The 125,608-nt window shown below is 41.2% G+C and overlaps 11 protein-coding genes across 16 annotated transcripts; 6 read left to right on the top strand and 5 right to left on the bottom strand.

Moving 5' to 3' along the window:
* Nucleotides 1–11,511: 11,511 nt before the first annotated feature.
* LOC130140288 (LEAF RUST 10 DISEASE-RESISTANCE LOCUS RECEPTOR-LIKE PROTEIN KINASE-like 1.2) lies at nucleotides 11,512–12,477 on the top strand. Its single transcript, XM_056319309.1, has one exon. The coding sequence runs from the start codon at nucleotides 11,512–11,514 to the stop codon at nucleotides 12,475–12,477; it is 966 nt and encodes a 321-aa protein (XP_056175284.1).
* A 974-nt stretch (nucleotides 12,478–13,451) lies between these two features.
* Nucleotides 13,452–15,592, top strand: LOC130140298 (LEAF RUST 10 DISEASE-RESISTANCE LOCUS RECEPTOR-LIKE PROTEIN KINASE-like 1.3). The gene has a single exon (XM_056319335.1). The coding sequence runs from the start codon at nucleotides 14,084–14,086 to the stop codon at nucleotides 14,945–14,947; it is 864 nt and encodes a 287-aa protein (XP_056175310.1). The 5' UTR covers nucleotides 13,452–14,083; the 3' UTR covers nucleotides 14,948–15,592.
* Nucleotides 15,593–16,646: 1,054 nt separating this feature from the next.
* On the top strand, nucleotides 16,647–18,108 carry LOC115668428 (LEAF RUST 10 DISEASE-RESISTANCE LOCUS RECEPTOR-LIKE PROTEIN KINASE-like 2.7). The gene has a single exon (XM_030589884.2). It carries the CDS (start codon nucleotides 17,110–17,112, stop codon nucleotides 18,046–18,048), a length of 939 nt encoding a protein of 312 aa, XP_030445744.1. The 5' UTR covers nucleotides 16,647–17,109; the 3' UTR covers nucleotides 18,049–18,108.
* A 19-nt stretch (nucleotides 18,109–18,127) lies between these two features.
* LOC130140299 (LEAF RUST 10 DISEASE-RESISTANCE LOCUS RECEPTOR-LIKE PROTEIN KINASE-like 2.7) lies at nucleotides 18,128–20,133 on the top strand. The gene has a single exon (XM_056319336.1). The coding sequence runs from the start codon at nucleotides 18,695–18,697 to the stop codon at nucleotides 19,505–19,507; it is 813 nt and encodes a 270-aa protein (XP_056175311.1). The 5' UTR covers nucleotides 18,128–18,694; the 3' UTR covers nucleotides 19,508–20,133.
* A 113-nt stretch (nucleotides 20,134–20,246) lies between these two features.
* On the top strand, nucleotides 20,247–24,015 carry LOC115676681 (LEAF RUST 10 DISEASE-RESISTANCE LOCUS RECEPTOR-LIKE PROTEIN KINASE-like 1.2). The gene is made up of 4 exons (XM_056319330.1): nucleotides 20,247–21,479; nucleotides 22,370–22,402; nucleotides 22,538–22,798; nucleotides 22,879–24,015. The coding sequence occupies exons 1-4, from the start codon at nucleotides 20,540–20,542 to the stop codon at nucleotides 23,805–23,807; spliced, it is 2,163 nt and encodes a 720-aa protein (XP_056175305.1). The 5' UTR covers nucleotides 20,247–20,539; the 3' UTR covers nucleotides 23,808–24,015.
* A 2,119-nt stretch (nucleotides 24,016–26,134) lies between these two features.
* On the bottom strand, nucleotides 26,135–31,026 carry LOC115676757 (protein SAR DEFICIENT 1-like). Its single transcript, XM_030599742.2, has 7 exons — nucleotides 30,760–31,026; nucleotides 30,542–30,617; nucleotides 29,614–30,163; nucleotides 27,310–27,470; nucleotides 27,004–27,201; nucleotides 26,807–26,906; nucleotides 26,135–26,711 (listed from the first exon to the last, which is right to left on the bottom strand). Exons 1-7 carry the CDS (start codon nucleotides 30,846–30,848, stop codon nucleotides 26,482–26,484), a joined length of 1,404 nt encoding a protein of 467 aa, XP_030455602.1. The 5' UTR covers nucleotides 30,849–31,026; the 3' UTR covers nucleotides 26,135–26,481.
* Nucleotides 31,027–46,869: 15,843 nt separating this feature from the next.
* Nucleotides 46,870–51,637, bottom strand: LOC115676758 (protein SAR DEFICIENT 1-like). The gene is made up of 7 exons (XM_030599743.2): nucleotides 51,420–51,637; nucleotides 51,207–51,282; nucleotides 50,326–50,875; nucleotides 48,028–48,188; nucleotides 47,713–47,910; nucleotides 47,516–47,615; nucleotides 46,870–47,424 (listed from the first exon to the last, which is right to left on the bottom strand). Exons 1-7 carry the CDS (start codon nucleotides 51,506–51,508, stop codon nucleotides 47,195–47,197), a joined length of 1,404 nt encoding a protein of 467 aa, XP_030455603.1. The 5' UTR covers nucleotides 51,509–51,637; the 3' UTR covers nucleotides 46,870–47,194.
* Nucleotides 51,638–57,763: 6,126 nt separating this feature from the next.
* LOC115676723 (glycosyltransferase BC10-like) lies at nucleotides 57,764–60,766 on the bottom strand. Its single transcript, XM_030599692.2, has 2 exons — nucleotides 60,084–60,766; nucleotides 57,764–58,479 (listed from the first exon to the last, which is right to left on the bottom strand). The coding sequence occupies exons 1-2, from the start codon at nucleotides 60,669–60,671 to the stop codon at nucleotides 57,835–57,837; spliced, it is 1,233 nt and encodes a 410-aa protein (XP_030455552.1). The 5' UTR covers nucleotides 60,672–60,766; the 3' UTR covers nucleotides 57,764–57,834.
* Nucleotides 60,767–75,835: 15,069 nt separating this feature from the next.
* On the top strand, nucleotides 75,836–84,419 carry LOC115676579 (zinc finger protein BRUTUS). 2 transcript variants are annotated; one of them, XM_030599532.2, is made up of 14 exons: nucleotides 75,836–76,333; nucleotides 77,132–77,341; nucleotides 78,580–78,774; nucleotides 78,867–79,222; nucleotides 79,568–79,796; nucleotides 80,170–80,338; nucleotides 80,450–81,673; nucleotides 81,831–82,002; nucleotides 82,137–82,358; nucleotides 82,444–82,581; nucleotides 82,835–83,069; nucleotides 83,208–83,267; nucleotides 83,721–83,792; nucleotides 84,011–84,419. In XM_030599532.2, exons 1-14 carry the CDS (start codon nucleotides 75,986–75,988, stop codon nucleotides 84,152–84,154), a joined length of 3,774 nt encoding a protein of 1,257 aa, XP_030455392.2. In that variant the 5' UTR covers nucleotides 75,836–75,985; the 3' UTR covers nucleotides 84,155–84,419. The 2 variants fall into 2 exon arrangements, with proteins under 2 accessions (XP_030455392.2, XP_056175332.1); XM_056319357.1 differs by lacking the exon at nucleotides 75,836–76,333 and adding an exon at nucleotides 76,512–76,669.
* An 827-nt stretch (nucleotides 84,420–85,246) lies between these two features.
* LOC115676778 (uncharacterized) lies at nucleotides 85,247–86,616 on the bottom strand. The gene has a single exon (XM_030599772.2). The coding sequence runs from the start codon at nucleotides 86,471–86,473 to the stop codon at nucleotides 85,325–85,327; it is 1,149 nt and encodes a 382-aa protein (XP_030455632.1). The 5' UTR covers nucleotides 86,474–86,616; the 3' UTR covers nucleotides 85,247–85,324.
* Nucleotides 86,617–89,104: 2,488 nt separating this feature from the next.
* On the bottom strand, nucleotides 89,105–95,854 carry LOC115676776 (AMSH-like ubiquitin thioesterase 1). 5 transcript variants are annotated; one of them, XM_030599768.2, is made up of 15 exons: nucleotides 95,431–95,854; nucleotides 94,442–94,506; nucleotides 94,214–94,289; nucleotides 93,935–94,117; nucleotides 93,667–93,761; nucleotides 92,795–92,900; nucleotides 92,676–92,722; nucleotides 92,164–92,500; nucleotides 91,775–91,864; nucleotides 91,632–91,694; nucleotides 91,462–91,536; nucleotides 90,184–90,246; nucleotides 89,593–89,645; nucleotides 89,308–89,505; nucleotides 89,105–89,203 (listed from the first exon to the last, which is right to left on the bottom strand). In XM_030599768.2, exons 1-14 carry the CDS (start codon nucleotides 95,566–95,568, stop codon nucleotides 89,331–89,333), a joined length of 1,566 nt encoding a protein of 521 aa, XP_030455628.1. In that variant the 5' UTR covers nucleotides 95,569–95,854; the 3' UTR covers nucleotides 89,105–89,203; nucleotides 89,308–89,330. The 5 variants fall into 5 exon arrangements, with proteins under 5 accessions (XP_030455628.1, XP_030455627.1, XP_030455630.1 ...); XM_030599767.2 differs by having other exon boundaries at nucleotides 89,105–89,207; XM_030599770.2 differs by having other exon boundaries at nucleotides 89,105–89,505; nucleotides 92,164–92,494; nucleotides 95,431–95,853.
* Nucleotides 95,855–125,608: the final 29,754 nt, after the last annotated feature.

A 125,608-nucleotide genomic window follows, 5' to 3' on the forward strand; every position in this document is an offset into this window, starting at 1 on the left:
TGTTTAAATTTGATGTATGAACACCCTTTGCTTGATTATATAGAGTCATAAATTTTATTTTATTTAGGAAAATAGAAAAGTAAAAGCTAAAAAAGATTGCATGATACGTTATTTTTACAAAAACATGAAAGAAAAAAAAAAGAAGGTACCGATTTAGGGCATTGAATAAATATTAAGTGTAACCAAGTCCCCAATCCTAATCTCTGGTTGTAAAATGAACTCCCCTTATTACCAGATTCCAATCAACACACAAAAGATTAGTGGCGACTCTAAAGCAAAACCAATTTGCATAGTTAAAATGAGTAAACCAATGTTGCTATCAGTAGGCTTGGAAAAGCCCATGCCAAGCTAGCGTAAATGCCACCTTGCAAGATGAATCATTTGTGCCCATTCGGTTAATTGATAAATCCCTCGAAAATTAGGCCCCTCTGGAATGTCGTGACATGCATTATTTCATGTTATCAGTGGAGTTTGTCCTTTATCCATATAGGATTTAGATTGTGCAACATTGATGACATGTAAAACAAAATTTATTAAATAACCTACATTCATGTGAGTCCAATTCACATAATATCTTGAGTCAGATTGCCGTGGAAGAGAGAAAATTGGTAAGAGAAGAACAAGAAAAAATTCATACAAAAAAAAAAAAGGAAGCGAGGAAGTAAGAAACTAAAAGGGAATTATTTTTGTACACGCTATGTCAGTCTGTAGACTTGACAAAAACGTATGATGAATGCATGCCGCAACACCTGGTTGTAGCATTAATGCTGCAACTCGGCAACAGCGTAATCCTTCCCTAGAAAGCAGAGACACGAAATCCGCCCTCTTTTTACACGATGCAACTCGGTATACACGCATCTAGATTTCAACCGGCATGAACTCGAGCATTGAGTTGAACATGGTGAAACATAACACACAAGTTTCCTTCTCGCTGTTGACAGCAACTTATTGATTTGATGCTAATTTCCAAAAGTTAGGCATCATCATAATAGGCATTAGATAGGCACATGAAGTCATAGAGCTTATAAACTTGGAGGTGATCAAGTCAAAGAGTGAGATCCGGGCAAAGCAGACCTTGACTCCAAAACCACTTGTGAAGAGACCCAGTTGACCATTTCTATGGGCCAAGGAGAGAACAAAAAAAAAAAAAATTAGATGAAATATGAAAGTCTAAGTTTCATCACGCGGTTTCTAAATCGTCAAACGAAGCTAAATTCAACAACCACACTATCAAGTTGGAATTCTTTTTTTTTTCTTTTTCTCTTTGGCTTCTTTTGTGTGTTATATTCCTTCATATCCATAAAGCATACGATTGTGTCGTCATCTCTCTCTTTTTTCTCAATTTTTTTATGAGAAGAATGTCGCGGCTTCTACTAAATTCAATGAATCGTGAAACTTTCTTTTGAAGAGTCATGGAAAGAAATTTGTCTTGTTCATCAAAGTGGGAAAGATGGAAGTTTTCAACATCCTTAGATGTCCATAATATCCCTTCTGTAACACACATACCTCATTTAAGACCAAAGGATGTAGTAAATCACTGCCCCCTTCTCCAAAAGTAGAAAAAGAAAAAAAAAGGAGAAATACTTTGGGTTGCTGCTTGGAAAGTGTTTGGTCGCCGATCGATGAGGTTCACAGAGTAGATCCTGTCTCAAATAAAGTCCCAAAGTGACCAACTCAGTTTTAAATAAGACCTCGACCTAACTAGATGTTGAGCACATATTTTGATTTATGGCAATATTTTTTAGTCAACAGGCTCATTTCATGTTCTTATTTGAAATTTTCTTTTTCAGCTATAGTATTCTTATCATTTATGGCAAGGAAAACTCAACCACATGAAAGTCCTCTATTCATTCTCGAAATGCATACATTATAGTTCAACAAATATTTTCTAGAGCACCCACCAATGAAATTCATCTCCAAATAAAAAGTCTATTGTCACATTGGCAATTTAAGGTGTAATCAAATTCGTCTTCGAGTCTAATAAATTGTTTGAAGTTGGACTTAAACAGTTTCTCCAAACGTCTTGTTTCGTGGAAATTACCTCAACGAGAAAAAGACAAAGGTGAAGGAATCTATGATAAGTTCACACCTATCTTTGTTTTTTTCTCTTTTTTCTAATTTTAATATCCAAAGGAACGTGGTGGCCACGGGCCCTTCGTTTATTTTAATGCAACTCGAGCAACGCACATATCTAGAAGTAATCTCTTGAGCTTATTTTTCTAATTTTTTTGTGCTGATTTGAACTAGTCATAATGAAAATACTTACAAGCCAAGTCCAAGCCCAAGCCAACGTTGATTTTAATGAAACACCAACGTTGGTTCTTGATTTCCTAGCATTCGGGATTAGGTCTCCAGCACCCAAGCCAAGTCCATCGAGATTTAGCCCGTAACCCTGGTGCTTGTGCCTTGGTCCCTGGCGCCCACGCTCGAGTCCATCAAGGACAGGGCCGGGACTTGGTGCTAAGGCCCAGGTCCCTCCCGCCGGATTCATCAAGGTTGAGTAGGGAGCCTCGGTGCCCATGCCCGATGCCCTGGCACTCGGGCCCTAGTCCACAAAGGCCAAGCACAGGATCACGGTACCTATGGTTAGATCCCCAACACCCGGGCTCGATTCCACAAAGTTCATGCCCGACGCTCGAGCTGTAGTTCCTAGCACTCGGGTCTTGGTCCATAAAGGCTGTGCCTAGGTCCTCGGCGCTCAAGCTCGAGTCCCTAGTGTCTGAGAAGGGGTCTATTGAGGCCAAGGCTCGAGATCCCAGTTTCCATGCTTGGGTTCATCAAGGCCGCAGTCGGAATCCAAGTGCCCATGGTCGGGTCCATCAATGGCGGGCCTGGTACCCTAGGGCCGAGGTACCCGGTTCCCTGGATACACCCAAGCACAAGTGTTGCAACCTCCCCATGGGCGGCCCCTTGACGGGTCGTGGGGGCGGTTAAGAGGCTAATGGATTAGATTTTAGGTGTCAACAATAAGTTACCAGCACTTGAATAATGTATGTCAACAATAGGTTGTTTAAGAATTATGAAAAACATTTGCGGAATATAAGAAGTTTAACTTAAAACATTGGCAGAAACAGTTCGCATAAATTATATGCGTGCTGCTGTTTGACAAATCGTGATAATAAAGATCAAGTAATGCTAATAGTAAAGAGATAGAAGATTCACAAGCAGATATATAGTGGTTGGGCTTTATTCTCAAGCCTACATCCACTCTCAACACTAACAGCCACAACAAGGCTGGAATCCACTAGTAATCTTCAAGAGGAGTTACAATCAGCAAGCACCGCCTTTCCAATAGATGACACTATCAGGACTCACGTATTGCTATTACATCTTGTACACTTCCTTTTATCACTGATTACAAACATCACCACCACACAAACATTGACATCATGAACAAATAGAAGCTAACAATAAAATCAGAGTAAAGAAGAAGACTCAAAGCCGAAGACACGTGCTATTCGTTTCCACCCCAACCTAATTAATTCTCTTGGACTCAATATAGCCAGCCATCTTCATATGACCATTGCCTATCGAAATTCTCAAGTAGCCGTTGGTTCTAGCCGTTGCCAGCAGCTGACCATTGCTAAAGATCGTCAGAATGGCTTTCTAACATCAGTAATGTCTCTCTGACAACGGCTGTTTCCAGAACAGTGTTAGTGTCAGAGTTTGTCCCTGGTCATTAATGTCACAGCTGCTTCTGTCCAACTCTAGTGATCTTTTCCAGATTCTAAACTTTTGCAATGTCTATTTTCTTCTTTTTAATGTTCTAAACAGTTGGTCAAGTGTCCAGCACCTTCCAGGACTAAACGTCGGCATAATCCTTTACCCATAATCAGGACGTTCAGATCTTTACTAGTCTGTTGATGCTGTTCACTGGCAAACCATGTGGAATGACTTGCGATTAATCTTCCAATGATCCTCTTAACTTCTTCAGCATACAAAGACTTCCAAGGACATCAGCATCCTCGCTAATTCCTCATCTTCGCTGATTAACCATATCAGTTTCCAAAGATCTCCAAGGACATCATCATCCCTGCTAATTCCTCATCTTCACTGATTTGACTGAATCAGCTTTCAAAGATCTTCAAGGACACCATGCTGGTTCCTTATCTTCACTGAACTCATAAGGACCATCGGTATTGTCACGGTCTTCCACCTCATTTAAAATCGGCAACTGCCCTCACCCGATATCGATGCTGATCTTTCTGGTCCTTCCAAGCATATTGGCAATTTCGACTTTACCAAGCTATTCATCTTCAGGGCCCTTCCAAGCTCTACCAAACATCCTCGTTCTAGGCTTGTTCACCATCACAAGTCCATCCAACTATTCACCCGATCTCTGTACCTCCAAGCCATCACGAACATCTCCGTTCTTCTCAACTTGTTCATCCTCGATCAAGGTCCTTTCAAATCTTCACTATATCTGAACATCCTTCCAACTCATAGACATTTTCAATTACCCAATGTCTTGTTCACCTTAGATATCAGCAGAACATCTTGACAGTAGCAGAGCACTCCTCATATCAGAATGTCTCTTGTTGTTTATGACAAACATCTGCATCTCGGCTTGTGCATATATCACCTGGTACTACTCGACCAATAAACACATTAGAAGCCTTTGATTGTCTTTGTCATCTTCAAAACAACATAGGGGATTTTCCCAACAATCACCACATGGTGATTTTCCCAACAACTATCAGAGAAAAAATTCGCAAATTTCGCTTTTAATAGATTGAAATTTAATCTTAGAGAAAATTTTTGAAGGCCAAAATTTTGCAATTTATTTCAATTGGCAATGAAGGTGTCTAAGCATGAGCAACTACCTAAGGACATAAATAAAGGGCCACATGAAAACTTTACACTAAACGTAACTTTCATGGAAAACCGTGTCAGATGATGAATCTCACCAAGCTAAGATTTAGCAAGGAAAAATCGAATTTACTGATGATAAGGGAGCATAGAATGACTCGTGATTATTTAATTTAAAACAATTGAATGATTAATAAATCATTCAATTTTTTAAAAAATGGGCATATATTTACACCAAAAAATGACCAACTTTTGGTTATTATCAACAAGTGATAGATGTAGTCGATAGGAGCAGAGTTTGATCATTTATGAACCGAATTATCGTAATTTGAAGGGAATCGACAACTTGCTTGTGAAGTTATCGACAGTACAACGTGAAGTTATCGACGAAAGTCTGGAAGTTTCTCGATATCGATAGCGAGCAATCAACACAAAGATAACCATTGTGTGGTTATGTCTGGATTTGTTAGTTTAGGATTTGTGTGACTTAATTTGAATTAGTGTTCGTGAAGTATTTTCTAATAACCACCAAAAGGATTAAGGAACTATTTATTCTTTCAAATTTAGTAACTATCATGTATAACCGACATTTGTAATTGTTTGAAGAGGGTTATAAATACCCCAAGTGCCCTTTTTGTAGAGGCTTCTCTCGATCAACCACAAAACTTAACGTTCTCGCAAATTTATCTTTATTTTTCCGCAATTTCAATATCTTTCAATTCCCGTACTTTAGTCATAGTTGTATCTTTATCATCACACTTTGTCGTCGATTAAATTCCAGCAAAGCTTTTTTATTTCATCAGCCCTGATCGTTTATTAAACCTCATTGAAGCGCATCTGTTCCTTGTGTTCCATTGATAAAACTCCTATCTGGAATCACAACAGAACCTGTCTCAATCTTAAATAAAGCCAAAGAACGAATTTTGATTAAAGATATTTCGTCGATGATTCAATTTTTGCAAAACGGGTCCATGAGACAAACTCCAAACCGACCCTCGCGGGTCTCCATGGTCCGGGGTTGTGTCGGGTTAATATGTAGTCATTTTCATGTAATTTTCAGACTAATGCCCGCTGTATAGACCGTGTGAGGTTTGGAAAGCGGGCGTCAAGGCCTTATTTCGGCGTTAAAAGGGATCCTAAATGGTCCCAGGACGCCCCTTTACTTGTCCGGTCATGTTTACTTCACTTTGCCGTAAGTTGCTAAGCCAATTTAGTTCAATTTCCAGCATTATGTTCATTTTTAGGGGCATTACATTTAGTCTTGATTTATATTTAGGTCTTTGTTGTTATGAGGGAAAATTTAACAAAAATAAAAAAAATAGAGTTGCTTTTAGTTAAGAATCACATTTTTAGGACTCAGTTAATTCATGCTTAGTCTAGCTTTTATTTGATGCAAAACTTCATTCTTTTTTTCATCTAGTCTAGGAAAAATGATTTCTATAGCTATGTTAATCGCATGTTTAATTTTATGCATAACTCACGGGGTCCTTTCCGAGGCTTAATAATGAGGCCATATATTAATTTTGCTCAATGCGGTTCGTGTTTTTCCTTTATAGTACTTTATCTTACATTAACGTTATTACGTTTCGTTCAACTATTGTTTTGTTTAAATTTGATGTTTGAACACCCTTTGCTTGATTATATAGAGTCATACATTTTATTTTCTTTAGGAAAATAAAAAGTAAAAGTTAAAAAAGATCGTATGATACGTTATTTTTACAAAAACATGAAAGAAAAAAAAAGAAGGTACCGATTTAGGGCATTGAATAAATATTAAGTGTAACCAAGTCCCCAATCCTAATCTCTGGTTGTAAAATGAACTCCCCTTATTACCAGATTCCAATCGACACACAAAAGATTAGCGGCGACTCTAAAGAAAAACCAATTTGCATAGTAAAAATGAGTACATCAATGTTGTTATCAGTAGGCTTGGAAAAGCCCATGCCAAGCGTAAATGCCACCTCGCAAGATGAATCATTTGCGCCCACTCGGTTAATTGATAAATCCCTCGAAAATTAGGCCCCTCTGGAATGTCGTGACATGCATTATTTCATGTTTTTTTTTTCATGTTATCAGTGGAGTTTGTCATTTATCCATATAGGATTTAGATTGTGCAATATTGATGACATGTTAAACAAAATTTATTAAATAACCTACATTCATGTGAGTCCAATTCACATAATCTCTCGAGTCAGATTGCTGTGGAAGAGAGAAAGTTGGTAAGAGAAGAACAAGAAAAAATTCATACAAAAAAAAAAGGAAGCGAGGAAGTAAGACACTAAAAGCGAATTATTTTTGTACACGCTACATCAATCTGTAGACTTGACAAAAACATATGACAAATGCATGCTACAACACCCGGTTGTAGCATTAATGCTGCAACTCGGCAGCAGCGTAATCCTTTCCTAAAAAGCAGAGACACGAAGTCCGCCCTCTTTATACACGATGCAACTCGGTATACACGCATCTAGATTTCAACCGGCATGAACTCGAGCATTGAGTTGAGCATGGTAAAACATAACACACAAGTTTCCTTCTCGCTGTTGACAGCAACTTATTGATTTGATGCTAATTTCCAAAAGTTAGGCATCATCATAATAGGCATTAGATAGGCACATGAAGTCATAGAGCTTATAAACTTGGAGGTGATCAAGTCAAAGAGTGAGATCCGGGCAAAGCAGACCTTGACTCCAAAACCACTTGTGAAGAGACCCAGTTGACCATTTCTATGGGCCAAGGAGAGAACAAAAAAAAAAAAATTAGATGAAATATGAAAGTCTAAGTTTCATCACGCGGTTTCTAAATCGTCAAACGAAGCTAAATTCAACAACCACACTATCAAGTTGGAATTCTTTTTTTTTTCTTTTTCTCTTTGGCTTCTTTTGTGTGTTATATTCCTTCATATCCATAAAGCATACGATTGTGTCGTCATCTCTCTCTTTTTTCTCAATTTTTTTATGAGAAGAATGTCGCGGCTTCTACTAAATTCAATGAATCGTGAAACTTTCTTTTGAAGAGTCATGGAAAGAAATTTGTCTTGTTCATCAAAGTGGGAAAGATGGAAGTTTTCAACATCCTTAGATGTCCATAATATCCCCTCTGTAACACACATACCTCATTTAAGACCAAAGGATGTAGTAAATCACTGCCCCCTTCTCCAAAAATAGAAAAAGAAAAAAAAATTAAGAAATACTTTGGGTTGCTACTTGGAAAGTGTTTGGTCGCCGGTCAATGAGGTTCACAGAGTGGACCCTGTCTCAAATGAAGTCCCAAACTGACCAATTCGGTTTCAAATAAGACCCCGACCTAATTAGATGTTGAGCACATATTTTGATTTATGGCAATATTTTTGAGTAAGCAGGCTCATTTCATGTTCTTATTTGAAATTTTCCTTTTCAGCTATAGTATTCTTATCATTTATGGCAAGGAAAACTCAACCACATGAAAGTCCTCCTCTATTCATTCTCGAAATGCATACATTATAGTTCAACAAATATTTTCTAGAGCACCCACCAATGAAATTCATCTGGAAATAAAAAGTCTATTGTCACATTGGCAATTTAAGGTGTAATCAAATTCGTCTTCGAGTCTAATAAATTGTTTGAAGTTGGACTTAAACATTTTCTCCAAATGTCTTGTTTGGTGGAAATTACCTCAACGAGAAAAAGACAAAGGTGAAGGAATCTATGCTAAGTTCACACCTATCTTTGTTTTTTTCTCTTTTTCTAATTTTAATATCCAAAGGAACGTGGAGGCCACGGGCCCTTCGTTTATTTTAATGCAACTCGAGCAACGCACATATCTAGAAGTAATCTCTTGAGCTTATTTTTCTAATATTTTTGTGCTGATTTGAACAAGTCAAAATGAAAATACTTACAAGCCAAGTCCAAGCCCAAGCCAACGTTGATTTTAATGAAACACCAATGTTGGTTCTCGAGTTCTTGGCATTCGGGATCAGGTCTCCAGCGCCCAAGCCAAGTCCATTGAGGTTGAGCCCGTAACCCTGGTGCCTGTGCCTTGGTCCCTGGCGTCCACGCTCGGGTCCATCAAGGTCGGGGTTGGGACTTGGTGCTAGGGCCCAGGTCCCTCCAATTGGATTCATCAAGGTTGAGTAGGGAACCTCGGTGCCCATGCTCAATGCCTTGACACGCGGGCCCTAGTCCACAAAGGCCAAGCATGGGATCACGCTACCTATGGTCAGGTCCCCGACACCCGGGCTCGATTCCACAAAGTTCGTGCCTGACACTCGAGCTCTAGTTCCTAGCACTTAGGTCTTGGTCCATAAAGGCCGTGCCTAGGTCCTCGGCGCTCAGGGTCGAGTCCCTGGTGTCTGAACCGGGGTCTATTGTGGCCAAGGCCTGACATCCCAATTTCCGTGCTCAGGTTCATCGAGGCCACAGTCGGAATCCAAGTGCCCATGCTCGGGTCCATTAATGGCGGGCCTGGTACCCTAGGGACGAGGTACCCGGTTCCCTGGATACACCCAAGCAGAAGTGTGGCAACCTCCCCACGGGCGGCCCCTCGACTGGTTGTGGGGGCGATTAAGAGGCTAATGGATTAGATTTTAGATGTCAACAACAAGTTACCAGCACTTGAATAATGTATATCTATTTAAAAAAATTAAATCAGATTTTCTATATCAAACGTTGGAAAATATTTTTCGGTTCATTTCCATGTTTTATTAAACACGGAAAATATTTCATGGAAAATATTTCCGCAAAATAAACGGAGCCTTACAATATATTCCTTTCAACTAATTTCCGCCAAAAATCGCGACAGTGTGCTATGTAGAACGGCCGGTGATGATTGGACAGCCACGCTGGATACTATAATGGACTTTTATACGAACGTTTATGACTAAATAGAAAAATTGAAAATTTTATGCGAAATCGATATCCATACAATAAATTTAGGATTGATTGAGTAATCGTCCCTTGCTCTAAGAACCCACCAGTGAAATTCATCTCTAAGTAGAAGGCCTAATGTAAATCAATTGTCTTAGAGCCTAATCGATGGTCTAAAGTAGGACTTAGACACTCTCTCCAGTTGTCGTGTTTCGTGGAGATCACCTCAACGAAAGGACAAAAGTGAGAGAATCTATGCCAAGATCACACCTGTCTTTGATTATCTTTCTAGCTTTAATATTCAAAATGAACGTGGAGGCCAGGGGCCCATCGTTTATTTTAACGCAACTCGAGCAATAAAACATATCTGAAAGTAATCCCGTGAGCTGTTTTTGGGATTTTGCTTCGTTGGCCTCCACATGCAAAACCAAAAACGAATCCCAAAAACAGAACAAAAAGATAAAAAAACAAAAGGAAAGCAAGAAAAAGATACTTCAAAAGTACAGCGTTTTACGCTGATTTGAACGGGTCAAATTGAATATACTACAACCATTATAGTACTTGATTGCATATGAAATTTTGTTCGCAATGATTTAAGATCATTTATCGCTTAATCCCACTTAGCCCTATCAAAATAGATCATAAACTCATTTCTTAATTCATATATTAATAAATTGATTATAAATAGATTAATTGTATTTAGTAAATGGGTCATAAATATGTATAAGTCTAATATGAATATTAAATGGGTCATAAATGAATCGTAAATGGATCAAAAATAAGTTTACAACTAATTTAAACTCAACTCATCTCTCTCACCTTCACTCAATCTCGTGCTCACTCATTCCGCACTCTCATCTCAGTTTGGATATAAATTTTCATAGATTTAGTTAAATATGGAAGTGTTTTAGCAATACGAGTCGGGTCGGATATGAGTCGGGTATGGATCAAGAAAATTACGTTACGCATAAATGGGTCATAAACGGGTTAATTGGTCAATTTGGATCGGATCATTTATGACCCAACCCAAACCAAACCCGATCCACCCATTGATAGATCTAATCTCTTTGTAGCCACTTATACAATACGAGCTATCGAATCACACTCCATCAAGTTATGAACTTATTGAAATCTAACACTGTAAAGATAATATAGCTTGTTGAGTTTGAATTTCAAAATCCGTCGATTCTCTGGTGATTTCTTCGTCTTTGCGTTAGATTTGCATTGCAAGATCTGTGAACTTCTTTGTCATTTCTCAATATGGAAAATGCCGACCACTGCTACTTTATTGTTAAAGATTGTATCTTTATAAAATTTAATTATGAAAAATTGCGCTAAAATAAAATCTCCCTAAATATTTTTATAAAAAGGCGTAATCAAGCTCTAAATGTTTTTAAGAGAAAAGGTGTATCAAGCTCTAAATCATGCCTTTGTTTTTAAAGAAAAATCGATATGAGAATAAATAATGTACAAAACAATTCCAACTTCTTACTTAATTAAGTAAGCCAGCTACTTCGACCAATAAAAAAAAAAAAAAGGTAAGCCAACCACGAGTGTTGAGCTTGCATATAGAGCGCCCATAGATATCGATATGGAAAATTCTACTCGCTCGTGTAATTATAAATTGTTTCTACGCCAGCGACTTCCGATCACAGCAAGCCGTTATTAGCCTAGTAGAAATTTTTATTTTTTCCACGTGCGATTACTCGAACGATGCGCGCAAACGAAATATCAAAGTCAAATTTGTGTAGCCTTGAGTGCCAACGTAAGACTTTAAACACATTATTATTATTTAGGCGGTCCATTCTATATTGCCAGACCACGATCTGCTTCCTCACCAAGACAAGAACCAAGTAAAATGCCAAACCGCCACCATCTCTGCACTCCCTCTCCTTCCATCTCGCTCTTCCTCTTCATCTTCTTCTTCTCCGTGAGCTTCCATGGCGTCCGCTCCGCTTTCTCGACCATTTGCGACCCTGCCGCATCATTGTTCCTATGCGGCAACGTCACTGTCCGATATCCATTCTGGAATGACAGCGACACCCCCGTGCACTGCGGCTACCCAGGCCTCGGCCTCGAATGCCCGTATGGCTATCATTACCCGATCCTCAATCTTCCGGGCGACGCCTACTTCGTCACCGACATCAACTACAACGACGAAACCCTGACTCTCGTCGACATCGACGTCACCGACGTAGCCGGCCAGGGATGCCCCAGGGCCCGCCACAACCTCACGATCGGCTCGCTCCCGCTCGGTTACAACTCCGCCGACGTCAATCTCACCTTTTTCTTCAACTGTAACACTTCTCTGGGGATGCCCATCGACACTGTGGCCATCGATTGCTTGCTATCCGGTGATAAGCGGTCGTACGTGTTCGTGAACATGAGCCGGGAGGAAGAGGCGGCGTTCGATGAGGTGTGGGACTGCGAGGAGATGGTGGTGGCGGCGGTGAAGGGGACGGAGGTGACGGCGGCAAACGTGGTGGAGCGGTTCGCCGGGGCGATGAGCCAGGGGTTCGTGCTCGACTGGGAGGCGGCGAAGGAGTGCGGCACGTGCGAGCACTCCGGCGGGCGATGCGCGTTCAACCAGACCAAGCAGGTGCAGTGCTTCTGCAACGACGAGTCGATTCACGCGGACGGTTCGGCATGCAAAGGTAAGAACGAGGTTTGTGTCTGTCAGTTTTCTTTGCCATTGTTCGTAAGTGGTTTCTGCATTTTGTTCGCCAATCGCCATGCTTACTTTTTCAATGCTTGTCACTTCTTAGTTGCGTGTGATTTGATTTCTGCCATATGTTTTGATGTTGCCGCAGCCGTTAGAATATAGAAAAGTATGTGCTCGGTTGGTCAATTTCTTAATCAATGCTTTTCCAAAATTTGAAATGTAGCCACTTGTGCATGTTTAATAAAAAAATTTAAAGTGGAGAACTATCACTATCACGTATAAATATAAAACGATAGACAAACGAGGTGGGATATATTAATACCCCTCTTGTACGCAAATCGAATTAAGAACCACAAATCGGATTTGACTAATTGAGGGCGACCCACGCGAAAATAAATTGGGATACAAAAGCTTGTCAAAATTTAATTCAAAGATCTAACACAATAAGTGTATGAAGACCGCGTATATAAAGATAATACAAAATCCCCTAGACAAGCGATGTTAGTACTTTAATACTCTAAGCTAAAGTTAATTTCTCTCGAGATTGATAAAGTATAAGTACTTGCACGTAGTGAATGGAAGAGATAAATATTTTTTGTTTGGGGAAATTTCGAAGGTGGGTTTTATCAATTGGTTGCAACTTAAAATATAGTCTTACGGAAATGTGGTGGTTTCTTTTTCAGAAAGATGTCTTTTCTCCTTTCTTGCTATAATTGTCTTTCGGAACTGAACAACTCCTTATGGCGGGGAGTTCCAGTTGAGTCTTAGGTCCCAGTACTCCGAGGACATAAAAATAATAGGGGGTAGAGGCAGCTCTCATGTCTCGATAAAGATAGTGGCTAGGTTAACACCCGTAAGATTTTAGTAAAATCCTCCTAAGCAAGAGGTTAAACCGCTTCAACATATCTTAGATGTAAAACACACAGAGGGTATTTCCTCCTCTTGAAAAAGACGAAGATATATGAGAAATTGAGAGGAGCAAGACGTGGGAGCACCGGCACAATAAAATAAGAAACACAGTCTCCGCTTGCCGCGTTATTGCCTTTGATCATATTCCTCCTAGGAATTGGTACCTAAAAAAAGTATTATTTTCAATAATACTTGAGGCCTGAGCGATTTATGAGCCTTAGCAATTTTCTGTAATTGAAAATGGTGGCAAGTTATTGCTTCCAATGTGGGTCACCATCTTCATCAACGTGAATCACGAGAGATGGGCCCGATTCGGCTTGACCCAGGAGCCATGGCCCTTTGCCATCCACTGATCTTTAACCAAGTTGCTTTTTCTGGGGGCTGATTTATCATCGGGCAAAAGTTTACGGAAACTCGTCCAGATGACAGTTTAGCCGCCTCAGTTCTGCTGAGGCTCCGATCCCCTTCTGTGTTTCTAGTCTATCTAAAACGCTGCAAGCCCATCTTTGAAGGAGATGGGCAAAGCTGCTTTGATTAGTCGGGGCTGCCGTGTGCAGGAATTGTAAGATGCGGAATACTAGTCCAAGTCCTCCCAAGTCAAGTCTACAATTATACAACAGCTCAAGCTGCTTGGCTAGTTTCCACTTGATTCCTCCTCCTCCTTCTCCTTCTCCTTCTCCTTAGCTTTTGTCTCGGGCGCCAAAGTCTTGGTCTTTGGATGACTTAAGACAAAGAGGTTCACACATCGGGGGTCAAGTCATTCCCCAAAAGCAGCATTGTTCTTATCCCTCTTGCATCCTCTTCCTTTTTACATGCACCCTCCTCCCCTGTTTTTGCTCCAAACACCATCTCCATTCGGATGGATCTTACCATGTCGTGTTCCTCCCTCTCCTTGCTCTTCTTCATCTCCCTCCATATTCACTTCCTGGTGCCAGGTTCTGGCAAATTCCTGCCGTTCCGAGAGTGCGCTCCTTTCGTTTGCGGAGATAAAAATATCAGCTATCCTTTTAGGCATAATGAGCGACCGACTCACTGTGGATATCCAGGCTATGAGCTCGGATGTGACGGACATAACCCAACCCTGGTTATGGAGTCCCTGACATATCGGGTAATCCACATGAATACGAACATGCAGATCCTTGAAGTGGCAAGGAAGGATTTATCGGACGATTTATGTCATGGAGCACATGTCAACACCACTTTGAACTCCAGTCTCTTCAACTACACTTCCAGTGACCTCAATTCCATCTTATTCTACGATTGCGATTCATCGCCGATCTTTGGATCTTATCCGTTCTCGTGTCCTACGTCTGGAGATAGCTACTTTGCTCCAGTTGTGGACCTTGAACACCTACCACAAGAGCTATGCAACTTCAGTGTCCTTGTCCCAATTTCACAAAGTGATGAAGCTCCAGATCGACCACCACCATCGGAGGACAGCGATTTTGGTGCTCCTATTAATCATGCTGCTCGAATTAGTGAGATCCTGAACAAAGGCTTTGAGATCACCTGGATTGCCAACACAGCGCAGTGTGAAAATTGCACTGAATCGGGGGGAATATGCGGGTACGACTGGAAAAGGCAACGATTCAATTGTTTCTGCACTGATGGAGCCTATTCACCGACCTGCAACGGAACACGAGTTCCAGGAAGCTTCCCTTCAAGTATGTATACTTACTCTCACCTATTTTGTGGTTTTCAATTAGCTAAAGCCGTTCAATGAGATGGATTGCTGGGCATAACCTTCCCTTTGCTTGTTAATTGGAAAACAACCTGCTCATGCCCCTAGAGCCTGACAATCTCTTTTTGCTGGGCATACCCTTCCCTCTAATACAATGAAGTGCAGTCATCTCATCATCGCTACGACATGATCATGTTACAATTTCGACTCCGAGTTTTAAAACTTAATCACCCCATTCTCAACAACCTTCCTTGCCTTAATCGTTTGATCATTAGGTCGGTATCTGCGACCCCCAAGATCCAACTGTTTAAATACATCGATTGAATATGCTCCGAGTTTACTGTAAAATTTCACGTCATGGACAAGTGATCTAGATCGGAATACGTTAGCCGATAAGTCAATTAACCTAAAATTTAGGTTTGACTTGTTCTTTACTTGTCATTACATGGACTCTTGACCCCTCAAATGGCCTAGACTTTTTCGCAGTGAGAACATTAAAAAAGTTTCACTTTTCAATTTCAACTGCTTAGGAAGAAATCCGTAGGAAATTTCTTCCCATGTTTCCTGGCCACATCTTCCTCATCACTTCCAACCCCAGACCCAGTTTCAACGTTCGATAGCCATCTTTTAGATTTCCATCCTTCACGAAATTTCAGAAGACTGAAACTTGTCTCGGTCAAAGTCAACGGTCAGAATAGTTTTTTTTTTATATTATACTGAGGAGGAATTAACCACATCCATCTCTTTCACACTTCAGTCTTCGGAGAAAGCGAATAAGAACAGAATTTTTCCATTCTCAGCATGCCCCTCTGAACTCTAAACCCTCATTTCACATAATATTCTCCACCCATTATAGCATGAACTTGCTCAAATGGGTGACGCAGCCCCTCTCCTTCTCTCCTCCCCTTCACACTCCATCCTCGTCTTCGTCCTCGTCGTCCCATGAGTTCTTTTGTGCGAGGGAGATGGCGTCGTCCACCACACCGAATGCTGCCGCTCTTTTAGTTGCGGAACCGTCCAAAATTTAAATTATCCTTTATGGGGAGACGGTTGACCCCAATTCTGTGGACTTCAGGGATTCTAGCTCGAGTTCTATGAGAACGAATACCCTGTCGTTGAGTACGAAGCGCAAAAGTACCGAGTCCTCAAGATTGATCAACATCTTCGTACGATGACGATCTCGAGGATGGATCTGATGGACGGTATGTACTTGCGCGAGTTTAGGAATACTAGCATGATGAAGTCCAGTCTCTTCCATATGAACCCAGCCGTTAAGAGCCTTGGCATCTTCTACGGATGTTTGGACACGTCGAAGAACGTAAGCAACGAGTTCGAGTGCTTCTACGACGACTCAAGGAAGTCGGCTTTCTTCATAGATGACATTTTCTGCTGCCTTCTTCCGGTCCAAATGAATCTCCAAAACTTCATGTGTGGAGCTAATTGTCGCCAATTGGTCCTTGTCTTCGTCTTCACCAACATAGTCTATCGGGCTCTGTCCGATGATGTGCAATACAAAGCCAAAATGAATAATTGAGGCTTATAAATCATGTTCAAATGAATCTCCAAAAGATGTCCGCACTTTTTGAAAGTTTGAATACACAATTACACTTTCATGACAAGTTTTAGGACTTAATTGCAACTTTTGAAAATCTTAAGACTCAATTGCACTTTTGTGATAAATTTTAGGGCTACCAATGCACTTATCCCTATCAAATATTCACTGGTCAAAGTTAGAGAAACTCGTCCAGATGAAGGTTAGCCTCAGTTTTTTAGGTTCCCATCCCACTTCTGTTTCTAGTCTTAGACGATGGGCCTGCGCCTATCTAGAACGCTGCTAACTATTTCTTGAGGTCGTTATGAAGTGTCCTCAAGTGAATCGTGAACGAGATCGGCAAAGCTCGTTTGATTAGTGGGGGCTGCGTGTGGAAATTGTTGTGTGGGAATACTAAGTCCAACTCCTCCTAAGTCAAGTTTACAAGCTCAAGCTACTTGGCTAGTTTCCACATGCCGCCTTCTCCTCCTCCTTTTTAGCTTTTGTCTCGGGCGCCAAAGTCTTGGTCTTCGGACGACTTAGTCAAGAGGTTCTCATTTTAGTGCATTGGATCAATACATTCTCCAAAGTAGCATTATTCTTATACCTCTGCATCCTCTTCCTTTACATTTACCCTCCTCCTTGTTTTGCTCCAAACACCATCTCCCTTCGGATGGATCTTACCATGTCGTGTTCCTCTCTCTCCTTATTCTTCCTCCTCTCCCTCCATATTAACTTCCCCATGCCAACTTCCGGCTACTTCCAGCCGTTCCTGGATTGCGCTCCTTCTAATTGCGGAGATGAAGAAATCAGCTATCCTTTTAGGCATGTTACGCAACCAAGTTACTGTGGGTATCCAGGCTACGAGCTCGGCTGTTACAGAGATAACTTTACCCTGTCCATGGGGTCCCTGGAATATCAGGTGATCCACATATATTGGAGTGAGCAGATACTTGAGGTGGCAAGGTCGGATTTATCGAAAGATATATGTCTTCAAAGATATGTTGACACCACTTTAAACTTCAGTCTCTTCAACTACGCTGTCACTGACCTCAATTATACCTTATTCTACAATTGCAACTCATCGTCAACCCTTCGACCTTATCGATTCTCTTGTCCCGCATCTGGAGATGGCTACTTCGCTCCCAATGTGGACCATGCAAATCCACTACACGAGCTATGCAACTTCAGTGTCCTTGTCCCAATTTCATCTATTGAAGTTCTAGGTCTACCACCACCATCGAAGGGCAACAATGATAGTGCTACTATTAGTAAGGTCCTGAATGAAGGCTTTGAGATCACCTGGATTGCCACCACATCGCAGTGCGAAAATTGCACCATATCAGGGGGAAGATGCGGGTATGGCTGGACAAGGCAAGAATTCAATTGTTTTTGCCATGATGGAGCCTATTCAATAGCCTGCCCCAGATCGCTAGTACCGGCAAGCGTCCCTTCGATACCGCTAGTACCGGGAATCGTCCCTTCAAGTATGTATGCTTACTCTCATCCAATATGTGGTTTTCAATTTGCTAAAGTTTTTCAAAGAGAAGGATTGCTGGGCATACCCTTTCCTTTGCTTGTTAATTCGAAAACAACTCGCTCATGCCCCTAAAGCCTCAAGAGACTCATTTTGCTGTGCATACCCTTCCCTCAAACGAAGTGCAGAATCCTTCCTTGCCTTAATCGTTTGATCATAAGGTTGGTATCTGCGACCCCCAAGATCCCACGGTTTAAATACATCGAGTGAAAATGCTCCGAATTCACCGTAAACTTTCACATCAGGGAAGAGTAATTCAAATGGGAGTAGTGCATTAGCCGATAAGTCAGTTAACCTAAAAGTTAGGTTGGACTTGTTCTTTAATTACTTCTCAGAACATGAACTCTTGACCCCTCAAATGGGCTAGACTTTTTCACAAGTGGGAACCTAGAAAAGAAGTTTCACTCTTCAAATTCAACTACATGGGAAGAAATCCGGAGGAAATTGCTTTGCATGTTTCCTGGCCACTCCTTCCTCATCACTTCCTCATCACCTTCACGAAATGTCAGAAGACTGAAACTGGTCTCGGTCAAAGTCAGCGGTCAGAATAGTTTTTTTTATATTATACTTAGAAGAATTAGCCACATCCATCTCTTTCACACTTCAGTCTTCGGAGAAGGTGAATAAGAAAAGAATTTCTCCATCCTCAGCATGCCTCTCTGAACTCTAAACCCTCGTTCCACATCATATTCTCCACCCATGAGAGCGTGAACTTACTCAAATGGGTGACGCAGCCCCTCTCCTTCTCTCCTCCCCTTCACACTCCATCCTCGTCTTCGTCCTCGTCGTCCTCCTAGTCCCACGAGCTCTTTTATGCGAGGGAGACGACTATGTCCACTATACCGAATGCTGCCGCTCTTTTAGTTGCGGAACCGTCCAAAATTTAACTTATCCTTTCTGGGGAGGTGGCCGACCCCAATTCTGTGGACTTGAAGGATTCAAGGTCGAGTGCTATGAGGAGCAGCACCCTATTCTTGAGTACCAAGCGCAAAAGTACCGAGTCCTCAAGATTGATCAACATCTTCGTACGATGACGATCGCGAGGATGGATCTGATGGACGGTACGTGCTTGCGCGTGTTTTGGAATACTAGCACGATGGAGTCCACTCTCTTTAATATGACCCCAGCCGTTGGGAGCCTCAGCATCTTCTACGGATGTTTGGGCACGTTGAAGAACATAAGCAACGAGTTCGAGTGCTTCTACAATGTCTCCAGGAAGTCAGCTTTCTATATGGAAGATGTCTTCTTGAACAGAAAGCTCCCGTTTGACGTAACCTGCTGCCTCACGAGCATCAAGGTTCCCGTTCTTCATAACACGCTCGATGATCTCGGAAGAGGCAATATCAGCTTGCTGGAAGCTCTGAATCGAGGGTTCGATGTTCAGTATAGTGACCAACCTGAGTGCTCGGCATGTACTTCTTCTGGCGGGTTTTGCGGTAGCAACTCCTCTTCTCCATCATCTAGTTTCACGTGTTATTGCCGCGACAAACCCTACGCTCGTACCTGCAATCACCCTGGTACGTTCTTTAGGTAGCATTCCCAGGTGATCATTCTCAACTTCATTTGGTGGGTTCTTGTTTATATCGGCGCGTGAGATTCTGTTTTCGACGGCGTAGAATATGCACGAAAATCACTAAACCTTGAGCTGCTGCGGAGTTAGTTTCACTTAGTACCTCGAAAGATCATACGGCCAATGGACCCCAAGAATTTGTTGAGAGAAAACTCGATTTGATCGAGTGTGATCCGCTTGTTTCTTTAGTTGGAAATTCGATGGCTCCATACTTTGTTTTGTCCTCCTCCATCTAAGAACATCAAGCGACAAGAATTAAGACTTTTATTTCATCATTCTTTGTGGTGGCGCGAAGCAAGACGAAATTTCAACTTAGCCACTGCTTGGCCAGCAATTCTTCATGTGAGAGAGAGTCGTTTTCGCTGACTAGTCACGAAGATCATGTTGAAATGTCAATGGTCAACGGAGAAGGAGCTCCTGAGAAGCGCCATCTAGATTGGACTTCATTTTAGCCCCAGCATACCTTTCGATTTAGGCCCATAAAAATTCCCAAAACTATGGGTCCACCGATGTGGATTTGAGCCCATAATTTTAGACTATAGGGTCCGTGAAGTCAATATCTGTTAAATTTGCAACATATTATATATATATATATATATATATATATATATATATATATATATACACACATATATATAATAAATGTAAGACTCCGTCGGGTCATAAACTTCGCTCAGGGGAGTGGGAACTCGGACGTGGGATAAGAATCGAGTGACATGTGACTAAGTTTTGTCCGCGCCAAAGTTTGGTATTGGAAAAGGAAAAAGAAATGGGACAACCAATGATTAATTAGCGTTGCTTAGTAGGATTTGTTCATGATGATTAGGTATATCCTCAAAGTCAAACATTTCAAAAAAAAACGTTGGTGGGTCCTCCAAACCTGATTGTAATTTAGAAGTCCCTTTTGACTAGGAAGTTTCTTGGTTTGTTCTTCCAAGGTTTTCCGGGCCAAATTTCCCGTGTGCGTTGGTGCATCTACATGGGGGCGTTTGACTAATGCACGCGCCGCTTGGTGTCTGGTTCAAAGTTGCTGAACCAGCACCAGAAGACAGCGATGGGAGGTTTACGACCAATTCAAACCAACCCCGGTTGATTTTTTCTGCAAATGCTTTCCACACCCACTCTCCTGCCTTTTTCTTCTATGCTCTGCAATCCTCTGCCTCCTCCTTCCAGTCCCAAATGAGTCTCCAAAGCTTCATGTGCGGAGCTCATTGTCGCCAGTCGGTCCTTGTCTTCGTCTTCGCCAACTTGGTCTATCGGGCTCTGTCGGATGGTGCGCAATACGAGGACTGCGCACCTCGGAACTGCGGATATGGCCCGAACATCAGCTACCCTTTCTGGATTTCTGGCGTGCAGGAGTCCTATTGTGGCTATCCGAATTTCGAGATTTCCTGCATAGAGATGTACCCTTTCCTGAATTTCTCGGACAGTGAGTTCATCATCAAGGATATCTTCTATGCGAACCATTCGTTCCTTCTGGTTAATGCCCTCCTGTACCAGGACTCCTGTGGTGCTCCGCCTCGTAATATCAGCCTCGAAAGGACGCCTTTCAATCTCGTTTCCTGTGATGTTGATTTCTTCTTCTACTATAATTGCACCTCGAAGCCGACAGGTTTTACATATCCAGTGGACTGTGCTAACGACTACACCGACAATTCTTTTGCTCTCTTCCCCGATAAAGCATTCCAAGAAATGGATTTGTATTCTGCCATCAGCTCCTGCGATTCCCCAGTTAGTGTACCTGTTGATGTTAATGCAAATCTCACCAGCTTGGTGTCTATGAATTACACTGAGATTTTGGAGATGGGGTTCCTTTTGAACTGGACTGCAATTAATTGCAGCAACTGCGAGGGAAGTGAGGGACGGTGTGGATTCGAGAACAATAATTTCGTTTGCTTTTGCCAAGATGGTGCTCATTCTCTAACCTGCAATGATGGTAAATGCATGGGCGATTCAGTTTTTTTTTTTTCTTGACCGAGTTTTCGTGTCCACTATTTTTCTTGATCTTTCGTTTCCACGTGCTGTGAATGGTGTCCTTAAGCTTTTCAATTTCTTCGCCTTAGCTTAGATTCTAGACGCACTTACTGCTGCAAATGAAACTCTCTTATCTCCAGGGTTCCAAGATACCTTATCGGAACTCATAGATTTTGACGTTCGCGAACCTGGAGGAATTGAAAGAAGAGTAATGGAAATGTTGATGTTTCTTTCTTTCTGCAATAGTTTTCCAGTTATCAATTGGGTATTAATGATTCGAGGATATCGAAAGTTCTTTCTTGAACATGAGCTGCCCACTTCTTTTATCAGCGGGACGACTTCTAATCAAGGCTATAGTAGGTCTGCTTAGAAGCCAAAAGTTTTGAGACATGTCTAGAAACATACTACCCATTCAATTAGTCGCACAGAAAGTTTTATCTCAGCGTCTGATACTACATTGTTGATCATATTGCAGAGTGTTTGCTAATTTATACCAGCTAGAATTTTTTTTTTCCCTGTCTTCCTGTTCATCCCCTGATAACTCTAAAATTCGGATTTTAGCTTATGTCTATACTCGTTAGTCAATCAGCCACATATCCATTTGCATGTGTTTTCAATTTCTTCTGGTAACATGTCACTAATTGATCGGTGAAGAGTTCTTCAAGAGGAGGCTCGAGCCAAACTGGTGAATTTGTAATCTTTTCACTCGATCGTGGTGTTTTTTTCTTTCTTGAAACTGAATGAGCTATAACCTCATGATGTGCTCTGATCTTTATATCTCTTAAGACGCTTTGAAATGATCTGTTTGCAATTTGTTGACACATTTTTCACTTTTGATGACTACCGTCTCAGGAAAGAACCATATTGGTCGTAAACTTGGAATAGGTAATTATTTCAAGACTCTCTTCCACTTCTCTGCACTCTCCCCTACAATTTGTTCCGACTTTTTGACAGTATGCTTCCCTCTTTGCTCATTGGAATCTAATAATATGCTCTCCCTCTCTCTCCCCTAAAAATCAGGTTTTGGTAGTGCAGCAGGTGGAATGGCACTGGTAATTATTATACTCTTCATCTATCGATCTCGCCAAAGAAAAAAATATGACCAGTCATCCTATGTCTCGAGAAGCATGTCCTCTATTTACTCCTCCAGGACAGATTTCGAGAAGGGCAGTCTCTACTATGGACTGCCCATCTTTGACTACGACGAACTGAAAAAAGCTACCAACAATTTCGATCCAGCAGAGGAACTTGGTGATGGAGGCTTTGGCACTGTTTTCAAAGGTAAGAGCAACACTGCAATTGTCCATAATTAGTGAACCCGTGATCAAAGATTTTTGCCATAACCTTAACGAGTTTTGCAGGCAAACTCCGAGATGGGCGTGTCGTTGCAGTTAAGAGATTATATGAAAGCAACTACAAAAGAGTCGAGCAGTTCATGAATGAAGTTGAAATACTAACCCGCTTGCGCCACCCGAATCTAGTCTCACTGTATGGCTGCACCTCCCGGCAGAGCCATAGACTCCTGCTCGTGTATGAATACGTGCCAAACGGCACAGTGGCTGATCATATTCACGGCGATCTAGCTAAACCCGGCTCGCCCCCGTGGCCCACCCGTTTGAACATAGCCATAGAAACCGCAGACGCATTGGTGTATCTCCACGCATCTGTTGTTATCCATCGAGATGTGAAGACCAACAACATCCTGCTGGACGAGAACTTCAGTGTCAAGGTTGCGGATTTCGGTTTGTCGCGCCTCTTCCCACTTGATGTCACCCATGTTTCAACTGCTCCTCAAGGGACACCGGGTTATGTCGATCCAGAATACCACCAATGCTACCAGTTGACTGAGAAGAGCGACGTGTATAGCTTCGGAGTAGTCTTAATGGAGCTCATATCTTCCTTGCCAGCAGTTGATATCACTAGGCATCGCCACGAGATAAATCTGTCAGCCCTGGCCATAAGCAAGATCCAAAGCCATGCCTTGCACGAGCTTGTAGATCGAAATCTCGGGTACGATACAGACTATAGGACTAGAAAAATGATTACTGCGGTGGCAGAGTTGGGCTTCCAATGCTTGCAAGAAGGCCATGACATGAGACCATCCATGAAAGAGGTATTGGAAACACTGAAGGACATACAAAACTGCGGCTGTGACATGGAGAAGTCGGACGAAATGGATAATCCATCGGATGATGCTGTTCTGCTGAAGAACAATCCGCTAACACTTTCGCCGGTTTCGGTCACGGCGAAATGGACTAGCAACGATACGACGCCCAATGCCAGTGGTTAGGTGCCATTACAGGAGACAGATTCTTCTGAAGATAGCTGATATGTACAGTAGTGAGGTAATGTGTATGAGTGAGGTAAAGAGAATAACCACATTATGATATGTTTCCTTTCTTTGTTTGTCGTCACTTTCTTCCATACTGGGCATCTTCGCTGAGATGTGAATATTCTGTGGATGAGAGAAAGTAGTTGGCACAATTTCTTCTTTGTTCTCTCTTCTGACTTGAGTATGAGGGCTTGGCCTTTCTATTTTTGGGTAGGTTCAAGACCATGAAACGATTCGACGTCGACTTCTGTAGCGTGCCCCGAATGTCTTGTCTGTGCCATCCAACCGCGTTGCCTGATAAGTTTTGGTTGGATTCATGCCTAAAACGATTCGAGAATCGAGAGCAATCTAATAGGACAGCCATGGCTTCTGTTCTTCCTAGTTTTTGCTCGCGACAGTAATAATATGCACCCGGCAAGCGGCGTTAGCCAGCGCGGTTCGATTGTCATGTTTCGATCAACCGGGAAATTTGTCATACCAGAACAAAGGATGCCTCAGATAGATAGTAATACCATGACCTCTCGCTGAAGTAAAACACCTTCTATCTCATTTCCAAAGCTGTCTCGCTCGGAAATAGACCTACTTCAAGAAGCTACTTGGAAGAAGCAACTGAGAAAAACAATGTGGATGCCCGAGTTTCGCCGACGATTCTAATATGCGTGACTTAAAGAGATTACGAGAATTTCGCTCGACCGGCGGCCGGTCAACGCCGAGAGATCGAGTTGACTTTTACGGTAAAGCCCGTTTAGGCTTTTTCGGCCCAACTCTGGCCCACTAAACTGAATTTTTCGGCCCGTCAAATTCTTCGAAGATCGAGGCGAGCCCGGGCCCGGAGGACCCGGCCAGCAAAATCGGCTCGCTCCTCGCCTCACTAAGGATACCTCATCATCATCGTTCAAGAGGCCTCTGGATCAATCTAGCATCATCCCAACCTCTGCATACATGAAGAAAATATTGGGGTGATTCTAGCGCTCCACGTCGGCCACGCGTCTCTCCACTCATTAATCGTCACGTGTTTAGTTGGGGGGCGGGCACGCGTCTCTCATTAATTGCCACGTGTTTAGGTGGGAGGCGGGCACGCGTCTCTCCACTCATTAATTGGCACGTGTCTAGGTGGTGGGGGGATTTCAAAAACTCCTTTCTCAGACACCTGCTCATCTTCCACAAACGCTCCTCGGCTTCATCTTCATCGCCTCGACAAAACCGCCGTAGCCATTCCAACGACCGAGCTTCAGAGCTTCAAAGTATCGTTGTTTTGAGCTTAATAAGAAGCTTGTAAACGAGCTTTGCGTGATTCAAGGTTTCCGGAAATGCGACAGCGAAGAAGCGACTCTGTTTTTGTCAAACCAAACAGAGAACCACATGTAATGATCAGGAAGAGAACCAACGACCGGAGCACCAACCGCCACCGACGGTCAAGCCTACGGCGAAACTGGACGGATCGCCGCGTATTGAAGCAGATCCAGGCTTCCCTCGTCGTCAGAGGCTTCAGTTCAGACCGCGCAGCTCCTCGAGAGCCCATCTTTGCCAGCGCGATCGCCATCTCGGGAACAATTGGCTATGCTCTCCGACCGTTCGCTCAAATTGCTGAACCGGATCTTCTCGTGCGGAACACTCCTGATGACTTTGATTTTTTTCGATACCGTCCAACAATGGCCAGGGTCATGTACTGTGATACGAAATGAAAGTAGAGGGCGAAACTGTGTAGGAACTTCAAGCAACTGCAGGAGTTCAAGCAGCCGTTTCTGAGGGACCGCCCGTTCCCGCTTGGCAAGTCACTAAACCCGCTCCCTCGAATCCCGACCTCGAGGGAGAATCGCGACAAACAGAGCGCGGAAACACAACCAAGTCATTTGGCCCAATTGAATATCTGCGCTAAAGACTTAATGATGTCAAGATAGAAGAAAGAAATTGAAGTAGGAAAGGCATTAACGGTACAATACCGCAGTATCGTTGTTCCCTAATTCGGTTGTCGTGTAGGAATACTGCAGGAGCATAGGGATTGATTCCTGTAATCAGGATTTCTCTTGTTACAGAAGCCTACTGTTGGAATTCATGGCAGTTACGATGTCATAGCTCGACTCGTCCGCTGTAATGGCTGAACCTTAGAGGTCTAGAGTCATTCAACAAGAATGTTATTTTCTGGCAAACAGGTACTTAATGTGGTCCAAGGATATATGTCGCGATGAAGATGAAGAATTGCCAAGATCTCAAGTAACGACACCGAGGGCTCCGAATGAACGAGGTACGAACAGCAGACCGAAGACGCCATTTGAGAACCACGGTAACGAAAAGACAGCGAATCTATTCGAGATCACATGGATATAGCATTAGCAATGAAGATACATCTGTTGCTGATCAGCTTCAGGGTAAAAGAGAATGTAAACCAGCTGCTTGAAATTAACAATCACTCTATTTGACATTGACTTATTCAAAGCTGGAGCAAATTGAGTTTCCCTAACTTCTAGCAAAAGCAGTATCCTATGCCTAAAATTGACAAAACAAAAAGGGGGGAAAGACATTCCTGTATGCCATTGCTCTAGCTGCAACTGCTTGCCTCACATGGCGTTTCCCCCCCATTACACGATTTGACTATATACACCAGACTTCAGTGCATCAATCGAACCCTAATTCACCTCCCATCCATGAAAGACCTTGGGGGTGCAAGACTGTTACCATCAGATGAGGACGATGTCTCTGGGATGCTGTACCTGATAGCATGCTCAAATGGGGCGGCCACAAATGGTGAGGTTATCTGCCAATCATTACCAGCCCCAATCTGTGCATGATTGTTCGGCAGGTACTCCTCGAAAGCTTTATCTGTCAGGAGATAGTGTGTGGGGTACTGATCTTCCACCTCACCTGAATTAAAGACAACGTATTTCAAACTGGGTATTAAAAAATATGATATAAATATATATATGGATTACATAGACAAATTAGATATTATGTGGTACCTAGTGTTAGTTGAGCTGCTTCAGGGTAGTAAGGAACCTCAGTCTCTTCCAATGCGGTCCAATTAAAGTAAGCTTGTCTGACCAAACTCTCAATATAGGGCTGCAAGTGCCATATTATAAAACTCATAAATTAGACAACATGGCTCTACAAAACTTGGGCTAGAGCATGAAACAATCTGAGAAGATTCAATGCATACCCTGATAATGTTATTTGAGAGGTCCTTGTGGGTGTAGACCTGCCCACTAACCTCTGCCCTTTCCACTTGACAGATTGGATTCAGGGTGATGCTGAAGTTGGTCCCTTGGTAAATGTAGTGCTTGTTGCCCTTCTCACAGGTCCTTGCATGCTTTATGGTTGCATCCCAGATCTTCTCAGACATCCCAGGTCCCAATATCTGTTTTTTTTTTTAAATAAAAAGTTATTAATCTCCAATTAAAGAAGCAAAATTTGAAGGGGAAAATTAAGAGAAATTATAAGAAGACAAAAGGAATAGTGTAAGTACCCTTCTAAGCTTCATTGGGTCCACAACAGACAGCTTCAAGAAATCTTGGACTGTGTTAATCCCTTCTTCACCAAGCTTCTTGTGAAACGCTCCCTCTTTCCCAATTTTCTCTAGACGCCACACTTCATCTCCCAATTGCGGTGGATAATGCTTCTTGTACACTTAAAGAACCAAAATAAAAAAAGATAATTTTAGATAATGAAATATATAGCAAAGAAAAAGAGAGAAAAAGAAAATATGGTTTTACTCCTTACTAACTTAATTTTAGTTAACTCAATTTCCGATCAATTAAAGCATCCGGCTAATCCCGCCGATTTGTCTATCTCAATAGTTTCCTCTACTGACTAATCTTGTTTTTGCAAGTGGAAGAGAACCAACCCTCTCCTCATAATACAAAAACTCACCTAATAAAAGAAGCCATCTTCTGATTTTTCTGTCCCCTTTCGCACTCATTTCCATTAAATTACGCAATAATCGACTTGACTTGACTCGATTTAAAATTTCTTTGTTTAACTAGAGGGAGGACGCGGACGAGTACAGAGATACACGCGCATATGCAGTACCAAAGTATCTTCTAACCTATTAATTGATGTTAAAGCTTTGCTTCGACAACACTCTTCTTGTCTTTAAATAAAAGAAAATAGCTTAATTTAATAGTCTAATGCCCATAAAAAAAAATTGCATAATTTAATGGTCAAACAACGCGTTGCCCACCAGGCCCTACTACAGCCGGCGAGAAGACGAAGGCTAAGTGATGGTTGAATCATAGAAAAGGACGAATTAGGAAGATTTGTCCCTAAGTTTCGTAGCTGACTTATTTTCTTTTTTAATTTTTTTATTATGGGGTTTGGGATTCTTTTTTTTCTTTTTTTTTTTGTGGCTAAAGTTTTGGAATTTGGGATTTGATTAGACGACGAAAGGGCACTAATCTTGGAAAAAGTGAAAGTGGGTGGTGCTATCCACGGGTGATATCATGACGCAACCTTCATGATTGGATAATTCCAAAGGAAAAGAAAAAGGAAGAAAAATCAAACTTCGATTCAAGAGGGTAATTATGTTTTTCTTTTTAATAAAAGATACTATAATAATTAGGAATTATGAAAAGCTTCAGGTACTTTTAATCCTAATATTTGTTTCTAGATAATAATCTAAACGTTTTTTTACTGATTATAATTTAATACTCAGCACCTATTCAAAACCACCCAAAACTACCAAGATTTAGGAAGATGAGCATCTTTTTAAGTACATATACTTTAGTTTGATTTGATTAACTACCGTCATAGAATGCACTATTATATCTAGAATATTTCACATCATATCATCATCTCAGTAAGCGAAAAGACGCTTCATCGTGCTCTCGCTAAATCAAGCTTTTCACTTAATATCCTGATGATCTAATTCGTATCGTGATCCATAATAAATCAAAGAAAAGGGAAAGAAACTACACAGATTTATAATGTTAGAATTTGACCACCATCTCCATATGGAATGGGGGATACAAAGGCAAACCCTAATTTCATCTGCCCATTTGAGCGATGAACTTGGGGCACAGATCAATGGACTGGTAGCTTCATCTCTTCTTATTTATGGTGACATTTCATGGTAGCTGGACAAGGACATGGCAAAGAATTGATGGAGCCCGCATGATGCAAGACCCAGGTTCTCCTAGTTGTTGATGTGAGTTATATGATCGGACCATCTATCCTAATTTGACCCTTCTAGAACAAGATGACAAATTTACGTTCAGTATGCCACCGGCGCGGGTACTTTTGACTGAAGACCGAGATTTGATCTCTTTTGTTTACTAATCTATGATTGAAGTGATATGTATTGTGTAATAGATATCAACCTTAACAAGTACCAACCTCAATTATAGCTATGATATACACTATATAGTGGGAACAAGATTGAATATGAACTTGAGCAACACGTAATGATAATTACGGTTTGGTATATATAATCCAATAATGATCAATGGACTTCAAGACCCCAAGATGCTGATAAAGAAAGACCATGCAAGCCAAAACTTTATTATGATATATTATGCGTGTGAATTAGTGTTAAGATGTGTTTGTGTATGTGGTTGCGGTTGTGAGTATCAATAGAGGCATTTCATGTGCAAAAAGTTGATCATTTCATGTGGTATGTGGGAAGTTTCTTTTTTATCTGAATACCCTATGAAATGAAAATGAATGAATGAATAATGTTGTGCGTATTAATAGGACTGATTATGTGATTATTTGTCTATACATAACTAAGAATGGACATTAGTGCAAGTACTTGAAAAATAATCAAACAACTTACATTCTCCTCGGTGATCTTTGACGATGAATGCCTCGGTCATGGCCTCGCGTATCCTAATGCCTTGGTAGCTCCCCGTAGAAACCCTAGCGCCGAGCTTGAACCTCCTGCTCCTAATCCAGCTCGAATTATCGGTCAGCTCGATTTCCCCAATGGCAGCCACCCCATTGTTCCTCATGGTCACGCTCAGCTCTCCGGCGAGCAAAGGCCTCTTCCCTTGCCTCTCCCTAACGATGTTCCGATCAAATTCATCGCTCGTCCAATTAGTGCGGTCTCCTGGCGGAAAATCGCCGTCGAGGACCACGATCTCGACTTTGATCGGGCTAGGAAGAGTGGGAGGGACAGCTTGCTCGCCTCTCGTGTCAACGATTATGATCTGGAGCTGAGAACCTTCCACATCTACTATTTTGCTTCCGGTGAAAATGGGCAGCGTGAGACTTTTGCTGAACCTCAACTCGAGGCTCGAGGGTTCTAGTGCTTGGATTCGGAGCGAGGGAACTCGTGTAAGCGTGCGTGTGCGTCGGGCAAGGCTGCGCTCCACCTCTTCATTCACCTGAGGAAATAATAGAAAAACAATTAGACCTAAACAAATTCAAGGGTTTTTTGCTTGTGATCATAAAATGTTATGGTCTAGGGTTTTCGGTGTATATGTTTCAAGTGGCAAAGTGATTCATTATGAGCTCATAGACTCATAGTGCACGTTAAGTGATTGTGATGCATGAGATAATTCATTAGGGTTTACCCACTTGTACATGAAAATTATATCATTCAATCCATTTCCTTTTCTTCTCTCGCTAATTTCTTTCTAAAGTAAACAAAGATAAACAATGAAAAGAATACAGATGATATCTTGATGATGGATGTTAATTAAAAAAGAAGAAGATTAGTTTGAAGAACATATCAACAAGTGAAAATTATAATAAAACCATACCACTCTACGAAGCATCGGCTCCAAACCCGAGCAGAGGTGCTTCAAGGAGTTCACCATCACCACTTCTCCTATCACACTGGGTCAAGAAATGAAGAAATTTCTTATGTGGAGAAAGTCAAAGATAGGTTCGCGTGAAGATAAGAAAGAAAACAGATCCATCTCAATTTCAGAAAATGAAGGGCGAAAAACGAACAGAAAAGTAGGAAACCGAAACATACGAAGCGAAAGAAGGTCGAGCTCGCATCCGTTTTTCAGATGGCAGGTCGGCGTCGGAACCGGTTTCGCCGAAGAACCTTTTCGCAGCCATTGATGAAGTCCCAAGAAAGCTATCAAATTGAGGGAGAGAGAGTTGTGGTGAAGGAAGAGGAGTGAGAGAGGAAAGAGCAAGAGAGAGCTAGGAAGGGAGAGAAGGGTATTTATGCGAAGGAGATTGAAGAGGGACAGAGAAACGAAGGAGATGATAAGGCTTGAGTAGAATATGCATTAAAGAAAGACGAAAATTAAACTATTTGGAGTTGCTTGAAGCTTCGACGAACGGTGGAAGAAACAGCTGGGTAACGGGGGGGCTTCGTGGTGACCGATGCTTGCATGATGTAACGACTTTGACGTCAACTCCCCCCCAAAAGTCAACTCTCTCTCTCTCTCTCTCTCTCTCTCTCTCTCTCTCTCTCTCTCTCTCTCTCTCTCTCTCTCTCTCTCTCTCTCTTTGTTGCAAAAGCCATGCAAATTTTGTATCAACACCTTTTTGGGATGCGAAATATTCATAGATTAAGATCCTCTAAAATTAGATAAAATTACCCTCAAAGATCTGAACATATAAGTAGCAAGCAAATCGGACGGTACTGATTGGTTATAATTTTTTTATTTTTCCTTCTTCTCCCGCTTTGTTATTTCACATTTTGCATCTAATCCATCTGCGGGAAAAGGAAACTACAAGTGACGTAAATTTTTTTCTCAAGTGCCACATTGATTAACTCGGATGCCGTCGGCGATGGGACATTAATTTGTTATACCTCGACCCGACATGACTAGCGGAAATTCAATCGGTGAAAAAATAGAAACTACATCGTTGGCCCTTTGTTCTTGCTCCAAATTGACAAGTTGGGGCTAAGTTAGGGCCAACAAGCAAACCCTAACCTCGTCCTTCAAAATTACTAACAAAAATGTAGGTGATTACCTGCAGAAGAGGGAGCTAGAGCCTCGGAAGAAGCTGAGTCGAGGTCATTGAAGTCCATTTTCGAGTTCTAATTAAGGCTAGAGGCTAATTAAGGCTAGAGGCATGGAAGAAGCTACAACTAGCAAGAAATTGAGGCTCCAAAAGAGAGAAACCGGAGTCGAGGTGGCCACTTGGTTCCACAACAAAAGAGCTCAATGGAAGCCAAATAAGGCTTCTTCCAAGAAGGGGAACTCTAGAAGACTGTGAAGAGAGACGTGCCGTGACAATTGAGAGAGGCAACAAACAGTGTCGCATTGGGATCGAGAGTGTCGAGAGGAAGGTAATACATCCATGCACAGTTGTCGCAAATGTCCGGCGAGATCGGGCTGTCCATGATTCAAAGCAAGCCGAGAGTTACTCCTCCTCCTCCTCCTCCCTCCTCCTCCTCTTGGTGATGGAATCGGAGAAAGAGATATAGTGTGTATCGGAAGAGAGCCAGAGCAGCTAATCTATTGATAGATATGTTTTTTTTATAAGAAAACGTCACTTCAAACTAAAATCTTTTTAAAAAAAGTCACGTAAGACAAACTACTAAAATACGTTGTCGAAGGCACTTGAGTAAACCGATGTGGCATTCAAGTGATTGAAAAAAAAATTATGATATTCAAGTGAGTGTTGTATGAAATTTATAACACTTACAATGTCCTTATACTCACTATATATGCAAAGTCACTCGCTAATTATGCACAATCGCAAGGCAACCGTGACCACTAGTCACGACCAAACATCGTGGCTAGTGGTCCATATTAGAGAGTCCATATTGAAGGGTAACTCTGCCTAACATTAGATAAATTCTAAGTTTAAATTGGTCCATATTAGAGAGTCCGATATATGGTGTTGTCCATATGCAACGGAGAAAGATTGTTGACCTCAAAATTACTATAGACTGTTTACTTCGCCACTTTATAGTTTACTCTTTGAATGAACTTGTTGTAATTCTCAAAGTACTCGAAGATAGAAACCTAATACATGGGTGGGCAGAGAGATTACAATTCGACGACGATAAAAACAAGACAAGACTGAATGTAAGATCGTGACAAATTGATTGTTTGATTGAAAGAATATAGGATACAGGGTGTTTGCAATTGGGTTTAACTTAGTTTGACTTTCGAATAAGATCAAACTCTATATTATTGGAAACAAGTTTCAAACAAGAATTGAATTGATGCAAGCCAAACACAAAATTACATCTTCTCTCAAGTTAATTATTTCAAGTACTTCAACGATCCGATTTAATAATGTTCGAGCGTTTTATAGTCCAATTTGCGATAATTGAACTTAACTTATCCTTAATTTAAGATTGGGGTTAATATTACCAAAAATCCCAAACCAGTACACCCGTGTCACATTTACTTCAAGCGACAATAAATCCAAACTGATGAACTTGAGACAAACATACTAAACTCTTTGGGAAAAATTAGAGCTTTTAGCATATCTTCGAAACATGAATGAGCTCTTAGGGAAAAATTAGAAGATTTTCCAATCTCTATTCATTGTCAGATCTGGCTTCATCAAAATGATGTCGTTTATTTGTTCCTTATGTTGAATTTTCACATTAGATCCACATCACATGCCGATCATCCAATTTGTTTGGCACTTGTGTTTCCACGTTAGCAATTTGACAGTGATATTGGACAAAAACTCATAGATGGTCATAAATGTACCCGTTTGGGGTTTTTTATGACACGAAAATTAATTTGTGGTAAATGTGACATGATTGTACTAGTTTGAGATTTTTTAGTGGTATTAATCGTTATGATCATTCTGGCCTTTATTTTTAAATCATGTAACGTGAGTTAACCTAGATTATCTTGCAACTTATCAAAACCAAAATAGCCATATGAACGTGCATTGTCGTCTTAAAATGTACAAACAATTTAATAAAAGAGTTTTCAGCTAATTTCAATTCGGTTTCATCTAATGTCAATCTCACGTACTTAACCATGTCAATAAACTGAAAAAATAACTTTGTTCTCTTTAGCTTTCCATTTCCGATTCTTTTTTCCTAATTGTGGCCTAGCTTGTGTGTGTGGCAATGAAAATTATGATTGATCAAATCAAATTAAATCTATCATGGTCAGACCATGGCTCAAGTGAAGAACGATTATGGAATAATATTTAACAATAAAACGAACCATGCAAGAGATCATGACTCGTCACCATTCGTGTAGATGGGAGCATATATTGTAATCACAATTTAAAAATATTAATTATAGTTGCTCACTTCGTGTGATCTGTCAAGAGGTCCATTTCCAAGAAATATCTCATTCCTTTTTCGGCTTTACTTTGTGGTGGGTACGGTCTATGCAATGACTTGTCAACAAGTATTACCACTTAGCCCTGGCCTTAGAATTATTAAATTACTTGCTCAAAAAAGAATTATTAAATTATGAAAAACAATAAAAAAAGAAAGAAGAAAAAGAAGGATGATAACTGCCCTGAGAAAAGATACCTAGGGTAGGGGAGAGGTTATGGTTAATCTAACACGATATCATAATATACAATTGTGAGTTCCAATCCTTTTATTTTTTTTGGCATTGATACGATATTTGAACGGCTATTACCAATAAAAAAAGTAAAACTTATCTTGAGCGTAATAGTAGAAAATAAGTATATCTACAAGATTTATCGGAACGAGCTTGTTAATAGTTATAGGCAACCCTACATCTTAATCTCATTTGAGTGAGCTTGGATAAGGCATCTCAACCCGATTCATCGAGAGCTCTGGCCGAGTGCGACGGGGCTAAGGCAAGTCGTACCCTTTTTCAAACAGGTCATCCTCAACTAGTTTGATTGGAGTTTTCCAACCTATCTTCTATGTGTACACGAGACTTATTAAGGTTCCATTTGTTTTATGAAAAATATTTTTTGGGAAAATATTTTACTCATTTTATGGCGTTTGGATCGCTTAGAAAAATGAGTCGACGAAAATGGTTTTACTACCAACTCTGTACTTGAGCACGAGAATCCTAACACTTGTTCTCGAGCCCTTGGCAGTGGGGGCAGGTCCTCGACGCCTAGGCCTAGTCCATCAAGGCCGAGCCGGGGGCCATGTAGGTCAGCTTGAGACCCTAGCCACCACGCTTAGGTCCACCGAGGCCAGGCTTGAGACGCTAGGCCTGATAATATCGACGCCGAGCCTAGGTCCTAGACGCCCATGCTCGAGTCCATTACGTTTGATTTGATTTTTTCTTTTCTTTCTTTCTTTTTTGTCTTCCTTCGTCGGTCGCTGGGCCTCAGCAACCAACCATAGGTGCAAGCCGGCGTGCTCAAGCTTGCCCAAGGCCGTCAAGCTCGAGCTCAAGCCTCGGGCAAGGCTCCACCTCGCCAGCCTTCGGCAAGCTCGGCCCTCGCCTATGGATCGGCGAAGGAAGAAGGAAAACGAAAAAGAAAGAAAAGAATAAAATTAAAAAATTATCCATGTCAGCGCGGCCGTGCCACGTAAGACAACTGGACACTCACATCAACAAATTCCAACCAAATGAGATTTTCGCTATCAAACGACGGAAAATATTTTCCAATTCATTTTCATGTCTCAGCCAAATATCGAAAAATATTTTTGAGAAATGTCACATTTTTCGAGTAATAGAGCCTTATTGTCAAATTTCTTTTCTTAAAGAACTCAAGAAATGAAGTTTCAAACCCTTTGATCCTTTCAAAGCTCTCTCTCCCCAATTCTCAGAAACTCGGTCGGAGTTTCGCAGCAAACGAGGTATTCACACCTTCACCTCCCTCCTCTCTCCCTCTCTTTTTCCGGCCCGTTTTAGGATCCGAACCGGACCCGCCTCCTTGTCCCGCCCGCGTGCCACGCGCAGTTTGGACCAGGCCGAAGCACGGTCGGGGGTCGTGCGGTCTTTTCTCACTTTTTTTCGCAAAAATATTATAAATTAGGAGGTCAATGAAATTTTAACGACCCCTGATTAAAAAAAGCAGAAGTCAATTTTACTGGCTCAATTCTCCAAATTCCTCGTAATTTCCCGTCATTTTCCTCGAACCCCACAAAGGAAATAGTAAGATGTCGGAACTGCCCCTCGGATCAGATGTTATCTGGTCCCTCTTACGTGTTGGATTGTCGTCCCCAAGATCTTGCTAGTTTATCTGCAGTTTACACGTGGCGCTAACTATCTCCTCTTTGTTTTTTCATTTTATTTTATATATTATTTGGTATACGAGGTTTTGATTAAGGGTGATCGGTTCCCAATTCGGTCCAGTTCCAAGGTGAAACCGGGTACCGAGGATCGGACCGGACCTCGGTCACTTAGGGTTTAGTTCGCAGTTTACTAATTTTTATCAATGAATTTATATCAATGAAGTTCACTTAGGGTTTAGTTCGCATTTTACTAATTTTTTTGAAAAAATAAAAAATAAAAATATGTAGTTGGTCCGAACTGACCAGACACTGGTTTCATTTTAGAAATTGAGAACCGGACCGACACTCTCGAAAATCGGACCAAATCGGCAGTTTTGGTCTGGTCCGGGCAGTTCCCGGTTTAGGTGATTCGTTTTGCACATCCCTAATTTTGGCCTTGGAATTATTAAAGCGTCATGAGAGAGTTTGATCGAGAAATAACATTAATCACCCGTCGAAGCGTAATATTTCCTGCCGTATCGGTTCGTGTGGCGCTAGATCGATTGGCGATTGAGGTACTCGCGGTAAATGGAAGGTAAGTCGGTAGGGCTAATTTTAAATCGATGTAAAATTTGAAGGTAATCGGGTTATTTTTTGTAGGGTTATATCACAAAAAATCCCAAACTATGCCCACTGAAATACAAATACTCTAAACATTTTTGTGTTACTAAAAATCCTAAACTTGTCGATTGTGACACAAATACTCTAAATTTTTTTTGTGTCACAGAAAACCCTGAACTTATACTAATTTAGGGCTAATAAACAAACCCTAACTTCAAAATTTCTAATAAAATTGCAGGTCACCTGCAGAAAAGTGAGCGAGAGCCCCGGAAGAAGCTGAGTGGAGGTCATTGAGGTCCATTTTCGAGTCCTAATTAAGGCTAGAGCAACGGACGCAGCTACTGCTTGCTAGAAATTGAGGCTCCTGAACAGAGAGACCTATACAATGTGACCACTTGGTTCCACAACAAGAGAGCTCGATGGAAGCCAAAATAAGGCTTCTTCCAAGAAGGGGAGCTCCAGAAGAATGTGAAGAGGGACGACTGTGACATTTGAGAGAGCTAGCAAATAGTGTTGCATTGGGATCGAGAGCGTCGAGAAGAAGGTAATACATGCATGCACCTTTGTCGCAAATCTCCGGCAAGATCGGGCGGTCCATGATTCAAAAGCAAGCTGAGAGTTACTCCTCCTCTTCGCCTTCTTCTTCTTGGTAATGGAATCAGAGAAGGAGACAAGAGTGTGTACCGAAAGAGAGCAAGAACAGCTAATCTACGATAGATATGTTTAATATAAGAAAAAGTCGCTTCAGACTTAAAGTCAAGTAAGACAAATCGCTAGAATACATCACCAAAGGCACTCAAGTAAACAATTATTCAATCGATATTGTACAAAAATTATGATACTCATGATGTCTTTTTATTCATTATGCATAATCACTCACTGATTATGCATAATGGCAAGGAAAACATGACAACCAGCCACGACCGAACTCTAGATATGCCTCTTCCCCTACTCTATCGACGTCACCAACCCCACGGTCGCCGCGTGAAGACACCATTGTCTCCATCCTCCAGCACCCATAGAGCCATTTTTCTCCCCTTTGCATCGCATCACCTGCTACATCACGATCAAGTATGGGCTCACAATGCTCAATCGGATGCTACTGATTAGTCCACTAAGCCATCACCAACATCGCCCGGGCCTTAGAGCCACATCATGGTGGTCGCAACCTCAATTGTCGCGTGGCAACCATTGAGCTACGTACAGAGGAGGGTAGAGAGAGAGTGCAAAGCCAGGGTGGCAAACCTGACTAAGCTAGATGGCTGCGATACGCACTGCAGGCGGCAACAAGACAGGGCTTGATGGCGGGGCATGTTGGCGAGTCTCGACCCCACGAAGGTAATTTGAATCCGCCTAACATTAAATAAATTCCAAGTTTAAATTGGTCCATATTAGAAAGTCCGAAATATAGTGTTGTTCATATGCAATGGAAAAAGGGAAAATTACCAAAAAAGTCATAAACCTATTGAAATTATGCTAATTCAGTCCTAAATCTTTTGTAATTGTGCTAATTCAGTCAATCCTGCCACTTTTAGCTAGTCGGCACTGACATGGACGCTGACCGGTACCGACCGACACTAACTTGGCAATTTTTAAATATTTTTTTCCAATATTTTTTGACATTTTTTCTCTCTTTCTTTTTTTTTTTTCCTATCTTCTTCCCCGGTCGCCAGTCCGATGACCGACGACCGGCCAAAGGCTGAGACTGGCGAGGTGGAACACACCGGTCATGGGTGAGGTTGGCCCTCACCGACACTAGGCTATGGCGAGGCTCGACCTCGCCTGGCTATGGTGAGGCTCGACCCGCCCACCGACGGCGAGGTCTCGCTAGATCCACCCTCGCCGTCGCTGGGCAAGGTCGAGCCTCGCCATGGCCAGGCGAGCTCAACCTCACCCACCAACGGCGAGGCCGCCCAAATCTAGTGAAACCTCGCTGTCGCTGGGCGAGGTCGAGCTTGCTCGGCCATGGTGAGGCTCGACCTCGCCCGGTGACTCGACCTCGCCCAGCGACTCGCCGTCGCCAATGCTGGCGAGGGCCAGCCTCGCCCATGGTTGGAGAGTTGGAACTCGCCGGCCTCAGCCTCTGGTCGGTCGCCGATCTGGCAACCGGGCAAGAAGATATGAAAAAAAAAAAGAGAAAAAAAATCAAAAAAATTGGAAAAATAAATAAATAAATAATAAAAAATTGCTATGTCAGTGCCGGCCGTCCAAAAGTGGCATGATGGACTGAATTGGCATAATTACAAAAGGTTTAGGACTGAATTGGTACAAAAAAAATATTTATGATTGAATTGACATAATTATAATAGATTTAGGACTTTTTTGATAATTTTTCTATTGAGAAAGATTGTAGGCCCACAAAATTATTGTAGACCAGTGTTTACTTCGCCACTTTATAGTTCACTCTTTGAATGAACTTGTTGTGATTCTCCAAGTCCTCGAAGATAGAAACCTAATACACGGATGGGCAGAGAGATTACTATCTGACAACGATAAAAACAAGACAAGACTAAATGTAACATCAATGTTTGAATGAAAGAATATAGGATACAGGGTGCTGGCAATTGGGTTTAACTTAGTTTGACTTTCGAATAAGATCAAACTCTCTATTATTGGAAACAGGTTTCAAACAAGAAATGAATTGATGCAAGCCAAACACAAAATTACATCTTCTCTCCATTAGTTCGAGTAGTTCAATGATCCGATGTAACAATGTTCGAGCGTTTTTAGTCAAATTTGAGATAGTTGAACTTAACTTACCCTTTACTTAAGATTAGGATTAGTACCACCAGAATTCTCAAACCGGTATACCTGTGTCACATTTATCTTAATTGACAATAAATGCAAACCGATGAGCCTGTGACAAATCTACTAAAATCTTAGGGAAAATTAGGGATTTTAGCATATTTTTAAAATGTGAATGAGCTCTTAGGGAAAAATTAGTAGACTTTCCAATCTCTTGTTTATTGTCAAATCTAGCTTCACCAAAACAACGTCGCTTAATAGATCCATATATTGAGTTTTCACATCAAATCCACATCACGTGCCGATCATCTAATTTGTTTGGCACTTGTGTTTCCATGTTAGTAATTTGATGGGGCAATTGGATGAAAGCTCATAGATGATCACGGGTGTACACATTTGGGATTTTTTGTAACACGAAAATTAATTTAGGATAAATGTGACACGTGTGTACCAATTTGAGATTTTTTAGTCGATTAATCCTTGTAATCATTATGGCCTTTTCATTTAAATCACGTAACGCAAGCGTAACCTAGATTATCTCGCAACTCATCAAAACCGAAATATCTACATGTACATGTGTTGTCGTCTTAACATGTACGAACAATTTAACATATGAGTTTTCAGCTAATTTCAATTCGGTTTCGTGTAATGTAAATCTCACATACTTAACCGTGTCAATAAACTAAAAAAAAAAAAAAAAACCTTTGTTCCCTTTAGGTTTCCATTTTCCTATTTTTTTGCCTAATTGTGGCCTAGCTTATGTGTGTGGCAATGAAAATTATGATTAGTCAAATCAAATCTATCATGGTCAGACCATGGCTCAAGTGAACAACAATTATGGAATATATTTAAAAATAAATGAACCATACAAGAGATCACGACTTGTCACCATTCGTGTAGATCGGAGCACATATTGGAATCACAATTTTAAAATATTAATTGTAATTGCTCACTTCGTGTGATCTGTCAAGGGGTCCATTTCCAAGAAATATCTCATTCCTTTTGCGGCTTTACTTGTGGTGGGTACGGACTATGCAATGACTTGTCAACAAGTATTACCACTTATCCCTGGCCTTAGAATTATTAAACTACTTGATCAAAACAGGAATTATTAAATTATGAAAAACAATAAAAAAGAAAGAAAGAAAAAGAACGATGATAACTGCCCCGAGAAAAGATATCTAGGGAAGGGGAGAGGTTATGGTTAATCTAACAGGATATCATAATGTACAATTGTGTTCCAATCCTTTTATTTTATTTTTTTTGGCATTGATATGATATTAGACCGGCTATTATTAATAAAAAAAGTAAAACTTATCTCGAGCATATTAGTAGAAAATATGTATAATGACAAGATCTACCGGAATGAGCTTGTTAATAGTTATAGGTAACCTGACATCTTAATCTCATTTGAGCGGGCTTAGATAATTCATCTCAACCCGATCAATCGAGAGCTCTGACCGAGTTCGATGGGGCCGAGGCAAGTCGTACCCTATTTTAAACGGGTCGTCCCCAACCAGTTTGCTTGAACTATTCTAATCGATCTTTTATGTGTACAATTAATGCTCAATTTGTTTTGCGAAAAACAATTTCCTGATTTTCTGACATTTGGATTGTTTAGAAAAATGAGTTAACTGAAAAGATTTTCTTATCAAAACTTAAAATCCAGGAAAATGATTTCCGATTCTTTTTCCAAAATAGAAAATCATTTTTTTAATATATGACTAGGTATTAGCATTTGGACTAAAAACTCGGCACTTGGACATGAAAACACCAACGCTCATCCTCGAGCCTTTGGCAGCAAGGCTGGGTCCCTAGTGCCCAGGCCCGGGTCCACCAAGGTTGGGCCCGGGACGCTAGGCCCAGTAATATCGAGGTCAAGCCTGGGTCTTCGAGGGCAAATTTTTTTTATATTTTTATATTTTCCAATTTTATTTTCTTTATCTTTTTTCTTTTATTTCTTTTTCCTTCTTCCTCTACCGATTTCTGAGCCTCGGTGACGGCCAACTACCGGCCACAAGCGCGAGTCAGCGAGCTCGAGCCTCGCCGAGATCGAGCAAGGCTCGAGCTCGCAAGATACAACGAGATTAAGCTCTTGCTTGAGGCCGCCGGAGGCCGTTGAGCTCGAACTCAAGCCTCAGGCGAGGCTCCACCTCGCCAGCCTCCGAGGTCGCCGGATTCCTGTGAGTTCGGCCCTTGCCTGTGGCCTGTCGCTGAAGCCCGGCGACTGACGGAGAAAGAAGGAAAAAGAAAACGAAAGAAAATAAAAAAATTAAAAAAATTCACAATTTTAAACACGTAGACAGCCAACATCCATATCACCAATTTCTGACCAAATGTGATTTTTGTTACCAAAACGACGGAAAATATAATTCAATTCATTTTCAGGTCTCAGACAAACATAAAAAAATATATCGTTATTTTATTGAAAGCATTTTCCGAAAATATCTTATTTTTCACGAAATAATCAGAATCTAAATATAATTTTTTTATTTATCAACGAACTCAAAAATGAAGAAGTTTCAAACCCTTTGATTCTTTCAAAACTCTCTCGCCCCAATTCTCAGAAACTCGGTCGGAGTTTCGCAGCAAACGAGGTATTCACACCTTCACCTTCCCCCCGCCCCCCCCCCGTCCCTCCTCTCTTTTTCCGGCCCGTTTCAGGATCCGAACCGGACCCGCATCCGCGTCCGCCGCGTGCCACGCGCAATTTCGGACCAGACCAAAGCGCGGTCGCCGGTCGTGTCGTCTCTTTGCTCCCTTTTTTATACACGAAATATTTTTAAATTCGAAGGTCGCGAAATTATATTTAAAAAAAAAAGGAGGGTCGCGAAATTCTAACGACTCCTAATTTAAAAAAAAAAAACGAGCAGAAGTCAATTTTGCTGACTGCATCCTCCAAATTCCGCGTAATTTCCCGTCATTTTCCTCGAACCCCACAGGGGGGAAAAGGCGAAATGCCGGAACTGCCCCTCGGATCAGTATGGTTTGTCCTTGGTCTCTCGTGTACGTGTCGGATTGTCGTCCCCACGTTCTTGCTAGCGTCCTTCCCGGGGAAAGCGGGACTTGTGTAGTCATCTGCACTTTACACGTGGCCCTTATAGTACTATGTCCCCCCCCCCCCCCTCCCTCCCTCCCTCCCTCCTTCCCTCCGCTTTTTTCGTTTCATTTTATTTATCTTTTGGTATATGAAGTTTTGGCCTTCAAAATTAGACTTTTATCTTAAATTAATTTTTTGATCACGGAAAATCTCAAACTGGTACACCTCTGATAAATTTACCCTTCGTTAGTTTCTGTTAAATTTTACGGCCAAATTGCTGAATTGGATAACATGTGGCGATTGACGGGTGTACTAATTTAGGGTTTTACCCATCAATTTGTCATAGGTTTATCAATTTGTGATGGTAAATTTATCACAAATATACCGGTTTGAGATTTTTGGTTGTCAAAAAATTAGTTTGGGGCAAATTTGTCACATGTGTACCAGTCTGGAGTTTTTCGTGATTAAAAAATTAGTTTGGGGTAAATTTATCACAGATGCACCAATTTGAGATTTTTCGTAGAATTAACCCTAAAAATTATTAAAGTGTCATGAGAGAGTTTGATCCTATGATGACATTAATCGCCCATCCGACTGTAATATTTCATGCCGCATTGGTTCGTGCTGCGGTAGTAAATGGAAAGCTGAAATTCGACTAGTAAGTCGGTTTGGGGGATTTTTAATCGATGTAAGTTTGAAGGCAATTGGATTTATTTTTTGTAAGGTTAATATCATCAAAAACTCCAAACAATGCCATCTGTGACACAGATTCTCCAAACTCTTTTTTGTATCACTAGAAAACCCTAAACTTGTCAATTATGACACAAGGTAAATATCTCGAACTTAACCTGGTGTGACAAATGTACCATGAATGGAACTGTAATAGATGATATATATGTCACATATATATAAGTTCGAGTTTTTTCGTGAAGCAAAAAAAAAAATTGAAGGTATTTGCGTCACGATGAGTATAGTTTAGAGTTTTTAGTAGTGTTTGCCCTTTTTTTGTATTGATAGTTCCGTTTTTGTTTCTAAAGGTTTTTTTTAAAAAGAAAAGAGCTTGACTTCAAAGTTATGAAAGAGGAAACTTCGACCTGGCTTCCTAGAACTTTGGCAGAAATGACTTTGAAGAAGAAGAAGAAGAAGAGAGCCTTGAATTCTCTGTTCACTCTCTCCAGGAGCCTGACTCGATCGGACCGAGCAACTGCGACCGGGCAAGTTGCTCTTTTGTTCACCTCAATCAACATGGCTTTTTGCCCTAGAAAGATATCATGAGACATTTGGTAGATGGGATACATCCCTATTGACCATTAGTTTTGACTATTGAAAAGATCTGTCGGATTTTGTCCCTATTGTTTTGTCACAGGAATATCTTCTATAAGGGAAAGTGATACATAGAGTCTTTGAATTTTGACTCAATATACGATGTTGTCCTTAAACTTTAGCTCAATGTGTAATATTAGCGCTAAACTTTTAGTTTGTTCAATGCGGTCCATGAACTTTTGATACATATTTAATATAATCCATAAACTATATGAAAATATTCAATGTTGTCCTTTTATTAATTTAAGTTAACGAAATTTGCTGATTTGATTTTCAATCCAGTACATTTGAATAGTGGACAAAAATATGTTATACGTGGCGTAAGATATTTAACTCAAGTTTGTATATAATAATCACTTTAATTTGTTCAATATGATAAAATGATTATCCATGTTATTTTATTATTTTATTATGATTTGAGTTAAATATCCTATGTAGATAATCTACGCGTAACGTAATTTTATTTTCACCATTTGAAAGTCAAATCAGCAAATTACGTTAACTTGAAATAATTGAAGTACAACATTAAACATTTACATATAGTCTATGGACTAAAATTGAACAGTTACCAAAAATTCAATACCACATTAAATAAATTAAAAATTCAATGATAACAATGCACATTGGGCTGAAGCTTATCAATAATTTGTATAATTATCCCAAAGGATTTGGATCATCTATACCTATCTACATTTTGCAGTTAACCATCTTAGGATGCGTTTGTTTTCGGAAAACTTAAGTTTTGGAAAATATTTCCTAAGAATAATTGCTTCTATCGCTTACAAAAATAAATAAATTAAAAATATTTTCATCACCCGCGAAAATAGCTAGGTATAAATTGGTCTATAATGAAAACATAATCCATTGACTGATTTTTTTAAGTTATATAGCCAACCATTTTGTCCAAATCTTCAGTTTTCCGTAAAACAAACGCACCCTTAAAATCCTTTATACTTCAGCAGCCAAATAAAATATTTGCATGTACATGCATCACTAAAAATTTTCCTGATCTTATGCAATGAAAATACCCTAAAATTTGTGCGAAAATCACATATCCTCCAACCTAATCGTAACCTAAATTTCTCCCTCTTCCTGTCTCTCCCTCTTTCCCCAACACCGTGAATAACCGTTGCCTCGGTCCCATGGATCAAAGCACTTGCAGTAAGCATCGGTGCGAGCGAGCTTCATGAAGGTTGCGACCTCCATGGTCGCGGATCATAGAGAGAGAGAGAGAGAGAGAGAGAGAGAGAGAGAGAGAGAGAGAGAGAGAGAGAGAGAGAGAGAGAGGCTTATAAAGCAACCAGGTACTATCATGTTTTTCATTACAGATGAATATCTTCTTCCAACTTAATGCAGAGAAAAGGGGAGCGAACGTGGTGGCGGTGGCGCGAAATCAAGAGAGGCTAGGAGGGGCTTGTGGCGACAATGTGCGGACGGTGTAATATAGCTGTTGATCTGAAGATGAGAGAAGGCAAAATGAGGGAAAACGAAAAGAGTCATCTAATACTTTGATCTGGTGATGTGTTCTGATCTAAAGGGAGTAAATTCGAGATGTCAATTTATTCTCCAAAGTTTAGAGAATTTCGATTCTTGTAGGAATGATTACCGGTATATTGATCCGCGATACATAGGGAAGCAAATCGATCAGCACTGAGATTCTCCAAACACGACCACAATGCCGATTTCCTAATCACGAGCGCACAATAACTTCATCGAAGTGTAATAGCTTCATCGATTAGCCAGTACAACTAATGCTCAAATACTTTGGGATAAAAACACCATGAGTGATTACAACTTTCTCAGGATGCTTATATGAGTGATATAACTTCTTTTTTTTTACCACTTGAGTGCTACATCGACCAAAAATAGTTTACTTGAGCACATCCATCAACATATTTCGTCGATTCGTCCTATGTAACTTTTCTTTAAAAATTTTAAATCTCACGTGACTTTTTTGAAAAAAAAAATTTAGTCCAAAGTGGACGACACCCGCATTCGACACCCGCATTCCAACTCATTCCATTTTCTCAAACGACGACGCATCTTCTCTCTCTCTCTCTCTCTCTCTCTCTCTCTCTCTCTCTCTCTCTCTCTCTCTCTCTCTCTCTCTCTCTCTCTCTCTCTCTCTCTCTCTCTCTCTCTCTCTCTCTCTCTCTCTCTCTCTCTCTCTCAGTTGAGCACACCATGTAGCTCCGCCTTTTTGCGGCCGATGCCCATCAAGTTGACGCATCGAACCCAGGTACTCACTTGGCCAGGGTGTCATTCCCCGTGGGCTTCCGGTTGCCGACGGACACGTCATGGGCCGAGGGCTGGTGCTTTTGGGCCGCCGGCATCCGCTGCCGGATCGCAGCCTAGAAGGCCAACATAGCATTGTTGACGATGTACTTCGGGTTCTTCAACAGGTCCACCTTCAGGGCCTCCCCTGTTTTTCCATTACTGTAGTTCCTAAACATAGGGCAAAATCAGGCAAAAGGAGAGTCTACTCAATACTAATCCAATTTTATTCTCTTGTAACAAACGGAAAGCATTGGGCGACTTCCATGGTGCGAAAGCGGGGCAAGAACACGGGTTCGCGGATTTTCGGCTCTCCTATCCTTCTTCAACCTTCGACGAGATGAGCTTGTCCTCCTTTTAGTGGTGAACCGAGATGCCGATCGGAGTTTCACTTCGCTCTCTTCTTCTGCTTGACTGATCGTGCGTCATGGACGGATTTGTGCAACAATCTACACTACATTATGGTTTTCTTTTCTTCCTCCTTTGCATCAAACAAGGAAATCGTTACTCAGACGTCATAACTCATAAACAAAATCAACATCCTTTCTTCACCAAGTTAAAGTTTATCTTCAAATCAATTTGGGTCAACAAAAGGGCCAAATCAAATGTCGTTTATGCACGCTTTTATTGACTTCATTTCTCCAGCAAGCCACGTTAACCAATTTATATTAAAGTAATGCCTCACACAAATCACCGATGACACTTAAGTGAATGATTTTTAACCATTGTGGTTCTTGAGTGATTGAAAAAAAATTATAATAGTCAAGTGAATATTGTACGAAAATTGTGATATTTATAGTATCATTATTCCTAATACTTTCCATCTTGTCGTTAATAAATTAAGAGAGAGAAAAGACAAAACTCAAGATCAATTCTTACAAGTATCTCAAACGTCAAAGATAGCTACTTGCTAGCTCCCCGAACACAGGCAACTGGAGATATTCCAATGACATTGACAACAAAAGCAAAAACCCAAAGTCGGAAATGGTGGAAAAAAGTACACAAAGGACATGGCCCTCAAGGTCTTCATTGTCATGCGCATACTTATTACTGTATAAATAATCTCATAAACAAGAACACAAAAGAAATGGCTGCTTAATTATTCCACTTTTGCTTGCCACCTACAACACTAAATTAGGGTTATTACTAACATTTGTCAACAGCCTGTCCAAATCTCCGATTTCTTAAACATGGAGATGTATTTCTTTTCCGACCTCGATTGCTAGGTTTGGGTCCATTTCGAACCGCTATGACCCTATTCGCAATGGCTCCCAACTACAACTGCTCGCCTCACACGGCGATTCCCATGTTACATGATTGACTATACATACACACAAAACTTTAGTTCATCAATCAAACCCTAATTTAGCTCCCATCCATGAAACACCTTGGAGGTGCAAGACTGTTACCGTCGGATGACGATGATGTCTCCGGCATGCTGCTGTACCCGATCGTATGCTCAAAAGGGGTGGTCACAAATGTTGAGGTTGTTATCTGCCAATCATTGCTAGCCCCAAGCTGTGCATGTGGCAGGTACTCCTCGAAAGCTTTATTTGCCAAGTGATACTGTGTGGGGCACCGATTCTCCATTTCACCTGAATTAAATACATCATATTTTAAACTAGGTACTAAAAATATGATATAAATTATATGGATTACATAGACAAATTAGATACTACGTGATACCTTGTGTCAGTTGAGCTATTTCAGGGTAGTAAGGAACTTCAACCTCTTCCAATGTGGTCCAATTTAAGTAAGCTTGTCTGACCAAACTCTCAATATAGGGCTGCAAGTGCCATATTATAAAACTCATAAATTAGACAACATGGCTCTACAAAACTTGGGCTAGAGCATGAAACGATCTGAAAAGATTCAATGCATACCCTGATAATGTTATTTGAGAGGTCCTTTTGCGTGTAGATCTGCCCATTAACCTCAGCTCTTTCCACTTGACAGATTGGATTCAAGGTGATGATGAAGTTGGACCCTTGGTAAATGTAATGCTTGTTGCCCTTCTCACAGGTCCTTGCATGCTTTATGGTTGCATCCCAGATTTTCTCAGACATTCCTTGACCCAATATCTGTTTTTTTAATAAAAAAAAGGAAGGAAAAATATAATTAATCTTCAATTAGAGAAGCAAAATTCGAAAAAAAAAATAAGAGAAATTAAAAGAAGAAGAAAGATTTAGTATAAGTACCCTTCTAAGCTTATTTGGGTCCACAACAGACAGCTTCAGGAAATCTTGAACAGTGTTAATCCCTTCATCACCAAGCTTCTTGTGAAATGCTCCCTCTTTCCCAATTTTCTCTAGACGCCACACTTCGTCCCCTAATTGTGGTGGATAATGCTTCTTGTACACTTAAGTAACAACAAAAAGGACAATAATTTTAGATAATCAAATAAAAAGAAAAAAATAAAAAGAAAATAGCGATGTAATCCTTACTAGCTTAACTAGTTAGCTCATTTTACATATTGTTATGAGTTGATCGTTCCAATTGATGAGAACATCCGACTAATTTCGTCGATTTGTCTATCTTATACTTTCGTTAACTAAATGATCTTGTTTGCAAGCAGAAGAGAATAAACCCTCACCATATTATATAAAATTCACCTAATTAAAAATGTCATCTTCTTATTTTCTTCCCTTTCCATTTTCGTTTTCCATTAAATTACGAATTTATTGATTTGAATTAATTTATATTTTTCTTCAATTAGGGAGGACGCGGACGAGTGCAGTGAAACACGCGAATATGCAGTACCAAGGTCTCTTTCGACCTATTAATTAATGTAAACGCTTGCTATAACAACACTCTTCTTGTCTTCACTTAGAGAAGCTACCTTAGTTTGATGGTCTAATTCACCCTAAAAATACCTTAATTTAATGGTCAAACAATGCGTCCCACTAGGCAAGGCAAAAATGATTGTTAAATCAGTGAAAGGGACGAGATAGAAAGATTTGTCCCCAAGTTTCATAGCTGACTTATTTTCTTTCTACTTTTTTTATTTTTGATTTTGGATTATATCAGACGACGAAAGGAACGAGTCTCGAACAAGTTAAAGTGGGTGCTCTTTAGGGGTGATATCATGACCCATGGGCCATGACCCGTGAAATCACTTCTAATTGGTGACCAACCCATATGATTAGACAACTCCCATGACAAAGAAAGAAAGAAAGTTCAAACTTCGATTCATGAGGTACTTTACTATTTTTCTTTTTAAAGCAAAAAATGTTTTAAACATTCAGAAAGTATAAAAAGCTTGAGGCAATTTTGAATGTTAATATCTGTTTCCTAAGAATATACAAAATCGGATAATTAAATGGACTATCAAATTATTGTCTAATTTAAGACATTCTACATCAAAGGTATGCGCATAATCTCATCTACTACACAAACAATTCCACTACTAATCATCTCAATGAATGAAAATACGCTTCATCATGCTCTCGCTAGATCAAGCTTTTAACTTGATATCCTTATGATCTAATCTATGTTGTGATCCATTATAGGTTAAAAGAAGAGGGAAACAAACTAAAGAAGCTTCCTTCTGAAATAGCCCAATTCACAGCAGCTTTTTTTGAGGGGACACATATTGGTAGGTAGTAATTTTTGTGGATCATTTTTAGGAATCAAATAGTACAAAACAGATTTAGAATGTTAGAATTGACCACCATCTCCATGGTGAATGGGGGATACAAAAGCAAACCCTAATTTTATTTGCTCATTGGAGTGATGAACCTGGGACACAGATCATGGACTGGTAGCTTCATCTCTTCTTATTTATGGTGGTAGTAGGACAAGGACATGGAAAAGAATTGGTGGAGCCCGCATGATGCAAGACCAAGATTCTCCTAGTTGTCGATGTGAGTTATATGATCGCACTATCTATCTTAATCTAACCCTAGCAGACCAAGATGACAAATTTATGTTCAGGATGCCACCGGTGCGGGCACTTTTGACTGAAGTCTGAGATGGGATCACTTTTGTTTACTAATCTATGATTGAAGTGCTATGTATTCTGTATCAAATATCAATCTTGACAAGTACCAACCTCAGTGATATCTATAATGTATATATTTGGAACAAAACTGCACATGAACTTGAGTAAAACCTAATGAGAATCACGTTTTGGTATGTACAGTTCAACAATGATCAATAAACGTTAAGACCCAAAATGCTAATAAAGAAAGATCATGCAAGCCAAAAACTTATTATATTATCTTATGCATGTGAATTAGTGTGAAGATATGTCTGTATGTGCTTATGGTTGTGAGTATCGATAGCGGCATATCTACTCATAACAAACTACAAGTTCATGTACAAAGAATCGATCATTTTATGTGGTAAGTTGCAAGTTTCTTTTTTGTCTGAATACCCTATGAGATGAAAATGAATCATGTTGTGCATATTGATAGGCTTGATTATGTGATCATATATCTATACATAACTAAGAATGGACATTAGTGCAAGTACTTGAAAAAATGTAAACAACTCACATTCTCCTCGGTGATCTTTGACGATGAATGCCTCAGATATGGCCTCACGTATCCTAATGCCTTGGTAGCTACCCGGAGAAACCCTAGCGCCAAGCCTGAACTTCCTGCTCCTAATCCAGCTCGAATTATCGGTCAACTCGATTTCCCCAATGGCAGCCACCCCATTGCTCCTCATGGTCACGCTCAGCTCTCCAGCGAGCAAAGGCCTCTTCCCTTGCCTCTCCCTAACGATTTTCCGATCAAATTCCTCGCTCGTCCAATTAGTGCGGTCTCCTGGAGGAAAATCACTATCCAGGACCACGATCTCGACCTTGATCAGGCTAGGAAGAGTGGGGGGGACTGCTTGATCACCTCTTGTGTCAACGAGGATGATCTGGAGCTGAGAACGGTCCACATGCACAATCTTGCTTCCAGTGAAAATGGGCAGCTTGAGACTTTTGCTGAACCTCAACTCGAGGCTCGAAGGTTCCAGTGCTTGGATTCGGAGCGAGGGGTTTCGCGTAAGCGTGCGTGAGCACCGTGCAAGGCCACTCTCCACCTCTTCATTCACCTGAGGAAGTAATAGAGAAACAATTAGACCTAAACAAATTTAAGGGTTTTGCTTGTGATCATAAAATGTTATGGTCTAGGGTTTTCAGTGTATATGTTTCAAGTGGCAAAGTGACTCGTTATGAGATCATAGATTCATAGTGCAAGTTAAGTGATTGTGACGCATGATATATTTCATTAGGGTTTATCCAATCATACATATAAATTATAGCATTCAACCCATTTCCTTTTCTCCTCTCTCTATTTTTTTTTAAATGAACAAAGATCAATAATTAAAAGAAAAATATATATTTTCTTGATGAAGGATGTGAATTCGAGAGAAGGTTTCTTACCACTCTACGAAGCATCGGCTCCAAGCCCGAGCAGAAGTTCTTCAAGGAGTTCACCATCACCACTTCTCCAATTACACTGGGGCAAGAAATGAAGAAATTTCATATGATGAAGAATAAAAAGAATGATTCGTATGCAAAAGAGAAAAACAGATCGAGCTAAATTTCAGAAATGAGGGGAAAAAGCGAACAGAAAAGGAGGAAATCAAAACATACGAAGCAAAAGAAGGTCGAGTTCGCATCCGTTTTTCAGACGGCGGATCGGAGTCCGAACCAGATTCGCCAAAGAACCTTTTTGCAGCCATTGATGAAGTCCCAAAAAAGCTATCAAGATGAAGGAAGAGGAGAAAGAGAGAGAGAGTTTTTTCGGTGAAGGAAAAGGAGCGAGAGATGCAAGAGCGAGAGAGAGTTGGGAAGGGAGAGAAGGGTATTTATGCGCAGGAGTTTGGAGAGAGAAGTGAAGAAGATGAAGAGGTTTGATTAAAATGTTTATTAAAAGAATGAAAATAAAGTATTTGGAAGTGTTTGAAGCTTCGACGAATGGTGGAAGAAACAGCTGGGCAATAGGGGCTTCGTTGTGACCCATCCTATGCTTGCATGATGAAACGACTTTGACGTTGACCCAAAAGTCAACTCTCTCTCTCTCTCTCTCTCTCTCTCTCTCTCTCTCTCTCTCTCTTTGTTGCAAAAACCATATACATTTTGTATCGCACCATTTTGCGGTGGGGACTACTCTGATGTTAGGATCCTTGTAAATTAGATAAATTATTTGTAAGAGCTGAACGCATTAGTAATAAGCAAATTGGACGACACAAATCAATTAAAATATTCTCTTGCTTTTTCTCTTTTTAGGCTCTTTCTTATTTCGCATTTTGCCCCTAGTCCATCTTCCCTCGCCGTACATGATCGCAAGGCAACCACGGCCATTAGCCATGACAGCGAATCCAACCATGCCTTCTCCCCACTACACTGTCATCGCCAGCCCCACCCTCATTGTGTGACAACACCGCTGTTCCATCGCCCATTCCCGAGCACACACGGAGCCGATGTCTCCCCTGGGGGGTGGGCGGGGGGCGGCGGCGTGGCTCAAGAGTTGGGCCACATTGGGGTGGTTCACAACCTCGGTTGTTGCGGTCATAACCATTGAGCTAGGAAATGAGGAGGGCAGAGAGAGAGCACGAAGCTAGGGTGGCCAACGAGATCGAGCTGGATGGTAGCAACAAGAAGCGCGGGCGGAGGAAGCGGCAACAACAAGATGGGGCGCGATGGTGTGGCGTGGTGGTGAGTCTCGCTGTTCAGGTTCTTTGGTGGCGGAGATGGAGGATGGGAGCTAGAGTAGGTGGGAAGGATTGTGTTTTGATGTTGGGTGAGAGGCAAGGATATTTTGAATTAAGGCATAACTCTATCTAACTTTAGAGATTCCTAAGTTTATATTAGCTCAATCATTTGCCGTATCTACGCAAAGCATAGGTTTCTCCGAACATCGTAGTATAACGCATGGTTTCTAGGAAGTATAAGAGATGAAAAACATACATTGTACGTGTGTGGTGGCTAGCACGTGTCGCCCCCAGGGTTTACCTTCCGGTTGTCGGCCGTGCGGAGGTTCCCTGGGTTACCAAAAAAAAAAAAAAAACATACATTGTGATGCTATTCTATACAAAGTATATTCAGTTGATGATAAACTAGAAGATGGTTTATGTAAAATTACTACTGTCCTTACATAATATTACTTGAGTTTTTGTTCCATTTATTGAGCGAATGATTGCTTTCGTGCTCTTAAATTTACTATCCGATATAGACATATGAAATAATGTACATGCGAACAACAGTTGGATCGAGCAATTCGGGAATCATGAATTTTCACACAATAAATTCAAAAATTTGAAAGTTACAAAGAGACATTATGACGGAAGAAATACGTGTTGCAAATTAGGGGATAAGTGGAGCCAAGAAATTTGGTTGTTTCATGTTTTTACTCGATTACGAGACTTATTTATGGTAAATTTCCACATTATATATATTTCATACGCTGATCATCTGAGTTTTTTGCTACGGGAGTTAGATATACCAGTTTAGAATTTTTTGTGATACGAAAATTATTATTGGGTAAATGTAGCGCATATACAGATTTATGATATGTTGTGGGATTAACCCTTATGATTATTCAGTCCTTTTCATTATCATGTAACGGGAGGATACTCTAGATTATCTTGCAACTCATGGAAACCCAAATTTTTGCATGTATGTGCGTTGTCGCCTTGATATGTATGAATAATCTAATAGATGAATTTTTCAGCTAATCTCAATTCCGTTTCGCTTATTGTTAATTCGCGTACTTAACCACGTCGATAAACTGATTATAACTTGTTCGCTTTTGTTTTCCATTTTTCCGATTCTTGTTGCCTAATTGTGGCTTATTTTGTGCGGCGATGGAAATTAGGGTTAGCAACAATTTCAAATCAAATCTATCACGGTCAGACTTATGGCTCAAGGAAAGAGACGAATATTTATTTTTAACGAAAAAAATATATTAATTGTAATCTTTCTTTTTTTGGTCAAAAAACATATCAATTGTAGTTGCTCAATTATGTGACGTGTCAATAGGTTCATTTCGAAGAAACGTCCCATTCCTTTGGCGGCTTTACTTGTGGCGGGTCATTCCCATTGCGGTTTTACTTGTAGCGGTTGAGGACTATACAAAAAAACCATACATGACCATGACTCGTCAACAAGTATGATCAATTGACAATTCATTATCCCTGGCCTTGAATCATCAAAATATGAAGTGAAAAATAATAAGAAGAAGAATAATAATGAAGAATACTTGTATATAGATAGCTGGATATGTTATGCACATTGTCATCCCGTCCGCAATTTCTATTGACAAGAATTAACGGAATGAATTCTGTTAAATATTACGGGTATAGGATATAATGAGAAGATAGGTCTTGTTGATGATCACATCCCACATGTTTTCACAGATCAAAAACGATTACACAAGTCAGGCGAATACACAAGTCGGGCAGCTCGACATCTCGATCATGTTAGAGTGAGGTTGGACAATGCATCTTGACCCGATCAATCGAGAGCTCGGGTCAAGTTCGACGGGACCAAGTCAAGCTACACCCTTTTTGAACGCATCATCCCCGACCAATTTGTTCGGAGTATCTCTTCGACCTTTTTAATGCTCGTCGGATCCATCCCCAGATTCTTCCCCTCAAAGCAAGACGATCGCCTTACCAACTTTCCATAGCGCTTGCCGTCCTCGGAAACTCGGTTGGAGCTTCGCAGCAAACGAGGTTCGCCTCCGCTTACTCCCTCCCTTTTCCGGGCCCGTTTTAGGATCCGAACCGAACCCGTGTCCGTGTCCGCGCACATGCCACGTATTTGGACCGTACCAAACACGGTCGTGGGTCACACGGTCTTGCTCAGTTCACAAAATATTATAATTCGAAAGGTCCTCAAATTTTAGCGACTCCCAATTAAAAAAAGAAGAAGTCCTTTTTACAGACTGAATCTCCAAATTCCTCGTAATTTCCTGTCATTTTCCTCGAACCCCACGGAAATTTTTTTTATTTTCCGGGAAAATTCCCCAGCAGATTCAGATGTTATCTGGGGTCTCGGCGTGTCGGATTTGTCCCGTCCCACGATGTTGTCAAACGTCCTTTCCGTGAAAGTGCGACTATAATACCTGCACTTTACACGTTATCTCCCCCCTCTTTATATTTCGTTTTATTTTATTCACCCTTTTGTTTTGTGTGGATGAGGTGGTGTTGGCCTTGGATGATGATAATATAATGGCATGTATCGTTTTCATCCGACTGTGCCGTACGAGAGAGTCTGATCAATGTAATTACGTCGATTATACCCGTCCGAGCATCTCGATTTTGTATCGTATCGGCTCCCGTCGCGCGATAAAAGAAAAGAGTAAGTCGATGCATGAGTCAGGTATGGATGGCTTTTGAGAAATGTAAGTTGAAAGGTAATCGGGTTATTTTACTTATTAATGGTTAATCATGCTAAATTGCCCCTTCAAAGGATGTGAGCGAGGAAACTGCAACTTGGCTTCCTAGAACTTTGGCAGAAATGACTTTGAAGAAGAAGAAGAAGAAGAAGAAGAAGAAGAAGAAGACATTGAATTCTCGATCGGACGGAGCAACCTTGACTGTGGAAGTTGCCCTTTTCTAAGTTTTCTTCACCTCAATCTAACGTTAACTTTTGCCCTAGAAAAATGTTAGGAGGCACTTGGAAGATGGGAAACATCCCTGTTGACTGTTAGATTTGACTTTTGAAAAGATCTATTGGGTTTGATCCATTCCTTTGTTGTGGTCATTTCCTTCTAAATGGGTTTCACGTCTAGAGCGGGACAATTGTCCAAAATTTTTTTAACTTATTATATTTTTATCAATTCAATCCTACACTTCTCAATTCTGTCAATTGAATCCTTAACATTTTCACGTTTTACCAATTAAATCCATTCGGTCAATTTTAGCCAGAAATCGCTGACGTGAACGCCGACTGTCTTATATGGCACAACCGACGTTGACATGTATAATTTTTTATAATATTATAATCCAAGTCTGGCGAGGGCCGGCTGACCCTTGTTGGTACAGGCACCGATCGTGGGCAATGGCTTCGAGGCCCTCGCGAGGTCTGGGCAAGGGCCGCTACCCTCGGCCTCGACTAGTGAGGGATTGGCCACCCTCACCCAGTGGCCAACAAGGGTCGATGGCCCTCGGCGTGGGGTCGCCGGGGTCGTGTAACCTCGGAGCCCTCACTTGGGCTCGTGACGGCCTTCCCTTTCTCTTAAAATACAGAAAAAAAAAAAGAGTCCATGCTCCAACATCTATCAAAAAGGGACCAAGTCAGATGAGAAGCTAAGTGACTCAAGTCAATTAGATCTGCGGTTGCACGAGGCAGGCAACATCAGCACGAGTGAATCCGTGAAGGTTGCGCCCTCTATGGCCGTGGATCATAGAGAGACAGAGGCCTATAAAACAACCAGCTACCATCATTCTTTTCATTGTTGATTAACATCTTCTTCGAACTTAAGGAGGGGGCTGAGGTGGGCAAGGGTGGTGGCATTGTGCCAACACCTTTGGTGATGTGCATAGACTTGTTGTCCGTAAGATGAAAGGAGGCAAAATGAGGGATTCAAAAGAACAGCTATCTACATTTTGATTTGGTGATGTGTCCTAATCTGAAGGAAGTAAATTCGAGACGTAAATATATTCTCCTAAATTTTGAGAATTCCAATTCTTGTAGTAACGATTTCTCTATAATGTATACGATACATCGGTCGGTGATGAATGGAGAAGCAAAACGATTGACATTGTGATTTTCGTAAAACAAACACAATGTTGGTTTCCAATAGCATGCACACGCGCGATGACTTTGTCGAGGTGCGATAGCTTCGTCGCTTAACCAATATAACTCGTGTCAAAGCTAAAGAGCGATAATTTCAAGTATCTCAAATGTCAGAGATAGCTACTTGCTACCTCCCAAAACACAGGCAATTTGAGACATTTCAATGATATCGACAACAAAGACAAGAAAACCCAACATTTGAAATGGAGGAAAAAAGGTACAAAAAGGACATGGACCTCAAGGTCTTCAATGTCGTGCGCACACTTATCACTCTAAACTAGTACAATGAAAATCCCCAAACTGATACACTTAAATAATACCATGGACAAGTACAAAAGAAATGGTTGTGTAAATTCCTCCACTTTTGCTTGCCCCCTACAACACTAGATTAGGGCTATTGCTATAAAAAATTGTCTAATAAGCCCTAAACCTATTGCACTTTTGTCAATTCAATTCTAAACCTTTTTAATTTTGCCAATTGAGTCTTAAACATTTTCATGTTTTTCCAATCGAGTCTCTCCAATCAATTTTGACCGGAAATTTATAACATGGACATTATCTATCCGACATGGCACGGTCGGCGCTAACGTGAATATTTTTAAATATTTTTTCTTTTTTTTACTTCTCTTTCTCCTTTCCTTTCTTTTCTTTTCTTATGTTATTTTTTTTTTAGCCCGTGAGGTCGCTGGCCACAAGCGAGGGCAAGGACTATGACAAGGCTGATGCCATCGCCAAATTCAAGCGAGGGCCGCGACGCCTTCGCTGGCTATTGATCGGCAAAGGCTGTGACACCGTCGCCCATACTAGGCGAGGGGCTTGGGGCCCTCTTTAGCCAACAAGCAAGGGCGTTCGGCCCTCGCTTGTGGCCAGCAATGGTCGGTCGGCGACGACCAGAGGTGTAAAAAAAACAAACAAAAGAATAGAAAAGAAAAGAAATCATTCGAAAAATATTATTAAAAAAATGTCAACGCCATCAATTTCTAGCTAAAATTTGCTGGATAGACTCAATTGGCAAAACGTAAAAGGATTTGGGACTCAATTGACAAAATTAAAAGGTTTAGGACTGAATTGACAAAAGTGCAATAGGTTTAGGACTTATTGGACAATTTTCCCGTTATTGTTAACATTCGTCAAATGAATTCTAAATTCACTTAAGAAAAAAGGAACAATGGAAAACCTAAAAAAAAAATCTGAAACAAGACAAAAGACATCATCAAAATGGTCAATGAAAGAAGTACAATTCCATGTTCTTTATCTTAGTTTTTTAGAACCCCATGACCTTTGGAGCAAATCTCAGCAGCCTGTCCAAGGCATTGGGCAGGAACTTCCTAGCAAACAAGAAGCAGACGCTCGTGCTCTTCCCATTGTACTCGCACTTCTTGCTTCCTCCACCTCTCAACCTCTTCAAGAGCTCAATGGTCACCTGCCCCCGGCTGAACCGGGTCGGGTGCGGTCCGCCCCTCGACCAGTCGACCCAAGTCAAGCTCCGGTTCGAGTTCCTCCTCCAAAACATGATGCTCACGAACGTGGGTAAGTAATGCTCGTCCGAGTAGCATGAGCCCTTGCAGAACCTCCTGAACACTGAGATGTACTTCGTGTCCGAGATCGCCTCGATGGCCAGGCCCCGGTCCATCTCGAACCACTGCGACCCTTTCCGCCACTGCCCGATCTGGATCGTGGGCCGCATCCGCCTGTTGTACCGGCCCCGGCCCACGGGCCCTGGCAGGTCGTAGGCCTCGACGAAGGACTTGGTTGACCCGACAAGGTAAGAGTAGACGGTGGTGAAGTTGAAGAGGGGGATGCACGACTCCGAGAGGAGGACAAACCGTTGGTTCGAGATGTCGAGCAGCGCATTGGCGAGGAGGCGCCGCTCGGCCTCTATCATGTTGAATTTGCCCCACTGGACCTCCTGCACAAACCATAGAAATCGAAGTGTTACATAATTGAGTGACTTGGCTCTGCAAAGGCATTCGATGGATTAGTAGTTTGGTATAACATTTTGTTGAGAGAAAGCTTGAAAAGCCGCAAAGAAACAATCACTTCAATAGCATCCCTAATCTTAATCTATGCTATCATTATACAAAGTAAACACAACCTTCTATTCTTAAGGGACCTAAATGTTTTTCCTTCCTCAAAAATTCTCCTAAAAAATTCTCAGACACTCATTACAAATTTTGTAGAATGAAAAGTGAGAAGGCCGACAATATAGAGAGAGACATGGGTAAGTGAGATATGGGCTTGTATCTAACAACAAAGTCATTGAAAATTTACACCTAAGTCCAGGCCTAGCTAAGTTGCATCTAATTAAGCCCAAAGATAGAAGCATGCATGAAAAATTTCTGCAATATCGATTGGAGATTTTTTGCATTTTTTCTCTTTTTTTTTTAATTTTCTCCTTTTAATTTTCAAATAAGCATCTCTCTCGGTTACTAAAGAGGCTGCAATATACTTCTTTTTTCTTTAATTTTTACAAAAAATGAAATTTTTTCGGGTACGATATGCATTTTGTTATAACTAAATTCGAAAATTGGGAGGTTCACTTGTAGCTCTTGAAGTTTCTGATTCTAAATTCGGCTTTTACACTTTTTCACTTTTGACACAAGGGACGGGGAGAAGAAAGGAATGCTGAAAAGGAAGTGAGGCATTGGAATTTCTCTCCTTTTGCGTTGCAAAAGGAGTAGAATCCAAGCAAGTCTCGAATATGGCAAATTCCATGCCATCTCCCACTGGACGGGCTCGGGCGCGAAACTCCATATCACGAGTTCGATCCCCTCTATCTGTGGAGTGCTATCGACTCCCGGTAGGCCGTCTGCTGGTTGAACCCCGCGACCTAACCGGGTCACGAGCGAGCAGCAAGTTCGACGATCCCGGATCATCCCTTAACTTTCTAGCTAGCCGATTATGCATGTTTTTGGCACTGTTCTTGACTTAAACTAACAACTTATTAAATGTTCTCTTCATGTGAATAAATGTTTGTTGACACAGGAAGCGGAAGCGGATCCGGGAACTGTTCAAAGCAGCCAAAATAACTTGCTTCTTTCGTGAAATTTCATCGCCAAATCTAAAGTGTTAGGATTACATAGGCCGTAGCTTAAAGGGGTAGCTTGAAAGAACACAGCCTAGCTAAGCTTAAACATAGATTAGTTTCCGATTAAGCTTTCACCTAATATAGGGTAACTTTACTTCGGCGCACTTCGACCGGTTCGTCGATTTTGCAGGTCGGCTTTAGTTATACCGAGCTAGAATTGTGAATCAGATCACTAGATATGCGCAATCTTTATCGAGATTACGGAATTCACAAGGAATTGCTCCCCGTAACTCGCCCTAAGGTTATATGCACGTATCGGAATTGTGCAACGAAAACCTTTCACCATTCATCATACTACCCATAAATAGCTTGTCTCGACTAATGTTTTGTATGCTTGTGATCGAGTTTTTATACGTATAATGTGATCAACGGTGCTAATGAAAATGAAGAGATTGGACGTTTAATAAAGGCTGCACGTCACTGACCTTACTCGGAATTCTCCGGCCGTGGAAGACAGAGCCTTCGCTTTCGCCGCCGTCCAGCGTCGCGTTAAACGCCGGATTAGAGTGGACGTAGATGGAGAAAAGACCGTCGTGCCCTCGGAAGAACCTCTCCCACAGCGGCGCCAGCGGCAGAGGGCCTCTTGTCAAGAACAAGAAGGCGACCTTGGGGACCCGCTTGAAAGGGTACCCTCGTCGCTTGGGAGCCATGGACGCCCTCCAGAGGAGCTCCTTGTCGTCCATGTCGTGCATGGTGGTCGGCGGGTCCAAGAAGTCGCTCGAGACGGTGCGACACCACTGCGTCGGGGTCTGGTTGAAGAGAGAAGGCGGCAGCGGCGAGGCGGGGCTTTGGAGGGAGAGTTGATTGCTGTTGTTGAGCTGGAAGGATACGTTGAAGGAGGAGAAGCTTTTGAGGGAGATGGAGAGGGCGAGCCCGAGGGCCAAGCCGGAGGCGAAGAGGAGGAAGTAGTGGATGAGGTGGTGGAATTGCATTTGGGCGGTGGCGAGGAGGAGCTTCGGCGGGGGCGGGGGCGGCGGCGGCGATCGTGGTTGTTGGTGTTCATTCTTCTTCATGGTTTGCTTCAGAGGGAGAGAGAGAGAGAGAGAGATGGTTTGCCTTAGTGAGAGAGTTGTTCTTTTATATATTGAAGAAGCGGGCGAAAGTTGTCCTTTGTAACTTGTTAGGGACTTACATTACTTACCCAAAATTATGTTCATAAATTGGGATTTAAAATAGGAAGGAAATCTATTTTTATGTTTTATTAGCAATTACATTAATTCCATAAATGGGTGGGTTTTCCCATTTTCAGCAGCATATGTAAATAATAAAGAAGCCCAAAATGGATGTAATTTTTGCACGATCATGGACAAGTATACAGAAGAATTTATGGTATGTAAATGGTTTGTCAACTCGAATGTGAACTGACCAATTTACGCGTACATATAATTACAGCACGGTTTGATGCTGGCAGAATTTATATAAGGGTTAATACAACGAAAAACTTCAAACTGATATACCTTTGACAATTTTATCACAAACTAATTTTTTGATCACAAAAAACCTTAAACTGGTACGCTTGTGACAAATTTACCTCAAGTTTGTTTCCGTTAAATTTTACATTGCTTTGTTAAATGACACGCGGCAGTTGACAAATGTACCGATTTTATGTTTTACTCTCCGTTTTTCACAGATGTACCAGTTTGTGATTTTTTTTTGTATTAATCCAATTTAATGGAAACTAACAAAAGGTAAATCTATCACAAATGTACCATTTTGGGGTTTTTAATTGTCAAAAAATTAGTTTTGGGTAAATTTGTCATAAGTGTACTAGTTTGGGGTTTTTCGTGATTTTAACCCATTACATAAATGGTAGAGGTTGTTCACCATATGTATACAAAGGCTTGTTTGGTGTTGAGTCAAACTAGACAGGATTTATTTGAGATATGGAACATAAAATATGGAGGTCTAAAGCCAAGCCAATAAGAGTCATGTCTTTACTTAGAGCCGAAATTAAAGGAGTTTACGATAAAGAATGAGAGAAATAGACTCATTGAGAGAGACTAATCAAAGTTGATATTTTCTATCTCTCAACTTTGCAAAGCGAAAATTGTGTAAAATATTAGTACATCCTTGCGATTATTGAACCAGAACTAGCAAAACAACCCGTCACTCCGCGATGGAATCGGATTTTATTTTCAGCTGAATGGTGTTCTTATGACATGATATTTAACAAGGGATCAATCAAAGAAGACAAAACAATAAGGTGATCTATGGGAAATTAATTAAATCGTTCATTTTGTTTGTAGATGGAAATTAAATCACATATACTACAATAGCATTCGTCGTGATTTTATAGGAAAAATAGAAGTCGATCTTTAGAAATTATCATGACTGTAATTATTTAAAAGAGAATGAAAGAGTTATGAAAGAAAATAAGCTATTATTAAAAAAAACAGAGAGAAAATATTAAAACATGGATTAAGACAAAAACAATGTAACAGTATGGACATGTCTAACTGTACGGCAAACTATGAAAGAAAAATAATAAGATTGTAATGAATTAAGGGTAACTAATTCAATAGATACCCATTATTTGATTTATTGTAATTAAGTCCAATAAAGAGAAATCGAAGCATAAAATAACGTAAGTCCAACTAAAATATTTAGAGAAAGTTTAAGGACGCGTGGATAAATTATGAGTTAACAACGAAACAATTCCATTGAAATAATGGATATAGCATTTTCGTGAAAAAGGCTTGGTCCAATCGGGCCCACTTGGCCCATCCATCTCTAGCGGAAGTCGGGCTTTTGGGCATCAAGATCATCATCTCAAGGCCCAAAACCAAACATTCTACCCCTTGGCTTGGAGATATCTGTTTCATGTAGTCTAGTATCTCCTCTCGGTTACTATTATTGCTATGGCTAATCCAGAAGAAAAATTAATCTTGTAGAAACATAGGAATCGTACTCGAGACCGTTGAGTATACACAAGGGCATAGCATCGCGTTGTCTGAAGAGATTTTCGAGTTGAGTATACACAAGGGCATAGCATCGCGACCGTTGAGTATACACAAGGGCATAGCATTGCGACTTTTTCTGAAGAGATTATCGAGTTGGTTAAGACTAGATTATCGATCTCTTAGTGATAACTAGAGCTGTCAAACAAGTGGGTCAGGTCGATAATGATTTGACCCAAATTGAGACATTTAACCCATTTTGACCCATTTACTTGCAGTACAAATCTAATTACCCATGTCTGACTAAACATATATTCAACCTAACCCAATCATATTACTAAAATACTTTCATATTTAACCTAATTTAGGAAAACTTCTAGCCAAATTGAGGTGAGACGCAGAGTGCGCAAGCAAGCGAGGGTGAGATTGAGTGAAGGCGATATTGAGTGAAAAAAGAGTCATAGAGGTGGGTTGGGTTTAAGTAAGTTGTGAACCATTTAACACCCATATTATTTTGACATTTACCATTTTAAACCCATTTTATGACATATTTAGTGAATATAACTAATCAATATAATAACTCGGCCCATCAATTATGACCCATTTTGACAAGTCTAGATACTTTGGGTGCTTCGAGCAAGCCAAGCATGCTTGTCCTCCTAAAGAGGGTCATGGAAACATGCATTCGTAGACGGTTAGTCCTGTGTTAGGAGGTAGCTAATAGAGGGTTGGGAAGGTAAGTCAAAATTGAGCAATCATTGTATGATTAAGGTTAGGCCCACGAGCTCGGCCATTGGATTTAGCCTCAAAGGTCCAATCCATTAAAAAAAATCCATTAGGGCCTATGAGGTTGACCCGATCCAGACCCTACCCGGGGCACGGCCCGCCACCCAATGGGGGGCCAGCCCAGCCCCGTGGCCGGCCCTATCTACGACCCGGTCTCTCCATGTCTTCATATCATCTATTGCTTTGGCACTGAAAAAAGATCTTACCAAGCAATGGAATCAGGAGCATCCGGTGCTGTTGCAATAGAATACAACAGATTTTGATAAGTCTAGTGGAAAGACCCTTCTTTAGAGAGCTTGATAAGTTCGGTTGAAGAACATTCACCCGGATCTTGAAGCGTGTACTAGGATCTTTTCTTTCTATGGACAAGTCTGATGTCACTTTCAAGCTTTGCTTTCATCTAAGGATTTTGCATTCAATTCGTGGAGATTATCCTTGAATCCTCTGATTTTGATGCTTTGAATTATGGATGAGTGGTTCCAGGTTCCAAACCTATCAGAATAGGTTCCTCATTTTTTAAAACCTGGAACCTACCTTGCATATCTTGGAATCTGGAACCAACTCTGTCACAGGTTTCAGGGTCGATTTCGGAGTCTAACAGGTTCATTTTTATTTTCTTTTTTTCATTTTTAGTTAAGCAAAACGAATGCGAACGCAACAATAAATATGAAAGTTTCTCATTTGCCGATATAAACAATAATCCATAAAAGTGAACGCGCAAAATAAAATAAACAACAAAATTACATTTGGTGATGCAGTCTGAATAAGACCTTCTGCATGTTCAGGCCATTTTAGTGTTATGAAGGACTTTGACCCTCGTAAACAGATCTTGGCACCCAATTTCAAGTTTTCAAGAAGAAGAAATAACAAATCATGCGAATTTCAAGACATAAAAGTTTTTCTCAACTCAAGATAATTTGCATGACTCTGGGCAAATTCTAGACTTAACAGAGCGGATTTAAAGCTCCGAATTTAAGGCCACTTTGGCCACTAACGGAGTGTACCACCACCAGGGCAAAACCAACGGAGGAGGTTTTAAGAAATAGTATAAGCTACTCAATTCATGCTGGTTCTCGGTTCCCCCAATTCGATTCCCGGTTCGGTTCGGTTCCTGAAATAATGGAACCGGGAACCGGCCCGATTATCCAGACTCTCAGCTCTACCTTGAAAGCATGCTCACCCCTACTTTGAATCTCTTTTCCTGAGTTCGGGCATTCCCTTTCTATACAATACGAGGTGGCCACACCTTTCAATTATATTTACTCTCACGGATGCAGTGCAAAACCATTATCGATGAGCTCCACCTACATCATGGCAGGCGTGACTCTTGAAATGGCCCTAAGCAAGAGACACCACTATTCGAACTCGAAATCAGGACTCATCTAAAACCCTACCTATGTTACCCTCGAAGGCACATTCAAATCAAGATGGAAGAGTAGGATTCCATCTTGTCACTCATGCATCAAACCACTTTGGACCATGGGACAAACCAATCAATGCCCCCCTTCGTCAAAAACCCCCCAACAAACTAACCCCATCGAGATAAAAGACCATGGTGGGTCATTTGAGCGAGTGAAAATAATGATAACGAACCAAAAGGAAGATTTGTTGCCTCATGGGGGATCTCCTCAAATGGAGTTTGGTCCCTAGAAGTGGTGTTACATCATCTTCGTGTCCCACTTTCCATCCTTTGTCGCCTTGAAAAAAAGCATAACTTTGATATTTACCATGGCCCAAAGATGGACTGACTCACCATGCAATGTTGTCCGGATTAACATCGCAGACCACCTTCCCTAAGAGATATAAAGGGAGAGATCATCACTATTCCTATATATGTGCACTGATAAGGTGGTATTGCCTGCCTAGTCACATGCAATTACGTGAAAAGAGCGTCTCTTTCCCTTCCAAGAATCAGATAAAGATCGAGCCCTCTGGCTTGCTTTTTGCTCTTGCCGTGATCGAAATGACACAAAGCCGTTGCTCTTTGCTTACTGCATGTACGTTTAGCGACAGGAGGATCGTGGCGTCGTTAATGATGTTTGTTATGGTGTTTGTTTTTATCGGGTCCTCTCTTTCCTCCACTAACCCAAAGCGTGCCGCTTAAGCTCGATCCCGGGGGGAGCTTTATGTCTCGTTCAGTTCTCCACTTCGACCTAATCTCGTGGAACCCGATGAGATGTACTCGTCTCGCCAAACTTTTACCGATCGAGTTTCGTACAGTGTGACCGCTGACCAACCCTAGGATTGTACGAGGAAGAAATTTATTGGATTCATCTTGTTGGCATGCGTGCGCATGGAAGGATTACGAGTTTACACGCTTGACATTAACGTCGTCTAGATGCTCAATCCACCCGGGGTTAGCTTACACATACTGAAAATGAAAGTTGTGTGAGGGACGAACTCAGTTGGGATTTCGCGATAGCCTACTACTTGCATGTATTGTCTTCTTTACATTTTGGTCAGAGAGAGAGTGAGATCACAGCCTCATTGGGAGATTGGTCAATGCATTCAGAATAGTCTTGTTTCAAACTAAGTTGCTGACCTTTATGTCTCGTTCAGTTTTCCACTTCGACCTTATCTCGTGGAACCCGACGATGGTACTTGTCTCACCAAACTTTACTGATCGAGTTTCGTACAGTGTGACCAAGTTACCAACCCTAGGAACGTACGAGGAAGAAATTTATCAGATTCATCTGGTTGGCGTACGTGCACGGAAGGATTGCAAGTTTAGGCACTCGACATTAACATCGTCTAAATGCTCAAACCGCCCGGGTTTTGCTTACGACATACTGAAAATGAAAATTGTGTAACAAAAGAGATCTTATTCAACTGGGGTAATTTACGATAACCTACAACTTGCATGTATTGTCTTTTTTACATTTTGGAGAGAGAGAGAGAGAGAGAGAGAGAGAGAGAGAGAGAGAGAGAGAGAGAGAGAGAGAGAGAGAGAGAGAGAGAGAGAGAGAGAGAGAGAGAGAGAGAGAGAGAGAGAGCATTGCCTCATTATTGTTGGGATGTGATTCATACTCTTTATCGACAAAAATGCACGGGCACGAGGTTGTAGGGGGCAACACCTCTGCAATGCCAAAGGACTTTTATAGTTTTGGCTCATGTTTTATTAATAGTTTGGGCTTGGATCTATAAATAGCTTATATATAATCTTTTTCTCTTATAATTGAAAGTTGTAAGAGAGAAATGGAAGATGCTAACTATAGTGGAATATCCTCTACTAGATGTAGCCTTAGTTTAACGGTGAACCAAGATAAAATCTTGTATTTCGATTTCTCTTTCTCGCACTTACCCTCTACTTTGTTTTGTTTGTGCACCTGGCAATTGATAATACCATGACAATACGTCGGAAGCAACATAATTTTGATTCAAAAGCCAACTTGTGATAAGAACTCAAAGCGTGCATCTTAGTCCTAACCGAAAATTCGACAATAGAGTTTCGCCTTCATCTTTCTTGAAAGATCGATGCTAATCAAACTTCACCCGAGATGGCATCGAGGATCTCACCGACGCACGTGATCGTGGAGATTAGATGCTTAGCATGACGATTCTTACCTAACTTTTGGAAAGTAATCTCGATGTGACCATACATTCGGGCTCGCAACCCTTTTAAGTCCGAACTCAAATTGGACTTTTGGAGGTTCAAAGTTGCTCATAGATCAAGAAAACGTCCTTCGTTTTTTTTTTTTTTTGGTAAGGTACATCCTTCATGATGTTAAACTTCAATTAAAGGACAATTAGGTCACTTAATAAGCAACTTAGGCTTATGCAAAGAAAAGTAGAGAAGATAATGACGTTAATTAGAGAGAGTATAGGTAAGCTATGGATACTACATGATACGTTGCTTTCGGCATCCTCAATGATTAAGTTATGCAAGATTATTTATCATTCTTTTACTCTAGTGCATGTGGTGAGCTTACGTATGGCACACTTCCGATTGAATAAAGTGGATGATCTTGTTGTGAATATTGGGCCATTATGGAGCATAAAGCATATTTCGTGGGGTCTTAGCTCCATTTTACTTGGAGGGACAAGCTTTATCCTGATAATTTATATATGTTATCCAATCTCGATTCATCTTTCACCATCCCAGTGGTGCATATCTAGAACATGTAAGGATGCCTTTCGCGCTCTTGTGCTTTTCTCCCACCACCATCTTGCTTTTTTCAGCCTTCGTCGGTCCACGATTGTAATAAAGAATTTACTTCCATTAGTTTGTTGATCAAATGATTGGAGTCCCACGAAGGGAAATTTAATTAAGATTTTATGACTTTCTCCTCAATTCTCAAATACGGTGCTCTAGCTTGGATCAATCGATGTTGAACTAAAGCATTTTATTCCATAGTTTTTAAAGAGAAGAGAGTGGCGACCAGCACCATCAACATTCCGACCGTCCACGGCTCTCTCCCAACAGAAGGTAACAGCGTCAGAGAGCACACGTCGGTCGGGGATTCGCTCCCGACGCGACCCGAACTTACGATTTCACATACAGGAGGCATGCACGAGATCGCCGAGCCAACCGGGCTCGAGTAATAAAGAAAGATAATAGCTTACAAGAGGCATGTTTCGATCTCTTGTGGCAGATGAAGTGAGTTTCCAATTTCAACCCCACATTACAACGCAAGATACATTTTGCATTACCTTCGTGTAATTTAGAATTTGCGTCCACTGTTTTGGTCAAAAACAGGCTATCTTTCTAGGGCAACACAGAGTCTTTTCTGGAGAGATGGGCAGAGGAATGTGTTCCACGTCTGAAAGCATGTTGGGGACAGATTTGCTTTGTCCGAACGATGAACGAAAGCTGCTTCCACAAGAATGCTAATCTTCTATCTCGTTAACAAATCCCAATATGTATAGCATGTGATCATTTCTCCTTCCTAATAAGGGTGAGCATGGCTTCAGAATAGACATGGAATCTAATTTATGATTTGCGTCCACTGTTTTGGTCAAAAAACAGGCGATCTTTCTAGGGCAACACAGAGTCTTTTCTGGAGAGATGGACAGAGGAATGTGGTCCACGTCTGAAAGTATGTTGGGGACAGATTTGCTTTGTCCGAACGATGAACGAAACCTGCTTCCGCTAGAACGCTAATCTTCTGTCTCGTTAACAAATCCCAATATGTATAGCATGTGAACATTTCTCCTTCCTAATAAGGGCGAGCATAGCTTCATAATAGAACCAGAAACATGACTGAACTGGACATGAAAACCGATCCGATTCCAAGTTCCCACAGTTACCGGTTCCCAAAAAAAAGTGAACCCCGTATTGTGCGGTTAGGTTCCCGATTCCTGGGTAAGAACGGAACTGAGAATCGGGAACCGATGAACCCGCGGTTATGTGTTTTGAACATTTTATCGTTTTGTTTAATTTTACGTGTTCATCTTTTATGGATTGTTGCTATTGACAAATGGGGTTTTTGTTATTGCGTTCACTTTCATTTTGCTCAACTAAAAATGAAACAAAAAAAAATGAAGAAAAAAAAAAAAGATCCGGATAAACCCCGGCACCGATTGACAGGGTAAATTCCAGATTCCATTATACACAGAGTGGGTTCCAGATCCTAAAAATTAAAGAAACAGGTTCCGACGGGGGTAGATTCCAGGTTCCGAGCGAAACCTGGATCGATCCCAAAAACTGCTCACCCCTACTTTCTAACGTTACGCGCGGTTGCAATCCATAAACGAACGGCAATGCATCGAGTCGTCTTACACGCGCACGTGGCGCGGATCAATAGTTTTCGCAAATCCCACAAAAATTTGAGGCGCGAGTATTCAACGTCGGAAGAAAACCGCGCCCCAACGTTGGCTTTTTGTCCTTTGTTCGGTTGGCCGACCCGAATTAGGGCGAGATCAGAGTTCCGCGAGTCAAAGGAGGAGGAAGATCTATCTAATCCCGGACTTTTCATCGGGGTGGTGGGGCCCCCCGGCGGTTCCGTGATCGGACGGTCAGGATGAGGGGGGGCCTCGTGAGGGGCGTGGGCGAATCGGGTGGCGGGCGACCACGTGGCACGCTCCCCCACGCGCACCTCGCGTGCCCGCTCGACGCCACCGGGCTCCCCGACCATCCCTTGCCCGTTCCCTCACGTAAATAAATTATTATTTTTTTTTTGGGCCTAAGAAACAAAAATTCACTCGCGTAATTTTCGTCTCTTTCCATCTCTCTCACGTAATTTTCCTCAATTTTTCGTATAATCTATTACCATATTGCAATCACCGATCAACGAGATATCATTAAATCATAATAAATAAATAAGTCCGTAATCAATGAAATATCATCAATTTAAAATCTTAAAAGCTAATAGCATAGAAAAAGCCCTTTAGCTAATCGTTTCCAAACGTATCATGTATAGGACGTGTCAATACTTACCCATTAATTTAAACGGGTCATACGCATCAATTTTGTGTCCGGCGTGTTGGAGACGAACACGACATGTTTATTTTGTGGTGTGTCTCGTAGGTTGACCTGAAATTTACCCGAACGATTAGTCTCAACCGAAACATGCTTAACCTCATGTATGTTCGAGTCGTGCTATCATATCGTGTCGAAAATCGCCACCTCTTCTTTGAACCTTTGAGTCGTGAGTGTCGTGGAGTAACTGTGGCCCAATTCGAACATTCCGTAGCGGATGCGAAATCTTTCTGATAACGTCCACGTAGGGTTTCTAACATCGGTAGTTCCTTTCTCACCTCAATTATCAATTTAAAAAATAAAAACAAAGAACCAAAAGTAAAATCATATCCCATCAATCAATTTATATTCCTGTCCCCACTAAAAGAAAGCCGATAAAAATCTCCCTTCCAATATCAAAAGTTTCAGTATCGTCGATTTTTGTCCACGTCGGTGCCGGCCGCCGTGCCACGCAAGGCAGTCGGTATCTATGTCAGCGATTTCCGATCAGAATTCGCCGGACAGACTGACCCGGCATAAATACAAAAGGTTTAGGACTCAATTGACCAAAAAAAAAAAAACAGATTATGATCGAATTAGCGCAATCGTCATAAATTTATGACTTTTTTTTTTTGTATAATGCTCCCTCTTTTTCTGTGCACGAAAAAAAGCAATTTACTAAACTCACGAGAATCCGTTTGTTGTAGCGGAAAAAAGCAACAAAGTGAGGAAAAAGACAGAGAGGTAGAGAGAGAGAGAGAGAGAGAGATCACTATTGCATCCCACCGGTTTGTGTTCATGGCTTTGACGTCCAACGTAAGAGAAAAGACACTTATGCTCGATTCAATCTTGGTTTCCGACTTTTGCAGCTTCGATACGAGCGGCAATTTTTTTTTTCGAGATCAGTTAAGTGTCAAGTTTTTTAAAAAACGCTCGTTTAAGTGTCAATTCCGATCTGTTTGGCCGGAAATCCGGCATGGCCGTTTTTTTTTATTAGTTTCTTAAGCCGACGTGGCTTGCCGGCATGCCCAGTCAGCATTAATGACCCAAAACAATGTCGGTTAACACGTTTGCCCCATATTTTAAACCTTAATTTGGACAAATCAAGTTTTTTGAAACCCTAATTATTCAAAACCCTCTTCATCAATCCCTTTGATGAGCGAACTCCCACCTCGATCCGCCATATTGTGGCGAGTCGCGAAGAAGCTGCTCCATTGGTCCATCTTGACCTCCATCGCCACGAAGGCCAATTAATCCGAAATCTTAGATAATTATATGCAAATTTAGTTTCGGCATTTCATCGAACATATGGTGAGTATTTCGGGTAAAGGTCTTATATCCAAAACTAGAGAATTTCATCGAACACGTGAGTATAAATCCAAACCAAATCGTCGATAACTACTTCAATGCTATTCGGTTCGAGTCCTCTCGGTCGAAATGCAGAGCGAAACATGGGCGATTTGAGGCCATAGGGTAAAGGAGAAAGATGGTAGGCCAGATCCGGCGACCGAAGCTCAACTCTGTGATTGAGAGCGATGATGGAGGGGTTGTCGAAGGTTGTAGCGTAGCTTGTAGGTTTGGTCGGTGATGGGCGAGCGCCGGTGAAGCTGTGGCCAAGTACCTCTTTGCACATGAATAGTGGCAAGGGTGTAGAAGGGAGAAGAGAAGAAGAAATAAATAGAAAAAAAAGAAAAAGAAAAAATGAGGAGTGGAGGAAGAAATGTAAACATGGAAATGCCACATGAACTGGATTTTTCAATAATATGGCAAGTCATATAAAAATTTTAACTATAAAAGTCACGTATTATTTATGGTCGGAATTTCTTGCCATTAGCACTTAAGTGATCATTTTTTCTTCGATTTGGCATTCAAGTGATCTAGCGAAAACTTTTGACACTTTTAATGTCCTTCTTCCCGAATTAAAGTATCTCACATTACCAGTTTGTGGGATTTACCTACTTTTTTTTTTTATATATGGTGGAAAAATTATCTAATCAGTCATAAACCTATAGTGTAGATGATAATTCAGGCCTAAACTTTTCAATTTTGCCAATTTTCGATCCAGTCATCACCGACCACCCACGCGGTGCACCGCCACATTGGCGATTTCCCGACGAAAATTGGCCGGAAGGACTCTATTAGAATTTCACGCTAAGATTTAGGATTAAATCGACAAAATTTAAAAATTTATGACTGAATTGCCATCCGCACAATAGATTTAGGACCGATTGGACAATTTCCCCTACTCTTTATTTACATACGGTCTCTCTCCACGATTTAAAGTTAGTTTTCAGATTGGATTTTCTAACACTAGATGTATTCGATATCCCCGGCAGCACGAATTTATAATCCACGATTTTGTGCATAGGATACTCTGGCAAAACATATTCAAAGCACGACCCCTCGCGCAACAAGTGCATGATGCAAAGCTTTATACACGCATGCCAGATAACCATGGATTCCTCCTGACGAGTTTTACCTTACCTTTCTCTTCCTTTTCATCTATAATCACCTTTGATTTCTCTATTAATTACCTCCAAGAGCTTTTTATCGTGCCCTTTAATCAATTCGACATGAGAATAAGAATTGATTCTCGTGCCGGAGTGTCGGTCGTGGAATATTCGATCGGAGTGTCGCGTTGTCTCTGGAAAAAAGCCGTAGCCATCGATAGTCTAAGGCGGTTCATACGTCTCTCTCTGGGTCTGTTTAGAGAGTGTCCATGTACAACGATCGTGTTCTGCAAGTAACTTATGATCAATGGTCGAAATGAATGCGAAATATTGATCATGGGTATCGAAAAGACCCGGATTGTGAAAATCTTGGAAATTCGGGTTGTTTCGACCTTCGATTTGTGTCTGAACGTGTAAGTTCATTTCGACAGACTTAGGCTAAACGCTTACGCCCGTCAAATTACCGAAAATTCCGGGTCTTTTAGCTACAAATTGTATTATTCATGCACTCAAATACTTTATCGAAAATCAAAACTTCTTCCGTACTAGGACGGACCACACCCAAGTAATGGCTTTTCTCAAGTCCCCTTTTTTTGAATTTCCACAAGAAAATAAATATTTATTTTATTTCAAGATTGAATGCCCACCGTGTGCTTCACGTTCCAATGTCCCAAGTTGCGTCTCCTCAACGGCTCTCATTATCTGGCCAACATCGGACCATAAAATGTTCTGTATCCATCTTGCAAAATTGACCAATTGAAATGGACATTTCGAAGCTTATTTTATGTAATAGTTGCCTCAAATATTTAGCTTATAATATATGATCTGAAAAATTGTGGGAGTCTCTGTGTTATCTGAGGCTACGATTTGTAGTCCGGATGATTTGATAAATTATCATATTCAGTGTTTAGCGACATCCTCTGAATGAGATATATTAAGATAACATGTAGGATAAGAAATCCGTAACAGGGGTGGGATAGACTTGGACCGGATAACAATAACTTTTATGAAGGGAAAAGTATCAAAAAAGTCCTAAACATATTGCATTTGTGCCATTCGGTCCTAGGCATTTAGTTATAAAAATTTTCATATCGATACTAATTCAGTCCAACCGACCAATTATGGTAGCCGACCGTCCTACGTGGCTAGAGCCGGCGAGGGCAGCCCTCGCCAGAGGCTGAAAGGGCGACCTTCGCCTGTGGCTGGTCACAAGCCAAAGGAAAGAGCGAGGAAAATAAAAGAAGGGAAAAACAGATAAAAAGAAAAACGGTACATTGTTTCAAAAAAATTAATTAAAAAACTCAAAACATCATTAAACTATTATTAAAAATATCACGCCAGCGTCGATCGTGCCACGACGTCCGCGTAAATGATTTCCGGTCTAAATTGGCCGGATAGACTGAATCGGTACCAATGTAAAAAGACTTAAAACTAAAGCGGTACAATCGAAAGATTTATGATCGATTTGGTACCGGTACAATATATTTACGACTTTTTTAGTACTTTTTTCTCTTATAATTCCACGTCCTTTGAGTAAATGCTAGCTAGCTCTAGTCACGTGTTGGCTTTAAATCTCTGATGGTCCAAAAACAACGTACGAAAAGTCAAAAGAGCCATCACCCTCTCCTTCAACTTTTGACTTCTAGGGTTCCATAGTTTCACATTGGTGGTCAGCTAAAAACCCCAAGCAAAAAGGGTAGACGACTCGCGACGGCTATGTTGAGAAGAGAAGAAACCAGAAATGTGGGGGGAAACCCAATTGCAAAATTCCCCTTGTCTCGCCCTAATTAGTAACTTTAAGAGTGTCGGGATCGCTGTCGGGGGGGGAAAAAAGAAAAGGAATCGCGAATTCATTACGCGGGTGAAATGCTGAACAGGACTGATCGAGGCGCGAGAGCTGGAAGCGATGCCGATGCCTTCATATGATGTGTACATGTGACCCTGATCTTATCCCTTCTTTTAATGATATCGGTCCGGTATAAATCGGTACCTAAATTTGCAATTATGACTTGGATCGTGACATCTTCCTAACCGGCATCGTCCCTGTGACTAGGTAAAACCATCGACGGCCGAGAAAAAAAAAAGAGAAAAGAAAAAATAACCAAGTTGCCAATTAATGGTTTTTCGAAATTTCACAAGCATAGGTTTTCACATGTATTTTTGCTTTTGCATTTGCATATGATAGCCTTCTCTTGTTTCCCATCTAAATTTTTAAAAATTCTACGGTCCAATTCATACGATCGCAATTCTAGAAGTTGCTGTTTTTGTTGTTATCAAGACATTCAAGACGGTGGCGACATCTACGGTATTTTAGTAATTACATCACGCATCAATACGCGGCACCTACGTATTTAAAAATTATAACATTTTAACATTGCGAAGTTGTTGACATGCAAAATTCACGTAGAGTCGAAGATCCTTTGCTCTCTGAAATGTAAAAGGATAACTATTTTAAATTTAAGAAATTACAATAAAATGTATTCATTTTAATATAGGCCCGATTCCCTAAAAAAGAACCGTGACTTTAGGATCAATGTCAATTTTGCTCCAAACTTTTTATCCTAAAAAAAATTCGTGACTTTTACTCTAATCCCAAATCTGCCAATGCGCCCAATAATCACCTACCAGTTTCCTTCAAAATTATCAATATTTGGGCTAGTTAGAGGTTCATCAATGGAACCTGCGTCTTCGCCTTCGAATAAAACAAGAGTGTTATCCTGATGTTAATGATCTCAAGAAACAAGCGTCGATTTTTGGTGCATGGGCAAATTTTGGACTAGAGTGAAAGTTTGAAATTTTTTTTTCAGATGAAAATAATGTTCGGGGCATAATTGTGATTAAACCTAAATTTGAGGTTTTTTTAAAGGGAATTAACCCGTTTAATTAATATATGGTTAATACCATAAAAAAAATCCCAAAGTGATATAACTGTGAAAAATTTACCCTGAACCAATTTTTTAACCACCAAAACCCTAAACTGGTACACCCGTGACAATTTTACCTTCCGTTAGTTTCCGTTGAATTTTAACGTCAAACTATTGAGTTAGATGACACGTGGCAGTTGATGGGTGTACCAGTCTGGGGTTCTACCCCTCATGTATACCTATTTGTGATTTTTCACGGTATTAATTCAATTTAACGAAGGACGGTAAATTCGTCACAAGCATACCGATTCAGGATTTTTTGGTGGCCAAAAAATTAGTTCGGAGCAAATTTGTCATGGGTGTACCGGTTCGGAATTTTTCCGTGGTATCAACCCATTAATAATACATCGGCAGTCGTTGAATATTCTCGAGAATTTTCCGGTATTTTCATGTTAATTTCAAGTCAAGCCAAATTTCCCAAAATACGGCCAGAATTCTTCCCCGACGCTTCCACGTCATCGGTGGCACGCAATCCCATGCCGCGCGCACCCACGCCCGGCCCCGTCAGCGCGACCGGAGGGCTCCGCTCACGTGACTACCCCCCCGTGACGACGAGCCCCGCCGCTGACGTCGGCATCCGACGTGGCGGCCGATCCCGCCACGTGGCACCGGGTCAACTATAAAACGTCCCCCCCCCTCCTTCGTCTCCTTTCGTCTCCTCCTCTGGTGGCTCCGAGGAAAACTCCAAAACGAACAGAAGATTACAGAACGGAAGAACAGCAAAACGGAGGAAGAGAGAGAAAGAAGAGAGAGAGAGAGAGAGATAAGAGGTTGTAGAGAGAGAAAACCTCCGCGGAGACTTTGAGGGAGGGAGGGGCCGCCGGAAAGAGTTCGGGCGGAGGTGAATCTGGGGAGAGGCAGCGCGGCGGCGAAATGTCGACGCCGTTGGCGGGGAGCGGCGGCGGGGGCGGCGTGGCGGTGCTCTCGGGCGCCGTCGAGAGCGGCGGCGGCGGCGGCGGCGGAGGGGGCGCGGTGGACTCTTCGTCCCCGTCCCCGGCGGCGGCGGCGGCGGCCGCGAAGTGCTGCCTGGACAAGCGGGTGCTCAAGTCGCCGATCCTGATCTTCCTCTACTTCCACAAGGCGATCCTCAATGAGCTGGAGGCGCTGCACAGATTCGCGGTGGCCTACGCGACGGGGCAGCGCGCGGACATCGGGCCCCTCCTCGAGCGCTACCATTTCCTCCGGTCGATGTATAAGCACCACTCCGGTGCCGAGGACGAGGTACCGATTTTGCGACTTTCTTTCTTCTTCTTTTTTAACCTTCTGATGCCGAAATATACATGCGCGGGTACAGGTTTATGTGATTTTGGGAATGATTTAGTGATTGCTAATCTGAAGCGGAGGTCTGTGATCAGCGTGTTTGGTTTGGGGAGATGGTGATGGAGATTGGTCTGTGGAATGGTTGAATTTGGGGAGAGCATTCGCTTTTCCTCTCCGAGCGCTCGAAATTTTGCCTGGAGATTAGGAGAGAACTGGTAGCTTCAGCTCGTCATTCGCACTTACCATGTTTTTCTGATGAATTGCGATGAGTTGATAATTTGGCAAAGGATGGCAGTGGTGCGCTTAGAAATAGAACTCCCTTTTCTCATCATAACTAATTTGAACATTTTGTATGGGTTCTATATTAATGCATGTGATTATATGCGCTGTCGTGCAGCTGCAAAGACGCTCGTCATTTGTATGCTGGAATAACCATCTGCAATTCAATTTGCTTGCATAAAAGTGAATATGCTCATGCTATGACTTGTTCACTTATGTAATCATCCTCTGACTGGGTTCCTAGAATTGAGAGGGTTACATAGGAGCTCGGGCTTTGATCTGTAGAAGCGACTTCTGTTTAGTTGCATTGTTACATCTTCTGGACCCTTTTTAGTTTAAGTTGCCACTATGGCTGATTGTATACGAGGAAATGGTGCTTGTTTGATGTTATCGTCAGAATGAGTGAGCTCTTTTACCACACGAGTCAGTCTTCATTCTGCCCAATATGAAGTTATGACCAATTTTTCACTTGAGCTGCAGGTGATCTTTCCAGCTCTTGACATACGCGTAAAAAATGTGGCCCAAACATATTCCTTGGAGCACGAGGGTGAAAGCAATCTTTTTGATCATCTATTTGACTTGCTAAACAATGCTGCACGGATGGATGAAAATTTTCCTAGGGAGCTGGCGTCTTGTACAGGAGCCCTCCAGACATCAATTAGCCAGCATTTGGCAAAAGAAGAGGAGCAGGTATGTTCTTTGCATTCTCTATTTAATGGTATAGACTACAGATCATCAATTTGTTATGAGAAAGCATGTAATTTTATGACTTGACAGCTGGGAAATATGGGATGTGGTTGACTGCTTAGAATGTAATGTGTATATCCATTTGCAGTTTGTGGCTCTGTACGACCTGTTTTAGCATCTTTCACTTCGTGATGCTTTCCACTTAGCATTCGCAGTTAAGCATGGTCTCTACTGATCCCATGGTGTTAGCAAGTTTGGAAAAATAATCAACAACAAATTGCGCGTCAAGATACATGGTCGTAAGTTTCAGTGCCATTCCAACGAAGGCAACTTTCTTGGGGCACCCTAGTTGTCTCATGCCCTGTTAATTAGGTGCAAGCATCGATTTCATTTTATCCTCTGTACCTGCCTGATTTGATCCAGTTTCTTGGCTCAGGAACTCTAAAATTTATCCTTAGATTGGTTCAGTTCCCAGTTCCTGGTGTAGATACACCGGTTCAACCTGAGAACTGGAAGTACCACGCTGGTTACATGGTTGAATAATCCTTCTCTTATGAAAAGGAAAAAGAAAATTATCCACTTCATGCCAGCAAAGAAGTGAAATTGTGACTTAGGGCCTTGCGCACAGGACCACTCAAGTGACGGGAGTTCATTTGTTGACTACCGGTAGCCTTTAGGAAAAAGTTAAAACCACAACCTATGGCCACCTCTCTTCTTTGCTCAAGTGCATTCTCTCCCTTGTTTACAGCAAAATAGAAACCTTACTTCATCTCTCTCTCTCTCTCTCTCTCTCTCTCTCTCTCTCTCTCTCTCTCTCTCTCTCTCTCTCTCTCTCTCTCTCTCCTTCCTTAGGCTGTGTCATTAAGGCCAGAACTCCTAAGATTATAAAAGAAAGCATCATCTTCATTTTACTGGATCATTTATAAATTATTGTACTTATCTGAAATCATCCGAGTCCCAAGGAAGATTTCGTGCAGTATGGAAGCTACTACGTGGTTGTGATACTTATATTATTTACTTTTATTTCATTGATTGTTGATTCTGTGAGAAACCACTGCTGGGCCCCAAGTTCAGGAGGGCACAGCTGCCAGTGCAAGTGGGGGTTCTTTGGACTATTCTATGTATTTGCATGCCGCTGTTTGATGTACTACCAGATACAGCTTCACTGCCGATATTGTTCAAGCAACAGTATTATTCCTTTGAAGAATCTTCTTTAATTAGGTTGCCTCTGCTTTTGCCAGGTCTTTCCCTTGCTTACTGAGAAGTTCTCGTTTGAAGAGCAGGCATCTTTGGTTTGGCAGTTTTTATGCAGCATTCCTGTGAATATGATGATGGAATTCCTTCCATGGCTGTCTTCCTTAATTTCACATGAGGAATATCAAGATCTCTGTAAATGTTTAAGCAAGATAGTCCCAGAAGAAGAACTTCTTCAACAGGTAATGTTTCGAATTACAGTCAAGTTGACAAGGTCAATCAAATGTCCTTTTGAAGACCAGAGGCGCCTTATTACAGTGTGTATTTGTTGAAGGTTATTTTCACTTGGATGAAAGGGAGTAATGCTGCCAGTACGGTTGAAAGATATGCAGATGAACCTCAGGCACAACATGCTGGAGAGTACAATATCAGCATGTCAAACACTTTGAAGTGTGCATGTGACTCATCAAAGACAAGGAAAAGGAAACACTCCGAGTCAAGTTTTTCCTTTTCTGACTCAACTTCCACGCATCCAATAGATGAAATATTACTTTGGCATAGTGCTATTAAGAGAGAATTACTTGAAATCGCTGACGAAGCAAGAAAGATTCAAGTATGTGGTGACTTCATGGATTTGTCATCCTTTAATGAGAGGCTCCAGTTTATTGCTGAAGTTTGTATTTTCCACAGGTAGAAAATTTTAGTGTTTCATAGTACAGCAGCTGATATTTGCTATTCCATTTCATTCCAAGAAAAGCTCAGTGATGATTTTTAAGCTGCAGAAGACGTTAGAAGAAAAACCCTTCTAGTCGATTGATATATTAGAAAGAAATTGCCAACTGGCTCATCTATTACAAAAATCAGCTCATCAAAGGGCCAAACTCTAATCTCATGTCCTTTTTTCATTATTGCGACAGTTCAGGCCTCAACATATATCTTGTGTTGTGTAATCTACAGATTATATTTCTTTTTGATTTTTCTTCTTGTCTAATCCCTGCATTTCTTATGATAAGAAAGTTTTTCTCTTGGTTGCAGTATTGCTGAAGATAAGGTCATTTTTCCTGCCGTGGATGGAGAGTTGTCTTTCATCCAGGAGCATGCCGAAGAAGAAAGTCAACTCAATGAGTTCCGGTGCTTAATAGAAAGAATTCAAAGTACTGGAGCAACCTCTACTTCAAGTGCTGATTTCTATGAGAAGTTATGCTCGCATGCTGATCAGATAATCGAAACCATACAGAGGCACTTCCATAGTGAAGAAGTGCAAGTGAGCTTTGTTGATACTTTGTTGTTTTCTTTTGTCATCTCGAGTCTCTATTCTGAGTCATGTGGTAACTTCTATAGAAAACAGATGACATTGGGGCGAGAAAAATATGGTTGTCAAACCAACTATCTGCGAAATTTTGAGGCATATTATAGGTATAAGAAGTATATGGCTACATCTACTAATATCAATGGGTGGATAGGATTTAAAAGAGTTTTGTTTCATAGCAAATCTCCTATGTTGGTACAGCAATACTTCCACTATCAGAAGATAAAATAAGATCAACTGGCTCTTCAGAGTATCAATGACCTGATGCATGAGTAGAACCTGTTCCTCCAGATAATCTTTTTCTCCATAAAGCTACTTTCATGTACAGGTTCTTCCACTGGCTAGAAGACATTTTAGCTTCAAAAGACAACGGGAGCTTTTGTATCAGAGCTTGTGCATGATGCCTTTGAAGTTGATTGAACGTGTTTTGCCGTGGCTAGTAGGTTCTTTAGGTAAAGAGGAAGCTAAAAATTTCATTAGAAACATGCAGTTGGCAGGTACCAAATGATGGACTCTGAACTTATAGTTTTGTGAAAATTGTGACATACCTGCATGAAGTTACCTAATCTTTTGAGGTTAATCTCACTTTTGATCTGTTTGTGTACCAGCTCCAGCATCAGATGCTGCTCTGGTTACGCTTTTCACTGGGTGGGCTTGCAAGGGCCATGGTCAGGGTGTATGCTTATCTCCCTGTGGAACTGGCTGCTGCCCTTTTAAAAGGTCTTCAGACATTGAAGAAGATTATATTCAACCATCTTGTGCGTGTGCTTGTGCATCGTCAGCGCATTCATTTTATGCCCAAGCTGATGATGCCAAAAGACCTGTCAAGCAAAATGCAACTGTATCATGTGAAGACGGCAACGCCCTTGATAAATCAGAAAATTTGAATGCCTATGAACTGCCCTGTAGTGATAGGTCTTGTCATGTCCCAGGTTTAGGAGTAAACTCTAGCAATCTGGGATTGAGCTCTTTATCCACAGCTAAGTCTCTGCGTTCTCTGTCTTTTAACTCCTCTGCTCCCTCCCTTAATTCCAGTCTTTTTATCTGGGAAACGGATGGTCAATCCTCTGATGATGGACGTATTGAACGACCCATTGATACAATTTTCAAATTTCATAAAGCAATACGTAAAGATTTGGAATTTTTAGATGTGGAATCTGGAAAGCTCAGTGATTGTGATGAGACATTCCTCAGGCAGTTCATTGGCAGATTTCGCCTTTTGTGGGGATTGTACCGAGCTCACAGTAATGCTGAGGATGAAATTGTCTTTCCTGCCCTGGAATCCAAAGAGGCTCTTCATAATGTTAGTCACTCATATACACTTGACCACAAGCAGGAAGAAAAATTATTCGAAGATATCTCATGTGTTCTTTCTGAGCTTTCACACCTCCATGAAAAATTGCACAGAACTTCTCTATTGGAGCAACTTGGTGGAAATAATGATGAAATTGCTGGTAGTGATTGTACACTAAAGTACAAAGAACTTGCAACAAAGCTTCAAGGAATGTGCAAGTCTATCAAGGTTACTCTAGATCAGCATATATTCAGGGAAGAACTTGAGTTGTGGCCATTGTTTGGTAAACACTTCTCAGTGCAGGAACAAGACAAAATAGTGGGTCGCATTATTGGAACTACTGGAGCTGAAGTGCTGCAATCCATGTTACCATGGGTAACGGCTGCACTTACACTGGATGAGCAGAATAAAATGATGGACACATGGAAACAGGCGACAAAAAACACGATGTTTAATGAGTGGCTAAATGAGTGCTTGAAAGAAACTGGAGTATCATCTTTACAAGCTCAATCATCAGAGAGCAGCACATCACACAAAGGTTTGTTTCTTAGGTCTGTTTCTTTTAGGGTAGTTGTAAAGAGCAGTAAGATTTTCATTATCTGATTGAATTAAATTTATATATATGATGGTTCAATTGATTCTCTCTACATTATTATGCAGTTTTCCCTTTAAAGATGTGTGAATTTTGTCTGTAGGCCTTGAGCTTCAAGAGACACTTGACCAAAGTGATCAGATGTTCAAGCCTGGGTGGAAGGATATCTTTCGAATGAACCAAAATGAGCTCGAGGCTGAGATTAGAAAGGTTTACCGGGATTCAACTCTTGATCCTCGAAGAAAAGCATATCTTGTCCAAAATCTTATGACTAGGTAGGTCTCCGGCAGGAAAGTCTAGTAACTGCATTATGTAGGTCGTGTGTTATTAAGTTCGTAAAGTATCTGTACCCCTTCCTGCATTCTTCTAACAATTGTTGAGTGATTGACCAATCAATCGCTTGTTATAGTCGCTGGATAGCAGCTCAGCAGAAGTTACCTCAAGAAGTGATGGGAGAAACTTCAAATGGCAATGAAATAGTGGGGCGTTCACCATCATTCCGAGATTCAGAGAAAGAAGTGTTTGGGTGTGAACATTACAAAAGAAATTGCAAACTTCGAGCTGCATGTTGTGGCAAATTGTTTACTTGTAGATTTTGCCATGACAAAGTGAGTGATCACTCAATGGATAGGTAAGTAGCTGCCGCCATCACTTCTCATCATAATTTAGAGCTTCTGTATTTGTATACACATTAATTTGCTGCTTGACCAATGCAGGAAAGTAACCAAAGAAATGATGTGTATGCTTTGCTTGGAGATTCAGCCGGTTGGTCCAATTTGCACTACCCCTTCTTGCAATAGATTTCCAATGGCAAAGTACTATTGCACTATATGCAAATTTTTTGATGACGAAAGGTAAACTGAATACACTGAATTGATTAGCCTACCACAAGAAACTATTGATCACCCTCACAGTGCAAGTACTCATAGTCGATGGTTTGTAGAGCTTGCTTGGTCAATTTTGAGTGAACACATCTTTGATGGCTACTTCATGAACCACTAGTTTAGCTTCTCGAGCTGTCTATGACTTATCTGTCAATATGATCTTTTATCCTTGCTTCTTTCGGGTCATTTGCTAAGATTGTCGTCCTTGTTTGTGTGACTTCAGGAATGTGTATCATTGCCCATATTGCAACTTATGCCGTGTTGGAAAGGGTCTTGGAGTAGACTATTTCCACTGCATGACATGCAACTGTTGTCTAGGGATGAAATTGGCAAGCCATAAGTGCTTGGAGAAAGGTCTAGAAACAAACTGCCCTATTTGCTGTGATTTCTTATTCACATCTAGTGCGACAGTCAGAGCTCTACCTTGTGGCCATTATATGCATTCAGCTTGCTTTCAGGTCTCTCTCTCTCTCTCTCGCTCCCTCCCTCCCTCCCTCCCCACAACCTCTATTTTTGAGGCATTTTTGCTCTGCTTGCTTCTAACTATTATTATCGCCTAATCAGAAATTGAATAGCACTTTCTTCAAATTTGTCAGGCATACACTTGCAGTCATTATACCTGTCCAATATGCAGCAAGTCACTGGGAGATATGGCGGTGAGAGAACTTTTTTATACCTTTCTTCATAGTGTGGCCCCTATATGTAATGCTCAATCCTTTTTGTTTTTTTATTCATTTCATGCGATGTTGATCGATTAAAAGATGAAGCATTCCAGACTGAACTTCCTTAAGATGTCGATACTACATGGATAAATTGATCAATAACATGCACCATGGTTTGGAATGTGGAACTCATGAAGTAGCATGCTCATGGTATAAGTTGAAAATTGGAGAACGTGAAAACCAATTCATGATGCATAATATATGATATAAAGGACCTGGTTGCATGCGGCAATTCATTTGTTAATGGATGTTCTTTGCTGTCTAAACTGGTTTGATTCCTGCGGTTTTCATGAGATCTCTCTCTCTCTCTCTCAAGAAGTTAAATGCTGCCGCGAACTTCTTTGCAACACCAAGTATGTCTGTTAATTTTCTTTGCATTTTACTCAGGTTTACTTTGGCATGCTTGATGCCCTGCTCGCTACTGAGGAGCTTCCAGAGGAATACAGGGACCGATGTCAGGTACGATTCTAACGGCATCTTTGATCATCATGAACATGGAGATCTCCCTATGCTAAAATTTAGAATTGATATTATTCCCCGTGTTTCTTCAGAAGAGGGCAGACGTGTGTGCCTAACTGCTTTGTTTTTTTGACAAAAACCTTATAAGCAAGTGTATGTTGCTGATTATCTTCCGGCAATCACACAAACTAAAAACATCGTCTCGTGTGGCGTCTCAGGATATCTTGTGCAACGACTGTGATCGAAAGGGATCGGCCCGTTTTCACTGGCTATACCACAAGTGTACGTATTGCGGTTCCTACAACACGAGGGTGATCAAGAGCGAGACGTTCGATCCCAACTGCTCAGACTCCCGTCAGTAATGTGCTTCTTTCTCCTTGATAGTAGCCGAGATTTGCCTAGCTTCTCTGTATATAGTTGTACAGCAAATTCTTTTATAGCAAAAATCATATCTCTTATAGGGACCAAGGAATTTTGTGCTTCTGTTTTTACGGTTTTCGCTTTTCCTGCGAGAAGAGAGATCGTGTCTCGGAGAAAGAAACACTATATAGCAGCGGCAATCATGTACAGACTTTTGCAGACTTCCGATATCTTATGATATTTGCTTCGCGAGTCCTTATCAAGTAATCATTCTTATGCTTTCGCTCGGCATTTCGCCACACGATCCTCTAACGTTTTAACTCTCGGCAGGCGACAATCCCATGGAACTGCCCCTCTATGAGTCCAGATGTGTTTTTTGAGTTTGTGCCGCTCGTCCTAATTTGCCATATCCTATGGATCTATTCCACCTTCTACGCACGATCCCAATTCTCTTTTTCGATGTCTCGAGCACCACGACGCCGGGACAAAGGACCTGTCCCGATATGACTCTTCGATAACTCAACCAGCTATTAACGCATACGCTCGAGACAATTTTTTGCAGACGCATTCCTTTGTTCTTTTGAATTAGACAAGATTGTAGGATGGAGAGCATCTGGGTCACATTCTCGATGATGGTATCTGTCTCGAGGCCGAGACATGTCCCCTCTCAAAATCGATCACTTTTGGTCAAAGACGTTCCTTTTTAATCTCCGCTTTGGTTTCCCCGTATCCCGTCGAAACCTCCCCCCTCTTCTCTAATTCAAAATTAGATGATCACCTAAAGCAAATCGTGCATTGAAGTTGTCAAGAACTTCGAGCAGATTTTCAATTGCCCTGGTCAAAAGTGCAAATCCCTATTCAACACCGAGAGAAGAGAGAAAAGTGGGACAATCCGGAAAAGATGGGGCGCCCTGGTTTTTGATGTCTTCCATGGCGATTGTTACATCTACCTCATGCTTTCATTGGAAAAATTTACATGCCTCGGAACATATTTTCTTCGTATTATGATTGATTCCGTCGCTCGCATGGTCCGTCGGATTGAGCTTACACTAGTTTCTCCTCGGTCTAACATGGTTGATACGGGAGCTTTCGTCAACGAGAATGAGATAAAATCTAACTTGTGATAAACATGACAGAGATCAGGAAACAGGGGAATCGACCGTGTTTTGTTCTTACTTCTCCTTGACCGTGAAACAACCCAAACAAAAGAGATTCGCGGCCCCCTGGGAAATGCATGCGGTTGGCAAGTTCAGCACCGGACTGACTTGAACCGTGCTCCCGTGCGACGCTCCGAGCCCGTGATTCTTCTTCGACGGAGTCTTTTGGAGCCACGGATAAGAATGAGACGTCGTCGTCGACGAGGAATGCGAAGGTTTGGGAATGTGACTAGCTTGTCTTCTGTGGGAAGACGATCTTCTCGGAGCCGGCACCCAACCTGTTGACTTGCTTCTTGACAGGAGTTGTGATGGGAAAACCGAGCTCTTGCTGGTGCAACGATCGCCGGAGTTGAGACTAGTGCTTCTCCTGATTCCCCAGAAAGACCAGGACTGAAGCTTTTCTTGATCTGATGCCGATCTTGATGGTGTAGATGCGATCTCCTCTGTTCTCTCTATCTTCTTGTCATCACCGCCGCATGTCGTGGGACTAGGAAGAGGAGTGAGGAAAGGGAGAGGCGCCGCCGCTTCGGATTCGCTTTTGGAAGCCCTTTTCGCCGCGAGACTCGACATCGACGACGAATGAGAGGATGGTAGATGCGGAGGTTTGGGAATCCGACTAGCTTGTCTTCTATGTGAAGAACCTGTTGACCTGCTTCTTGACAGGAGTTGTGATGGGAAAACTGAACCCTTCTTGGTGGAACAATTATCAGAGCCGAGACTAGTGCTTCTCCTGAATCCCCAAAAAGACCAAGATTGAACCTTCTCTTGATCTGATCCTGATCTTGATGGTATCAATGCAATCTTCTCTGTTCTCTCCGCCTTCTTGTCGTCGTCGTCGTCGTCGTCCCACGTCGGGGGACTAGGAATAGAAATGAGGAAAGGGAGAGGACCTGCTGCTTCAGCTTCACTTCTGGGGACCCTTTTTGCCGCCAGACTTTCGCTCTGTATCTGAAATGGAAGGATCATGCCGTTAGCGAAAAGCTCGTCCGCCGAAGAAGACGCGTGCTCGAGCCCGCCGTCGCCGATGCCGAACTCGAACTCGCGGTTCGAGCTCGAACGGAACGAGGATCCCGATTCCGCATTTTGTATTTCTACGCCCTCCTTGCCCTTCCGGGGGAGATCAAGGAAGCTCAACGCGCGAGTCACACACGTCTCCGAGCACATTGCTCTTGTTCCCAGGTAGAAATTTCGGAGGAAGAGATCAAGAACTGGTTTTCTGATGGTCACGGCACGAAGTTGTATTTAGCTTCAGAGGACTCGTAGGTGTGCTGTCTCGGTTCAAGAATAAAAAAGAAGGGCTAGCAGGGATGGGGATGGGGGCAAAAAGGATTCAAACTTGATGGCTAAGTTAGGGGCACAGGAAGGAATGACAAAAGGGATGGCTTTTGGTCTTTGTGGGGGACTGTGCAAGCGGGATGGTTTGCAGGGGGATTTATTGGGGACTGAGAAAAGAGGGAAGTCTTTTGGAGCTGAGAAGGAAGGAATGGGGGTGGTGGATCCTGGCAAAAGGAAAAAGGTTTGAAAAATCCTCAAATCATTTGAACATGGAGTGGCAGATTGAAACTGGCCCTTTGCCGGATAGAATAAGGGGGGGGGCAGACATATGAGAATATGTAAGGTTAGAAGGCATAGAACAAGTGCATGTGCCCATGGCTTTTTATTATGGGGGGCCGAGATGGAGAGAGAGGGAGGGAGACTTGTCGTCATACTTGGCAGAGGAAAATGCACACCAAGCACCCTTTGCAATTTGCAAATACTGGTGAAAGGAATCTGAGGATAAGAATTTCGGAGGAGACTATATACAAAGCAGTATTCTGTTTTTTTTTCCTCCCTTGTGTTCACGAGGGACCCGCGCCCGTTCTCGCTCGTGCCGGTCGCCAAGGACGAAGTTCGTGAGGGCTCTAAGGAGGCCCCCCCCACCTCCGGACTCGGGCGAGTTTTGGGGCGCTTCGCGATCGCGGGGATTCGAAGTAGCGCCCCGGCCGACACTGCCAGCGCTCGTGGGGCTACAAGAAATATATGAATCTCGAGCCGTTTTGTTTTGAACAAAAATCGCTACAGATCCGACCGATCAAGACTAACAAATCGATGCTGCGATTGCTTTATCCACGAAAACATGAAGTTTAGACACGGTACCAGTCAACAAATGCTCCCCGCGATACATTTTCTAAGCATGACTTTTTCCTCAACGTGTCTACTAAGTTACGATAAATTAACTATCTATATGGAGTGATAAGTTAAGAAATAGGCACGACCAATGTGGCAGAAGCTTATCCTAGAGGGAAATTGAGAAATTGACATGTGAACCACACAACCATCTTAGGGAATATTCAACACCGAACAATAAATGCTGACTAGCAAGAAGTTGACAGCTGCCTAGAGCTTGGGAGGGGGTAATTGACTGTCTCCTCAAGTTGATTTCCAAGAAGTTATAGCAATGGCGGTCTTCGGAGAGACTTTTCAGCGATTAAATTTCGTGCTTTAGTGGGTCAAGTGGGGCCAATCCCGCCTTTGGTCAAGAAAGGAGGAACCCAAAAAAAAAAAGAGAAACGAAAGATTTCTTCGTCAAAAACGACAGTCCCGTTTGACCTAGCTCGTATAATAAAAACCCATCCTACGTCGACGTGGCGTGTTGCTTTTCAATTGAGGGGATGTTCCCGTGGCGTCATCAAGGATTAGCATGCTTCTCTAACATTGGGATTAGGAAGGGGATTAGAGACCAAAATCTTGCCCGATTCGACCAATAAATGACCAAGTTGACCTGGTGTTCTTCTTACCCTTAGAGCACACGCAAGTTCTTTTCGGACCAAATTAGTTTTCACGTCAAGCAAAAGACAAAAAGATAAGCGTGTAGTTTTTTCTTGTTCATCTTAACACATTTTCCTTTCCATAGTCGCATGCTGGTACCACATGCGACGCTCCAATCACTGGTCGGTGTGGAGGAAGAATTAGACAAGATTCTCGTACACGAAATGCCCTCGAAGTTTCGCGAAATTACGCCGGTACCGTTTGCGAGGGCGCCGGAGCAATTCTCGGCTCGTTTCGTCGGCTACCCTATCACTAACCCGAGAAGAGGGACAAAAGAGAGAGAGAGAGAGAGAGGGTAGCTTCGAGTCACAATCCCAGTCCGCGAGATATTTTTCAAAGTAATATGATTAGCTGATTCTTATTTCTTCTCTATAGGAAACAGTATACGTAGACCCAAATAAAAGAATGATTTGTCACTTTTTTTAGTTCATCTCTTTGACGAAGCCTAGCCTCTCTCTCTCTAGTTCATGATTTTCTTCGTTTCGATTAAAATGTGTTGTTCATGGATCAGAGTCAAACCCACGACCATTTTTAGTTCGTCTTTGTTTCGTAAAATTTGTGCTCACATGCTCTTCTATTTTTAGTTTTCCAATGTTTAACTTCTTAAAAAAATGAAGATCGGGTGTTTCTTTTTTAATATTGCTGGATTCTTAATAATATATCAAATTTGGGAGTTACCGGGTTGGAAATGGGTTATCAAAATTATACTGTTAAAATATAGGTTAATGCGAGTTACAAGGGACTATACGAGTGACGCCCATTTATGTCCCATCCAAACCAGACCCGACCACCTCTGTCTGTAAACTGAAGATCTCAATTTGGTTCGGGTCCGATTTCGTAGTTTTCGTCTTGCCCTAGATTGGCTTCTCCGCTCGAGTTAGGCGGGGCTGAAGAAGGGAATTGCCGACCAATCTAGTCAGACCCATGGCCAGCTCTAGGGCAAATCTCCATGGAACCAAATAGCTGGAGCCAGTATTCTCAGTACTGAGACAGATAAAAATCTCTTCAAGACAAGCAGTAGCTTCCCAGATGACTTCATATCAATTTCTCACACAATACAGGCCAACTGGGACAGTCTAGCTCTTCCTGTCTTATGTACAACCATGGGCTAAATCAGAATTTCCCCAAAAAAAAAAAACAAAGACATCATATTCGTATATGCTATCGACAATTGCACGGTAGACAATTACCAGTTCTGATGCCAGAATTCTGGTCATCGCAGATCAATGATGTCGAATTTAAGGTCCGGGTTCATGTAAACATCTGTACACGCCTTGTAAATTGGCCCGCCATCCGAAGGCTGGTTATGAGGGTGAAACCCGCGCTGCTGGCACTGTCTTATGACTGACATGCCACCGGGTGTCGTCAACCGAAAAATCCCATGGGTTCTGCGCAGAGTTAACAACATGCATATCATGATCTGGACCATGCATATCATCCAGCAGATAAGGCAATAGAAGGAGAAACAGGCTAACCTCGAACCATCTCTTGGAGCCATTACTATGGCAACAGATTCTGGCAACATGATCTGGACCAAGAGGAAACAAATGAGTGAACAAATAAGTAGATAACAAAAGCATAATGACAAATCCACGTTTAATGTGCTACGCGAGCTGAATAGCCTACTTTAGTGGACGAAAGGAAAAAAAAAGAAATAGATAATGTTTACGACGAGCGTAATTTCTAGAAGCCACATCTTGGAATGGGCGGAAGAATAGGAAAGACTCGTGTATGATAGTATGCATGCATGTTTGGTGTGTGAATAAAATCTTCTCTCAGGCGGAGCGTCGCTGGCGATTTTATTACAATTGAACCATCTAGTACATGTCAACAGAAACTTTCTATATGTGAAGAGAAACTTTTTTCCTAAGTAAGGTAACTTCAAGAAAAGGTCAACTCAAAAGTCAAGAATTTGAAGATCAAGTAAATAAACTAAAAATCAATATACACTGATTGCCATGTTGACAACCTTTTCCAAATGCGAGAGAAGCACGACTATTCTTTTTTCCACATGTACCGCCACCTAACCAATTATAAGGGTGAGAAAGACCAGAAGAGATACACACCTGATATGAGTAATGGGTATGAAGATCGATCGATGACATGAAACAGGACTGTGTAGGATGCGTCTGAAATTCAACATTAAAGAACGATCAATCTCTCAGTGAAAAAAAAAAAAAAAACAAGTAGGAGCGTCCAATATGAGTTAGCAAAACATATGAAAGGCACATGCAGCTGACAATGAACCATGAACAAAGTTTGATTACCGACTGCAAGAGAAGAGAAGATACAAATGACAGAAGAAAGTCCTCTCCCCACAAAGGAGAAAGTTATGTGATCTCGTTATTTGCAAGGAGAGCTCTCAACTATACTGAACCACTGAGCAATGCAATCAGTTTTATCTGTTTATAGCCAGATCCAGGAGAATAACATGCAAACAAGAGTGAAGATTCCTCATCCTTCTCGTGATAGGGGAGACCCGAAAAGGAAAATGCATCCGCTGTTAAGTCATCAGATCATATTGCTTTTTGTGAATTACACTCTGGATGTTTGATAAAATTGTGGGAAGATACTCAGCTTCTAACCAATAAGTTCTGAAATACGCCACGGTTTCAGTTAACTGATGTTCACAACAAAACCAGTACCAACGAATTACTCCAGATCACCTCTTTTAAAGCATCCAAACAATAAATCACTCTTTTGTAGCGCGTCTCAGAGTCGCAGAAGGGGGTAAAAGCAAACAACTCTTTGTAAGCAAACTTCAGCCATCAAAAGTTACATGTCATCCAAAATATGTTGTTTGATCTAAACCTCTAGTAGACATTACATGAACCCCCTTGGATTTTGGCCAATTACACTGATACCCCATCCTTCATTTTGAAAAGATGAAACATAAAATTTCTCCCAACCAAAAGTGACACCATATTAAGTTTGTTCAGCTTTCTTGTCTTTAAACACCTCAACAAAATATATGCGCCATATATAGCAAAAAAAGTAGGCAAATTATATGCACCATTATCCACTCTACCAGACATCTTGACTAAATATAGCTCCAAAAATAAGTGGAGCTTTTAACACTTCTGATGGGGAAAAGTTTCTAAAATAGTGTCCTTGCCATAGAACCAAGGTGCAGGAACTTTAATAGTGTGTTCGTAATATAACTTTCTAATAGAAGGGAATTAGATGAATTTACTTCGTTTCTTCTACAAATCTGTGAAGACAAGCCTGATCATCTTAAAACTTATTATTAGATGGAATATGATCCTTCAGCACAATACTGAATCCACCTTTATCATAAAGACACAAGGCAAGAAGAGTTCACAAGCACCCCACAAAATACTCACATGAATCCACCCGAGTGGAAAAAGAGATTGCTTATCTTGCACTTCAAATATCTCTTCTTCATTTGTGGTCTGGCACTGATTTTAAACAAATGTCAGCAGGTGAAGAACATAATATGATCAATGAAAGAATGGTGACAGTTCAAATTTCTAAATGCGTGAGGCTGACATACAGAATCCGATGTTGATTCCTGCTTTGGAATGATTAGGGCAGTGACAAAGAATTTTCTATTTTTCTGTAATAAAGACATGGAGAAAATATTAGCCTCACAAATAGCAAGGAACAAGTTGAAGATTCTGCAGTGTTAATACTCACAAGTGAACCTGCAAGGATGCCACACGTTTCCAAATTACGGTCAGTATTGATCTTAGCCAGTTTCATAAAGGTATTCATCAATGCCGTTGACTGCAAAAAGAAACAGCAGCAAAATCAATGAGCACGCACAAATTCTCAGTCTGAACTCTCTAGTTAATTACGGATTATTACGGATTTATCATCTGCAAGGGTATTCTATCTCTAATTTATACACCGCATATTCATTAAAGTTCCTATGAACAAGTGCCCTGGAGACACTTGTTGAAGCATGCCTAGTAAAAAATGTCTCGAATTCCAAAGCATGATTGCTCTAACTCGATAAAGGAGGTTATAAACTGAAAGGGAACAATGCAATAAAGTAACCACGAGCAAAGGACTTCAAGACTCACAATGTGCAACTGCAGGGGAGACTCTGAACAAACATAATTATGAGATGCAGGCTTATCCAAACCACACGTTAGATCATTATGTTCGTGAGACACTCCTGGAATTAAATCTTGCACTTCTGCCAGAACAGGAGGAGGAGATGGCTGTCGAATGATATCTGTGTGAACAGTTGTTTCTGTAGTTTCAAAGGAGATCATCAGAGGTTCTTCCTCAGTTTGAGGCAACTTGTTGCCATCATCAACAACGAGATTTGAAACCAAACTGGATGTTCCCTTTTCCAAATCAGTGGAGTCCTTCTTAATTGCATGTTTGTCTTCTACAGATGGTAGCAGCCTGCTTCTTGCATAAGGTACAATTCAGTCAAGGGTGCAAGTGAAATCAAGATGAGAGGAAAGCACATACATACTACATTAATCACAGAGCTTACTAGGCCTCAAAACCTTTCCACAATGTATAGGTATTTAATGAATAGCAGGATAGACATTGAATTAGCCGTAGTACATAGAAGACCAACCTGGGTATTTCAACCGGAGTCAAGTCTATGTTGCTTGGATATTGAACCTAGTAATAGGAAAAGTCGGCATCCATCAGGATTGAAGAATGAAGAAAACGTTTAAGACCATAGTTACATACCCCTTTATCGCTCCTAGGTGGCTGCCAGTGCCCATTAAGTCCATTAGGCCCTAAAATAGAATGCCTGGAGAGAGTCTCCTCCTTCGGGCGCACCATGCTAAGTGATCTACAAAAATCAAGAGAAAAAATAAATAAGCTAAAGAAGTCTCTCATTTGCCAGCCTAAACAAACTTCTAGATTTTTTTCATTCATTCTAATCCAGCACACAAGAATCTCTCAAGAATAACAAATCAATTTCTTGCATGCTCGACTGGACTACATCTCACAAGAATCTGTACTTCAAGTTTAGCTTATCATCACAAACTTCACTTATGCATGTCTCATATCTAAGCAACCATTCCATACACGCATTGCAATGGGAGCATAATTTTACCTAGCCAATATATAGCAGAGTCATGACCAAAACAAAAATAATATATATAGCAGAGTGTCTTTAAGAAAATGGTAAGTGTGGCCATCAAAACGATAGCACAAAATTGCAGGGGGTACTAAGGGACATCAGCAGCTAGCCCACCACAAGTTCTCAAATGCCTGATAAGAGGTGCCTAGTGTGGGGTAGCTCACAATTTGACTGACCAATTCTATAGGACAAGTACACATCACTTTCATTGCATTAGTGGCTTGATTACGCAGAGAACAGAAAGAAAGTGGCCTGGAGACCTAACCAAGAAACCAATGTGGGCACCATCATATAGGAACTGTCAAATCTAGACCATCAACAGTATGAGTTGCTTGCACTAGAACAGCTGAACTTACAAGGAGTTCAGTAAAACTCCACCTGATACAAAATTCTAACTTAACAAGGTTATCAACAAATCAAAATTACTTTATCTTCCAAAATGTGTGGATGTTACCAAGAAACAACCACTTACAATTTGCGGAATTGCTCATTCAGTGGACTGGATTGCAGAGGCGGCTGGATCGTTGTACTTTGATAATTTGACAGTAGAGAAGCTGGTCTCGATACCTTGGATAATGCATAGCATTAAGATCGATGCTCCGTAAATCATAAAAATAGAAACGCATAACTCACACAACTTCCGACCGAAAAAAAAAAAAAAAAAAAAAAAAACAAAAAACTGACGCAACTTAAGTGAAGACAGAGTTAGGATAAGATGGTGGAAGAATAGGCTGTAATACCACTTTCATGTCGTAATTTGTCGAAGTCTGCTTTCTGACAGGAGTCCATTCCAGAGAATTACTTTGATTACGATAACCCCAGTTATTCATCTGGTTCGCCTGTTTCCTGTTAGAATCATCATCAATTTTCTGCCGCACTTTGGGCTGCAATTTCTCCAGCTCAGTCACTGCAATCCTAAGTTGCTACAAGAGAAACCATAAACCATGTTCACATGTGATCTAGAACAACACAGTATTTCTCATTTCTACATGAAGTGACATAGGAAACTAGGAACATACCTTTTTCAGTAAAACCTTCTTGTTTTGTGAAGATGCTCTATAATCTCGATGGCGAGGAATGGTTTCGGAAACCAAACTGAGGCAAAAGAATGGAATTATATATAAGGCTCTAGTGTAGTTTCTAGCAAATATGAGCAAAATTGCTTCTCCAGTCTCTTCACAACCGAATCAAGAATCTATTCACTGAACAGTAACACGTAAAGAAAAACTAGGGATAACATATTGTACCTCGAAAACCTGAGAAGCATAACATACAGATCTACAATATTATTCTCCTGTCGGAATATATTAGCCTGCATGCAATTGACACAGGGGAGATAAACAAGCAGTTAAGAATGAAAATTGATCCAAAAATTTGAGGGTAGGGTTCAGGAGCCGTAGACATAGAAGCACAGAACTGGCGATTCAGTCACGTCACAACAATGATCCATGACATGCAAGAACAGCAGCATGCGTCAATCAAACAATATGAAGCCGATACTCGTTTCAAACACCAAGCGTTCAGGGTCAGCCAATCGAAATCATAGAAGATGTTTTAGACATCCAGCAATCTACTGTAACATCTCAAGTAAGAAATTCTCCACGCGCACAAACCGCCGCGCACCATATAGGCAGAAACCAAGTTCCGAGTAACAATGAGAGAATCTATACATAGCAATTCGTCGGATGTAATGGAGACGGATTACCCCGTTTAAGCACGTGACGTGACCAATATCAAGAAACGAATGGCAAAGTCTGGAAAGCCCAGAATAGGCTTCACAGTCTCGTTTCCTGTCCTTATACATGCTATCACAAACTCTTTACCCTTTACCAAGACCAATCATTACGTCCACCATTGGCAATAAGAGTATCCACAAAACCGACTTATAACAGCAGACCTATCAGAAGCTCCACAGTGTTGCCTAGTCGCGAAGTAAAACACAATTCCGACATCCTCCGATCTTCAAAAACTAGCTAGCGAACTTGCAGAAAGCCACGAGAGGAACGAAATGCTCCGGAACTTCACAACCGACTGGCGACAATCAAACTAAGAAACGAGCCTCCACATCTCTCACGCCTCGCATTCGATTTACTCGAAGACCAAAATAAGAACTCAAAGGCACCGAGCGAATCAGAACTAACAGCCGAAATCAACATCCAGCAGCAACATCGAGAAGAAGCCGCGAATCGAGCAGGGGGGCGGGGAGGAAAAGAGAGAGAGAGAATCCCCGACGGACCTGCTTGAGGACGTTGTCGGCGATCCTGTAGTAGTAGCGGAGCGCGATGCTGTTGTCGACGTCGAGCCTCTGCGCGCTCGCGGCGATGTCGATCCTTCCCGAAGAGGAAGAAGAAGAAGAAGAAGAAGATGACCTCATCCTTCCGATCGAATCGATCCCCGCCTCGCTCTGCCTTCCACGCGCCCCGCCGCGACTTCCTCCGCTCCCGCTTTCCTTCTCGGAGAAGCGAGCATCCACTGCCGGAGCGCTCCGATTCGGGGGTTTTCCGGCGACCGATCGGGGCCGGTGGCGGGGGAGCTCGGAGGACGGCCGTCGATGGCTGCTTCGGCTCTCGGAGTGGGCGAGAGAGAGAGAGAGAGAGAGAGAGAAGGGGAGGACGCGATTCGACGGAGACGGTGATTTCTGGTTTGCCGCGAGGGTGAATTTGGAAATACCGGCGACGCCATTTGAAAAGGGGGCAAATTGTCCGAAAAATCCTGGACCGATTGCACGTTTTTTCAATTCGGTCCTCAACATTTTAATTTTGACAATTGAATCCTAAATCCTTTTATATTTTGTATATTGAGTTCATTCAGCTAATTTTGACTGAAAATTACTGACGTAAACAAATTTTAATAACCTTTTGCAAATTTTTTTTATTAATTTCTTTTTTTTTTTCCTTTTTTAAAATTTCCCTTCTTTTTTGATTTCAAAGGTCTAGTTATGAGCCGAGGGCCGGTAAAGGTCGCTCGCCACAACGAGGGCTCATGAGCCCTTGCCAGATCCGACGAGGGCCGCGGCCCTCGCCCCAGATTGGCAAGGGTTTTATGGCCCTTGCCCAAGGGTTGGCGGGGTCGCTGGTCCTCAACTAGTAATCGGCACTCTCGCTAGCCCTTTGAACGAAGAAAGAAAAAGAAACGAAAATTATTCATGTTAGCATTAATCTTACCAGGACTATCAGCATGCACATCATCAATTTCTGTCAATATTGGCCGGATGGACTTAATTAACAAAATATAAAAAGGTTTAGGATTTAATTGATAAAATTAAAAGATTTTGGGCTAAATTGGTAATATGGCAATAAACTTAGGGCTTTTTATGCAATTATCCCATTAGAAAATGGCCGGTTGTTTGGTTGTTGGGGAAGAGGAGAGAAATGTTGTCATAATGTCGCTCTCCCCCGATATAAGAAAAGTCAACTCTAATTCGCGTTTGGATGGTTGTGGCGGCGCGTTATGCGGGTTCGGGACGTCACTGCGCCGGATCTGGAATAGTACTATCCCGACTTCGGGATAGGATATCGGGATCGGGCCCAGATCCAGTTTAGTGACTTGGGCCGGATTGATAAATGGGCCAGGATGATTGGGCTTGGTTTTGTAGATGTTGGACATTTTTAAAAGACCGGGCCAACTTGGGCCCCGAAAAATGAAGGGGAAGTTCTACTTTTGGTCCCTAGAAATTGTGCATTTTCTTAACCAAGTCTCGAACTTTTAATTTATCGAATTGAGTAATTGAAGCGCAAAAATCTCTTAATCAAGCCCCTGAATCCGGATGTTCTTTCTTTCTTCTCTGCTTTGGTTTGAATTGCTTGGTCTGAAATTGAAATCTTATATGTGTTCAAAACAAAAGCCGTGCGTCCGCTGTGCTCGAGATGGAAACAGTAGAAAAGAAAGGGATTTTTATATGGTACACGGATCATTACACAATCCGCTTTTGTTAATCGTAGGTTGAAAATGAACCAACTATCCGAATCAATGGCGATGGACATAGATTGTGACGAAGGATATTACATTTGATATGCACTTCAAATTTGACGAAAGAAATTTTATTCCAATCGTTTTCTTGCAAAATTGGGGACTAGTTAGGAGGAATAAAAAGACTTTGATGCCAACACTGAGCATGGTAGCTCGGTAGTAAATGAGTCACACTATCTTCCACATGGTTGTAACTTCAAGCCTTGTCGAGAGTGAACCTCCGGTTAGCTTATGCCTCGGGCATTTGATAAATCATGTGGAGAGATTTCCTAACTTTTGGTATGCCGGTAGGACTGCAGTGGCGAGCCTGTACAGATATGGAGAAACTAAGTAGTCATGGCTCAAATCGAACATTCCATAATGAGTATGAGACACTTATGGCAACCCCCAAAGGGATAACTGCGTTATTCGGCCCCACTATTAAAAAGAAGACCTTCATATCCATACAAAAAATAATTAACAATACGCAATTGGAGCATGATAATTGCAAGTTAAGATGCTAAAAGCTTGTAACAAAGGTATGGATTGGGGATTTAGAAAACTTATTGGAGACCAAGTTGACTTAGGGCTTATTTAGTAACGTTTCTGTTTCTCTGTTTTTCTATTTTTCTGTTCTCCGGAAATCCTTTTAGTAACGCCAGTTAATTTTTTTATTCTCGGGAACAGAAAAGTGGTCATAGATTTGCCTAATAGTTTTGGGTTATAAAACCCTCATATGAGTTATCTACCAAAGTTTATCTTTTTAAGTTTACCAAGTTTTCTGTTAGGTTATGAATTTTTCATTTACCTTGATTAGAACTCCTTACATTTACTAATTGTTTTTAGGATTATTAACCTAAATTAACGTGGCTAACCAAATTTTCTCCCAATAAACTACATTCTGGTGTTGGATTAACCACTCTCATTTAAGTGAGTTAGCGACATTTATTTGTTTTTTATTTTCAAGTTTACTTGTCATTTACAAACTTTTATTTGCATTTTAAAGCAACGACTCAAATTTACCTAGTTTTGTTAGAAATTTCCAACCTTAATTAGAGTGACTTAATATCTTTTTTTTGTTTTGATTAATTGATTACTAACTAGCTTAAGTTACCAACTTTTATTTGAGTTACTTACCAAGTTTATTTTTTCTTTTGATTACCAATATTTCTTATCTTTGACCAACTTTTATTTAACTTTAATAATTACGCCTTAAAGTATTACTAATTTCAATTTAAGCGATTTATCAACTTTATTTCTATTAAGTTATCAACTTCTTTTTTGTTACTAACTCTCATTAAGTTAATTATTAATGCTTATTGATCATTTTTTTTAATTTACCAACTTTTCCATTGTATTTTATCACGGATAAATTTGGTAAGTCAACAAGTAAAGGTTGGTAATTTTACCTATTAGTCGTGTCGGGAAGAACCGATTTGCGGGCATGAAATAACCTCGTTAAGAATGCTGAAAATATGGCAACATAACTCGCATTAAAGTTGTGGTTCTCATTTGTCTAACTCGAAGAGACATGACAAAAATTAGAACATTGTACTTAAAAGAAAGAGATGCCTCTTTGAATTCTACGAGAATCTTTATTCAGCCAAAATTTAGAGCAGAATTCTATTGTTTCGTACCCTTGGTGTGGATTTCTACCCGAAGGGTAAATTTCAATAAGTATTTGGAAAGTGTCGAGAAACTATTGTATAAAGTGACTCATAACTTTGTTTCAAGCAATTTGCTAGTAAGGTACCAACACTTCATGAAACTACAAATACTCTCTAATAGTTTGTAAAGTTCAATTTTTTGTACTAAACTTACCAACTTTTGTTTGCACATATAAATTAGAGCAATTTACTAATTTTATATGAAATTACCAATATAAATTAGAGCAATTTACAAACTTTTATCTATATAAATTTCCACATAGTTTTGGGTTACTGACTCTAATACGAATTACCTACCAATGTTTATTTGTTGTTTTAGTTTACCAACTTTTCTACGGGGTTACGAATTTTATGTACCTTGGTTAGCAACCATATATTTAAGAATTCTTTTTAAGATTACTGGCCTAAAGCAGAGTGATTCACCAATTTTTCTCACATTAAATCACAATATACTATTAAGTTAACAACTCTCATTTGAATAAGTTGGAAACATTTTTTTTTCAACTTATCATTTACAACCTTATATTTACAATTTTCACCAATGATTTAAATTCACCAACTTTTATAGTATTTTACGAACTTTAATTAGAGTGACTCACTATCTTTATTCAAATTAGTTAGTTACTAACTAGCTTGAGTTCCCAGCAGTAAAGGGGCTTGGCGGTCGAGGGTGAGGGGGTGTCTTGCCGGTGGACGGCTCAGCACGTAGCTTGTCCTAGTGAGGTCGCCACGGTTGAAACAAGGACCCCGGATGCGAAGGGACTTTTGTTCCAATGAAAGAGATTGACAGAGCAATTTTTTAGGGCGCGAATGACAAGCATTCTATGTAACGTTTTCCTAATGTGGGTTACATTAATTGAGATTGTTATTACCCGCTTACGGGTCTGGTCTAATAAGTTTGGATATAAGGTTTCTTAATTGGTCAGATATGGGCCCGGCTTGTGTGGACCGAGTTCGGCCCGGCCCGTTATGAGAGGGCCTGGCTGGAAACTCTATAAATAGAGCTGCAGGTCCCTCCTCTGCACCTAACTCTCTCCAATCTCTCTCAAACGCTCTCAAACTCACCTAAGACTTCCATGAGTTGGCTGAGGCGGTCTCATAGCGCCGGGACTTCAGGGGTGACAGGGGAGAAGACCTACAGCACCGGTTCATCGTCATTTCCGCATCCAGGCCGATGGAATCTAAATCAGGTGCACAAATTCTATCCATCCTTTTACAGTACCGTTAATATCTCGCTATGGTGATCCTAGGGCGCTCGGCCGAGACAAACGGGCCGGCCAACATTCTATTCCAAGAATAGATTTCTGGCTAGATTTTTCTATTTGTATCCCTTGGACGAGTTTCTGAACAGAGATGCGTGTTTGCTAACAATACAAAATTTCTCTTCTCGGATCATAAATTTATTTGATAACGTCATAAAATTTCTCCCTCTTATACTCTTTTCCATTCATCGAGGGGCGGCGGCCGGCAGCAGGAGGTGGCGGTTGGAAGGCGATGGGTGGTGGGGGGAGGCGGCGGCCACGTGCGGCGAGAGGCGAGGGCGAGCAATAAGAAGGGTTTTTTTTTCTCTTTTTATTCTAGAAATAGAAAAGTATAAAATTTTTACTTCTTATTTCTGTTCTAAATCTATTTATGGACTAAAAATTTGTTACAGAAATAGAAAAATGAAACTGCGTTACCAAACGGATTTCTGTTCTAGGGATAGACAAAAAAAAAGAAATATAATAGTTATCATGGGCGTCATTTACTAGACTTTCCCTCTGGTTTGTCTTCTTCTTATTCCCTTAGAAACCAACATTGCATGCTCAAGAATTCTGACCACCGGCGCAGTGCTTGACCGAGTTGAATGAATCGCCAGGGCGTTCTCGGTGAGGTAAGGCAGGAATGCGTAGATCGCTGGGCTGCAAGACGTCAGCCTGCAAGAGAGAAGAGCTAAACGTGATCACTTCGAGTGTTTAAGATACGTCGGATCATGTGGTGCAGCGGCAAGACAGGACCAATCGTGCAGAGGCAGCAGGGAGCGACGTGGTATGGCTCACGGTCCGACGTGACGGTTGCGAGGCAGTGCTGGGCGTGACGAAGCTGAGGACGACTGGCCGGGTGAGAAGTCATGTCTTTATATAATGAAAACCTAGGTTTATTCCTAATTGGCTTGGCTTAATTTAGGCCTTAATAAAGTGAGGGCTCTAATGGCATAAGGCCTTTTTTCAATTAAACTTTAATGGGCTAAATTAGACTCAATTAAGCTCAATATGGCCACTCCTCCTTTATGAAATTCGGCCATTGTGGTCCTATGGGCCGGCCGAAATTGCCATCTGTCATGAGCTTAGTCCAATCCATTTAAGCTCAGAACCATTCGCCGCCGGTAATGCAATGAATTTATCTATATGTTGAACGCTCCTAAAAATATTGTTTAGAGGCTGGGGTCGGTCCCTAATTGTTTATTTAATGAACAATCAAATGGATTGCCAAAATTCAGGTCTCAATAAATAGCCCAACTCTGACAATAAGAAAAAAAGGATATTAGAGAAAAAAAGGAAACCAACTTTCTAAATTTTCTCACTGAGCTAGTTTCTTGAATTATAAATACAAAGATTTTTGAATAGTGCATAGCTAACAGTGCCATTAGCTTGGAAAAGATACAGACAAATCTCAGTCAAGCATTTTCCATCTTCAAAATGGGAGACCGGTGAAATGTTAACTTAACAGGTTTCCTATTTTATATATAAAAATGCATTTTCCATATAAAAAATCCACAAGAAGATAAAGATTTTCTTGTCTTATTTAAAGAAACAAATCAAAGTGATAATATTCAAACAATAAAAAATATATAAAAAACTCAGTTGCAACTTTTAAAATAGTGAATATTATTATCCGGCCAAAGAAAACGATTATGTGGATATTGTTCCCAAATAAAAAAAAAACTTAACAACTCAAAAAAATATGAATGTAATTATCTTGTATACTTTGAACTTCCGATTATTGTAGGATTTTGTAATTGAAATTGCCATCTCTCATGGGCAAAGTCAAATCCATTTAAGTTCAAAACCACTCGTTGCTGGTCCGATTAAAAAGAAATGAATTTATCTATATGCTGAATGCTCCTAAAAATTTTACGCAAATTGATTAATATCTTTGTTCATGGGCCAGGGTCAATCCCTAATTTTCTATGCGATAAACAATTAAATGGATTGCCAAAATCCAAGTGTCAATAAATAGGCCAACTCTGACAATAAAAAAAGGAAACGAACTTTCTAAATTTCCTCACTGAGCTAGTTGCTTAAATTATAAATACAAAGTTTTTTATTTGCTTATTTAGGGAGATAATCTCATATTTGTACAGCGAGAAAGTAAATCTCTCTTTTTTTTGAAAGCAAGAGTTACTTTGAGATAAAAAGAAGATATTTTAGAGAACGATGGAATATGAATTCTCAGTCAATCTCTCTGGATCCAAGATGCCAATGCCAACTGAAGAGTTGCGCTTCGAGGGTACAATGAGAACGATGGAATTTGAATTCTTCTCTGCTTTTGTATCATTCGATCGAGTACAAAAAGGATTAAAAGCTGAATTTCGATTCAGTCAATACCGTTGTTCTCAGTCTTTTTCCCCGCATTTCCAGCGACTTCTTTACTCCTCTGGATCGCCTTCAGTCTGCCAGCAACCACCGCCTTCGCTGCGGGTCACTCGCTGTTTCCACAACCGCTTTGGAAGCCTCCTCTGTTCTCTGTTCTATCTTCCGGTCAGTTTGCTCCGAGTGCTCCCAACTTGTTCCTTTCTCATTCGCCGGCTCAATTTCTCGGCGTTTTTGTGCTTGATTTGTCTGCGATCATGACTGAAAGTCATGATCGATGCTCTTGACAGCAACTATTGCGCAAGCTCATCCTCAATCTTGCTTGATGTTAGTGTTCCTGCTCCAGCATTTAGTGTTCACCTTGTGATGTCGTTTGCATTTGTGATTCTCTGAATTTGCTTGGCTCGATCGCCTGGATTTGCTTGATTACCCCAATTTTAGTTCAGATTTATGTTTAACCGAGAGATTCTACAAAATTCCTGAGTTGCATCAATGAACGTCCCGAGTCTAGATTTGATTGAGTTTAATGTCTTCGCCGGCTTCATTTACCTATTTATATTACATAAGCTGTGGTCAATTTCTGTTTGTCCTCATTAGAAGCAAATCTGGTAATTGCTCGCTCCAAAGTTTATTTCCGAAGTTCTCACTTCATTACACATTTTCAATGTTTATTTGAGACACGCCAAAATTTGAATATTGTTGAACTTGGCCGAGAAACATCTGAACGAAATTGGATCCATCCTGATGGGCATTAACGTTGGTATGCTTTGGATTTGGCCAAGAAGCATTTGTAGTTGATATGTTCATGCTGACATTTGATGAGATTTCATGTTTGTATGTAAAAACTGGTCTGGTAGTGAGGAAAATAAGACTTACATTTACAAACGAAATTCATTGATTCATTGGTTTTCCGGATTTTTCGCCAAAAATGACTAGTTAACCAAAATCATTTTCAACCGATGAAAATATTCATGCATGAGAATTAGGAAAGTGAATTCCTAAATCTAAAAGGGCGAAAACACTATCATGAATTGTCATTCTCTTTCCTGAGTTGACTCGATACCGACTCATCTCTCTCTTCTCTCGGCGGCAGAGACTCATGCTCTGCCGCCGCCTCCTTGCGACTCCCACTTCTACTACCAACGACTCCGCCACCACTTCTATATCTAGCTCCTTTGCTGCTCCTCGATCTCAAATGACTGCTCTCATCGTTCTCCATTTCATTCTCTTCCTCCTCCTCGAACGTTAGCCCCATGCTCTCCAACCGAGTAACGAGCGACTCCACAGTCGGCCTTGAATAGCTCTGATTCAAGCTCTACACGCCCTTACCTTCACCTTCATCACCCCCGTCATCTGACGACAAAAAACAACTGCGTCTCTTTTCCCCCATCACCAAACACCAAGATTCGACGATTGCTGAAGACTATTGAAGGTATCACCACCTATCTCTGGTGACTCTTTGTGTTTTTGTTGAAAGGCTGTTCAGTTCCCGATGGAAGTCTTTTCAGCGCACATGTTAAAGTGTCTTTATTTCTTTGTAGTTTTCTAGTGTCATTATTAATGGTATGTCAAGAGTCATGTTTCAAGCCTATATGTAGGCGAGTCTTTAATCGTTTCAGTAGTAGAGTAAAAAAAAAACAAAGAGATTTCAGCAAGTAAAGTAGTGTATTCATCTCCTTCCTTAAGAGCTTCTCTTGTGTGATTATTATAAGAGCTGTGAGACACTGATATTCAAGTAGTGGTTTCAGAGCACAGGTTATCTGGGACCGAGAGCACGGTTGTCAGGGACTGTGAGTCAAGTCTTCCAGAGCGTAGTTCGTGAAGACGGTGGTCAAGGACCATTGTTCGTGCGCAGGTGGTCAAGTACCGGAATACATCGAAGTTCTGCCGGTGTACAGTCAGGGATTGTGATCGATTGGTCGGGGACCAAGGTTTCTTGGAGTAGTGCTGGGTATTATTTCAAGTCAGACGGTGGACGTTTCAAATTCGACAAATGGCATTGAGAATCTCAACAACTCCAACTACAATAATTGGAGTATCCGGATGCAGTTTTATTTGCTGGGTCAGGATTTGTGGGATATTGTTGACGGCAGCAACACCACGGCACCCAGAGACGATAATGAACAGAGGAGATGGAAGATCAAAGCAGGTAAGACTCTTTACGCTCTTGCTATAACTGTCGAAGATGATTTCTTGCAGCACATAAAGAGCGCGCAGACTCCCAAGGAGGCATGGGATAACTTGGCAGCGTTATTCGCAAGGTCAAATGATGCCAAGCTACAAAGGCTGGAGAACGAGCTGCTGTCGATATCACAACAAAATATGACGGTGAGTCAGTATTTCTCCAAAGTTAAGTCTATTTGTGATGAAATTTCAAAGTTGGATCCCACTAATACCATCTCAGAAACAAGAATGAGAAGAATTATTATTCACAGGTTAAAGCCGGAGTATGATGGTATTATTACGGCTACTCGTGGATGGGCAACTCAACTGACGTTGACCAATCTAGAGAGTATTCTGGCTAACCAAGAGACTTTAGATAGTCAAATGTCTAAGGTTTCGATTAAGAGAGAAGAAAGTGCCCTCTTCAATGATAAAAGAGGGTTAAAGGGTCTGAGACGAACCGGTGCTGACATCAAAGATGGCAAGTCGCGGAAAAGCCATGTCAAATGGCAAAAGCAACCATCTCATGAAGAATGGCAAAAGCGTCCAGGAGAGACGAGTCTTCGACCAAGGGGAACCTAGCGGGGCTATGGCAAAAGATGTAGTGGACGATGTTACGTCTGCGGCAAGGAGGGCCACTTTGCCAGAGATTGTCGAGTGAAGAAAGTTGAAGGAAATGTCGCAGCATCTCGAAGAAGAATGATCTCAATGAAGATAAGGAATGGGATTTCCAAACATCTGTTGCAATGGTGGTATCAGACGAGCTCGCTGCCTCTTCCACAGTCAAGTCAAACGATGCGATGGCATTAATCTCTATAAGTGAAAAGTTGATTAATTATGATTTCGACTGGATTGTTGATTCAGGGTGTTCGAATCATATGACTGGAGATCAAGGCAAGCTGTCGAACATGCGTGAATATACCGAAGGACGTGTTGTTATTACTGCAGACGGCTCGAGGTTGCCGATTACTCATATCGGCAAGACGATGATAACTCCTCGATTCCATTCACAGCTAGTTGAATTGAAAAGTGTGTATCATGTGCCGGGAATGAAGAAGAATTTATTGTCTGTGTCCCAGCTCACAAACTCGGGTAATTATGTGGTGTTCGGTTCACGAGATGTTAAGGTGTACCGAAGTGTAAAGCCCACTGGTCGACCAATCATGGAGGGACGTCGGCTGGAGTCCGTTTATGTGATGTCTGCTCAAACGGTATACGTAAACAAAACCCGAAGGAATGATACACCTGATTTATGGCATGCGCGGCTTGGGCATGTAAGTTATCACAAGTTGAAGGTGATTGCATAAGAACATTCTGAGGGGTCTTCCCCAGTTGGAAGTGCAAGAAGATGTGGTTTGTGCTGGGTGCCAGTACGGGAAGGCACATCAACTTCCATATGACGAATCATCGTTCAAAACTCGGATGCCTCTCGAGCTCGTTCACTCGGATGTGTTTGGTCCAGTGAAGCAGCCGTCTGTTAGCAGATTCAAGTATATGATCACTTTCATCGACGACTTCTCCAGGTATGTCTGGGTTGTTTTCATAAGGGAAACATCCGAGGCGTTTATTAAATTTAAAGTGTTTAAGGAGAAGGTTGAAAGTGAAGTAGGCAGAAAAATTCATTGCCTAAGCACCGATAACGGGGGAGAATACACTTCCTACAAGTTCACGAAGTATTTGCAAGAGTGCAAGATACGTCGGCAGTATACTTGTCCGTATACGCCGCAGCAGAACGGTGTTGCCGAAAGAAAGAATCGGCATCTAGCTGAGACATGCAGGAGCATGTTGCATGCGAAGAATGTTCTACCGAGGTTTTGGGCCGAATGTATGAAGACGACGGCTCACGTGATTAACAGGCTGCCACAAGCAAGGCTTGGATTTATGTCACCATACGAGAAGCTATGGAATCGCAAGCCTATGGTAAGTCACTTTAGAGTTTTCGGATGCGTATGTTATGCATTTGTGCCTGATCATCTTCACAGCAAATTCGACAAGAAGGCAGTTCGCTGGATATTCGTGGGATATGATGATCAACGAAAGGGGTGGAAGTGCTGCGACCCTATAACAGGGAGGTGCTATACTTCAAGGAATGTGGTGTTCGACGAATTGTCGTCTTGGTGGTCACCTCAAGCTGTCAAATTGCCAAATTCACAGCATTTCGACGAAGAGGTCGAAGAAAGGCTGAAAGAATTCGATGAGAATCAGCTTGTTGAAAAAGATGTCGAAAAAGATGTCGACACGCAATCACCAGGATCAACAAGTTCATCTGATGAGCGTCCAAGGTTGACAGAAGAACTTCGACCAAGTCAGGTCGAAGAACTTGAAGAGGAGGAGCCTCAACTTCGGAGATCGACGAGGCAAAAGAAGCCAAACCCCAAGTATGCCAATGCGGCATTGACTGTAGATGTTGGCATGGTCGAGCCTTCGACATATGAAGAAGCCTCGAAAGGTACAGAATGAAGGAAGGCCATGGAAGAAGAAATCCTCTCACTAAAGAAGAATGAGATGTGGGACTTGGTACCGAAACCTAAAGAGGTACGTCCTATTTCCTGCAAATGGGTTTATAAACTTAAAACTCGACCAGACAGGTCGATTGAGAGGTATAAAGCACATCTAGTGGCTCAAGGATTTTCGCAAAAATATGGGGTTGATTATGAAGAGACCTTTAGCTCGGTAGCAATGGTTACCACAGTTTGAGTTTTGTTAGCACTTGCAGCAAGCAAGTCGTGGAATGTGTGGTAGATGGATGTGAAAAATGCTTTCCTGCATGGAGAACTTGAGCGAGAGATATAGATGGAGCAGCCGGATGGTTTCAAGAGCAAAACTTATCCAGAATATGTTTGCAAGCTAAAGAAAGCGATGTATGGCTTAAAGCAAGCCCCAAGAGCGTGGTATGGAAAGATTGCAGAATTCTTGTTGAAGAGCGGTTATAATGTAGTTCTAGCAGACTCGAGCCTGTTCGTGAAGGCATAAGATGGAAAGGTTGCAGCTGTGCTGGTTTATGTGGATGATCACATCATTACTGGAGATGATGAAGATGAGATATGTCAAATTAGAGCCAACCTCTATGTACGGTTCTAGATGAAGGAGCTTGGAGAGTCGAAACACTTTCTGGGGCTCGAGGTTGATAGGACAAAAGAAGGTCGAGAGCTAGAAGATTCGTCTATGTACAGGCAACTGTTAGGTAGTCTAATCTACCTTACCATAACTCGGCCTGACATCGCTTTTGCAGTGGGAGTAGTGAGTCGATTCATGGAGAAGCCAAGGAAGCCTCACTTGGATGCAGCCAAGCGTATCCTGAGGTATATAAAGAAGACTTTTGATTTTGGACTTTTGTATAAAAAAGAATCACCGGGTGAGTTGGTCGGTCATTGTGATGCCGACTATGCTGGAGATCAACATACATGGCGATCAACTACTGGATACTTGTTTCATCTTGGATCAGCAGTAGTATCCTGGTGCAGTAAAAGACAGCCGACTGTGTCTTTGTCTACAATAGAAGCTGAATACAGAGCAGCAGCAATGGCAGCTCAGGAGAGCACGTGGCTAGTGCAATTATTGGATGATCTTCATCAGACGATAGATTATTCGACAATATTATATTGTGATAATCTATCCGCTATAAGGTTGGTAGAGAATCCAGTTTTCCATGCTAGGACTAAGCATGTGGAAGTCCACTATCACTTTCTATGAGAGAAAGTGTTGGAGGGCGAGATCAAGATGGAGTACACCAAGACAGGTGATCAAGTTGCTGATATCTTCACCAAAGGTCTTGGAGCTGCAAAGTTTGAAGAGTTTCGAGCTCAGCTTGGTATGGTCACAAGGACTATGCTTAGAGAGAGTAGTCGGTGAGGGGGAGTACTGAAGATATCACCGCCTATCTCTGGTGACTCTTCGTGTTTTGGTTGAAAGGCTATTCAGTTCCCGATGGAAGTCTTTTCGGCGCACATGTTACAGTGTCTTTATTGCTTTGTAGTTTTCTAGAGTCATTATTAATAGTATGTCAAGAGTCATGTTTCAAGCCTATATATAGGCGAGTCTTTAATCGTTTTAGTAGTAGAGTAAAAAAAGAAGAAGAGATTTCATCAAGTAAAGTAGTGTATTCATCTCCTTCCTTAAGAGCTTCTCTTGTGTGATTATTATAAGAGCTGTGAGACACTGATATTCAAGAAAGACCTAGCTCACGACATCGCCAACGCTTGGCGAGCTTCTCGGATAGGAACAGAGCAAAGCCTCTCCCATCAAGCCACTGCACTGCAGAAGCAAAAAACCATCGAATCGCGGAAGGAGCACAGAGAAGAATGAAAATGGGTGCATTGATCCCGTGCAGTGAGTGAGAAGCGAATGGTGATTGCAGAGAATGGAAATGGCGGGATTGGAGAGAGAGAGAGAGAGAGAGAGAGAGAGAGAGAGAGAGAGAGAGAGAGAGAGAGAGAGAGAGAGAGAGAGGCGTATGTGACAAGCCGATGCGGAGGCATCTGTTCGGGTATGCAATGATAGTGCCGTTGAACATGTGGACTCGAACTGAAAAATATCACAAAAAACCTGAAAATATGATGCAATATCACGTTCCCTTGTGAAGGAGCCGTACCTCTTGGTGCAACGGTGGTTGCGTCGGCCGAAGGTAGGTTTCCTTTAGGCGGGGGTGGGGGCGAGGGTGGAGGCGTCAGGCTGAGTAAGGAGGCAAGTCATGTCTAGCCAGGAGGGTGGAATGAGATTGAAATATTATTTATGAGATTGAAAATCAATTTTCAAATGAAATCCAAACATGTGAAAACGTTTTTGTTTATATATCACTAAACATAAGAAGATTAACCATTTTCCTGAAAAATGATTTCCTGAAAAATATTTTCCTTTATTATGGAGTTTTTTCCCAAACAAACGCACCATTACTAATAAATCAGGAGAAATATTCCCTTTCTTATTTCTTTGAAACTAGCGGGGGTTCACCCAATATTTTAGACACGGGTTGCTCATAAGAAACTCTACGCCAATGTGAGTGATTGGTTCTAGGGAAAATTCCAAATAAGCACACGAAGCGTTCTCATTTTCTCAAATAAGAGTTTGCAGTGGATCTTATTTCAAAAAAGGGCATGAAGTGGTACGCCAGTTTTAAATAAGGGCCAGACCTCGCCGGCCGGCTAAATATTCCAACTGGTCAAAGGCTTTTTCTTCCAAAGACAATTTTAATTTTAATTTTAATTAAAATAGATTAAACATTAAGAAAACTAAAAGTTTTTTTTTAAAAAAAAATACAGGTGGGAGGGCTGTCCCGTCTGTAATTTTTTTGTGTTTTCTTTATTTTTTTTCAAGTTTTAGCCTTTATTTTCTTTTTTGAGTTTATCTTTTTTATAGAATTTTTTTTGGATTTTTTAACCTACTTTAATTAAGATTTTGCGCAAAAATTAAGATTCAGATCAAAACGACGTCGTTTTAGTGCTTCAGTTAACCTTAACACCACGTAGGACCCCACGTGGGAAAGATAAAATATTAGAAAAACCACAGCAGTAGTTTCCGCTAGTCAAATGAAACAAAGTTAGCAGAAAGACTTGATTTTTACACAAAATTGAATCCTGGGCGAGGGCCTCCAAGCTCTCGCCGACTGCTGGCAAGGGTCATCTCGCCCAGGTCCTCATTGGCCATGGGTGAGGCAATCCTTGCCCAGTTCTAGCAAAGGCCGGCTTTGCCTGTGGTCGACAAGGGTCACCCAGCCCAGGCGAAGTCAACCCTCGCCTGTGGCTTTCAAGGGTGGCCTCGCTTAGCCCTCTTCGAGTATCGCCAGTGGCCAGCCATTGCCCAAGATCGGCCATAGGCGGCCAGCCCCGGCGAAAAGGAAAGAAAAAAAGGAAACAAATCAAAAAACTAAATGACGAAAATTCCCTTAACTAGCCGATGAGGTCAAGCCCTTCTTTGAGATTGACATAGCCACTTCAAACTCTTATTTGAAACAAGATCCAATTCAAGCCCTTATTTGAGAAAATGAGAACACTTCATGCCCTTATTTGGAATTTTACCTTAAGTTCTATATCACTCTAGGTTCTTGACATTTTGAGTTCAATATGAGGAAATTCGCTGGCATGAGATATTAGGATATTGTTGCATTGCTTCTCACTTTTTGGATAATGCTCATAGATGTGAATTGGAGAAGCTTGAAGACTTTCATTAGCTTCCATTAGGATTACGTCAATTTTAGAATTTAGAATCTAGATTAGGCTTCATCATAGACTTAGAACAGTTATTTTGAATAAAATTGACAATCTTTGGTTTTAGTTTAGGTTTAAGTAGATTAATCTCTTTAGAAAAGATTGAATTTGATTTTAGCTCATGGGGTTGCTGTCCGGGACTTTGTAACAAGGCCATATAATATTATTTGCCCAACGTCGTACCCGGTTACTTTCTGCACTTTATTCCTTATTTACCTTTTATTATTGCCTTTGATATGCTTGTTTTGATTCCTTTATGTCAATTCCTTCATTTCACCTTGTTGGATGGTCAAGACCCACATTAGGATCATAATAAACATAAAAACATCACATGGACATTAAGTGAACGAGAACTTTAGGACTCATAATTGTATAGATGATCACATTTAGGTACCGAAATGGCTTTATTTGGATAAACTAGTGTAATTAAGTTCCCGTACTTAGATCTCTGGTTGCATCGGGAGTGAAATATACTTTCGTATCTCACTTGGCTCCTACTCGGCCCCAATATGCTAGTGGTGACTCATTCACATGATGAAATTTTCATAAGTTAATCAATTAAAATGAATATTCCCAAACATTGCATGAAGTAAGGGATTGGGAGAACCCATGCCGATTGAGGATCATTGGTCCCCAACTCGACATTACCTCTAAACCCGTCTGTCCCCAGCCCTTTCGGGAGGGTCGCAACAATATGTTAAAGTGGTTAGTTTAGTGAAAATGGATCACTTATCTTTTACAAGGTCACGAGTTTGATTCACGTCGTGAGCCAACCTTTAAACAATTCATACTATGTTGTCTATTTGCGATATACCTTGTATGCATAAATGTCCCAATTGTAACATTTTGACGACACTCGAATGACAACCTCGCCGATCTCATACCTTCATATTGCAGGTGATGCAGAGTAGTTATGCCTCAAATAGAATATTCCGTAGAAAATGTGGAACCTTCATGGTAAATTGTTGGTTAAAAGTTAATTGACAACCTTTTTCCCAAGTATCTCGTTGACATCAATACTTTTATGAAATCACCAACCTTTTTTCATAGTTTATAAATCATCAATTTTCGTACTAACTCTGCACATTTTATATTCATAATCTACTAAGGTTTTGAATTTACTAACTCCTATATGCAATTACGAACCAAAATTAAATTGACTTATCAACTTTTGTCAGATTGAGTTATAAATTTGTTTCTGAGTTACAAACAATTGATTGGTTTCAAGTATACTACCTTTTGAGTGAATTATCAACTTTTGTGTGCTTTTGGTATATCAACCTCTTAATGCATAAACTCTTTTAGAGTTTACCAACCTTAATTAGCGTGAACCACCATCTTTCCCATTCAACTGCCAACAAATATTGGGTTACCAACTCTCGCTAATTTACTTTTTTTTTTTCTTATTGCCAACTTTTCTTGTCGTTTACAAAATTTTATTTGTCTATTTTAGCAATACCTGAAATTTACCAAATCTTTTTACATATTACCAAAATTAGAATGAATTGACTAAATTGAACGTGTACCAAAAGTACTGGGATTATATTAAACGAATTAAAAGTTTAGACATCATGTTGAACAAATTAAATGTTAATGGATCATATTGTACATTGGGTCAAAGTTCAAAGACCATTTACGTTATTATTCCTTTCTTTATAGCATCAACTTTATCCTTTTCTTTTTGGCCACGTAATAATTTATCCTCTGAAAGGGAAAAGAACCATCATAGCAAATATCACGTAGAAGATTCTTTTTCATTTTCCTTACAAGTAAACTTTAAGTCAATAAAAAAAAATTACATGACGAAGTCATCCAACCTACATGAATATAAGTTGACAAAGTTTCATAAACTTATTTTTTCCCATTCCTTCTTAGAGATGCATGTTTAATCAAGATAAAAGAGCACATAAGTGCGCGAATGACAACATTTCTCGTCCCCGACCCTATTTCTGGCTAGAAATAGAAAAATCTATTTCTCTTCCCCGGACAAGTTTCTAAGCAAAAAGTAGTATTTGATAACGATATAAAATTTATGTTCCCGGAATAGAAATTCATTTGATAAGTTATTCTTAAATTTTTGTTTTTGGCGGTGGCAGACAGGTAGTAGGCGGCGATGGACGGGCGGCGAGCGGCGGTGGTTGGGCAGTGAGCAGCGGCGGGCGACCGAAGAATGATGGCGGACGGCGGCAGTCGAGTAGCAAGCAGCGGCGGACGACCAGCAGGCGACGGCGGACAGCCGGCATGCGGGCGACCACGAACGATCGACGACCGATGACGGCCAGCTGCAGGCAGACGGGCGGCGGCGGGTGGCAAGTGAGCGGCGGCAAGCTGCGAGTGAGCGGCAAGAGTAAGCAATAAGAGAGAGTTGTTATTTCTATTTCCGAAACAGAAATAGAAAAGTAGAAAATTTTAACTTCTTATTTTTGTTCGAAATCTATTTCTGGGCCAAAATTTGTCCTAGAAATAAAAAAAAATGAAATTATTTTACCAAACGGATTTCTGTTCTAAACCTGTTCTAGGGAACAAAAAAATAGAAAAATGGGAAAACAGAATGGTTGTCATTCACGTCCCAAATTAGTGACCAATCCAGCTTTTTTAGACACTTTACTTGCAGTTTTTGTTCTCCCGAGTGTGCCTAAGTGAGACTGAAGAGTGTTTTTTTTTGGTGGGCGATTTGTAGAGAAGAAGGGACTCGAGTGGGCGGACTGTTGGTGACGTTCCTTCTGCGACAGTGGTGGAATGGATGAGCCGCCCAAAATTTTGTCGCCTTACGGGCGCCGGCATGATTTGGACGCTAGAGGTGGAAGCTTCGAAGAGGATGAGTCCTCCGCTGGTCCTTTCGACATCATCAGCACTAAACACGTCCCCATCCGTCGTCTCAAGCAATGGAGGGTAAATCTTGTATATTTTTCGGCTACAGTTGATTGGTGGCCACTTCGGCCCTGTTTAGTAACGTTTTTGTCTCTCTGTTTTTCTGTTATTTTGTTCCCCAGAACAGAAAAAGAACAAAATTCGTTTAGTAACGTCAGTTAATTTTTTTGTTCCCCGGAACAGAAAAGTGGCCAAGAAATAGATTTGGAACAAAAACAAGAAGCAAAACAAATCTACTTCTTGTTTTTAGAAACAAAAAGAAAAACAAGATCAGCTCTTTCTCTTTCAAAAGATATTCTCATACTAAACCTTAAAACCCCAAACCCTAAAACCCTAAACCGCAAAAGCCTCAACCTTAAATCATAATCCCCAAACCCCAAAACCCAAAACCCTAAAACCCTAAACTCGAAACCCAAACCCCATACCCCAAACCCCAAAATCCAAATCCCTAAAACCCTAACCCCAAACCCCTAAACCCAAAACACTAAACCTTAAACCCCAAACCGTAAACCCTAAAACATAATCCAGAAACCCTAAAACCCTAAACACTAAGCCCAAACCTCAAACCTTAAAACCCTAAAACCCCAAACCTCAAAACCCAAATCCCTAAAACCCTAAACCCCAATACCCAAACCCGAAACACTAAACCCCAAAACCATAAACCGCAAAACCCCAAATCCTAAACCCCAAAACTTGAATCCCTAAAACCCTAACCCCAAACCCTAAAACTCGAAACACTAAACCCTAAACCCCAAAATCGAAACCTTTAAAACCCTAAACCTTAAACTATAATTTCATCGACCACCACCCAGTATTTTCTTTATCTATGAGGAGCAATTTTCTTTATGATTATATTAAGGTCATCCAATTCCATATCATAATATATTTTGATTCTATTTCTAGTCTAGTTTTATCCAAACATGAATTGTTAAGTCTCCATTGACATTTTTATAATTAATTGAAAAAATTGGGACGAAATTTTTAGGGTAGTACCAAACACATTTATGTTCTTTTTCTATTCCGGGAATAGAAATTTTGTACAGTTACCAAATGCGTTCTTTTGCTCAGAAACTCGTCTAGGGAATATAAATAGAAAAACTATTTCTGAACAAAATTTTTTTTCGGGAACATAAACGTTGCTAAACAGACCCTTACTTTCCTTCCTTCCATAGAATATCTACACGCTTTTTCAATTTGAGCAGCAAAAGTTAATTAGACAATATAAGGTTTACACAAACCTTAACATTTCCCCCAAATCTTGTTGATCCCGATTTTTATCAGCTTGATACTAGGGGTGTACAAAAGAATTGGGAACCGCTTGGACCGCCCGAAACCGGACCGACTAGCCCGGAACATGCAGTTCCCATGAGGACCAGTCCAGTTCCCAAATGTGTTCTTTTGCTCAAAAACTCGTCTAGGGAATATAAATAGAAAAACTATTTCTGAACAAAATTTATTTTCGGGAATAGAAACGTTGCTAAATAGACCCTTACTTTCCTCCCTTCCATAGAAGATCTGCATGCTTTTTCAATTTGAGCAGCAAAAGTTAATTAGACAATATATGGTTTACACAAACCTTAACATTTCCCCCAAACCTTATTATCCCGATTTTTATCAGCTTGATACTAGGGGTGTATAAAATAATCGGGAATCACTTGGACCGCCCGGAACCGTACTGACCAGCCCGGAACAGGCCGTTCCCATGAGGACCAGTCCGGTTCCAATTTAATGGAACCGATGAGTACCGGTCCGACTCCCGGTTCCAAGCGTGGAACCGCCCACCTGGACTAGACCGATAGGTGGGTGTGTGTGTGTGTGTGTGTGTGTGTGTGTGTGTGTGTGTGTGTGTAAGTGCACCCACAATTCAAAATATTAAGAACTCAAGTGTGTTTCATGTCATTTACTAGATATTTAATTATACTCCTTAAGTAATCACTTGCCTGCTCTATTTAATGTGAAAACGAAGTTGTGATTTCTTGTATTCGATATTCCTTAAATTCTTCTTGCCAACCCATTAAAAATTCCCCCTTTTGGTTGTAATGGTTGGAGAACACCATCGAACGGAGGAGACCTTGTTTCATGCTAGCGGCGGTGAGAGATGGGCGTTGCCCACATCTTGGCATCTCAGCTACTCCATCCCACTCGAAGCATGTGAGGAACGGGAAAGAACACGAGCGGTATATATAATGTTTCAAGATATGAATGTGATGTCAACTTGGATTATTTTTGCGGGGGTTCGACTAGATTATTTTTCAAAGTCAAGGCCAAAGGACGATCACATGGAGAGGGCCCTCAACGACCTTCGTCACAGAGCATTTTCAAGAGCCAATCTTATCGAGTGTTGTATAGACTTTGGAGCTCACGAGTCTTATCTCATGGCTTGACTTATCCTGCCAAAGGGATTAGGATTGGGATTGGGGATCGGTTCCATGCACCCACCCAGGAATTGGACCGGACCGATGGTATGGTTCCCAGTTTCAATTTTTCGAAATCGATCTTTAGTAGGCAGTTCTCGGTTTGGGTGGGGGAACCGCCCACCCTAACCATGCTCACTCCTATTTGATAGTCCCGAGTTAGATTGTCCAAAAATTTGTAAACCTATTGCATTTTTACCAATTCAGTCTTAAATCTTTCAATTTTGCCTAAACCCTTTCACGTTTTGCCAATTAGGGGTGTGCAACCGGACCGGGTTTACCTGCAAACCGGACCGGCCCACCCGAAAAATAGGTCCGGGAGCCGGTTCTAATAAGAACCGGTTCCATTTTTTGGGAACCGGTTAAAACCGGTCCGGTTTTCGGTTCCAAGTAAAAACAGACCCGGATCGATTTTAGAACCGGTTTTGAGATAATGTAAAAAAAAGTAAAAACCCTAGATCACGTTACCCTACCTGGCTACCCAGTCTATCTCTCACGGTTTCTCTCTTCTCTCTTCGCGATCTCCTCTGTCTCTCACGGTTTCTCTCTTAGCAAGCGCCTCCTCAGTCGCCGCAAGAACGCAACCCAGCTCGTCGCCTGCCTGTGTGTTGAAGAGGGCTAGGGTTCGGTCATCTCGGCGTTCGTACCATGAGTGTGTTTTTTCCGCCTTTTTGGCTGGCCAATCCGGTAGATCTGTAAGTACGCGACGAAATTCTCTGTGGATTCACTTGTTTTGCTGTTCGCTCGCCGTGTTTTTTGCCATGAACTTTTGATCGATTGGCTTTTTTGTTTTGTTTCCTTCTGGATCTACATGATTGCGCGCCTGTGCTCGGTTCTGTTTCTGTGTTTGATGGTCTTTTTAGCCTGCTAGCGGTATTTGCTAGCGATACGGAGTTGTTGATGATGTTGACCTAGTGACTTGGAATTTAGGGGTGAGGAATTTCGCTGCTACGCATATGTACATGAGAGATTTGTGCCGTTTATGAGCTAAAACTTGGTGTTCTGACTTGAGATCTATTAGGATTTCATCCCATGGATGGTGCCAACATTCTGTTCTCCAAGGATTCCTTTCATGGTTGTTTTTAGTCTAGTCGTTGTTGGCTCATTTGGAAAAGTTTTATTGTATAAGGCACCTAGAAGACTTGCTAGAACTTCCTATCCTACAGGGTAATTACCTTTCTCAAAGACTTCGCGGTCAAAGATGTCTCTTGTTCTCCATCTTTCTTGATAAGCCTGAATTTGAGAAAACCTTTCCCATATCCTTGTAGTAAATCGCTTGCATGCTCTACCAATAGCCAATACGTGCATTATGCACTTCTGGAGGAAATTACTTCCTGCTCAATATTGGGATCTGTTTCACAACTATGAGCGAAATAGCACGGCACTTAAAGTCATCTAAATATTGTGTGATTCAGATGAGATATATAGACATTTTTCTAGTGAGAGCATATGCTTTACTGCTAAGCCTCTTGATTTTCCTTTCAGGATATTTCATTTGAAAACAGAAGTAAGGAGTTCTCTCATCATGGCGCAAAATAAAGAGATAAACATGTTGAATTGAATCCCTAGAAATGTGACTCTTAAAGATTTATGCGATTGGACTATGTCTTGCCACATAGTGCTTTTGGATTGTTGATTTTGATGGATTGTAATTTTAATTGCTCATTTTAGGGATTGTTACTTTTGGCGGATAGTGGTTTTTATTATTCATTTTTTACTTTGAATCGTTTCATTGCTACCTATATTATTTTGCTGGAAAAAAATGAAACAAGAAAAAGGAACAAAAAAAAAAAAAGGTTCTCAGGTAGACGTTGAAACCGGACCAGAAAAACAGGGTCGGTTCCAAAACAGGGTCCAGGGAAAACATGGTAGGTTTCAAGTTCCAAAAATTGAGAACCGGTTATAACATGGTTGGTTTCAGGTTCTAGGTCTAGACCCAACCCAGCCTGGAACCGATCACCCCTATTGCCAATTAAGCCCATTCGACCAATTTTAGCTGGAAATCGTTAACGTGGATGCCGGTTGTCCTACATGGCACGGCCAACGGTCACGTGGATAATTTTTAATAATATTTTTTATGATTTTATTTTGTTATATTTTATTCTTCTTTTTTTTTCTTTTTCTTCTTCCAAGCCCGGCGAGGTGGTTGGCCAGACTTCTCCAACCGAGGAGAAGTAAGTTTGGTACTTGAGTCAGATTGTTTGGATCTCATAGGCTCCCTTACCAGCTCGAGCACACATCACTTGAAGTGGGATTTGAGAGCACTTATGGAGGAGGACTGATCTGTTATTGAAGATTTCAAATTTAAAGTTGGCCCATTGATCAGGAGAGTCCACCAACTTGCGGTTGCGAAAGCCTAACAAATGAAAGCCGTGTCTAGAAATTGGGCATCTTTCCCACCGCAAGCCCTTTGGTATTTACTTTGATCGGATGCACTTGTATTCTCAACTTTTACCAAGTTAATGGTACTCTTATCTTTCTGACAAAAAAAAGCAAAATAAATTTCCCTGAATTTAAAATATAAGTGCCGTCTTTATGCGCTGTGTACGACTACTTACATCGAGACAATGCCCCGCAAGTTAAATATGTCGTTCAATGATGTATCATGAAAATTACCAAAAAATTTATTAATTTGTTACACTTATGCCAATTCAATCCTAAACCTTTCAATTTGGTCAATTTAACCCTAAATATTTTGACAATTTGCCAATTTATGCCCAAACCTTTTCATTGTGCCAATTTAGTCCTAAATTTTTTTACGATTTGCCAATTTAGTCCTTTCGGCTAATTTTAGCAGGAAATCGCTGACGTGATGGTCTTTTCAGTGCTGACCATCCTACGTGGTACGGTTGGCGCTGATGTAGACAATTATTTTAAATTTTTATGAATTTTAAATTTTTAAAATTTTTCTTTTTTTTTCTTCTTTTCTTTTTTCTTTCCTTTTCTTTTTCTAACCTTGGGCCGGCGACCCTCGCCTGGTCTTGATGAGGGCATGACCCCTTGCTGTCTTACGTGACATGGCCGGCATTTGTACCAATTTAGTCATAAACCTTTCAATTTACTAAATTGGCGAAATTGAAAGGTGTATGACTAAATTAACATAAGTGCAATAGATTTATGACTTCTTTGATAATTTTCCCATGATGTATCCCTCCCTATTTAAGATCATCTTAATTATAATTCAAAGGGTTAATATCACGAAAAACCACAAACTGATACATTTATGATAAATTTATCCCAAACTAATTTTTTGACCATCAAAAATCTCAAACTAGTACACCTGTAACAAATTTACCCTAAACTAATTTTTTTACCACAAAAAACTCTAAATCGATACATTTGTAACAAATTTACCCTATAGTAAATTAGATTAATACCACGAAAAACCATGATACATTTGGTGCTATCCTCATTGCTCTCTCTTTCCATGGCCGAAAAGGATTACCTTTTGTTGCTCGCATGGCCCTTTTAGATACCCGTTTCTTGAATTACCAATATGCTTGCATTGGTACAATCCAAACCACTCTAAATGCCGGAATAGTATTTGTTACACTGTTTCCAAATTTTAACATGCTTTTTTCGGATTCAAGACTCCTTATGCTCTTAAAGTTCAGCTACAGCTCACCGGAGCTCCTCGGACTCCTGATTCTATAGCTGCAACTTTACACTACCAGATGGTATATCAGGTCCAAAACCATGCTATTGATCTCAACTTTCCAGGCACAGAGGACGCCATTTTTATCTCAGTGGACAATGATCAGACTTCCAACATCTAGGTACCCAGACATATTCCTCAAGATCAATTAGTTAAGTTAATCCCTGACACTTGGGTAACTAACTATGAAAAGCTCTACCAGAATTGCAAGCCTATCCAGTCCATGGACTCCCAGTTCACAACAAAGAAAGATGGTACGGTTGTCATTAAATTTAGTAAGGAAAAGGAAAAAGCTTCTTCTTCTATTTTTCCTACTATTTTTATGATGCAACCCTGTCATGCCGATGTTCCAATGGAGGAAGGCGACTCAGATCCGAAGACTATGATCGAGTCTTTTGATCAAGAGGGACGACCCATTCATTATTACAAGGATCCTCGAACAGGCCACTGTTTCTGGGATCTTGATTGTCAATGTTCCCTTTGTACAAGCCCTCCTGATGATGAAGATGATAGACCATCCAAAAAGAAAATGAAACGGTCCAAAAATAGTCTCTACCAGAGATATCTTGATGGGGATCCTACCATGGGATTCCTTAGTGAGGATGGAGGAAGATATCAATTTATGATTTCATATGAACCACCCCGATCACAAATTCCTCCTTCAATTTCCGAACCTTGTGAGCCTCCTTCACCACCACAATCACCACCCAGAAAAGCTCCACCACAAAAGCCAATTGTTTCACCCTTCTATAAACCCATCCAAAAATAGATTAGGAAAAATTTCTATCCTTTGCAATTACCTAAAGCACCCCAGCTTTCATGTGTTTCAAAGCCTGAACCACCGTCAGTACTCCCAACTGTTTGAATGTTCCAACCCTCGGACTTTCCGCCTTTGGAAAGGACCAATTCTAGTGCCCCTTTCCCGGCATTAGAAGAATTTACAAACGCACATTATCGGTTCCGACATATGCCAAAAATTCCGAACCCTACAGATATCAATGATCATGGGAGACAAAAGAAAGTTACTGCCGCCGAAGCTGTTCTGAATTAGCGGTAAGAAAATGCCCGGGCGCAAAATAATATTCTCAAGACAATTGATACAAAACTTTCAACTGTCCAAGCCTGTCTTGATCATGTTGATCAGAAGGTTGATCAAACGGCTTTGGTCATAAATAAGTTGCTTGAGATGTTCCAAAAGAAACTCCAACAAATGGAATTGGGAAAATACATTTCCCATCATTATTTAGAAGATCAAACTGCTGAAATGGAAAAGCTACGTAGACAAATTAAACTCCTTCAAGAAGGAAAATTTGTTCCTATGCTAGATCCATTTTCTCAACCTTTGTATACAACTCGGATGGAAATCTCTCCTCCAAAAGTCACTTCAGTTGCCTCAATCATTGCGGAAGCCCCAAAAGAAGGTCGGAGTGATATTGTTATACTTCGAAATCCTATCCGCGAAATGGAAAAACAAAAAAAAAATGCAGTAGGAGAAGATGCAGCAGGAGAAGAAGTCAGACATTTCCGAGCCTTCTCAGGAACCTCCTTCTTCCCACATGGTTTCAAATCTATTAGAAGCTTTTTTGCGAGATCAATGCCAACAAAAGCTACCAGTTATTGCTACAATTGATCCATCCCAGCAAAATACCCCTTCCAGCTCTGAAACAGCCTCTTTTTCTTCGAAAGAAACCTCACATTCTGACCCTAAGATACCGAATCTCTCCAAACCTGTTATTCTTATGGCTGATCCCCCTGAGACAGATATGGAATCAAACTCATCTGAACCAGAAATAATAAACATCCATAATCAGAACTCTCGTTCTGAAGCTTCGACCTCCAAATATTATTTCACTCTTGATGATATTCCATATACTAAATGGCTAGAAAGACTACAGGAATTCCATGCCTAGCTCAGCACTAGAGCTCTCACTGTTGAAAGTCAGTATGATATACGGACTAAGTTTGTCAGCAGATTTACTGATAGCCTCAAGGATTGGTGGAAAACTGTTTCTGATCAAGACCAGATGATGTTCTTACTTCAAACATATTTTCATCACATAATTCGCGTCATCGACCAGTTCTTTATTGGTAAGCCAAAAGACCTTCTTGAGCTAAAAAGAATAGAGTTCTTTGACAGAAAATGCTGCTCTTTGCGTCGAAAACATTGAATAAGCATTTCCATGAAATGCTTAAATTATTCTACGCCCTTAGAGCTGATCCAAACTTGAAGCAAGTATTTATGTCTTCTATCTTGGAGGATATTGGTCAAGTTATGGAAAGATTCCTTCACAATAAGTAGAGAAGAAGTGCTGATGTCCCGATAGGAGAACTCCAGCAGGAGATACATCTGGCTCTTGATGACCTCTGTATTCGCCGAAAGGCATTCAGAAGTTATCTTAAGAGCAATAGAGAACTCGATCAAGCTTGCCGAAGGCCAGAGTTGAGAATCAAGTGTGCAAATAAAGAGTCATGTGATGACCCTTCTTACGGAGACCGGTGTAAAAGGAAAAAGCACTTCAAACGCTTCTCCCTCGGTCTAAGAAGAAAGCGCAAATGGCGTTTTTTGAGAAGAAGACGATCCAAACGCGACCAGTCTAGAAGACGTAAGAAATCCGACAGGTGTTGTATTTGCAACAAAAAAGGTCACTTTGCAAAAAATTGTCCGAAGGCCCAAAAAAGAAATTCTCATTTAATCCAAAAGATTGAAAAAGAAACTGGAATTTCTCTTCAGGATGATGATGTTGAATCCATCTTCTCCTTAGAAGATGAACCAACAATGCACATCATATGTGCCATCCAGACATGGTCCCAGTCTAGTGACTCTAAAGACTCATTTGATGAAATAGAAAAAGGAGTTTTGTGACATCCTCAAATTTCGACCCTATTTAGGATGTAATGAATGGTTATTTCATCAATGCGCAATGAGTAGAATTAGGCTCTGAATTGATTCTTGAATCATTCAAGGGTATTCCAAGCTTTGGGAAAGGCGAATTAAGACTTCGTTGCGCGCGACCAAAGCACTCAATTGTGGATTGACAATTCGACCATAAGGATCGTTGAAGGATAACCATAAGCCATTTCAAGCTGATCCATGAATAGTTATAGATCGATTCAACAATAGTATAGAATCAGATTGCGGGTGATTCCGCACAATTATTATATTGATTTCAAACGACCCTAAACCAATCCATAATGATCGTATGCTTCAAAACGGGCTATTGACCCTTCACGATTACATGACAACCGAGGGTCATTCATGGATTGAGAATGCTTAAACGTGGATTGATTTGGAATCAACCACGGGTTAAACGCACGAAACCCCTAAAAGCCGCTCATTGTTCTAATTATGCGAAAGACGCATTTGAGTGATTTTAACCACAAATTCTAATCTAGTTGAGGATATTGGACTCTAGAGGATTAAGAGACAATTATTAGAAAAATTATGGGAATCACTTATTTATTAGTAAACCGAGAAACCTTGGAAAAGTGAAATTCGGGCTGGAAATTGGGGCCCGCAAGGGGGCCACGAATTTCTAAGAGCCTAATGGGCCTCATGGACTATATAGTCGGCCACAAGGGCCCAATAGAAGGGAAATTACGGTTTTGCCCTTTTAGGCCCAAATTAAGAAGTTTTGAGAATTTGTGCAAGAAAAGCTCGAGACGAGAAGCCCGCAAGGAACTAAGCCCAATGACAGGGCCCAAGGAGGATTTCGGCCCAAGAAGAATGAGCTTAGCCCAAGTTTAAGCCCACTAAACCTTTCAAGCCCGTTAACCTTTTCAAGCCCGTTTCTCTTCAAATTGGACAGCCCAAGTTTGTTGACTCGAGCCCAAGCACATGTGAACAGTACATGTGAATAGTACCGTGAATAGTGTCAAGGCTGAAATTACCAAAATACCCCTCTCATCTTCTCGTAATTACCAAATTGCCCTTCTAGAAGCTTTTTGCAATATTGATTCCTAGCCATTGGATCTTGACTTGTTGGGCAAGGATGGATCTTGGCCATCCATTTTGGGGTGTCTTGCAAGACACTTTCTCTCTCTTCCTCATGTCTCTCATTTTCTCTTCTCTCTCTCTCTCTCACGTTTTTCTCTTCCTCTCGGCCTCACCATTTTCCGCCACCATTACCGCCCCTTTTAGATGCTGTTTTGGCCACCGTTCACCCCCATCTCCACCCCCAAGCCACGCCGTGAGCCGCCCTTGCTGAGCCACCGCCGTGTGCCGTCCGTCCGAGCCGTTTCCTCGCTAATTCGCCCTCACCGCGAGCCAAAACAGCCCACAGAAGCTGTGGTGCTGCTGTCCATGCTGTCGTCGCCACCTCGTGTCGTTTTCGGACCGAACCACGCGTAGCCCTCATCGCCGCCGTCGCGCCCGTGTCGTCAGAATCGTTTCCGGGTGAGTTAAAGCTCTAATCCATTGATTAGTACGTTAAACTTGCTTAAGGTTTGATTAGACTAAGTTAATCTTGCTTAGTGCTAATTAATGAAAGATTAGTTGATAAGCTATCGCGATAAGTGATAGGCGAAAGTGATAAGCTATCGCGAGAAGTGATAAGTGGACTCGATAAGTTATCGAGAAAATGCGATAAGCTATCGAATTTTTAGTGATAAGCTATCGCCGATATTGCGATAAACTATCAAGGATATTGCGATAAGCTATCGGATTATTTTATTATTAAATAAATTAATTTTCGGAATTTAAATATTAATATTTTATTAATATTTTTGTGTAGAGTTTAATATTAAATTGTGATTATTTTAGGCTTGAATTGTGATGCTTATGTTAGAAATTGCCGTATAAATTAGCTTGTATAATTAAATAAATTGCATTGCTATTTTTAAGGATGGAATTGCGGGCATATGAACAGTAAATCACGAGGTGTCACGTTTGTATGTCAATTTTTATGAGCTAAATAGGGCATGGATATTTGAATTAGGAAGTATGTAAAGTTTGATGGTTTAATTATGTGCATGTGATCACGTGTGAATTTATTACCGCATTTTTATACGTGGAAGTTGCAGTAATTTGTTGTGTGAGCACGAACCACGTTTGCATTTGGCTAAATGCTGAGATATAAATGAATTGTGTGTTTGTTGTGCTCGTGTGATCACATAAAGGAACCTGTCACCCAGCGGGGGTCTAGGGATGCAATGTGTGACATTGTGCGAAAAGTGAATGCAACGTGTGGCATTGTGCATAAGAAAATAGCAGGCAAAAGTACACTAGAAGTGTCATAACTTGTGTACGGAGATCACTTTGGTGCCATAACTTTTTTTCGGATCACTTTGGCGCCAAGTCGGAGGAAAAGAGATCACTTAAGTGCCAATTTGGCCGGAAATCCGACGTGGCATTTTTTATTAATTTTTGACGCCTACGTGACTCGCCGGAGGATGAGTCAGCGTGTATAGTCAGCTTTTTTATTTTAAATAATATTTTTCCAGCGTGTACAGTCAGCATTTTTTATTTTAAATAATTTTTTTCCTTTTTTTTTTCCTCTTCTTTCCTTTTTCCTTTCTTTTCTTTTTTTTCTTTTCTCCCCTCACCGGCCGGTTGCCGGTGGCCGGCCCGGCCACCGACGAAGCCCGGGAAGGGCTGAGCGAGGGCGGCCTTGCCCATGGCCGGCAAGGGGCGGCCTCGCCAGATCTGGGCGAGGCGACCCTCGCCGGCGACAGGCGAGGCCGCCCCTCGCCGGCGTCGGGCGAGGGAAGCCCTCGCCCGGGCGGGCGAAGGTCGCCCACGCCCGACTCAGCAACGGCAGCCCTCGCCCGACGCCGGCGAGGGTCGCCCTCGCCAGATCCGACGAGGGCAACCCTCGCCTGAGTCGGGCGACGAAAGCCCTTGACCGGCCGGCGGTGGTGGGGCGGCGGCAAGCCCTCGCCTGCTGCTTCCCCTCACCGGATCTGGCTAGGGCAACCCTCGCCGG

Source organism: Syzygium oleosum, unplaced genomic scaffold (genome assembly GCF_021117445.2).
Source record: "Syzygium oleosum isolate NSW1041296 unplaced genomic scaffold, Sole_v2.1 Sole_v2.17, whole genome shotgun sequence".
Lineage (NCBI taxonomy): Eukaryota > Viridiplantae > Streptophyta > Magnoliopsida > Myrtales > Myrtaceae > Syzygium > Syzygium oleosum.

Excerpts from the sequence above, each read along its gene's own strand:
- LOC130140288 (XM_056319309.1), top strand. The coding sequence starts at position 11,512 with ATGCCAAACCGCCACCATCTCTGCACTCCCTCTCCTTCCATCTCGCTC.
- LOC115676758 (XM_030599743.2), bottom strand. The coding sequence starts at position 51,508 with ATGGCTGCAAAAAGGTTCTTTGGCGAATCTGGTTCGGACTCCGATCCG. Across the intron at positions 50,876-51,206 it reads AGCCGATGCTTCGTAGAGTG|GTGAATGAAGAGGTGGAGAG; the intron begins GTAAGAAACCTT and ends TTACTTCCTCAG. Across the intron at positions 47,616-47,712 it reads TCTCAAATAACATTATCAGG|CCCTATATTGAGAGTTTGGT; the intron begins GTATGCATTGAA and ends TGGCACTTGCAG.
- LOC115676579 (XM_030599532.2), top strand. The coding sequence starts at position 75,986 with ATGTCGACGCCGTTGGCGGGGAGCGGCGGCGGGGGCGGCGTGGCGGTG. Across the intron at positions 77,342-78,579 it reads TGGCAAAAGAAGAGGAGCAG|GTCTTTCCCTTGCTTACTGA; the intron begins GTATGTTCTTTG and ends TGCTTTTGCCAG. Across the intron at positions 79,223-79,567 it reads GAAGTTTGTATTTTCCACAG|TATTGCTGAAGATAAGGTCA; the intron begins GTAGAAAATTTT and ends TCTTGGTTGCAG.
- LOC130140299 (XM_056319336.1), top strand. The coding sequence starts at position 18,695 with ATGGGTGACGCAGCCCCTCTCCTTCTCTCCTCCCCTTCACACTCCATC.
- LOC115676778 (XM_030599772.2), bottom strand. The coding sequence starts at position 86,473 with ATGTGCTCGGAGACGTGTGTGACTCGCGCGTTGAGCTTCCTTGATCTC.
- LOC115676757 (XM_030599742.2), bottom strand. The coding sequence starts at position 30,848 with ATGGCTGCGAAAAGGTTCTTCGGCGAAACCGGTTCCGACGCCGACCTG. Across the intron at positions 30,164-30,541 it reads AGCCGATGCTTCGTAGAGTG|GTGAATGAAGAGGTGGAGCG; the intron begins GTATGGTTTTAT and ends TTATTTCCTCAG. Across the intron at positions 26,712-26,806 it reads AGCAGCTCAACTAACACTAG|GTGAGGTGGAAGATCAGTAC; the intron begins GTACCACATAAT and ends TCTTTAATTCAG.
- LOC130140298 (XM_056319335.1), top strand. The coding sequence starts at position 14,084 with ATGGATCTTACCATGTCGTGTTCCTCCCTCTCCTTGCTCTTCTTCATC.
- LOC115676723 (XM_030599692.2), bottom strand. The coding sequence starts at position 60,671 with ATGAAGAAGAATGAACACCAACAACCACGATCGCCGCCGCCGCCCCCG. Across the intron at positions 58,480-60,083 it reads GCCGGAGAATTCCGAGTAAG|GAGGTCCAGTGGGGCAAATT; the intron begins GTCAGTGACGTG and ends TGGTTTGTGCAG.
- LOC115676776 (XM_030599768.2), bottom strand. The coding sequence starts at position 95,568 with ATGAGGTCATCTTCTTCTTCTTCTTCTTCTTCCTCTTCGGGAAGGATC. Across the intron at positions 94,290-94,441 it reads ATGCTTCTCAGGTTTTCGAG|TTTGGTTTCCGAAACCATTC; the intron begins GTACAATATGTT and ends CTTTTGCCTCAG. Across the intron at positions 92,901-93,666 it reads AATGAGCAATTCCGCAAATT|ATCACTTAGCATGGTGCGCC; the intron begins GTAAGTGGTTGT and ends TGATTTTTGTAG.
- LOC115668428 (XM_030589884.2), top strand. The coding sequence starts at position 17,110 with ATGGATCTTACCATGTCGTGTTCCTCTCTCTCCTTATTCTTCCTCCTC.
- LOC115676681 (XM_056319330.1), top strand. The coding sequence starts at position 20,540 with ATGCACGCGCCGCTTGGTGTCTGGTTCAAAGTTGCTGAACCAGCACCA. Across the intron at positions 22,403-22,537 it reads TGGTCGTAAACTTGGAATAG|GTTTTGGTAGTGCAGCAGGT; the intron begins GTAATTATTTCA and ends CCTAAAAATCAG. Across the intron at positions 22,799-22,878 it reads CTTTGGCACTGTTTTCAAAG|GCAAACTCCGAGATGGGCGT; the intron begins GTAAGAGCAACA and ends CGAGTTTTGCAG.